Raw genomic sequence first — 144,179 nt, 5'->3', positions numbered from 1 at the left:
CCTCGGACCCGTCAGCTTCATATTCTGTGGTGGCACTGGACAGGTCCTCCGCCTCACTCCCCTCCGCCTCAGTTCCACTCGATGTGCCAGCCAAGGTGTCACTGCTGGCACTGGTGCTCGGTCCCTCCGCACGGTCTGTGCTGATTAGGCCTGGGCGGTAAATTCCGTTCCGCTCGCGGAATTTGCGTAATTTGCGTAATTTCGCGTTCCGCGGAGAACGCGAAATTGCTAAAAAGTCTGCTTTCCGCGATTTCGCGAAATTTTTGCTTGTTCGCGATCTCAAAATGCGTGTTCGCGAGATATTTCTCCCCGAGCACGCAAACAGCAATTGTGAACAGGAAAAAAGCATCGCGAACAAGCAATTCCGCGTGTTCGCGGAATTTCTGCGTGTTCGCGGAGATTTTTTACCGTTCCGCGGAGATTTGCGTAACGCAATTCCGCAAATTCCGCCCACCCCTAGTGCTGATGTCTCCATCCGTGTCCCCCGACGATGCTGTGGGCAAGGTGAAGAGACAGGAATTAATCATACACCTGTATACATATGTCACATGAGTTCAATCTACATAGGTTACAGTGCATAGCCTGAAAAGAAAGATGAGTAACATCTACAATACAAGGTACATATGTAGGCCCTGCAACACACATTTGGTTGACCCATCATGCCACTGAAAAACTATGGAGCGCATGACACAATAGCAAATGACATGAAATGGATTTTGACAGAGGAGCCAGGCTCTGGGGACAATCTAGCACTGCATCTGCACCACACAGCATTGCCGAAAATAGGGATGAGCAGGGACCATATCCATGAACTTGAGGCACATGCTGCATAGGTAATTCTGAAAACATGCCCACCATGACTGGCTCACTGCACCTTGAGTGTATGTCCAGACAAACATCACACACTGGCCAGACCTAGCAAGGAGATTTCAGGTTTTGACATGTAGGCCTTGCCCGCACCAACCACCCCCTACATGAGACAATTTGTTGAGACACAGGAAGCACTTAATCTCTTAGTCTGGGTGAAATACACATGGGCTGGAAAAATGCAAGATTGGACACAAAATACCCAAGGTGCGCCTGTCCAAATAATCATGTACAAATGGGCATCATCAGATGATTGTAACAAGACACACAGGCACTGGCCACCGTGAGTATGAACATGGAAAATCAGGTCAGGCTGTACAGTGGACACTTGTACTACATTTTACGTCAATATACATGGTGCCAGGGGAAAATGGCACAGAGCACAACCTATGCTGTAGACACTGAGAGTGTCCACATTTTGTGATGACACACATGACACCTAGGAAAATATGCCCCAGGGGACAGTAGTGGCCACTCCATGGTCCTGAATGGGAATGACTGCAACACACGCCACCATCCCTGCACTATGCGTATCGCACACTCATGCACATCATGTCACAGGCCACAACATAGGACATGCGTGCTGTAAGGCATGACACTTGAGAGACTAACTCCCATGTCTGGACTCAGCATCAGTGCCAACTGACATGGAACCCACAAGTACTGAACTGGACAGGGCACAGGCAAGGTCCCAAAACCTGTTACACACCACCCCCACACATGATGCTACAGGCATTGTTCACGTGGATAAACTGCCAGCCTAGATAACCTTGTGAAGGAGTGACTACACACAGACCAGGGAACACATTGCAAGGAGGGGAAGGGAGGCAGGAGAGCACCGCTATACTGTGGGTAACAGGATCTGCACAGCACATTTAAACCCTGGCAGTGTATCCATGCAACTGCGCACTTACAAATGCTGGTGACACACAACAAACACACATGTACCTACCCCCTTCCTGCTGCTGCTTCTCCCGTAAGCGCCTGTCCAAGTCTGGAAAGACCACCGCAAGCACACGCTTGTGGATGTGGGTCAGACGGCGGCGCCCACGGTTCCTATGGGTCTCAGGTGAGTCCCCCAGCAGGACCTGTGCGATCCTCCGCGTCCAGCACCGGATATCCTGCCAGCGTTTTCTCACCTGGGCCAGGCGCCGCTTGCGACCCTCCGTCCTCCTCACGGCACTGACGGCGTTCATCCAGATCTGCTTCTTGGCAGAGGCGCCTACCTGTGAGGATGAACAAGTGACACTACATCAATACACCTGGCACATGTCACAGAGACACATATTAGAACAAATTTGCTGGTTACAACAAGGCATAGTATGCAGCCAACGCATTGCACCTTTGTCATAGGGACATTATCCTCTGGGGCAGGGCAAAAGCAGTACAAGCCATTGAAAGTACACAGGTGGAATGAGGGAAACGACACAATCAATGATCCAGGCTCACACTGTGCATCACAAGCTACACCAGGATTATGTGCAGCACCTCAAAGCAGTCACATGCCACAGGCCACTGACGCTACCTCAGCAGAGTACACAGACACACACAGGCACAGGACATTCACCTGCCATTGCCAAATGCAGCTACAAACCTCACTCTGCACATGTGCCACTAGACGGGGGGGCTCACAGGTGTGGGGCTGGCTCTGCACGTCAGACACACAGCACTGCTCCCTGCTCACATCAGATGGGCAGGGTATATCCATCCCTCATGCAGCTTGGGTGCTACACTCCACATATGCACCCACCCACATGACAAGGGACTTACACACACACCGATGTCCAGGGTACGAACACATCATGTGGACACTCTCAGCACAGGTACACAGAACTAACACACATCTGTGGGTACAGTCACCTGTCACACTGGGCTGACCACATAATCACATGAGGACTGTAGAGGCAACATTCCCAGGAGGATAAGACAGGCAGAATGTGGCATGCACCATGCAGTGATTGTCACAGTAAACACAATGCAAGTGAGGACGGCAGACATGCACCACAGCATGCTCTGGCTGGGAGACATCAGGCATTCCCCCCCCTGGCACCCCCGCTACAGTACATTGCATGTGTGTCACACCTGGACACAATTCCAGAAGTCACAGTCACAAAAAAGGGACACAGTCTGTGCTAGTTGACTCTGCACTCACCTGATACCCTGGTCGCCCATACAGCAGGGGGTACTGTGGGAGGATCACATCCAGCAATGCCAGGTTCTCCTCCAGGGTGAAAGGCTGGGCCCTCTCCACAGACCTTGACATGGTTCCAGGGAATCACGAGCAGCAGCAGGGTCGTAGAATCCAAAGATGTGCAGGCAAGTGCTCTCTCATGGGACCTGGCTGCCTTATATCTGCCTTGCTGGCCTGTTTCATGCACAGGAGTACAGAGTGATTGGTCACTCACATTTGCATCCTATGTTTCCTCCAATCCCTTTAAACCTAGCACAGTCAGTGTTTTTTTTTTCTTTAACATGATGTCAACTCCACAACCACTTTGCAACAAAGTAGATTCATTCAAACCGACTTTTGCTGTGCACCTGCAGAAAACAATTCATACTTTAAACTTGGTCTCCATGACAACCAGCATGCAGGTAGGCCTTTATACTTGTCCCTCATGTGTCCCCTATGTAATTTGGAGATTCACACACAGGTATGGTGCGTTCCGGGGCCCTAGGGCACCCCAAATGCATAGCAACGGCCCGTACAGGCGTGTGTACGCTCCGTATCACTATGGGTACGCATACGCGAGCACACCCATAGTGATAGTGAGCGTACGCGTGTGTGTACGGTCCGTATCACTATGGGTACGCATACGCGAGCACACCCATAGTGATAGTGAGCGTACTCGCGTGTGTACGGTCCGTATCACTATGGGTACGCATACGAGAGCACACCCATAGTGATAGTGAGCGTACGCGCATGTGTACGGTCTGTATCACTATGAGTGTGCTCGCGTATGCGTACCCATAGTGATACGGACCGTACACACACGCGTACGCTCACTATCACTATGGGTGTGCTCGCGTATGCGTACCCATAGTGATACGGACCGTACACACGCCTGTACGCTCACTATCACTATGGGTAGGCCTACGGCAGCACTCCCATAGTGATAGGGAATGTACACACGCCCTCAGAGCGAATGTACGGTGCCTTTCACACATAACAGTGGTGACAGGCAGCACACAGGAAGGAATAGAGCTGACATACTTGTCCATGGATGGACATCAAGGCATTGCCTGGGCAGTACTACATGTGTGGGGCACAGGTGTGAAAGCCTGTGATGTGGCACATTACTCCTGAGTTGTGAAGGCAATAGATGTATGATGAGATGTGTACAGATGTTATGTGTGACGGTGCAATATGTGCCAGACATGCCCTTAACTCCTTTGACATGTGTGCATGTCGTACTGCACACTTGGGATGAGCGTCACTGGCATGGCACAGTCAACAACACACGCAAGTGTCCCCTGATGCCCGCTACAGGGGTTACCACACCAGACATGTGACTACCCATGGTGCACGATGTGTCTATGTCATGTATGTGTGGTGTGTTCACATTAGCTTGATGTTGGTGTTCCCTCAAAAGCATCTGCTGTTGCAGCAACCAACATGTGTCTGTGTGTAGATGGCCATGGCACACTGTTACGCACACCAGGCCACATGTGGTATCGGATGTAAGGTGTGTATGTATGCATGGGACACGGAGTAGCGTAACAAGGACCTGTCTGCATCCTCTCAATGTATGTGTGGTCAGTCATGACATGTACACCTTAATGGCTAGGTGTGTGGGCTGTCCTAGTGTAATGTCATGTGACCTGTGGCTCTAGTGTTCCGCTACCTGTCTCTGCAATCAACATCCTACTTCTGCTGATGTGTTGATGTATGTCACTCCTGTGTTGCGTCTGGCTGTTCACTTACACTGGGACACAGCTAGTCCCATGCCATGGGATGTGGAGGTTCACAATCTCCGTGTGTAGCTGGGTCTTGGTAGGAGTGTCACCTGGCAGCCATACGTGTCCAGGGCATGTAGCACATACCTGACTCCCTATGTAGCATATGTGTATTGACAGATTAACATGTGCTCAGTACATATAAATTGTTGTTGTAGTGCACTCACTCTTCCTTGTCACTTCCAAATTACTGCAGAGCGCCGCCTCTTCCCCGACCAATTCCGGACTTGGCTGACATGCTTCCCACAACCGTTGATTGAGGAGTTGACGGCAAGGCTGGCACCACACCTGCAACCGCTGCACAGGTATCCTACGGCACTGACACCCAAGCTGAAGGTAATGGCAGCCCTACATTTTCGTGCCACGGGTACCTTTCAATATACCATAGCTCATGTTGGTGGCATGTCCCAGAGCATGTTCAGCTGTGTGCTGCATGATTTCTTAGAGGCCATGTTGCTTCACCTGGATGAGTTCATCCATTTCCCAACTCCTGAACAGTTGACTGGGGTCAAGCGTGGACTCTATGCCCTGGGAGGGATGCCCCATGTCATTGGGTCCATAGATGGGACACATATGGCTTTGGTACCACCACAGGCACAGGAGGTAGCGTACAGGAATCGCAAACACTACCACTCCATCAATGCCCTTGTGGTGTGTCTGTCCAACATGGTGATTTCACATGTCTGTGCTCGTTTTCCAGGATCAGCACACGATGCCCACATCATGAGGCGTAGCAGGGTGCCTGAAATGATGACGCAGCTGCGCAACGAACGAGCATGTGTTGTTGGTGGGTACACTCTGTCTGTCCTGTATTTTGCGTAGACTTCCAGCACGACCGCTTCTCCTGTCCTACTTATGTCCATGTGGTTTCCATGTAGGGGACGCTGGCTATCCCAACATGCCATGGCTGATCACACCTCTCCGCAACCCCAGCACGCCGGCCCAGCTCCGCTACAACACCGCCCATGGCCGGACAAGGCGAGTGATAGAGAGGACATTTGGCCTCCTGAAGAGCCGATTCAGGTACCTACACAAGACCGGCGGCGCCTTCCCATATGCCCCGGCGAAGGTCTGCAAAATCTTCATGTTCTGCTGCATGCTGCACAACATGGCAGTTGAGAAAGCTGTGCCACTCATCCTTGATCAAGATGATCAGGACCATTCACCCGTGGAGGACGAAGGGCTTGGCAATGGGGCTAGTGATGTGGAGGATGTGGTTCCGCAAGAGGACATCCGGAGTCGGCTCATACGCGACTTCTTTGCTTAGTGGTGAGTACCAGTGTCTGAGTGTGCACGCATTGGTCCCCGTGTGGCATGTGTTGCCATGTGTGTGTCCATCTGCATGTATGCCACGTGAGTCAGAGGTGTGTGTGGATGTGCCACTCGGGTGATGGTGCCAGTGATAAGTGTATTTCCACAGTCATAATTGTGACCTAGCATGTTGTCATCCTTACATGTGTCGAGTACATGCACATGCAAGTGGCTGTGCTTTTTGTGGCTGACTTCTTGTGTGTCTCTCATCCCCAGGTACTTGCGCATGCCGTCTGCTGGTTGCATTGTTGTGGCACTGCTATTCCTCATGGACACGTCATCGTGTGCTGACTCAGCGTTACACGCACGGACAAGTTTGGAAGTCTCCATAGGGTAAGGGATGCATCAGGGGTATATTGGGTGTGGCAGTTGTTTACGATGTGTGCACACTGCCCCTGTCGATGTTTGGTTCCTCTGCAGACATGTCGCATCACCATGGGACACATTACATGTAGCTGGATACACCTGAATAGATGGTCAGACTTGTTGACAGTCATCTGTGATGGGATAGTGGATTGTGATGATGGCATCAATGTGTGTAACACTGCCCTCGGACACATACGGTTTGCATTGGCTTGACATGGTGTGGGACTTCCACATCAGAGGATCAATGGTGTATGGCAGCCTCTCCGTGAGCAGCAGGGGGGGTTTAGCTGTTACCCGACACTTGTGTGCCAGTTCCATGGCTATCACGCATTTGTGCTGCAGAAGGGGGGTGCCAGTGTTGGACCCACATGTTACTCCACATGACCTGTGTATGTGTACTCCGAGTTGCCTCTGCATTCCAGAATACATGACTAATAAAGGTGCCCCTATGCCTCCAAGGTGCCTCTTCTCAGTCAATGCTGGTGTGTTGCCACGGTGCATACGGCATGTCTGGCATGGTTTTCCGTGATAGTGGCTACGTGTCTATGTGTAGAGTAGCAAGATGCAAGCTGTTTGTGTGGGATTAGACTCTGTATTGTGCATGATGTCCATGACTGTGTGGGTATTGTGACATGTGCCATCCCCATGCATCCAACGTTGGCCAGGCCACCATTCTCTGCATCCACCTGACTCAAGCTTGCAGGACATGGTTCTCCCACCTGTCTACACATACCTGGGTGCCCCCCAGGACACTCCACATGATCCCTGCCCTCTGCGCATGACTGTTGCTGTACTCAATATGTCTGTCTGCACAGATGTGCGGCCACCCCCTCAGCTGGTTGGGCCCATCACGGGTGTGTATGGTGCTCCATGTCTGTCTTGCCTAATACATTGTGACCCATGTGTGTCCTGTGCCAGACTCAGGCCCCAGGGTATGGATGGTTGAAGTCATATGAGAACTCAGGCATGGTTAGACTTTACAAGACACATGTAAGGTAATAATGCAAAATGTAGGCATCATCTCTTTATCGTGTAACTTTTTATTTGTGTTGGGGTACGTGTTGGGGGGGGGGTATGACAAGAGGGGCTTTCCGGGTGTGTGGAATCCAAAGTTCACTGGGGGAGTTGGTGTCCTTGCCATTGGAAATCATCAGAGTCCATGCCACAGTCTTTGTCAACGTTGGTCAGACAGTGACCAGCAAGTCCATGTGGCAGAGAATGTCTTTTGCTGATGTGCTGCTGTTGGTCCAGTGGGCCAGGTGCCAGGCCAGGTGTCCTGGGAGATGGTGCTGTTGCGCCGACCCTCACGGTCTTTTCCGTGGACGACCCGCCCTCCTGCGGGAACCCTCAGAAGCAGGCCGTGACGATGTTTGGGATGCTCCGTCGGATGTCTCCTCCTCCTCCTGATCTCTCCCTGTGGGTGGTGATGTTCTTGGCCTGGTGGCACAGGGAGGGTTGCCCATGTTGTCGGCTATCCGACGGAGTGTACGGTGAATTCCCGTGAACACCGTCACAAGCTCAGCCTGTCTGTCCTCCATCCGCCCTTGGTGTCGCAGTTGACAGGCATGTTGCTCCGCATGTTGCTGGGCCTGCTGGGTCTTGATCTCCTCAAGGGTCCCCTTCATCTCGTTGAGGGTGGACACAACCTGGCTCATGCCTGTGGTGTCCTGCCGGTATGTGTCCAGGACGTTTCTCACATGGGAATATACCGGTTCCGCAGCCAACTGGTCAGGCTCGCGCCTCCGCCGTCCTCCACTCCCACCACCCCTGCCCACTTGCACCTGGCCTGCCCTTGTGGGCACATCGGGTCTCCGGGACCCCTGAGGGGTGGCATTAGCGTTGTCGCCTGCCTCCTCCTGGGTGCCCGGTACACCGTGTCCCTCCTGGTCAGCCTGGCTGCGTTGTGGTGGTGGGGCAGGGATCCTGGGTGTCTCCTGGGATGTGGCAGGAGTGGGGGTGGTGGTTGGCCCAGTTGTACCTGACGCAGGTGCTGCAGGTGGTTGGACACCAGAGAGGCCAGGTCGGTCGGGGTCGTCCACAGATTGGTGAGAGTCGTCGCTGCCGGTGGGATCGTCATCCCGCAGAGCCGAGTCCTGTGAGTCTTCCCCCCCAGTGTTGGGGGGTGATCCACGACGTTGACCTGTGTGTGAGAGAGACAATGTTATTTTTGTTCCATGCAACATCCATGTTTCATTCGTTTCAAAGTTGGCACATTTCCTCTGGGTATTTGGATATGTCTTGCATTCCACTCACAGTGCACGTGTGCATGGGTATGTCCCTTGGCCACAGCTTTTGAGACTTTACCTATGTGTGACACAGTCTTACTTGCTGCGTCAATTGTGACTGCAGTCAGCAGTGGAGTGAGCAGGTGTGGTGAGCCATGCATTGGCGCCTTCCGTGTTGCACTGTACGTGGGCACATGGAGTTGTTCCACTCACTTATATAATACAGTTAGCTGGCGTTGTGCTCGTGCACAGGTTGAGACATGGCCCAGTGTTTTGTCATGGAGAAGAGAGGGGGATTCAGGCACTGGCCACCCTTGTCTACATGCACGCAGTCCACCTGCTGACGAGCAGACATTCCCACACCACCCAAGGCTGAATTGGGCTCCCTGTGTCTCCCTTTCTCACTCCCTCTCTGTCCCCCTCTCCCTCCCTCCCTGTGTCAGCCTCCTCCCTCTGTCCGTCTCCCTGTATCTCCCTCCCTCTCTCTCCCCCTCTCCCTCCCTCTCTGTGTCACCCTCTGTCACCTCAGCCCAGCTTCCTAGGCACACACTTTTTGAAGATCTTTGAACGGCCCTTGGCTTGTTCATGTGAGTTTGTTTCTGATCTCCAGGCACCCATTGGGTGTAGTGTCTGTGTCTGCGCTGCTGCTGTGGTGGTGTGTGGTGCCACTTTTTCACAGTGTTGGTTGTTCATTAGCTGCTGTCATGTGTAAAAAGTGCCTTCACCCCCATGTCTTAATGCAAGGCGTCCGCCATTTGCTGGCAAGTCTTTCCTGTGTGGGGACACACTGTTTGTCTGGCTGTGACCTAGGCCATATGGGCAGAGGGCATTGTTGTCTGCTTCTGAGTTGCACTATGTGATTTTTGAGGCCCACACTCCCGCCATCCGGGTTACCGTGTCTTGTGTTGGTGTTTTCTGTGGCCTGTGACTTGGGATTGTCCAGCTCGGTGCATGGGGCATGGTGGCGCTAGTGGCATGTGCGTGTTTATGGAGTGTGGTTGAGTCATGCGATAGCTTGGGGTGGTTGCGTGCATGATTGTGAGTTTGGTTGTGGATGACGTTCCCCCCATGTGAGGTGAGTTGTTTGTGTACTCACCAGGCTCTCTGAGTCCTTCTACTCCGTCCACTGCCACCACCGGCAGTATGGCCATCACCTTCTCCTCCCAGAGATGGTATTGTACGCGTCTGCGGGGCGGCCCTCCTCCAGTGATGTTGGCCTGGTTGTGGTCGTCGGTCATTTTGGCTCGGACCCTCCTCCGCAGATTGTACCACCTGGCTTGGCATTCATGCCTGGTCCTTCTGGTGGACGCAACAACATTTACAGCATCGACAATCGTCTGCCACATGGCTGTTTTTTCAGAAATGCTGGTCTGTCTGACCAATGTTCCAAAGAGGTGTGGCTTGACTCTGAGGATTTCGTCGACAAGGACCTCCAACTCTTGGCTAGTGAACTTTGGATTCTTGTTAGTGGGCATGGTGAGGGGTGTGGGTGTGGATGGTTATGGGGGTGTGGGTGTGGATGGTTGTGGGTGTGGTTGTGCAGGTGTGTGTGTGAATGTGATGAGGGGGTGTTTGTGAATGTGGTTGTGTGAAGGTGTGCAGGTGTAAGGTGTAGTGGAGGTTGTAGTATGGTGCAGTTGTTTCTCGGTGTGGTCTGGCAGCAGTGGGTCTGTTGCAAAGGATCATGGTTTGTGTGTGTTGGGCCTTTTTATTGGTCCATTGGTGGGTGTGGCTGTGTTTGAACTTTGGGTGGGTGTGTTATAAGGAGTGGTTGTGTTTTGGGCCTCTGTTTGGGAGTTTGGCAGTTGCAGGTCAGTGAATGTGTTGTATTTGTGCTTGTTGGACATGTTTTGTGGCTTTGTGTGATTCGAATAGAGTCTTCTTGTGTTGTTTTGCTTTGTCCTGGTTGTGTATGTGTGTTTTTAGCGTGTGTACGGTGTGTACATCGGCCATTTTGTTGTACAGTGCTGTCCTTGTCTCTGGCTTGGTACGACTCGTACATGCGCGATGTTGGGTGAAGGTGCTGGTGTTGGGGCCTGGGGTGCGCTCCGTACTTAGACTGTTGGGGTCGGGGTACACTCAATACATACGCGGGTGGGGGTACGGGCCGTACATACATGGTTGGGGTCGGGGTACGCTCAATACATACGCGGGTGGGGGTACGGGCCGTACATACACGGTTGGGGTGGGGGTACGCTCCATACATACGTGGGTGAGGGTACGGGCCGTACATACACGGTTGGGGTGGGGGTACGCTACATACATACGCGGGTGAGGGTACGAGCCGTACATACACGGTTGGGGTGGGGTTACGCTCCATACATACGCGGGTGAGGGTACGGGCAGTACATACACGGTTGGGGTGGGGGTACGCTCCATACATACGTAGGTGAGGGTACGGGCCGTACATACACGGTTGGGGTGGGGGTACGCTCCACACATACGCGGGTGAGGGTACGGGCCGTACATACACGGTTGGGGTGGGGGTACGCTCCACACATACGCGGGTGAGGGTACGGGCCATACATACACGGTTGGGGTGGGGGTACGCTCCATACATACGCGGGTGAGGGTACGGGCCGTAAATACACGGTTGGGGTGGGGGTACGCTCCATACATACGCGGGTGAGGGTACGGGCCGTACATATACACGGTTGGGGTGGGGGTACGCTCCATACATACGCGGGTGGGGGTTTGACTCGTACATACACGGGTGTTCATACACGGGTGGGGGTTCGACTCGTACGTACACGGGTGTACATACACGGGTGGGGGTTCGACTCGTACGTACACGGGTGTTCATACACGGGTGGGGGTTCGACTCGTACGTACACGGGTGTACATACACGGGTGGGGGTTCGACTCGTACGTACACAGGTGTTCATACACAGGTGGGGGTTCGACTCGTACGTACACGGGTGTACATACACGGGTGGGGGTTCTACTCATACATACATGGGTGTACATACACGGGTGGGGGTTCGACTCGTACGTAGACGGGTGTACATACACGGGTGGGGGTTCGACTCGTACATAGGAGGGCTGGGGGCGTGGTTGGGCGCGTACATACGGGGGCTGGGGGGGTGATTGGGCGTGTACATACGGGGGCTGGGGGGGTGTTGGGCGCGTATGTGGGCACATGTCTCCATGGTTGCTATAGGAGTTCGGTGCGGACGGTGCTTTTTCCATCCGGTTGTAACATCGGACGCACGGGATGGATCGTACTTCCGCGGTCGGACTTCACTTTTCACATTTGTACGGTAATTAGTCCGGGGACGTGTCGGGCACATTTTCCGACCCGAGGACGTGTGGGGAATTATTCCCAATGCGATTCGTATGGACTTTTTCCCATGCGAATCGTAGTTGGCAGTTTGTACGGCACTTGTACGATTCGTACGGTAAAAAGACCGGATACGAGTCGTACGGGGAAATTTTTTCCAGGATCATTATCGGCACCTAAATGGGGTTCACCGGTGCACTCGAAACTCTGCTCTGTTTCGAGAAACCGTCACATGGACACGGTACCAAGTCTGTAGACCACTACTTGATAGTGGGAAAGCGACAACTAAATATGCTATATGCAGACACAGCCTGGTTAAAACGAAGCGGTGTTGAGTATTGAATACCAGGGACAGATACAGTTAAAAACGTATTGAGAACAATCAACATGTACGAAACAGCAGTTGGTTTCTTAGACTCAGTGAGGGCCCTATTTCCGGACTTAACACCTAAGAAGTGGGTCTTAACAACACACTTGTGAAAGGCCACATTCGATGTTGGTCTTGGAGCACAGGTAACCGAATAGTGATTTAAAAGTTTCATCATTATAAGAAAGCCAGGGGATGTTAAGAACATGGTCAAGTGCTAGAAAATCCAAAATAATGGCTTTCGTAAATGCCGTTTCAGGTTTTGCCCAGATTGAAAGCTGTAGGAGGCAGGGGTACATAACAAGTGCCTGAGAAAGGCATTCCCCTCAACCTTAAGAGGACCACAAGGCTTATAGCCCCACAGGCCACCTCCATACATAGCTGCTGACAATGTTTTAGCCTTATAGATGTTCATCATTTCTTTAACAGAGCGTCTACTTAGTTTGTGAGAGAACATAAGGACGTCGTTGCAAATTCTGCTCATTTTTGATCTAGCATTTTGAATGTGTTGTGAACATGAGCTATTGTTAGTAAAAAAGGATACACAAATAGTTAAATAATTTAACCCTCATGATTGGGGAGCCCTTGATGTAGAAGGTCCTACACTTCTGTGTGTTTTTCCAGCATGACATTGTGAACGTTTTGGCATTATTAATCTTCAGTTTTCTAGTCTCCATGAAAGTCAGCAAATGTGTCTATCAGGCTCTGCAAACTGACAGGGGTACTTGACATCAGGGCTGCATCATTGGCATACAGTAAAACAGGAACCGAATGACCAGCATCTAGAGGCGCAAAAGCTTGCAGAGACCTCAGGCCATGAGCCACCCCATTAATGTAAAGAGAAAATAATAAAGGGACCAAAACATCACCCTGTCTAATTCCCCTCTTAACTCTGAACGATGGGGAACATTCTCCATTAGGTTCAAAGGGATCTTAGCAGAATGGTTCCCATGCAACCGAGACAAAAACAGAACAATGTTCTCAGGGGCCTCAAGAGAGAGCAATGTATACCAGAGAATTACGTGATCCACCAAATCAAAGGTGCTACGGAGATCGGCAAAACACAAGTAAAGAGAACCCGCCTTTGTATATTTCCCTTTAAGCAGGTTGAGGTTCGCACACTGCTCAACTGTCCCGAACTCCTTCCAGAACTCGTACTGGGCCTCTGAAAGAATAGAATTGTCAGTGGCCCACTGCTTCAATCTCTGCTGGAGGACCCTGACCATCAATTTTGTGGAGGAATCCAGGAGGCAGATGGGTTGATAGCACTTTTGGTCAGATCTATTCCCTTCTTAAAAATAAGCACTATGATGGAATAGACCCAACTGGAAGGAATTGTCCCCTCAGCAGCTGCGTTAAACAATTGAGTCAGGATCGGGACCCAAAGTTCACCCATTTCCCTAAATGCATCAACTGGGATGCCGTCAGGCCAAGACCATTACCCCCTACACTACATTCTAGGGCAGTAAGGATTTCAACCATTGTGACATCTAGGGACCTGCAACTGGTTTGATTGACACTTTTACAAATGTCCCTCTTGATGGAAAAACTTCTGAGGAATGATCAACTCAGCTTGGGGGAACAATTTAAGCAAATTCAGGTGCTGTTTCATTTTTTTAAAAAGGGGCATTAACCACATTCCAAAATGAAGTGGCATCCTTGGTCTCGGTTGCCAGAGCCAAGTTGGTCCCATACTCTTCACTGAGCCCCTTTTTCCTAAAGGATAGGGCCTGATTATAATCTTTTCCTAATTGTTTAATAACAAGGTGGTCCCTAGGTGAGGTGTACAAAGCAGTCTGCACCAGCTTAGATGCCTGAGTACACAAGTGGTCAAACCAACCATGTTTCTGAGAAGCCCTAGGTGTAGGGAACTGTGTCAATAGAACATTAAGGGATCTAGAAATTGTCTCAAAGGCATAATCACCCCAGTATTGGCCACTTCATTGCCCAAACAAAAGTTAAACCCAAAAATATTTTGTTACAGATTGAGGGTCAACCCTCACTCATTTAATACAGACACCATTGGGTCTAACTGAGTTAGCATCAACAACTCGGGTGCTTATTGCAAAACTGTCAGTATAAAAAGACATGGGTAAAACAAGATCATACAATGTCGTAGTTGTTACACTGGGCTTGAGAACAAGATCACCAGCAGCAGGGATAGTTCATTTATGGTCAATGGTAGAACGGGCTCCTCTGCTTATGAAAGAGGGAATCTGCTCATTGTACACAGTATTGCAATTCTCTAACAAAAACTCATGTTTAGAAATTAAGGAATTTAAGGACTGCCGTAGGTAATATGCAGGAAGTGTGAGGCACCCACACCCACTGGGTTGGTTATGCGACACACACGCCTCCCTGAAAAAGGACATTTTTGTGTGTTAAAGTCGCCAGCCCAAACAATTGAACAATTTGAGTGGATATGACAGAGAAACATGTCTAAATCAGCATTGCTACTGGAGGCGTCAAACACATTATTATAGAAATTAATTACCACCAAATCAAATCCACTCTTAAAAGACAGCAATGATAATAGGTTGAAACAATGACAGACCTTCTAATAACAACAGGTAACAAATTAGAGATTAAAATTTGCAGACCACCTTTGGCCTGACCTGACGGCAACAGAGTAGATGCAGTAAAAACAGAAGAAAACCCTTCTACATGAGTGGGTTCAATACCCCGGGTTCCTGAAGACATAAAAGATGTCAAATAGAGCTATTGTTTACCCAATCCTGGGAAGATAATTTATTTTGAAGACCAAAAATATTGCATGAAGTTAAATAACAAATACCATTATAACCCATGAGAAGGAGGCAGGACAGGGGGACTAGGTGATCTCAATAGGGTCTTCTTAACTGGTAAGGAAAAATAGTTGGAAACAGGAACAGCCGGTCCAGATATAGCCTAATGGTTGAGGCATAAGCGATGAGATCTCTGAACATTTACGTTATCCCGACAGAAGGAGGGATGAGTACCCTCAGGGATATGATGGTAGTCTATCTCTTGAAAATCGCTTAAAACCTCAAGCTGATGTGGGTATACGGGATGGACAGTCAACAAAGAAGGACTGACCAAGAGATGGAGTATCAAACGGTCATGGGACTTTATGCAGAGGGTGGTACAAGTAACCCACAAGAAGGAGTGTAATATTGCAACGGCCTGAAGAGAAAGGCGAAGACTTTGACAAGCTCTCTCCAGCAAACCTGGGATGTTTGAAATGAATGATCACACAATCCCCCTAAAATGTTTTTTAGTTGGACCAATCCACCTGACCCTCCTAATCATCAGAATTTGGTCAGCTCTAGAAATCAGGAAGACGAACTTAGACTGTAGCCAGTGGAGGACTTTATTCCTTAGCTGGACAGGTGACTCGACTGTACCCGGGGCAGGGGAGGGACATTAGTCATCATTATCATATATGGACAACAAGCAGGCGGTAGGTTGATGGTAACTATATTAGAAGACTCCCCCTCTTTTTTATGGGTACATATGTTTCCCAGATCTGTGGAAGCAATACCTGTCAAGATTTCCGGTACGAATACTGCCAGAAATCCTGATCGGGTAATAATTCTGATCACTTGCAAATGAGTGGCATGGGGATTCTTCACAGGACCTGTAGTCCTGGCAGAGGTCTAATCTCTTGTCTGTGTAGAAAGTCCTGACACACTACAAGACCCACGCACAGCTCTATATTGACTATGATGTGGGAGGTGGTTGTACTGTGCAGGAGGGCAACCTGGATTACCATCCTTAAGCCTTTGTAGGAGGGATAATAACCAATTGGAGGTACATCGAGACCTGAATACAGAGCCCATTAGTGCTTTGTGGGTAGACTGGATGACTGCACTAGCAGGGGCAGTGGCCCTCGTAGCCTTAATACTGCACAACAGTTCTTCAATCACCCCTAACCATGCATGAATAGTAAATAACAAACCATCCACCACCTTCTTAGCACAGGCCAACAGTTTCCCTTGAATCAAGTGCAGCTCCGCAGCAAAGAGCACAATGGAGCTCTCTAGACCAGAAACAATGGCACTAGATTGAGAGTCTAGAGGGGGATGCAACTACCTTTCCCCCTGACGTTTTTAACATTTGGTAGGTGGACCGCTGTTGATGGGTGAAGATATAGTCGTACAAGTATTCAGTCCTGGGTCACCAAGAAGGACAGAGCATTAAGGTGCTTGCTCTGGCGCTGATAGTGGGCCCTGGTTAGATGCTGAAGTGGTACCATTTGCATGCTGAGAAACTGTCTTTATGGGTGATATTGTTCCTGGAGCTGCAGCCATGGTAGCAGATAGACCTCTCTCAGCATACCCAATCTCTTTCTTTAAAGCACCCACTGCCCACTTGTTGTAACCATCCAAAGATTATGAAGTCAGGCCGGTCTTAGCTGAGTTGGCTGAGTTAGCTGGGTTGGAGGCCTTTCACTTTTCCATTGTAAAAAGAGGAGGGAATAAAAATAATATGACAAATAAGAAGGGCATAGACAAAACCTTAAAGTCTTCCACAAGTCTTAAATGATGCTGCAGGTGGGGAGGAGCGCTACTAAGTGCAAGAGCGACAGTCACTCCTCCTTTATGGTCTCCAATGAATGCTCTGATAGATACTGGGGACAATGTCCTACCCCAGCCCCGCTATGATGTTGCAATATCAAGAGTCTTACCTCCAGAAGCAGAACCCAAGAGGAGGGGCCCAGCCTTGCCTCTTCCTGGTGATAACGGGCAAAGACGGGACCAATCCTGACCCAGGCACGACCTGCCCGCATACTGCATCTGTGGGTCACATGGGAGTTCCCCACCGTAGATGCAGTGTCCCTCGTCTGCGTTTCTTCAAGCGCTTTTAAGAGCTATGTTAATTAGCCCCTCCTTGACGCAATGGAGATGTCTTGTGGGGCTAGTAGTCCCTCACCGTAGATGCAGCATCCTGATCCCATGGGTCTTCAAGCACTTTTAAGCACAATGTTAATTAGCCCCTTTCGGATTCAATGGCAGTGTCTTGTGAGGACTGGAGCACTCACCATAGATGCAATGTTCATAATCAAAACTTCAAAAACATATAAGATAATAATTGTTTTAAAATAGAACACTCACATTTTAAAACACTACCTGCTAAAATGCCACAATAAAATCCAAAAACCCATAACAACAATATAAACAAATAATTTGAAGTTTATACAATAGTTACATAAATTAATAAATATTTAATAGGTAACATAATTAATTGAAAGATCAAAAAACATACAAAATAATACATTTTATATAGAGCACTACCCCCTCAATAACCCAATAACCTCCCGAACCTAAGTACAATTAATAACTACCACAATAGTTTAGTAATCAATATATTCAAGTTTGATATTATTTAAAAAATGCATATCCTCATGCTTGATATTCCCTTACGCATTCTTTTTGTAGTTATGTTACTTTCACCTCAATATTATGGTGAAATAATATTCTGGTAAATTCGCAAAATAGAAACAGCAAGCCAAACAAGCACACAGAGGTGCCGATTACGATCCTGGAAACACCAGGTACGAACCGTCGGACGGAGCATATTCTCCGTCCGACGCATACCCGGTCGGAACAATATACAAACATGGAAGTACGATTCGCACGGAAATACTATTTCCGTACGATTCGTACAAAACACCGACCGACGAAAATAAACATACAAATGTGATCCGGGAAAGCGCCGACGTGACGTCGGGACGCACGCAGCCTGCCTTTCACGAACCAGGAAGTACGATTGGCACCGACGTCATCCCGCACGGAGAATATTTTCCGGCAGCCAAAAACTGCCGGGAAATCAGGACGACGCAAACAAGGAGTACCTGCACGCGACGGACAGACATGGACCTGAACCTACGTGTCATCCCGGCCCTCATAGCAGTCGACCTCCTCTACAGGTTCCGACGCAGACGCCACAGAAGGTCAGAACAACAAAGAGAGGGGGAAAGGGGGGTAGGGGGCAGGAGCAGGGGCAGGCCACAAAACCCCCACCCAAGTCACACAGCACACATGCCCTGGACATACCTGACACCCAGGCCCTGGTCACTACGAGGGGGTGGGGGCGTGTCCAGCAAAGCCAGCGTCCCCCACAACGGAAGTGGTTGACGACGCGAACCGGTAACACAACAATACAGGTAGGTCCCGTACCCACGCCTTAAGAGCGTGGGTACGAGTCGTACCACGCCCACACCTACGTCACCCCAACAATGGCGGGACGGCTCGTACCCACGTGGCAAAGGCCTGGGTACGGCCCGCACAAGCATTCCACAGCATGGGTACGGATATGTACGGACCGTACCCCCACCAGCGTATGCATGGAGCGTACCCCCACCCCAACAGTGTACGTATGGACCGTAACACCACCCCCGTATGTATGGAGCATACCCCCCACCCCAACAGTGTACGTACGGACCGTAACACCACCCCCGTATGTATGGAGCGTACCCCCCACCCCAACAGTGTACGTACGGACCGTACCCCCACCCGCGTATGCATGGAGCCAACACCCACCACAACAGCGTATGTACGGACCATAACACCACCCCTATATGTATGGAGCGTACCCCCGACCCCAACAGTGTACGTACGGACCGTACCCCCACCCGCGTATGCATGGAGCCAACCCCCACCACAACAGCGTATGTACGGACTGTAACACCACCCCCGTATGTATGGAGCGTACCCCCCACCCCAACAGTGTACATACGGACCGTACCCCCACCCGCGTATGCATGGAGCCAACCCCCACAACAACAGCGTATGTACGGACCGTAACACCACCCCCGTATGTATGGAGCGTACCCCCCCACCCCAACAGTGTACGCACGGACCGTACCTCCACCCGCGTATGCATGGAGCCAACCCCCACCACAACAGCGTATGTACGGACCGTAACACCACCCCTGTATGTATGGAGCATACCCCCCACCCCAACAGTGTACGTACGGACCGTACCCCCACCCGCGTATGCATGGAGCCAACCCCCACCACAACAGCGTATGTACGGACCGTAACACCACCCCCGTATGTATGGAGCGTACCCCCCACCCCAACAGTGTACGTACGGACCGTACCCCCACCCGCATATGCATGGAGCGAACCCACACCCGTGTATGTTCTAAGCATACATATCCTGATATAGGAGGGTTGGGTGCAGAGTCCTCCCAGCAGTGGCCGGACATAAGAGGGGTGGGTGCAGATTCCTCCCAGCAGTGCCCAGACACAGGAGGGGTGGGTGCAGAGTCCTCCCAGCAGTGCCCAGACACAGGAGGGGTGGGTGCAGATTCCTCCCAGCAGTGCCCACACATAGGAGGGGTGGGTGCAGATTCCTCCCAGCAGTGCCCACACATAAGAGGGGTGGGTGCAGAGTCCTCCCAGCAGTGCCCAGACACAGGAGGGGTGGGTGCCTAACACTTCCAGCAGTGCCCGGACATAAGAGGGGTGGGTGCAGATTCCTCCCAGCAGTGCCCAGACACAGGAGGGGTGGGTGCAGATTCCTCCCAGCAGTGCCCAGACACAGGAGGGGTGGGTGCAGAGTCCTCCCAGCAGTGCCCAGACACAGGAGGGGTGGGTGCAGATTCCTCCCAGCAGTGCCCACACATAGGAGGGGAGGGTGCAGATTCCTCCCAGCAGTGCCCAGACACAGGAGGGGTGGGTGCAGAGTCCTCCCAGCAGTGCCCAGACACAGGAGGCGTGGGTGCAGAGTCCTCCCAGCAGTGCCCAGACACAGGAGGGGTGGGTGCCTAACACTCACAGCAGTGCCCCTGGAAAGAAAAGGGTGGAGTACCCACAGATCCAATGGCCACAAATGTCAGTCGGGTGCACAAAGACCCTGCAGTACATGTACCACATGTGTGCGAGGCTGGGAGTAAACACATGCATAGCGCCGAAAAGAAAACATGTCCACATGAAGTCATGTCAACAGTCTACATACACAAGTACAGTGACCACCAAGGATGCCACGAATGATGCAGGTGGAGACATCGCTCAGCATGCATGGCCCAAGTCTAACGAGTCTGTCACACACCCAGCCAATGTAGACACAGCTCAGCACCACATATTGGAATGACCCTGCAGGGAAGATGTCAGGTTACACAGAGGAAGGAACACACCTTGGGACGATGTCACCATGCAGTAACTGCTTACATGAACAAAGTTATGTAGCCAACAGCTTGTGATGGCACACAGATACCAGGGTCCACCCTATGACCAGCACAAGACTACAATTCCCACACACCCAACACATTACCACCACCCAAAATAATGGAGCAGGTCCACCAACAGCAATACCAGATAAACAGTAGTGTTCTATTTAAAAAAAAAAAAAATGCTTTATTCAGCAGGATCTAAATAATAATCATTATAAATGTCAATATATACAAGGCCCATAGGGCAGTCCATGACTCCAATCCGGAAGGGGGACACAGTGGGACGCGTGTTCCCTAGCTTGCCTGCACAGTCAGACTCCTTTGTCTTCCAGAGGGGGGGGGGCATCATGTGGGGGGAAGGACCAGGCACCGCAGGGACATGAGGGCGAAGGGTAGGCGTCGTGGGTGCAGGGACGGAGGACTCCACCACAGGGGGTGGGGCAGCGCCAAAGGTGGAGGTCAGGATGGTGCTGCACACCTTAGCAAGGTCCCCCAGCCTCTCCCCTGCACCCGAAGGAACCACAGGCCCCAAGGAGGGGGGGGGTCGGAGGGATGGGTCGCAGCGCCACTGGGGGAGGGTGTGGACAGGGGGGGGCCTCAACTCCCCTGCCGGTGTCCTGCCTCCACCGCTTGCTGGGTGGTGCCACACTGGGGCTGATGGACAGACTGGGCAGGACTGACCCTGCATCCGACTCTTGGCCAGGAGAGCTGAGGGGAGGGGATTTGGAGGGAGTGGATTTTGTGGAATGCGGACTTCCACTCTGGCTGCATGTCTTACGTTTGCCCCCCGACCCAGTGGGTGTGCCTACTTCACCCTGTGTGTGCATGCCAGGCGGTGTGCGTTTGACCTTCCCTGCTGGTGTGGTGCCTGTGTCTGTTGTGGTGGGTGCATGCTGACGTCTGGGTGTACGTGGGACAGGCATAGGAGTGGGAAGTGTGGATGGGTCAGGGGTAGGGGGTTGGACGAAGCGCTGCAGGAGACCCACTGCTGCAGTCAGTGTCGAGTCAATGGACCTCAGCAAGTTGCGTTGGTCAGCCTGCGATGAGAAAATGCCCTCCAAGTATGCCTCCATGTTGTTTAGCACTTGGCTGTGGCCATGGAGGACATTAAGCATCGCAGCCTGACCAACCTGCAACTGCCGCTGGATGTCCACAGACTCGGCATTGGCGGCAGCAGTGGAGACAGGGGCAGGGGGTGCGGTGCCTGGCAGGAAGGAGACATGTGGTGACCGGGCAGGCTGGGAATGGACACGAGCAAGTGGGAGGCGGCTGATGGCAATGGAGGGGGTGGGGAGAGATGTTGTGCCGCTGTCAGCTGGTGGTGCAGCCTCCGCCCACTCGGAGAGCTCAGCCTCGGACCCGTCAGCTTCATATTCTGTGGTGGCACTGGACGGGTCCTCCGCCTCACTCCCCTCCGCCTCAGTTCCACTCGATGTGCCAGCCAAGATGTCACTGCTGGCACTGGTGCTCGGTCCCTCCGCACGGTCTGTGCTGATGTCTCCATCCGTGTCCCCCGACGAATCGACGATGCTGTGGGCAAGGTGAAGAGACAGGAATTAATCATACACCTGTATACATATGTCACATGAGTCCAATCTACATAGGTTACAGTGCATAGCCTGAAAAGAAAGATGAATAACATCTACAATACAAGGTACATATGTAGGCCCTGCAACACACAGTTGGTTGACCCACCATGCCACTGAAAAACTATGGAGAGCATGACACAATAGCAAATGACATGAAATGGATTTTTACAGAGGTGCCAGGCTCTGGGGACAATCCAGCACTGCATCTGCACCACACAGCGTTGCCGAAAATAGGGATGAGCAGGGACCATATCCATGAACTTGAGGCACATGCTGCATAGGTAATACTGAAAACATGCCCACCATGACTGGCTCACTGCACCTTGAGTGTATGTCCAGACAAACATCACACACTGGCCAGACCTAGCAAGGAGATTTCAGGTTTTGACATGTAGGCCTTGCCCGCACCAACCACCCCCTACATGAGACAATTTGTTGAGACACAGGAAGCACTTACATCTCTTAGTCTGGGTGAAATACACATGGGCTGGAAAAATGCAAGATTGGACACAAAATACCCAAGGTGCACCTGTCCAAATAATCATGTACAAATGGGCATCATCAGATGATTGTAACAAGACACACAGGCACTGGCCACCGTGAGTATGAACAAGGAAAATCAGGTCAGGCTGAACAGTGGACACTTGTACTACATTTTACGTCAATATACATGGTGCCAGGGGACAATGGCACAGAGCACAACCTATGCTGTAGACACTGAGAGTGTCCACATTGTGTGATGACACACATGACACCTAGGAAAATATCCCCCAGGGGACAGTAGTGGCCACACAACTCCATGGTCCTGAATGGGAATGACTGCAACACACGCCACCATCCCTGCACTATGCGTATCGCACACTCATGCACATCATGTCACAGGCCACAACATAGGACATGCGTGCTGTAAGGCATGACACTTGAGAGACTAACTCCCATGTCTGGACTCAGCATCAGTGCCAACTGACATGGAACCCACAAGTACTGAACTGGACAGGGCACAGGCAAGGTCCCAAAACCTGTTACACACCACCCCCACACATGATGCTACAGGCATTGTTCACGTGGATAAACTGCCAGCCTAGATAACCTTGTGAAGGAGTGACTACACACAGACCAGGGAACACATTGCAAGGAGGGGAAGGGAGGCAGGAGAGCACCGCTATACTGTGGGTAACAGGATCTGCACAGCACATTTAAACCCTGGCAGTGTATCCATGCAACTGCGCACTTACAAATGCTGGTGACACACAACAAACACACATGTACCTACCCCCTTCCTGCTGCTGCTTCTCCCGTAAGCGCCTGTCCAAGTCTGGAAAGACCACCGCTAGCACACACTTGTGGATGTGGGTCAGACGGCGTCGCCCACGGTTCTTATGGGTCTTAGGTGAGTCCCCCAGCAGGACCCGTGCGATCCTCCGCGTCCAGCACCGGATATCCTGCCAGCGTTTTCTCACCTGGGCCAGGCGCCGCTTGCGACCCTCCGTCGTCCTCACGGCACTGACGGTGTTCATCCAGATCTGCTTTTTGGCAGAGGCGCCTACCTGTGAGGATGAGCAAGTGACACTACATCAATACACCTGGCACATGTCACAGAGACACTTATTAGAAAAAATGTGCTGGTTACAACAAGGCATAGTATGCAGCCAACGCATTGCACCTTTGTCATAGGGACATTATCCTCTGGGGAAGGGCAAAAGCAGTACGTGCCATTGAAAGTACACAGGTGGAATGAGGGCAACGACACAATCAATGATCCAGGCTCACACTGTGCATCACAAGCTAAACCAGGATTATGTGCAGCACCTCAAAGCAGTCACATGCCACAGGCCACTGACGCTACCTCAGCAGAGTACACAGACACACACAGGCACAGGACATTCACCTGCCATTGCCAAATGCAGCTACAAACCTCACTCTGCACATGTGCCACTAGACAGGGGGGGGGCTCACAGGTGTGGGGCTGGCTCTGCATGTCAGACACACAGCACTGCTCCCTGCTCACATCAGATGGGCAGGGTATATCCATCCCTCATGCAGCTTGGGTGCTACACTCCACATATGCACCCACCCACATGACAGGGGACTTACACACACACCGATGTCCAGGGTACGAACACATCATGTGGACACTCTTAGCACAGGTACACAGAACTAACACACATCTGTGGGTACAGTCACCTGTCACACTGGGCTGACCACATAATCACATGAGGACTGTAGAGGCAACATTCCCAGGAGGATAAGACAGGCAGAATGTGGCATGCACCATGCAGTGATTCTCACAGTAAACACAATGCAACTGAGGACGGCAGACATGCACCACAGCATGCTCTGGCTGGGAGACATCAGGCATTCCCCCCCCTGGGACTTCCCCTACAGTACATTGCATGTGTGTCACACCTGGACACAATGCCAGAAGTCACAGTCACAAAAAAGGGACACAGTCTGTGCTAGTGGACTCTGCACTCACCTGATACCCTGGTCGCCCATACAGCAGGGGGTACTGTGGGAGGATCACATCCAGCAATGCCAGGTTCTCCTCCAGGGTGAAAGGCTGGGCCCTCTCCACAGACCTTGACATGGTTCCAGGGAATCACGAGCAGCAGCAGGGTTGTAGAATCCAAAGATGTGCAGGCAAGTGCTCTCTCATGGGACCTGGCTGCCTTATATCTGCCTTGCTGGCCTGTTTCATGCACAGGAGTACAGAGTGATTGGTCACTCACATTTGCATCCTATGTTTCCTCCAATCCCTTTAAACCTAGCAGTCAGTGTTTTTTTTTTTCTTGAGCATGATGTCAACTCCACAACCACTTTGCAACAAAGTAGATTCATTCAAACCGACTTTTGCTGTGCACCTGCAGAAAAAAATTCATACTTTAAACTTGGTCTCCATTACAACCAGCATGCATGTAGGCCTTTATACTTGTCCCTCATGTGTCCCCTATGTAATTTGGAGATTCACACACAGGTACGGTGAGTTCCGGGGCCCTAGGGCACCCCAAATGCATAGCAACGGCCCGTACAGGCGTGTGTACGCTCCGTATCACTATGGGTACGCATACGCGAGCACACCCATAGTGATAGTGAGTGTACGTGCGTGTGTACGGTCTGTATCACTATGGGTACGCATACGCGAGCACACCCATAGTGATAGTGAGCGTACGCACGTGTGTACGGTCCGTATCACTATGGGTGTGCTCGCGTATGCGTACCCATAGTGATACAGACCGTACACACGCGCGTACGCTCACTATCACTATGGGTGTGCTCGCGTATGCGTACCCATAGTGATACGGACCGTACACACGCCTGTACGCTCACTATCACTATGGGTAGGCCTACGGCAGCACTCCCATAGTGATAGGGAACGTACACACGCCCTCAGAGCGAATGTACGGTGCCTTTCACACATAACAGTGGTGACAGGCAGCACACAGGAAGGAATAGAGCTGACATACTTGTCCATGGATGGACATCAAGGCATTGCCTGGGCAGTACTACATGTGTGGTGGGGCACAGGTGTGCAAGGCTGTGATGTGGCACATTACTCCTGAGTTGTGAAGGCAATAGATGTATGATGAGATGTGTACAGATGTTATGTGTGACGGTGCAATATGTGCCAGACATGCCCTTAACTCTTTTGACATGTGTGCATGTCGTACTGCACACTTGGGATGAGCGTCACTGGCATGGCACAGTCAACAACACACGCAAGTGTCCCCTGATGCCCGCTACAGGGGTTACCACACCAGACATGTGACTACCCACGGTGCACGATGTGTCTAGGTCATGTATGTGTGGTGTGTTCACATTAGCTTGATGTTGGTGTTCCCTCAAAAGCATCTGCTGTTGCAGCAATCAACATGTGTCTGTGTGTAGATGGCCATGGCACACTGTTACGCACACCAGGCCACATGTGGTATCGGATGTAAGGTGTGTATGTATGCATGGGACACGTAGCGTAACAAGGACCTGTCTGCATCCTCTCAATGTATGTGTGGTCAGTCATGACATGTACACCTTAATGGCAAGGTGTGAGGGCTGTCCTAGTGTAATGTCATGTGACCTGTGGCTCTTGTGTTCCGCTACCTGTCTCTGCAATCAACATCCTACTTCTGCTGATGTGTTGATGTATGTCACTCCTGTGTTGCGTCTGGCTGTTCACTTACACTGGGACACAGCTAGTCCCATGCCATGGGATGTGGAGGTTCACAATCTCCGTGTGTAGTTGGGTCTTGGTAGGAGTGTCACCTGGCAGCCATACGTGTCCAGGGCATGTAGCACATACCTGACTCCCTATGTAGCATATGTGTATTGACAGATTAACATGTGCTCAGTACATATAAATTGTTGTTGTAGTGCACTCACTCTTCCTTGTCACTTCCAAATTACTGCAGAGCGCCACCTCTTCCCTGACCAATTCCGGACTTGGCTGACATGCGGGAGAATGACTGTATACGCTGCTACCGCTTCCCACAACTGTTGATTGAGGAGTTGACGGCAAGGCTCGTACCACACCTGCAACCGCTGCACAGGTATCCTACGGCACTGACACCCAAGCTGAAGGTAATGACAGCCCTACATTTTCTTGCCACGGGTACCTTTCAATATATCATAGCTCATGTTGGTGGCATGTTCAGCCATGTGCTGCATGATTTCTTAGAGGCCATGTTGCTTCACCTGGATGAGTTCATCCATTTCTCAACTCCTGAACAGTTGACTGGGGTCAAGCGTGGATTCTATGCCCTGGGAGGGATGCCCCATGTCATTGGGTCCATAGATGGGACACATGTGGCTTTGGTACCACCACAGGCACAGGAGGTAGCGTACAGGAATCGCAAACACTACCACTCCATCAATGCCCTTGTGGTGTGTCTGTCCAACATGGTGATTTCACATGTCTGTGCTCGTTTTCCAGGATCAGCACACGATGCCTACATCATGAGGCGTAGCAGGGTGCCTGAAATGATGACGCAGCTGCGCAACGAACGAACATGTGTTGTTGGTGGGTACACTCTGTCTGTCCTGTATTTTGCGTAGACTTCCAGCACGACCGCTTCTCCTGTCCTACTTATGTCCATGTGGTTTCCATGTAGGGGACACTGGCTATCCCAACATGCCATGGCTGATCACACCTCTCCGCAACCCCAGCACGCCGGCCCAGCTCCGCTACAACACCGCCCATGGCCGGACAAAGCGAGTGATAGAGAGGACATTTGGCCTCCTGAAGAGCCGATTCAGGTGCCTACACAAGACCGGCGGCGCCCTCCCATATGCCCAGGCGAAGGTCTGCAAAATCTTCATGGTCTGCTGCATGCTGCACAACATGGCAGTTGAGAAAGCTGTGCCACTCATCCTGGATCAAGATGATCAGGACCATCCACCCGTGGAGGATGAAGGGCTTGGCAATGGGGCTAGTGATGTGGAGGATGTGGTTCCGCAAGAGGACATCCGGAGTCGGCTCATACGCGACTTCTTTGCTTAGTGGTGAGTACCAGTGTCTGAGTGTGCACGCATTGGTCCCCGTGTGGCATGTGTTGCCATGTGTGTGTCCATCTGCATGTATGCCACGTGAGTCAGACGTGTGTGTGGATGTGTCACTCGAGTGATGGTGCCAGTGATGAGTGTATTTCCACAGTCATAATTGTGACCTAGCATGTTGTCATCCTTACATGAGTCGAGTACATGCACATGCAAGTGGCTGTGCTTTTTGTGGCTGACTTCTTGTGTGTCTCTCATCCCCAGGTACTTGCGCATGCCGTCTGCTGGTTGCATTGTTGTGGCACTGCTATTCCTCATGGACACGTCATCGTGTGCTGACTCAGCCTTACACGCACAGACAAGTTTGGAAGTCTCCTTAGGGTAAGGGATGCATCAGGGGTGTATTGGGTGTGGCAGTTGTTTACGATGTGTGCACACTGCCCCTGTCGATGTTTGGTTCCTCTGCAGACATGTCGCATCACCATGGGACACATTACATGTAGCTAAATACACCTGAATAGATGGTCAGACTTGTTGACAGTCATCTGTGACGGGATAGTGGATTGTGATGATGGCATCAATGTGTGTAACACTGCCCTCGGACACATACGGTTTGCATTGGCTTGACATGGTGTGGGACTTCCACATCAGAGGATCAATGGTGTATGGCAGCCTCTCCGTGAGCAGCAGGGGGTGTTTAGCTGTTACCCGACACTTGTGTGCCAGTTCCATGGCTATCACGCATTTGTGCTGCAGAAGGGGGGTGCCAGTGTTGGACCCACATGTTACTCCACATAACCTGTGTATGTGTACTCCGAGTTGCCTCTGCATTCCGGAATACATGACTAATAAAGGTGTCCCTATGCCTCCAAGGTGCCCCTTCTCAGTCAATGCTGGTGTGTTGCCACGGTGCATACGGCATGTCTGGCATGGTTTTCTGTGATAGTGGCTATGTGTCTATGTGTAGAGTAGCAAGATGCAAGCTGTTTGTGTGGGATTAGACTCTGTATTGTGCATGATGTCCATGACTGTGTGGGTATTGTGACATGTGCCATCCCCATGCATCCAACGTTGGCCAGGCCACCATTCTCTGCATCCACCTGACTCAAGCTTGCAGGACATGGTTCTGCCACCTGTCTACACATACCTGGGTGCTCCCCAGGACACTCCACATGATCCCTGCCCTCTGCGCATGACTGTTGCTGTACTCAATATGTCTGTCGGCACGGTTGTGCGGCCACCCCCTCAGCTGGTTGGGCCCATCACGGGTGTGTATGGTGCTCCATGTCTGTCTTGCCTAATACATTGTGACCCATGTGTGTCCTGTGCCAGACTCAGGCCCCAGGGTATGGATGGTTGAAGTCATATGAGGACTCAGGCATGGTTAGACTTTACAAGACACATGTAAGGTAATAATGCAAAATGTAGGCATCATCTCTTTATCGTGTAACTTTTTATTTGTGTTGGGGTACGTGTTGGGGGGGGGGTATGCCAAGAGGGGCTTTCCGGGTGTGTGGAATCCAAAGTTCACTGGGGGAGTTGGTGTCCTTGCCATTGGAAATCATCAGAGTCCATGCCACAGTATTTGACAACATTGGTCAGACAGTGACCAGCAAGTCCATGTGGCAGAGAATGTCTTTTGCTGATGTGCTGCTGTTGGTCCAGTGGGCCAGGTGCCAGGCCAGGTGTCCTGGGAGATGGTGCTGTTGCGCTGACCCTCACGGTCTTTTCCGTGGATGACCCGCCCTCCTGCGGGAACCCTCAGAAGCAGGCCGTGACGATGTTTGGGATGCTCCGTCGGATGTCTCCTCCTCCTCCTGATCCCTCCCTGTGGGTGGTGATGTTCTTGGCCTGGTGGCACAGGGAGGGTTGCCCATGTTGTCGGCTATCCGATGGAGTGTACAGTGAATTCCCGTGAACACCGTCACAAGCTCAGCCTGTCTGTCCTCCATCCGCCCTTGGTGTCGCAGTTGACAGGCATGTTGCTCCGCATGTTGCTGGGCCTGCTGGGTCTTGATCTCCTCGAGGGTCCCCTTCATCTCGTTGAGGGTGGACACAACCTGGCTCATGCCCGTGGTGTCCTGCCGGTATGTGTCCAGGATGTTTCTCACATGGGAATATACCGGTTCCGCAGCCAACTGGTCAGGCTCGCGCCTCCGCCGTCCTCCACTCCCACCACCCCTGCCCACTTGCACCTGGCCTGCCCTTTTGGGCACATCGGGTCTCCGGGACCCCTGAGGGGTGGCATTAGCGTTGTCGCCTGCCTCCTCCTGGGTGCCCGGTACACCGTGTCCCTCCTGGTCAGCCTGGCTGCGTTGTGGTGGTGGGGCAGGGATCCTGGGTGTCTCCTGGGATGTGGCAGGAGTGGGGGTGGTGGTTGGCCCAGTTGTACCTGACGCAGGTGCTGCAGGTGGTTGGACACCAGAGGGGCCAGGTCGGTCGGGGTCGTCCACAGAGTGGTGAGAGTCGTCGCTGCCGGTGGGATCGTCATCCCGCAGAGCCGGGTCCTGTGAGTCTTCCCCCCCAGTGTTGGGGGGTGATCCACGACGTTGACCTGTGTGTGAGAGAGACAATGTTATTTTTGTTCCATGCTACATCCATGTTTCATTCGTTTCAAAGTTGGCACATTTCCCCTGGGTATTTGGATATGTCTTGCATTCCACTCACAGTGCACTTGTGCATGGGTATGTCCCTTGGCCACAGCTTTTGAGACTTTACCTATGTGTGACACAGTCTTACTTGCTGCGTCAATTGTGACTGCAGTCAGCAGTGGAGTGAGCAGGCGTGGCGAGCCATGCATTGGCGCCTTCCGTGTTGCACTGTACGTGGGCACATGGAGTTGTTCCACACACTTATATAATGCAGGTAGCTGGCGTTGTGCTCGTGCACAGGTTGAGACATGGCCCAGTGTTTTGCCATGGAGACGAGAGGGGGATTTAGGCACTGGCCACCCTTGTCTACATGCACGCAGTTCACCTGCTGACGAGCAGACATTCCCACACCACCCAAGGCTGAATTGGTCTCCCTGTGTCTCCCTTTCTCACTCCCTCTCTGTCCCCCTCTCCCTCCCTCCCTGTGTCAGCCTCCTCCCTCTGTCTGTCTCCCTGTGTCTCCCTCCCTCTCTCTCCCCCTCTCCCTCCCTCTGTGTGTCACCCTCTGTCACCTCAGCCCAGCTTCATAGGCACACACTTTTTGCAGATCTTTGAATGGCCCTTGGCTTGTTCATGTGAGTTTGTTTCTGATCTCCAGGCACCCATTGGGTGTAGTGTCTGTGTCTGCGCTGCTGCTGTGGTGGTGTGTGCTGCCACTCTTTCACAGTGTTGGCTGTTCATTAGCTGCTGTCTTGTGCAAAAAGTGCCTTCACCCCCATGTCTTAATGCAAGGCGTCCGCCATTTGCTGGCAAGTCTTTCCTGTGTGGGGACACACTGTTTGTCTGGCTGTGACCTAGGCCATATGGGCAGAGGGCATTGTTGTCTGCTTCTGAGTTGCACTATGTGATTTTTGAGGCCCACACTCCCGCCATTCGGGTTACCGTGTCTTGTGTTGGTGTTTTCTGTGGCCTGTGACTTGGGATTGTCCAGCTGGGTGCATGGGGCATGGTGGCGCTAGTGGCATGTGCGTGTTTATGGAGTGTGGTTGAGTCATGCGATAGCTGGGGTGGTTGCGTGCATGATTGTGAGTTTGGTTGTGGATGACGTTCCCCCAATGTGAGGTGAGTTGTTTGTGTACTCACCAGGCTCTCGGAGTCCTTCTACTCCGTCCACTGCCACCACCGGCAGTATGGCCATCACCTTCTCCTCCCAGGGATGGTATTGTACGCGTCTGCGGGGCGGCCCTCCTCCAGTGATGTTGGCCTGGTTGTGGTCGTCGGTCATTTTGGCTCGGACCCTCCTCCGCAGATCGTACCACCTGGCTTGGCATTCATGCCTGGTCCTTCTGGTGGACGCAACAGCATTCACAGCATCGACAATCGTCTGCCACATGGCTGTTTTTTGGGAAATGCTGGTCTGTCTGACCAATGTTCCAAAGAGGTGTGGCTCGACTCTGAGGATTTCGTCGACAAGGACCTCCAACTCTTGGCTAGTGAACTTTGGATTCTTGTTAGTGGGCATGGTGAGGGGTGTGGGTGTGGATGGTTGTGGGGGGTGTGGGTGTGGATGGTTGTGGGTGTGTGGGTATGGTTGTGCAGGTGTGTGTGTGAATGTGATGAGGGGGTGTTTGTGAAGGTGGTTGTGTGAAGGTGTGCAGGTGTAAGGTGTAGTGGAGGTTGTAGTATGGTGCAGTTGTTTCTCGGTGTGGTCTGGCAGCAGTGGGTCTGTTGCAAAGGATCATGGTTTGTGTGTGTTGGGCCTTTTTATTGGTCCATTGGTGGGTGTGGCTGTGTTTGAACTTTGGGTGGGTGTGTTATAAGGAGTGGTTGTGTTTTGGGCCTCTGTTTGGGAGTTTGGCAGTTGCAGGTCAGTGAATGTGTTGTATTTGTGCTTGTTGGACATGTTTTGTGGCTTTGTGCGATTCAAATAGAGTCTTCTTGTGTTGTTTTGCTTTGTCCTGGTTGTGTACGTGTGTTTTTAGCGTGTGTACGGTGTGTACATCGGCCATTTTGTTGTACAGTGCTGTCCTTGACTCTGGCTTGGTACGACTCGTACATGCGCGATGTTGGGTGAAGGTGCTGGTGTTGGGGCCTGGGGTGCGCTCTGTACTTAGACTGTTGGGGTCGGGGTATGCTCAATACATACGCGGGTGGGGGTACGGGCCGTACATACACGGTTGGGGTGGGGGTACACTCCATACATACGCGGGTGAGGGTACGGGCCGTACATACACGGTTGGGGTGGGGGTACGCTACATACATACGCGGGTGAGGGTACGAGCCGTACATACACGGTTGGGGTGGGGGTACGCTCCATACATACGCGGGTGAGGGTACGGGCCGTACATACACGGTTGGGGTGGGGGTACGCTCCATACATACGCGGGTGAGGGTATGGGCCGTACATACACGGTTGGGGTGGGGGTACGCTCCATACATACGTGGGTGAGGGTACGGGCCGTACATACACGGTTGGGGTGGGGGTATGCTCCATACATACGCGGGTGAGGGTACGGGCCGCACATACACGGTTGGGGTGGGGGTACGCTCCATACATACGCGGGTGAGGGTATGGGCCGTACATACACGGTTGGGGTGGGGGTACGCTCCATACATACGCGGGTGGGGGTTCGACTCGTACATACACGGGTGTACATACACGGGTGGGGGTTCGACTCGTACGTACATGGGTGTTCATACACGGGTGGGGGTTCGACTCGTACGTACACGGGTGTACATACACGGGTGGGGGTTCGACTCGTACGTACACGGGTGTTCATACATGGGTGGGGGTTCGACTCGTACTTACACGGGTGTACATACACGGGTGGGGGTTCGACTCGTACGTACACGGGTGTACATACACGGGTGGGGGTTCGACTCGTACGTACACAGGTGTTCATACACGTTGGAGGTTCTACTCGTACATACACGGGTGTAGATACACGGGTGGGGGTTCAACTCGTACGTACACGGGTGTACATACACGGGTGGGGGTTTGACTCGTACATAGGAGGGCTGGGGGGGTGGTTGGGCGCGTACATACGGGGGCTGGGGGGTGATTGGGCGCGTACATACGGGGGCTGGGGGGGGTGTTGGGCACGTATGCGGGCACCTGTCTCCATGGTTGCTATAGAAGTTCGGTGCGGACGGTGCTTTTTCCATCCGGTTGTAACATCGGACGCACGGGATTTATCGTACTTCCGCGGTCGAACTTCACTTTTCACATTTGTACGGTAATTAGTCCGGGGACGTGTCGGGCACATTTTCCGACCCGAGGACGTGTGAGGAATTATTCCCAATGAGATTCGTATGGACTTTTTCCCATGCGAATCGTAGTTGGCAGTTTGTACGGCACTTGTGCGATTCGTACGGTAAAAAGACCGGATACAAGTCGTATGGAGAAATTTTTTCCAGGATCGTAATCGGCACCTAAGTGTGGTTGTGACGCACGTCCTGCCTTAAGGATCCCCCACACGAGTCCAAAAAACGTGTGAGCCTTGAAGCTCAAACGGTGTTCATCTCCACTGCTCCTGCCGTTTCCAATGAGCAGTCTCCAAGAACAAGTAACAGTAAGTTACTGACACCCAGGACGAATACAAGGACGTCTTTAGCTGTTACTAGGCAAGGCACAGAAGCCGCTTAATTACCTGAACTGTCCCTGGGTCCAGGAGAGCACAGTTGTTTTCCAGTACATATACAGCGTATTTCTTTTTCTCGACATTCATATACTGACCTACTACCCCTAAGATCTTTACATTTGTTTTAAGCCCTGATAAAGTCCACACCAGTTGGACGAAATGCGTTGGCTGATTGGCTGTTGTTTTTAATGAATAAGAAGAATAAAGATCAACTTTTATAATCTCCACAGTGGATGGACTAAATCATTCTTTTGAGTTGGTGGTGCACTTCACAGTTGTATTTAAATAATATTCTGGAGTGTGGGTGTTGGGTTTGACTTTTTGATCACCCAGTAACTTGTACATGTGTAGATATTCCTGAACGGGTCTCTCATTCTTTTCAATGTTGGAGAAGGCCAGGAATCTACTCCTGTCAAGGTTGGAATAAATACTTTCTCCAATTGGTGGTGATGGGTAGAAGGGGTTCCTCCATGAGAAACAAATATTTCCTCCTGAAAGAAAAAAAGGTTAGCAAGTGCACTTGCAAATTCAATTTTTCTATGCATTATGTCTGTATGTTTTTGTATAAAAAATTGAACATTTGAGTGTTTTCGAGAACACATCTGAAAAGGTTTTCAAGAGTAGCTTGGAAACATTTTGGAATTACAGAAAGTTGGTAGAAAATGCACCTATGTCAGGTTGCACATCAGTCGTGGAAATTTCTGACTCAATTTGTGACTCAAGTTTACTGGGTTTTGCTAGTTGTGGTTAGCTACACAACTACTGCCCTCCTCCCCTAATTCCCTACTCATGCACCTCTAAAACATTTAGTTACGAGTACCTTTGCCTGTTGTGACCAAGCACTAGGTAGAGCAAGTTGCAAGTTATATATCTTCTTAAATGACATGCTTTGTTATACAGGAAATTGTGCATTAAAGCAGTACTAATATATGCCATTGTAGATATATATTCTCTGAGATAAAGCCTTTTTCAAGGGATATATGGTTACTATTAAAAATCTAAGTAACATAGAATTTCATCAGCTATAGTCAGCTACCCTTCCACGCCAATTCACAGCTCCTACACTTTAGAAATGTAAGCCCAGATTTACAAAGACTTGTTTTGCAAAATGGGTTCTACCTATTTAATGCGCCCAGATTTTTTCCTTTTTGGATCACTCATTTTTGGACTTTTTATTGTGAGTGAGTCTCATTACATATGTGTCACCCAAAGTAATCACAGGGTAAATGGACTGCAAGTGTATATCGCCAGTGTCTGTCTTTTAAGATAAGGCCAAGGCAACTCAGTTAGGATTAGTGGCACTTGGGTGTTACATGTGAACACGTGCACACGCATGTGCACACATGTGAGGGCTGTGTGAGCGAGACTACTGTACCCAAGACAGAGAAACATGATCCAATGGGGCCTGAGATATTGTAGGGCATAGGATCTGGCCTTTGACACCACTCAGCTATGTGTCGGAGATCATGGGGCTGTGCTGTGGGGTGCTGCAAACCCCCAGGATGGACCAGAGCCCGGGGGTTGCCATAAGAAGCATGTTCAATGTTATCTCTGGGAGGCGGTGTGTGTGGGGCCCACTCTCTAGAGCTAAGGGGGTCTAGGGAGCCCAACTCCCAGACCGGTTCCTCAATTGGGGGGCCTGGGACCCCAACTCCGGGCCTCTGGCGCAGCAGAACAATGGAGGAGTGCCGTCATGCTCCCCAGAGGGAGAGACAGGCGGGCCTTGGGATCCCATCTCCAGGCCCCTGACAGTGTAAGGGAGGGGGGAGACACCCCACTCTCCCCATCTGTGGTGGACCGTCCCCACCCCCATGCCCATGTCTAGGCAGAGCAGGCGGCCACAACAAGTAGCAGGGCCCTGCCCGTAGGAGAAGGCACGGAAGGAGAACTGCTGGTTCCCGCAGCAGCACGATTGCTACATGCATGGGGAGCCGGTGGGGCAGCCAGTAGTGGGCTTCTTGGCCAGCCCCCAATGGGAGGGACTTGTGGGATGCCTGTGTGGCACCGGGCACCCCTAAAAGGAAAAAGAAAGGAAAAGAGGCACAAGGCCGTGTGCCAGGAGAACAAACAGCAGCTTTTCCCGCTGCAGAGGGAGATCCGCTGATTTGATATTCATTGCTGCTGTGGGAGTGCCACATAATGCCCTGCGGGGCTCCTTTATTTGCATACATGTTACTGACTTGTGGTGGCCCTGGTGGACAGAGACATCACCGACAATATTGAGAATGTGCATGGGGGCTTAAGGAGGGCAGCGATCCCCCTTCCCTTAACTTTTAACAACTGACCATATGTTGCTGGGGTCCACAAAAGTATGACCCCCTCTGGGATTTCCAACATTATTTGAGCATTTCCAAGGCTGGGGCTTTTTCTCTACTTCCGTGAGTGCAGTATCCTCTACGGGCTAGTTATGTGATTTCATTTTATGTCGTCTGAAGGTGTATAGAGAATGTACATGGTGCGTTGCTCCCTCTGGCCTGGTGGTGTGGCTGCATTCTATGTAACCTCAAAGTATTATTTATAAAAACATTTTATTTTCATTTTAAAATGTGTTATTGATATAATAATGCTGACAGTGATTATTGGTCAAGGTTGATATGCTTTATTGACAATAATAACTGTGTTTACACATGATAAATATTGATGATTGCATTTACATACAAAATGATGACAAGTGGTTTGTTCTTTTAATATGGTCAATCCTGACAAAGGTTGTAGGCCTGTTTTTTCTAAAGTGAGACCCCCTATATTGTGGTCTGCTCTCTGGTATAGATGAGGGACACTGTGATTTTGAGGGTCATAATCCTTTAGGGGTCAAATGTGGTTTTATAATGTCATCTAAGGTATTTTTAATGTGCCTTGTGCATATATTTGTAAATTAATGCAAAGCATTCAGTTGTGTGTGTAATAAATGTAATTGTCTTTTTTCTAAAGAAGAAGCACTGAGTGGACAATCATTTATTGAGTGTTATTTTTGAGTGTCAGCCAAGGGTGATTACTAGCCCACACCACTTCCTCTGCGTCGGCCGTAGCCTGCTCTGCTTCGCTACCCTGAGAGAGTCAAGCGCTACAACGGGGTGCTTGGATCCCTGTAAGGGAAAATTGTGTGCCTATTATTTGTACAGGACTCACATCCTGCACAATTAATAACCCAATTTCCTACAACTTTGCATCAGGGTTTTTTTTTAATGCAGACTGGACAGAAAGACTACTGGTGGGATTCACAATCTAACACAAACAGTGATTTGTATTGAATTGTAACCCAAAGAAACACAACACAATATGTTGCCTTGTGTTACTTTGCGTCAAGGGGGTGTCCTATAAGGTGTTCCCCTGCAACCACCCATGGGATGTGAAGCAAATCCCTGTCTGCAAAGAACTGTAAATAGGGATTTGCTTTAAAGTCCTGCGTCTCACTGAGGCAGGCTTAAAGAGCAGAAACGTTTTCATTTCTCCTTATTTGTACCTCTTTACGTGTGCGCTGCATTCTACAGCATGCATACACAGAAGAAAATAACTTATAGCATAATTTTTGTACAGGACGGCATTCCTTGCGTGGCTGCCAAAAGTGCACCAGCACAGGGGTAAAGCTGACCCGCATCGCATCTTTGCAGTAGATATGGTGCAGTGCCGCTCTCCCGTTGACACAGCGCAGCGCAGTGACTTTTCTTGCATCGCTGCGTATACTTTGTAAATCTGTCCTTAATGTACAACGGACCCCACCTGAGGTATCTGGGCACTGTGCACAGATCGTGGTCAGCAACGGTGCCCTGTTCCTCTATCCATATTAACCCGCTGAGGCCAAGCAAGCCGTGTTCAGAGTACCCTCACTCACAGTATATGGTGTGAACTGCTGTGCCCAGCGAGCCGTTGCCACAGGATATATATGGCTTGAGCTCTTGCCTTGTCCTCGGTGCGCGTCTCAGGTTCTATCAGTGTGAAAAAAGTTCAGGTGGCAGGGGATAATCTAAAGATAAATAATCTGCAGAGAAACACATGATGCACTAGAATCAGCAATGAGAAATGCAAAACCTCCTCTTTTAAGTCATGGCCAAAAGTGGCAGATTCCCCCGGTGTCTCAAACATTACTTGTGCTGAACTGCAGTGTTGACATTTGATCATGAGTCAGTCAAGCTTCTTCATGCTCATAGCCCCTCATTCCACATACAAAGTCCTGAGTCATGCCTGTTCCAGGCTCCAGACCAAGCATGTTATTTAATTTCATCATCAATGTTATTACAAGATAAGCAATGCAAGATATGCAAGAAAAATGATTAAATATTCTAAACAAAAACTGACTAATGCATAAATAGTGCCCTCTCCTACCGCAGTTCAATGTTGTCTCAGTCTTACTGGTACTTCAAGTCCTTAGTTGGACCTTCTGACAGGCAGATGATTCATATTCGCATATGGCAGCAAAACAACCCCAGGCACACACATTTCTCACACAGTAATTGTTTTGCTAGTCTGGTGTTTACAAAATTGTTTCTCTCCTTAGGCAGGATTTCACTTATTAAGATAACCAGGATGGTTTATTTTGTCTGAAGCTATTTTGTGCCAATGTTTATTTACATAAAGTGACAAAACATTAACAGGGTATACATCTCTTCTCTCTACTTAATAATTCAGATATCCTCACGCCAGAACCAAGCACTCCAAGAGTTGTAAAACAGAAACTTGGGGGTTCCCAGTATACATTTAAAGACATTTACAGTATCAAGAACAGTAGATGAAACAGTCCAAACAATCTCAGACGTCATCTCACTTACACATATTAAGACACAGACACACATACACACACATAAACTGCATTAGATAAGCCAATAAGTCTCTCCTTTGGGACCCATAGCATTTGCCAATGGCTAACAAATATTTAAAAAAAAAACTTTTGACAAGGCTAACAAAGTTGTTTTGTAGGCATGCACCTATAAAATGATGCAGCAGCTTTTCAAAAATCTTTTTAGTTGCCAGCGGTGGCTGGCAGGAAACAGGAATGGCGGGTTGGTAAAAAAAAAATATTTAAGAAACCACCTACCTTTTCACAGCTGCTGTCTCTCTGTCATTGCTTCTCTTTTGGATGAGTCCCGGAACCAGGAAGCACCCAGGCTCCCCTAACCCAATCACAGCGCTGCAATGCAAAGTGTGCATGACTGTTTGGCCAGCTTAAGATGGCCAGCCAAACCGTAATACGCACTTAAGTGCATAAACCACTCCAACCCTTTGTGACACTGGCCCTGCCCGCCCCGAAGCTACGAAAAATAAAACGTTGTTATTATCATTTTATTTTTCCATTTTCCACAGCTTTGAGAGCAGTGGGGCGACGCTCCTCCGCCTTAGCGGAGTAGCCGCCCCTGTTAGTTACCAACCGGTGTTGGATCAGTAACTAAAAACAAAACAAAACAAGCACTACATCAATATTTTTCATGGCTAGGGGAAGCAACGTGGGGCGAGAGCAGTGTGCTGGGGGAGCATGAGGGTGTGGCGGCAGTAGCAATACTGGGGCAGAAACAACACAGGGGTGCGGGTGCAGGGCAGAAGCAATACAGAGGGGCATGGGTGGGTGGAGGCACCACGTAGGGCATGGCTGTGAGGAGAAGGGGCAAAAGAGCAATGTGGAGTTGGCAGAGAGAAGCACAGGGGGAGTGGGGGAGATGCACACAGGTGAGAGAGAGTAACAAGGAGAGTGGCAAAGGGGGCGGGACGTACATGAGGGAGATAACTGGAAAATACAAGCAGTCTTGTGGATTGCTTATACAAAAGAAAAAACTAGAGCTTCAAAAGCGAGCTGTGGAAGGACACAAATAATGCGTCCATGCTCGGGATGGGGGGGAGACAAACACAAAGAGAAAGGAAGCCAATAGATCTTGCAATAAGAGGCTAGCAAATGAGAGTGACATAAAGCCAACAAATGGTGAGAAATGGGTAGGCTATACGCCCATTGTATGCTAACAATGTATACCGCAACAAACAGTGCATGTGCTGTCTAGTAGGCTTCAACATTAAAATGACTACAACAATATATTTGAATAGTTGGAAAAACAGGGAAAGTTTCATAAATGTGCATAAGTCATCCAATAGTTACTATATTCCTTAAAAAACAATGACAGAGAAAAAATGCTGATCCTGAGATATGGTCCAACTATCAGATGGGCTCTGAACTTTCTCCAGCATGGTAAATCACGTTCCATATAGTGATCTGGTGGAACAGGAAACGCTGGCGCCGTTTATTTGTCCAGTATATTTCCAAGCTTCAAAACCAGCATAGTGTATTTTCTGGTAGCAGGAGGATTCCTGCCTATAATGTGTCTATTAAAGTATCGATGTGCTTGCACAAAGTATATAAATTAAGGGGTACAGCCTGCTTTAAACAGAGGCGGGGCTCATTCCACGCCACTCTCAAAATGTATAGATTAGAGCTTGGGGTCATAAATGGATTTTCCCAGAGCAACTACTGTCTCCTCGAAGCCAGACTCCAAAATGTCAAAAAAAGACAGTATTTTTCTGAGCTAACATTTCATTGAGATCCTTGACCACTTTATAAAGGGGGAGTCAGTGTTGTAGGCGATAAAGATGGAGGAGACAGCAGAGCACGTGCAGCAGGGCATTGATGTACCTCAGCTTGCTGACCCCCCCCCCCCCCCGCCTTAAGGCCCTCACGGGTGAGTAGTGCGCTTATAATCTCCCTGATTGATTGATTGATTGATATGTGGGAGTATCTGGGCTGTCTGACCTGACACGGGCACTTTCAGTAAAACTGTATCTATCGGTTCTAGAGGTCCTAGAGCCGCTAGTGTTTGTGTAATTAGAGTGACTCTCTGTAATATTTTAAGAACAAAACCTTGCTATTGTTTGCTTCCCATCACTTCCTGTTAGAATTTTCTTTCCCTTTGGATGTCTGCTCTTGGTTGAGGGCATGAGAATGCCCCCAACCGTCATGGGGAAATTGCAAACATGCCTTCCTTTACACATCTTATCATGAATTTGCCATCACACTGTGGCTGCTATCTCTACATGCAGTTTTGCTGATTCTCCTGGAGAAAGATAGAATTGTGCCACTTGTGCATTGGGCAACATAGAAAATAGAAGACTGTCATTTTCAATTTCAGTTGATGCTCACATGTGGCTTTACTCCTGCATTGGCTTGAGCCCAGAAAGATGTCATAGGTGACCATTCCAATAGTCATGGGTAGCTAAAATACTCCTTGATCATTTAACAACTCCCTAAGCTAGACGACAATTCACCAAATTCAGTAATTTCTGAGATAAAAGTGCTTTCTAGTAACTATCATCGGTGAGAGGTTCATAGTGAGGGTGTCTGTGCCCTCAATCTATCTGTTGGCAGCCTTCAGCACTGTCATATACTGTCCTTTTAGAATGGGTGCAGTAGCTTGTTATAGCTAAAGTTCTGAATTGAGTGAAGTTATTGCCTTCATAGTATTCTCAAGCAGTCTTAATTTCTCTCTGTTTAAATCCCCCACATTTTCAACATGAGGTCGCTGTCGTCGTTATTTTGACATCTGCTTCCTGTCTTTGACTGTACTAATTCAAACAGACTGAATATACTTTCAATGTGACGGGCATGAGTATACTATCGACCGAAGCTGATCAACATTAAACAATTCAGGGCAAAATACATCACTCCCAACTGCTTGAAGAAACAGTATCTTTCATTTATTGGCCTTGGTATTACATGATGACTTGATATCAACTGTGTTTATTTTTTATGGTAAAACAGAAAAAAAATGTTAAATACACCTGACCTCCATCAATACATCTAATCCATAAAAGACGTTCAAAAAGAAGCACAACAACAGATTTCTTTTAGGACACTTGAGTTTGTTTTGTCTATTAGATGTAGTGTCTGCACCCATTATAGCTTTGAGCTCTAGTGACAATTTTGTTTTCTTCATTGAATAAGTATATACTAACGTGTGTTTGAAGTGGTGCTTGCTACAGTAGACTTGGCTGTTTTGTACCAATAAAAATAGCACGTTTTCCTAAAGGCCAGCTCAGAGTTAATCATGGTTTTTCCTTTAGTACACAAGCGCTGAGGTGTCCCTGTCAGCACTGCTACAAATGTCCTGCATGTTATATGTAGATCCATATAGAATGCAAGCAATTCGACTGCCTATATCACTTATAAACATATGCATACCATGTGCATAAAGTGGAATATTCAACAGAACATGCATTAGTAGCTCAATGGATTGAATATAATGAATCGACATGTCCTTTATTTAGTTTTCATTTTAATTTTGTTTTCATTTAGAATGGCCTCTTAACACTAACAAAAAAAAAAAAGCTCCACTGAAATACGTGTCTAATTTCAGACATATTTTCATTTACTTTTTCTAGGTATTACATTGTGTCTTTTTATGTTTTGATATAGTGGTGTTTTGATTTTATGCCAAAGTATGATTTAAATAATATTGAGAAAAACAAATATTGTGTCTTATATATTGTGATTTCAAAAATATAAGGGCCCCTATATCACAGGCAAGAATATTTTCTTTTTACTATGTTTGTATTATAATTAAAAAAAATATTATTCTGTGTTATACCATTACAATGTATATTATCTTCTTAAGTATATTATGTGTATGTAATTTGTGCACAACTATATTGTAGTTGTTCTTAAAATGTTAATTTTTTTGTATCTAATACTTTTAAGAGCCGGAACTTTGGTCTTACAGGGGAATAGGAAATTGAGTAAATGAAAGTGTTTATTGTATTACTTTGTTATGTTTAAAATTATTATTGTGTGAATTGTTTCTAATGTAAAAAAAATTCCAAATTATTTTCAATCAAATAAAATATGTACAAATATTTTTTCTGCATGATTTATAAATAATAGCCTTAGTTACGGGGTCATGAGCAGGAATATATGCGGAATAAACGTAATGTACATTGTGTAAACATGTGAAAGGATTAGGAATGAACATGTTAAAAGATGGCGGCCAAAGTGCACTAAACAGAGCTGGGTAATGAATGAATTGAGTCCCTCTTTGTTGTCAATCACCAAATGAAATGTATTTTATTGAAAAAAAAGTGGTGCACAAAACATCGTGAACAAGGCAGCGCGAGTCTGCTGAAACGCGTTGATGTTACCTCGTTCATCAAAAATAAAGACCGAGTGCCCATTCTTATTTCGGAGTGCTGGATGTTTGTTTCGCAACAGAAATACACCTATATTTGGATATTTACGAGACGCGGCGAGAAGACGTCTTTTGAACCAGCACCACCGGCGGTTAGGAAGCACGCCAGTAAAAAATCGCCACGAGAAGAGAGGAAAGAAGACAGGCGTGCCCCCCGTGTAAGCAGCCCGAAAAAACTCCTGGAAGTTGTTCAGAGTGGAGGAGCCACAGACTCGTAGCGGGGAACCGGAGGTCGGAGGATCACGGAAACCGCGGTGAGTAACTGGGGCCGAACTCTGAAAGAGAAGGAGGGAACGGAGGCAGCTACGGGAGTCGGGCCGGGGAATTAAAAAGTATATACGTGCAAGCCTGAAGGTGTGAGCCTCAGGGGAGGGAAAGAAGGATAACGCCCCAGCGGATAAGTAGGCACCGGCAGCAACAATGAGTGACGAGGAGTGTGCAGCAAGGGAGCAAGAAGCCCTAAAAATCTTTGAGGAAAATGCTTTGCCAACACAGAATACGAGGGGAGCAGCGGCACCAAAAGTATGCAGCGATATAGCCGGACAACTGCAGGAATATGAAAGATTAAAGAAGAGGGAGATCTCACGTTGGTGGGAAGTGGCATCCCTGCGACAGTATCTACAGGTGGGACGGGTGCTTCGCAGACTGCGCATAATGATCACCCCAACATACGAAAACCCTCAGGTAGAAATGCTTAGTGAATGGGCTGATAACAGTGCAGCTAGCTCAACAAACATGATTCACATTTTAGTAAAATATGCGGAGAAAGAGCGCCTGGAAGTGGTCACTAAAATAAAAGAATTACATGACAGTCTGGAGAAAAATGACGACAAGGCCAAAATAAGTAAATTCAAAAGTGAGTTGAAAAATAGACTGGAAAAATACGAAAAACGCATTAAAGAAAGAAAAGCCACAAAATTTCTTAGAGATCGCATAGACTACGAATCAGGACGGATTTATACATTCGCCAGAAAATTCGATTCGGAGAGGCGACAGAAGATCTACAGTGGCCAGATGGACCACCAGGAGAATGTGCAAAGTGAAATCAGCTCGGACACGGGCTCAGAACAAGAACCAGAGGAGCAAGGAAGTAGAGGGGTGCGGGATGTGAGGCTAGCGGTAACCGAGGAATTCCGTTTTATGCTTCTGGAACAACAAACAGACCATCGCATGACGAGGGGACGCGGAAGAGGAATAGGCCGAGGAAGAGGAAACAAAGGAGAGGAGGCGAGGGATATAGGAGGAGTACAAGATTGGCAAGCAAAAAGATCGCTGCGGTCCAATACGAGGAAACAGAACAAAAAATAGTGGACAATACAACAGTGATACATTTGAGCAATATGAAGCTAACGGAAGACGAAGAATCGATTCTGAAATTAGGTATGTCTTTCTGCAGCAGTAATGAATATAATTACCCAAGCAATAGAATGGATTTATACCGCTTCATTAGGAAGCTCAAGTTATCAAAAATGCACTTGAACCAGCGTAAGACCAATCAGACATCACAAATAGGAATACTAGAACCCTCCAATGATGAAATCTCCCTGAACGTTAATGACATTCCCACCCTAGCAGATGTAATCTCACTGGCCAGTGAAGATAACCCACCAGATAATGAGGAACAAGCAATGCAATTTTTTGCAGGTATGAACAAAGAAGATCATACCCCATTTCGACCACCATCTAGATTTTTGCCCCAATCTATGAAAGATAACCTTGACATTTTTGGAGAAAATGTAACCAAGGACTTGAAACAGTTATACATTGTTGCAAATCAGAAGAAAAAGAAAATGTGTCCAAAGAAAGCACTTTTCCACAAGACAGTAAATAAACTTCAGAAAGAAGATGGAGTATTGATTAAACCCTCGGATAAGGGAGGGAATATTGTCCTTTGGGGTAAGGAACTATATAAAAAAGAGGCCCTAAGTCAGCTAAACAATAGTAACTGTTACATCCAGATAAACATGAAAGAATATGAAAAAACGAAAGAATTATTCTTCATGAGGTTGGATGTATGGAAAGATAAAGGCTTATTGAGCTGGGATGAACACAAATTTATTAAAAGAGAGAAACCAACGATCCCGGTATTTTATATGCTCCCCAAGGTGCATAAGAGTCTTACCAGCCCACCAGGAAGACCAATCATTTCATCTTGTGGGAGCCTGTTTGAAAATGCATCACGTTACATTGATTACTTTCTAAATCCAATTGTAAAAACACTGTCTTCATATATCAAAGACTCTACGGATTTTTTTAAATCCATTTTTGATGTACATTGGGATGAGGAAACCATGATGCTATTGACACTGGATATTGCAACACTGTATACCAGTATAAGACACATAGATGGCTTAAAGGCAACTGAGTACTTCCTGAATAGAAGACCAATTTGACTTATGGAACATAACAAAATGATTTTGGAACTAATGGAATGGTGTCTGACAAAGAATATTTTTCTATTCAATGATGAACTTTTTCAACAGGAACAAGGGACTGCGATGGGCACCTGTTTCGCCCCCAGCTATGCGAATCTTCACCTTGGCTGGTGGGAGGAACAGGTGCTCAGAGGCAGTCCATTGGAACGCTGGTCGGAACATATATTACTGTGGGTTAGATTCATTGACGATGTCTTCGTGCTGTGGCAGGGCACGGAGACAGACATAGAATCTTTTATCAAAGACCTAAATCAGAACTCAATTAATTTAGAGTTTGTAGGCCACCACAGTAGAAATACTATAGACTTCCTTGACATTCGGGTTAAACCGGTGGGAGGAAAGTTGGAGACCTCAGTGTTCCGCAAGGCCACCGTCAGAAACACAGTACTCCATGCGGGAAGTGCTCATCCCTTTGCATTAATTAGGAGCATTCCCTTTGGGGAGTTCTTCAGAGCAAGGAGAGCATGCAGCAATCAGATTGAGTATGAACAAGTTGAGAGTGAGATGACCCGGAGATTCATTCAAAGAGGGTACTCCCTGGCTGTAATAAAGGGAGCCGCATCTAGGGCAAGGAACCTAGATAGACAAAAAATCTTGTTTGAACCATCGAGAACAAAGCAGAGGAAAATACAACTAGATGACAATAAGAATCAAATCAACTCTAGATTCATAACAACATTTAATGAAAAGCATAACGAAATAAGATCTATCTTGAATAAACATTGGCATCTAGTGAGAAATGATCCTGTATTAGGTCCTAAAAGTAAAAAACATCCAGACATCACCTATAGGAGATCAAAGTCATTGAAGGATCTGGTTGTGAGGAGCGAATATCAGGAAGAGAAAGGGCGAGCTCCCACCTGGCTACAACAGAAACCAGGTTTTAGAAAATGCCCAAAATGCAAAGCGTGCCAGCATGGCGTGAATTGCACTAATTTTAAAACTTTTTTTAACAAAACCATTGTTATTAAAAGTTTTTTGACCTGTAGATCCAGCTATGTTGTTTACATGCTAAGATGCCCCTGTCCGAAAATGTATATAGGAAGTACAACTCTCCCTGTATACAAACGAATTCTGCAGCATAGAAGGGCAATTGTGAACCAAGACAGAACATATCCTATAGCGCGACACTTTGAGTCCCATCACCAAAGTAATCTGACTGTATTGCAATATTCCTGTATCGCAGAAGTCCCGAGAAAAAAGAGGGGAGGGGACAGGGAGAAGGAATTAAGAAGACTGGAAACATTCTTTATCCTAGAATTCAATTGCAAAGAACCGCAGGGATTAAATGTGGATGAGGATCTATATACATGTCTGTCTTGAAGTACTGTTATGTTATGTTACATACATTTGTAATGCGCACTGCTGCCCCAGCTAAGGGGCGTCCAGGCGCATGGCAGGTAAAAATGCAACACCACAGGAAACACAACAGAAAGGGGGAAAGTGAATGTATTAAAACAAAAAGGTTTTTAAGGCTTTACGAAAGACTAAAAGATCATCTAGCAGTCGCAACTCTACAGGAAGGGAGTTCCAGAGCTCGGCTGCTCTGACCCGGAAAGAACGGCCACCGACCCGACACAGCCTGTATCGGGGAATCACAGTGAGTGCATGACCCATGGATCTCAGGGGCCGAGTAGGCACATACCAAGACAAAAGGTCCGCAAGAATAGGGGGACCTACCCCCCTCAGGAATCTTGAACGCCATACACAGCACTTTAAACTGAATTCTGGCCCTGATAGGCAGCCAGTGCAGTGATCTCAATGTGCTGGAGGCAGAACAAGTACGGGGTAGGCCAACAATAGCTCTCACCGCAGCGTTCTGGACACGTTGGAGGCGGGTAACCTCAGCCACATTGGACCCTACCAGAAGAGAGCTGGCATAGTCCAGGCGCGATAACACTGTAGCCTGGACTATCAGCTGCCTGGTGCGATGGTCAAAGAACTTCAAAACAGGGCGAAGCGACCGTAAGATACCAAAGCAACAGGCCGCGATTTTCTTCGTGTGGCCAACGTAGCTGAGGGAGGGATCCATCCATACTCCTAAGTTCTTTAATTCCGTGACCGGAAGGGGGGCCGGCCCCAGCTCCATAGGCCACCACCTGTCCCCCCATAGCTCCGATCTCTTGCCTACGATCATGATCTCTGTTTTCTTGGCGTTGAGCTGGAGACAGTTGTTCTTCATCCAGCTCGCCACCGCCCTAAGTCCACTCTGAAACCTGGGGGCATCCCGGTCCGCATCCCCGCTGATCGTAACCGCTAGCTGAGTGTCGTCAGCATATGAGACCATAGTCATGCCCCATTGCTTGACGACCTCAGCCAGCGGTCTCACGTAGAGATTAAACAACGTGGGGCTCAGCGAGGATCCTTGCGGCACCCCCTGTTTCAAAGGATGGAATTGGGACTGGAACGGTGGGACGGCAACGCTAAAGAAACGATCGTCTAGAAAAGACCGGAACCACTGGAGGGCAGGTCCACCCAGCCCAATCTCCTCCAGGCGATGCAACAGGATAGGATGCGAAACAGTATCAAACGCGGCGCTCAAGTCCAATAAGACGAGCGCTGCTGTCTGTCCCGCATCCATCACCGTGCGAAGATGTTCAGCCATGGAGAGGAGGGCGGTCTCCGTGCTGTGTCCAGTACGGAACCCATTCTGGGTGGAATCCAAGATGTTAGCATGGATAAGGTGAGCAGAAAGAACTTTGTTGACATGGGCCTCCAACACTTTGGTCGGCCACGGAAGTAAGGAGATGGGCCGGTAGTTTTCAGGTTTATCTGGATCCAGGGACAGCTTCTTCAAAATGGGAGAAACCACTGCCCGCTTCCAGCTAGCGGGTACCGTGCTTGATTCCAACGAGATGTTAATCAAGGAGTGAACCACGGCCCGTCCCACAAACGACTGCTCTCTAAAAAGAGTCGCTGTAAGCGGATCAGCGGGGGACCCTGATTTGACCTGCAGAGCCAGGAGGTCAAACCCCTCTGATGTCAGCGGGGGCAGCACGTGCAAGGTGGAAACACCATAGATGTTGATCGGGGGCTCAACCGGAGGCCCTGTACAAGGGAACGTCCGATAGATGTTTTGGACCTTTTCCAAAAAAAAACGAGCGAGAGCCTCACAGTGAGTGGTGGAACCAGTCGTCGTAATACAGGCACGCTTTGCCAAAAGATCCTTCATCACTTTAAAGATGGTTTTAGAGGGGTTGGGGCTGTTGCCGAATTCAGTAGTGTAGTAAGCTGCCCGAGCTTGGCAAACAGCCCGATGGTATACTTTGACGGAGGCGAGATAAATAGCTTTCTTCCCGCTATCGTACGCCTTCCGCCAAGCCCTCTCTGCTCGCCTACAACTACCCTTGAGAGTACGTAAGGCGCCATCGTACCACGGACTGGAATCCCTGGAGCTGACTTTACAAGCGGTAATTGGGATAAGGGCGTCAAGCGCCTTGGAGATCCAGGAGCAGAACTTCTCGTAACCCGAGTCAACCAGCATCGGAGGTTCTAAAGGCTCCTCGGCGAGGACACGATGTAAGTCCTCCAGCCGTAATTTACTCCATTGCCGCCTTGTAACCAGCTTTGCCGGGGGAACAGTAATCATTCCCGGCAAAGGGGTACAGATGGTAACCAAAGAGTGGTCCGTCCAGCCAAGAGGTGTGACGGCGGAGACAGCAGCGTCTGCCAAATTGGTGAAAAAAGGATCTAAGGTATGGCCGCCTGTATGGGTAGGCTGTCGAACCATTTGCACCAGTTGAAGGGCCTCCAGGTCAGCAAGAATACCGCTAACCGAGGGGGAGGTAAGGTTCTCAAAATGTAAGTTGAGGTCTCCCAAAATCGAGAAATTGGAGCAGCCTACCACCAAGGAACTAACCACGTCGGGGAAGGCCGCTCTAAACGCCACATCACTCCCAGGGGGGCGATAAATCACCATCCCCGAGAGTGTGAAATGTGGGGTGCCCAAGATCTTAAACACCGCACTTTCACATCCCGCAATGGTCAAACCAGACCAACTACCAGTGAGGCCAGGTCGCAGGAAAACAGAGAATAATAATGTGAAATTCTTGCCCCCATTGTTTTTAATGGTGAAAGACGACCAATTCAGAGGTCAATTCTACAAAAGTAACCGCTCTGTGAAAAAATATCAGAAAAAATATCAAATATGATTTTAATATTTGTAAATATTTGTGTACGTATGATATGAATCCCTACTGTTATCTTATTTTAATGGCGCTGAGCTGAAAAAGTAAATGGGTAGTTTAGTTGAGAAATGCCTGAACTTACATAAGCACTTGCACCTTAAAATGTTATCAGCAGAAACTGTTTTGATAAATGTATATAGTTTTTTTATCTTGAATGTATATAATGAAGTGGTCGTTTGTTCTGTTTGAAATATAGGAAAAAACCCATAATATACTATGTAGACTAGATACCTGTATATAACGGAATAGGGATTTGTTGCATAATTTGCACAATAGGCACTACCACTTTAAATTATTAATAAGTGCGCAGGAAAATTATTCCCTATTTTTTTTGTATATTATTATTTTTTGTTTGATATTTATTTGTGCCAAGTGGGGAATATAAGTAAATTGGCATTTTAGTTGATAAATGCCTGAGTTTACATAAGCACTTGCACTTTAAAAACATTATGATAATTATTATCAGAAGAAACTGTTTTGACAAATCTGTACAGTTTTTCATCTGGAATGAATATAACGTAATGATAGTCTGCTCTATTTTCAATAGAAGACACTCATAATATACTACACAGGCATAATATTTATTTACAGTAGAATAGGGATATTTTGCACAATTTGCACAATAGGCACTAGCACTTTGAATTATTACAGGGAAAGGTTAATAAAAAGGCACTTGCCGAGTGTACTTGTTGAGAACAAATACCTTCTGCACCAGCACTGTGGGGAAAAAACCTCAAATCCTGTATAATTATGGGGATAACCCCGACCGTAATTAGCTATCAAAGAATATATGCAAGGATGTTTTCTGCATGATTTATAAATAATAGCCTTAGTTACGGGGTCATGAGCAGGAATATATGCGGAATAAACGTAATGTACATTGTGTAAACATGTGAAAGGATTAGGAATGAACATGTTAAAAGATGGCGGCCAAAGTGCACTAAACAGAGCTGGGTAATGAATGAATTGAGTCCCTCTTTGTTGTCAATCACCAAATGAAATGTATTTTATTGAAAAAAAAGTGGTGCACAAAACATCGTGAACAAGGCAGCGCAAGTCTGCTGAAACGCGTTGATGTTACCTCGTTCATCAAAAATAAAGACCGAGTGCCCATTCTTATTTCGGAGTGCTGGATGTTTGTTTCGCAACAGAAATACACCTATATTTAAATATTTTTACATCTTTAATTATTTGAAATTTTATTTTTGGTGTTTTATTAAAACGTTTAATTCTACTTTTAATAATTTTGGAGTTTCAAAATGTATAGTTAATATGATTCTATGAATCTATGAATCTCATTTTGTAAAAACTTTAATAATCATTGTTATTTAATTCAATAAATATGCTTAAAATTGTATTTGTTTTTAAATAAATGAATTTCATTAATTTTATTATATTTTTGTTTCGCAAGAAAGGTGTTTTTGTAATTTGTATTTTTATTGGGAATATAAAATGTATGTAATTTGATTTTAAAATCTACAGTATTGTTACCTTGTTTTAAATTGTATGTTTGTTATTTCTAATGGATTAAAGCATTAGAAATTAAAAACTTATAGTACATTTTTGTTAATAATTTGAGTCCATACAACAAACCAGGAGGCAAGAGGTGAATGATCATCCATCACCCTGCCAACTCTAAATATATGACACACAAAGACTGATGAAGAAGTTCAATCTGCCTTCTAGTGAAATCTCTTCATTTTGGAAGGTGTGCCCTCATCCACTTCCTTGGCATGATTCATCATCGGGCATGCTTCTATACTTCCAGTGCCATAATGAAAAGGGGCGGAACACAATAATATATTTTAAGCTCTATATTGGAGATAGGGATCCAGTATTCAAATATTAAAACTGTCTTCAGGAATGGCCAATCAAATTCAACCTTTAGTGCCGGGTTGCTCAAATGAGATTAAAAATTAGAAATGGGTAATCTCTGGGCACCCTACCATCACTGACCTATATCGCAACATGTTTCGGCCAAAGCTAATGTGCCACTCAAGGTCGATAGCCTTCGTCGGGACTGTGAGATCCCTCTATTCACTCTTCTAGTGAGTCAGTCGTTGTTTCACCATAGACAAAGTGTTAGTCATACACCATGCAAATACCTTACGATTGGTATGCATAGTTCTCAAAACTTAAAACATCTTCAAATCTATTGGAGTTTTCTCCATTTATGAACATTATTATGCTCTAAATTATATTGTCAAAAAATGAGTTTTCATCAGGGGTTTAGGACTGTTGTCATTGCTATTGTACAGGAATACAGAATTTTAAATATCAACATGCAATAATGTTGTGTCCAGTATATCTACCAGAATATCACAAAGGTAAATACATATATATGTGTGCTATATTTAACTCCACATATATGTACTTCAATGAGATAAATGGCTTCAATATGCACAGATGTTAGTTAAGTATAGTAAATCGATACTTACCAATATATATTTACCTTTATGATTTTTTAAGACATTGGGTTCTTGGTTGAGAGGGTAAAGTGTTACCTTCTCAAGTCCAAAGTGAAGAGTTCTGATTGTGTTGAAGGAGGCCGCAAGAAGGAGGCTTTTGGTGCAAAGAGCAGGTTGAGCGTTGTGGGTGGTCGTAGCTGTAGCGTGAAGAATTAGTCATCTCTGGAGCTGCATGGACGAGTCCTGTCGACATGAAATGCAGTTCTTGTGTTGCCAGTCATCATAGGTAGTTGTCGTTGGCACTAAGAACGTGAAGTGGTCACTTACAGGCACGAGGAGTACAAACTTCTGGATTTTCACCTTTTCTTGAGAAGGAGTTCACTCTGATGCCAGCACATCTCTTGGGGATAAGGATTCACTTTGGCAAAGGCCAGCAGCAGGACTCAGGCTTGTCCAAGCAGGCCTAGTTGGTGCTAGTCAGCTGGGCAATTGCAGGGAGGCCTCTGTAAGGTTGTTGGTTCCCTCTAACTTTCACAAGAGTTCAGCCATTCGACCCTTGGAGTCACTCTAGATAGACTGAGATTAAGGCAAGCAGTTCCAATCTTCCTTCTTCAGATTGCAAGGCAGTCCTTCCAGCATCAGGGTAGTGCCTCCGGCAGCAGGGCAGTGCTTCTTCTAAATCTTCCACATGTCTAGGAGTGTTCGGAGGAGTGGTGCTGAGGATCCTATTTGTTATACTTTGTGCCAGCCTTTGTATAGGGACATTTCCTGACATACCCCTAAAACTGGTTGTAGTTAGTTCTTCCCCCTCTTAAGTTTTAAACACATGTACTACATTTTAGGTACCATGAGCCTTGCTCTATGAACCTTTAAGACTTACCTTGTGGATGGCTTATAAGTTAAAAAAAAGGAAGCTTAAGGCCTGGCAAAAGGTTTCCTATTGCAGACACTAGGCCCCGCCACACAAGTAGGGTGGAGGACAAGTGGGGTAACACTGTGCGGTAGGAATTCTGTGGATTACTGCTGATTCTGGAAGTTTCCATCACACAAATGGAAGGGAAATGCATGATTCCTGGCACAATTTGACATTTGCAGTGAATTGTTGGTAAGAAAATCTAGCGGCATTCATACAAGGCACACCACCCAGGAATCTACTGAATGTCTAGTTTTAAAAAATGTCTGTTGTTTGTTGGTTTGCGTGGGTGGTGCTGTAGCATGACCCAAAATACTGAAGCTATCCCTATTGCTTATCCCTCAATGGAGCATTTTAGGGCCTTTTGTGTGGTGGTCTATTAAATCACCCACACCAATGTAGTACCGTCCTTATCGGGAGACATGTGGAAACTCGAGCCAGCCCCCTCCACTGCTGAAGCGTCACTTTTTGTGACTCTCTGGCAGAGCAGTTTACAAAATCACATCTATGAGGCCAACCAAAGCCAATATGAGTGGCTTTGGATGGCCACATTGATAAGGAGTAAGGCAAGGCACAGCAAATAGCTGCGTTGCCTTACTTCATGCTCTGGAGGAGTTCCATGGTGTTTCAGTGGGTTTTTTCCACGCAACATCTATGGATTTTGACGCTGCACCCAATTTACAAGATCATATAAACCTGGGGAAGTGCCAAATCCTTAAGCCTCCCGGGGTGAAGCGTAATGAGGAGAAATATCATTATTTCTCCTTGTTTTTTCCTCTTTATGCAGCACACATAGAAAGAGGAAAACGCTGCTTAGGAATATTTTTGTGCAGGAAGAATCCTGCTGACAACAGAGGCACCCTTGCACCATGGGGCAAGGGTGCTTGCGTTGGCGATAGGCTGTTGAAACAGTGCCAGCGCAGGGGCAAAGGACAAGAATGCACCATATTGCATAAATATGGTTTATTCCTGCCCTTTCACTTTGGTTTAGGGCAGCGCAGCAAGCGATGCCCTATGCCAAATCCCCGTATTAGGAAATCTGTGTCTCTTCACAGTTTCCAGAGCATTCCACACAGAAATGTGAAGAAAATGTGTTTTTTTTTGGTCAAAGCTTGAGGTTTGTAAGGGATTCTGGGTAAAACAATCTGCTGATAGTAATGCAAGTCACCGCACCCTGGATTACACGAGGTGTCTGGTTCTAAAAAATGTGCAGGTTTCCTAGGTTTCCCTAGGTGTCAGCTAGGACCCAAAATCTACTGCTACTCGCATTGCAAAAAAAGATTCAGTTTTCAATAGAAAAATGTGATGCGTCTAAGTTGCGTTTTTGACCCGTTTTCTGTTGAAGACACTAGGCGTACCCACACAAGTGAGGTACCATTTGTATTGCAGGGCTTGAAGGAATGGTGGGTGGTAGGCAATTTTTGGCTCCCTGCCGAATCCAGAACTTTCCCTCAGAAATGTCAGGAAGATGTATGTTTTTAGGCAAAGTTTGAGATTTCAGGCCACACAAGGCACCCCACCCTGGACGCCCCCAGTTGTCCAGTTCTCAGAAATGTACTGTAAATGTTCCTTCTGAGTCTATTCACAACTGAAGCTCAAATACATACCTGTTGATTTTGGCACTACTAGTGGTAGTACAGTCAGAATGGCAACACCATTAACAGTATCTAACTATCTCACATGGTGTAAGTGAGCCATACAGCCACGTCAAGGCACCAACCACTTTATGGTCCATACACATGAGTTACACGCATGCCACACAATGCTATTCATACTGCCTGCCATGGACCCAAAACATACAACTCTCACATCAACAAACCACTGCCATTCAAGGGCGCATCACATTTATATGTAAATTGGACTGAAGCACCATTCACACTGCCAGTCACTCACTCATCAACTTAACATTCAAAGACACGTTCTTGTAAACCAATACTCACATTCCATCAGCCAACAGCCACACATTCCGCCAGCTAACATCCAATTCTTCCAGCCGACAGCCGCACATGTTGGCAGCTGGCAGCCACAAGTTCTACCAGCCAGCAGCCACACTTTCCTCCTGCCATGGCCACACTTTCTGCTAGTTGACAGCCACATTTTCTGCCAGCCGCAAGCCACACTAAAGCCTTACCATGGAAGCCTGATTAGGCTCAGAGAAGCTTTTATTTCATGCACCTTCAGTGCACTTAATCCAACTCTTTCCAGTGTAAGTAAGTTGGGGGTGTCTGAGGATGCTTTTTTTTTTATCCATTCCTCAGAGCATGTCAGCAAATCTACCTTTGAAAATGGACCAAAACATTCTGGGGCAGACTATTCTAAGGTCCTGATTTAGATTTCGGCAGATGAGATTACTACATTACAAACTTGACTGTTATCCCTTCCGTTGAATTACAAGTGCATTAAATCCTATGGCCCTTTTAATTCAGCAGATGGTATATACTTTCTTTGGGATGGACTATCCCATCTGCCAAAATCTAAATCAGGGCCTAAATTTGTTAAAGAACACTACTGTAAAGACTAAGGACTTTCGAGTTTGGTCGACAGGCTAATCAGTCAAAACATGATGAATGTCCTGTTGACCACGATGGCCGGGGCACTCACTGAAATGCACTTGCAATACGGTGGACAAAACGTTCACTAGATTTTTGTTGGGAGATGAAGGTGGCAAGCAGACAAAAGTAAGACCAATGTGTGCCTTCTTACTGTTACTAAATACATGGTGGCTCAAATATAATTTAGAAATAAAAAAGTGTTGGATTAGAGTTCTTCTTTCGAAATTAGATGCACTAATTTGCAAGGCTACACAACCACTCATTTAATAGCCCATTGAAGGTTATGTATCCATGACAAGTCAGTTGTAGCAGATAGTAACTCCTAATCTACTCGACTTCAGTCAGTTTGCCAGAATTTCACTTTTGTGTGGTAGAATGCGAAGCAAGTTGGCAAACATGTGCCAGGCTGGAATGAGGACTGTTAGAACTGGGGGTCTCTAATTGGCAGAGGTAGGTACCCTTGCTTCTAGTCAGGGTAAGGGGGATACACACTCAGGATAACCCTTGCTCACCCCCTGGGTAGGGTGGCATGAACAGACAGGCTTATCTCAAAGGCAATGTGTAAAGTATTTTGTACTAAAAACACACAGTAACACAATGATAACACCCCAAATGGACACTGCACCAGTTATAAAAATAAAGTATCTTTAAATAAACTCAACAAGACCAAAAACTAAAAAAATCCACATACATGTATTAAAATATAACTTGAAAATGATTATAGCAAAAATAGAACTGGTAGAAAACAAATAGCTCCACCTTAGGCAATTACAATGTCGTGACAGCAGTAAATCCAAAGTACTGCGTTGACCGTGAGGTGCATGGTGTCAAGCACTGAGTCACACGGACCCCCAAACAAACAACACCTTGGAAAACGAAGTGTATGATGATGCACAGCGTTGCACTGGCGGTGAGACATCGGTTCCGGTGAAGCGATGCGAAGTCGGCGAGTTTGTGGAATCATTCTCTGCGATTATTGGCTCCATGATAACTAGATGCAGGCACTGGCAGTGATGGAGTTGGTGCAAGCGCTGGTGCCAGGAAGGCCGAAAACTGCAGGCGTCGAAGGGCGTGGAGCTGCGGTGCAGGCAGGGTGGTGCCTCGTGCACTTTACGAGCGGTGCCCCTGGCCTCAGTACATGGGTGTGGCATCACGGCAGTGTCACTAACAGCATCAGAGACTGATTTTTTTGCTTCTCTTAGGTTTCTTCCAGCTCCCCACAGGAGAAACAAGCTCCAGAGCCCCAAACCTGGAACAGACACCTCCTGGCAGATCAGAACTCTCAGCAGTAGAATTCCGGGGAGCTGGGGGTGAAGTCTTTGTCCCCCTGAGAGTTCAGAACAGAAGGCCAGCACACACAAGCCCTTGGAGATTCTTCTTCAAGCAGGTTTCTCAGCAAAGTTCCAGTCTTTGTCCTTTCCTTGGCAGAATCAGCAACTGCAGGCCAACCACACACAGCACACAGCAGAGGGACAGTACTCCTCCTCACAGCTCCCCAGCTCTTCTCCTTGGCAAAGGTTCCTCTTGAGTCCAGAAGTGATCTAAAGTTCTGGAGTTTAAGTTTCACTACTTACAGCCCATTTTGTCTTTGTTCTTCTTTGTGCAGGGGTCTCTGAGCTCAGTCCAAACCAGTTCTGTCCTCACTGGTGCAGTATGACCACAGGGTGTGGAGACAACATTATGCAAGGAAGACATGCCCTATTCAGGTGCAAGGGAAACTCCTGTCACTATTCTAAATGCAGCCACGGTCTATTCATCTCAGCTCTGAGTCATCCATAAAGGGCCAGGCACACCTCAACACCGCTCCCGCGTGGCTGTCTACAGTGAATGCACATCCCCAGCCCATGTCACTCCAAAACCAGACGGTCAGCCCAAAAACAGGCACACTGAATGGTTAAACAAGAGATGCCTGCTTTCTAAAAGTGGCATTTTCAAACCCACAATTTAAAAACCATCATTACTAAAAGATGTGTTATTAAATTTTGAGTTAAGAGAGCCTAAACTTTATTCCTCCATTTTGTCCCAATGGAAAGGTATACTTCTAAGATGTTACAAAGTTTCTCCCATGCTATCCTATGGGACAGATAGCCTTTCAATAGCGAAAATCGAAATTGGCAGTATTTCACTATCAGAACATGTCACACACACACCAGTACATGTCCTACTTTTCACACACACTGCACCCTGTCCATGGGAGTACCTTGGGCCTACCTGTAGGGTGTCTCAGATATAAGAAAAATGGAAGGTTAGGGCTGGCAAGATGGTGCACTTGCCAGGTCAACATTGCAGTTCAAAACTGGGTGCAGACACTGCAGTGGCAGGTCTGAGATACATTTACATGGTTACTCAAGTGGGTTGCACAACCAGTGCTGCAAGTCCACTAGTGGCATTTGATTTACAGGCTCTGGCACACTTAGTGCACTTTACGAGGGGCTTACCAGTAAATCAAATATGCCAATCATGGATAACCAATCACAATAGAAATGTATACAGGGACCACTTGCACTTTAACACTGATCAGCAGTGGCTAAGTCCCAAAACCATCTAATCCAGCAAAAACAAAATCCAGCACAGCATCAAAAATACAGGAGGTAGAGGCAAAAAGTCAGGGGAAACAATGCCAAAAATGGCAAGTCTTACACGTGTCCCCTCCAGCTGAAAAGTGGGGAGAGCTACCCACCCTCTTGGTGGTCCTCATCACTAAGGCGGAAGAATCTGGACAGACCATAAGCATTGGCATGTTCTATACCAGGGTGGTGTTCCACCATAAAGTCCATTCCCTGTAGGGAGATGGACCACCTCAACAGTTTTGGGTTCTCACCCCTCATTTGCAGCAACCATCTAAGGGGCCTGGGGTCTGTCTGAACCGAGAAGTGATTCCCAAGCAAGTAGAGTCTTAGCTTCATCGCCCAGACCACAGCAAAAGCCTCTCTTTCAATTGCACTCCACCCCTGTTCCCTGGGAAGTAGCCTCCTACTAATGAAAGCTATGGGTTGGTCCAAGCCCTTGTCATTCAACTGTGAGAGTACTGCTCCCACACCATGCTCTGAAGCATCTGTCTGCACAACAAATTCTTGGGAGAAGTTGAGTGCCTTGAGCACTGGCGTCATGCACATGGCAGATTTCAGGGCATCAAAAGCGGTCCAGATCTCTTTTCCTGGCTGATTCCTTGAAGTCAGCTCTGTTAAGGGGACAACAGTGGTGCCATACCCCTTGACAATCTGTCTGTAATACCAGGTGAGATCTAAAAAGGCTCTCACCTCTGTCTGGGTCTTGGGGGTCTCCCAAGTCAGAATGGTGTTGATCTTAGGCTGTGGGGGCGTAAACTGGCCGCTTCCTACCTGGTGCCCTAAGTACACCAGAGATCCCTGCACTATCTGGCACTTACTGGCCTTGATAGTGAGTCCTGCCTTCTGCAGAGCCTCTAACACTTCGCAGAGGTGTTGCAAGTGTTCCTCTCAGCTGGAGCTGAACACGGCAATGTCATCCAGGTAGGCAGTGCTGAGTTCCTCTAGCCCGGACAGTACCTGGTCGACCAGTCTCTGGAATGTGGCAGGGGTGTTCTTCAACCCAAAGGGCATGACATGGAACTGGTAGTGCCCCTCTGGCATTGAAAACAAAGACCTCTCTCTTCACCCATCCGTCAAGGCAATCTGCCAGTACCCAGATGTTAGATCAAACGTACTGAGACACCGGGCAGCTCCCAACCGATCAATGAGCTCATTAGCTCTGGGGACGGGGTGCGCATCAGTCCTGGTGATGGCATTGAGCCCATAGTATTCCACACAGAACCGGAATTCAGAAGTGGCACTGGGTGCAGCAGCTTTCGGAACCAAGACCACTGGGCTAGCCCAAGGGCTGCTGGAGGGCTCTATCACCCCTAACGCCAACATCTTGTAAACCTCTTCCTTAATGCTGGCCCTAACTTTGTCAAGTACTCTGTAAATGTTGTGTTTTACAGGTAAATTGTCCCCATTGTCCACATCCAGGACATACCAATGATTGCTGGAGTCAGGGAGAACAGGGAGGCAAACTGTCCCAGCACCTGGCGACAGCCCCTCTGCTGCTCTGTGGTCAGGGCGGGAGAAAGGTTCACACCATCCACTGACCCCTCTTGTTCATTGGCAGACAGGGTTTGATTTGATTTTGAGTTTGTAAAGCGTGCTCAAATGCCCAGAGGCATCTTGGCTCTGACGCTGTCTATTTGTCCAGGAAAAACCAAGACCAAGAGGGAAGACTGATTTGCTGATGCTACTAATGTATGAATAGCCAGATCTTTATTAGTTTCCAAAAGACCAGGACCTTGGAACATTTCCTTTTAGTGATTGGTAGGCTATTCCATAGCAAGGCAGCTCTAAGCAGAGAGCTCCTGCCACCCCAGGTGCCCAGGTGGCACGCTTTGCTCTTGAGAGAGTTATTAGCATTACATCTGAGGGTCTGAGCCTTCTGCCAGGAGAGTATCAGGCAAATTTCAAATGAAAATAACTCGATCCTGTACTTTGCAGGACTTTAAAGGTAATGCATAACTCCTTAAAATCCAGTCTTTTGGCTATAGGTAGCCACTGCAATTTGATCAAAGCCTGGGCTGCTGACTTGTGTTTGGGGATGCTGGTAAAGAGTTGAGCAGCAGCATTTTGTAGTGTTTGGAGTTTTTGTAAAGTCATTTTCTGGATGCCGATAAAAAGGGCATTTCCAGATAGGAGGTTAGGAAGAGGCTCACTCTTGTCTTTCATTCCATCATCTGTAGCCAGGAGCATCGTCACTTCTGCCCTCTCAAAGTGAGATTTGAGGCGGTTCACATGCAGGACTTTCAAAGGGTTCCTAGGAGTCTGCAAATTCACCAAGTAGGATACATCTTTCTTGTACTCCATCCCACCAAATGTCCCAGTCCACTTGTCTGATAGTGCACAAGGCTCCACTGGTGCCATCACCCACACTTTTTGGACAGACTGAAGCTCAACCAGAGTGGCATTCTGGTCGTGCCATCAGTTCATCTCCTCATAGCTGGCTTCCAGGTTCGCCTGACCGAGTTCCATGAAGCACTGAGTCTGGTTCCTGAAGGCTAGCATGTAGCTGAACACATCTTGGGTGGTCTTACCAGGAGTTTTCTCCCAGACCTCCTTCACCATGCTGAGAGACCCTCTCACAGGGTGCCCATACAGCAATTAAAAGGGACTGAACCCTAAGGATTTATGCAGTACCTTTTCTGTAGGCAGACAACTGGCATGATAAGAAGACGTCTCACTTACGTCTCATGGATTCTGTAAGACCTTTTATCATGCCTTTCAGGGTTCGGTTGAATCTCTCAACCAACCCATTTCCATGGGGATGGTAAGGAGGGGTGAATTTGTACATTACCCTGTACTCTTCCCATAATGACATCAAATACCTAGATATGATGTTTGTACGTTGGTCAGAAAACACCCCTCTGCGGGACCCCATGCAGGAAAAGATCCCCATCAATGCACGGCTCACCATAGGGGCCATGATTCTCCTGAGAGGGACAGCTTCCAGGTACCGGGTGGCATGGTCCACGAAGACCAAGATATACTTGTTGCCTAAGGCTGTCTTGGGCTCCAGGGGCCCCACAACATCAATGCCCACCGTCTCAAAAAGGGTGCTCACCACAGGAAAGGGCTGGAGGAGAGCTTCTCTCCACTCTTGCCGCTTGCCTGGCAATTCTGAAAAGTCCTTTAATGTGTGTCCCTGCGCCTTTGTATTTGGGGCCAAAAGAAGTGGGTGATAAGCCTGTTAAAGGTCTTGTCATGTCCCAAATGTCTTGTCAAAGGTACATCATGAGCCAGACTCAGTAGGAAGGCCCTGAAGCGCTCGGGTATGACCAGCACACGGGCTGGCTCCATCTCAGCAACCTCAGGCTTGCTAAATAGGAGACAATTCTCCCAATAAATCCAATGTGATCCAGTCTGATCACCTGCTGCCTGGTTTGCAGCCTGCTGCCACAAACCATCAAGAGTAGGGTACTCTGTCTGTCCCCTGCAGAATTTCTCCCTGGTGGGACCCCCTTCCTATTGCCAATTGGTCATCTCAGACAGGTCTCCCAGGTCGGCCACTTGCTCTAGGATCCAGGACATCCCCGTCAAAGTCTGCCTGCTCCCGGACCATGGGAACTTCTAGGGCAGGTTCACGCCCCTGCCCCTCCTCTTTCTGGCAGGCACCTGGGCCACTATTTCAGGCTTCAGGACCTCTTGATTGGCCTTATTGGCTGCCATTGACAGAGTGGTGACACACTTCCACTCATTCAGAGCCAGCATCTCCAAATGTATTCCACCTCCTTCCGAGGGGAACTCTCCCGGTCATTGTCAAGTAGACATTCAACAGGCATTGGGTGGACTCATAATGACCTTCAAATGACCTGAGACACCCCCCACTCAAAGGGAACCTATGCTACCTTACACAGGCGCTCAGAGTTGTTTGCAGCAACTACAGGGTGAAGTTCATTGAGGATGACCTGCTCCACATAGGCCTATTGACACCTGACAGATGTTACACTGGCACCTGTGTCTGTCAGAGCTTCCACCCTTCTTCCATTGATGGTCACCCACTGCAGGTACTTTTTAGTGTTATCCAGCAGGTGGGTTTCCTGGATCATCTCTCTACCTCCTAATGAGGTAAGGGTCATCACAGATGGCTCCCCACCCTCACAAGGAACCACCTCCTCCCCCAGCACTACACTAACTAACCCCAGTGGCAGTGCACCAGTGGGTGTTGGTGCTGGCTTGGAGCACCTGGGATCCCCTTGTATGTGACCCTCCTGACCACATGCATAACACCTGCTGGGACCCCTGTTGTCTGGCTTTGCTCTAGGGAGCCATGACTTCTTACCACTGGGGGTCTGGGAATCGTTACCCTGGGAACTATTTTGGGGCCCGTTAGAGAATTCCTTTTGGTTACCCTTGTTACCCCACTCTTCTACTGAGTACCTTGCCCACCCTCGGCTTGGTTTCCCACACACCCCTCGTGGACCCTGGTACTCGTTCAGTGGTTCACCTCCTGAGCAAGCTTCCTGGGGTCAGTCAGCTTAGAATCCATCAGATGCTGGCACAGCTCTGGACCACAAAGACTACTCATGTGTTCCCAACAATTGAAGTTGTACAACCCCTGGTAATCAGTTACAATGCTGCCCTTTATCCAACCAACCAGTGCTCTGCAATAAAGATTCACACATTCCACCCGTGTATTTGAGTCAAGCTTTTTAAAAGAACTAAACTTTTCCCGGTACTGCTCCGGTGTGAGCCCATACCTGAGGCATAAAGCCTCCTTCATATTGGGCTAGGTCAGACCATCCACCTCCTACAAAGGTATCAAGGTGTCCCTCCCATTGGCCTCAAAGTGTTTTCACAGGCCCGCCCAATCGAATGGTTCTCAGGGACCTCATTCATATGCAGTGCTGCCTCAAAAGATGCAAACCACACATAAATATCTTTCCCATTCTGGAAATTCTGCAGTAGGTCTTTGGGAATATATGCCTTACCCCCTTGCACTGTCTGTACGCTACCACCATTTGTACTGGACTTAGCGTGTTTGGCTTTGATGTCCAGCTCTCTCATGCTCAATTCATGTGACAAAATCGATTTCTTCTCCTCCAGGGCACGAGCTTTCTTGCTCTCCACTGCCAGCTTCTCCTTTTTCAGCCCCCCATGTAAGGAAAAAAAACAAATGTAATATATTGACCCCTGCAGGGATCCACCCGTGAGTGTGGGGGTGGGGCAAGTAAAGCCCTAGGTTTTTTTAAATGGCTGCCAAATTTCCCCTTCTCTGGGGTGGGGGCATTTGGGCACCACCTCGGGGGACAATATGGTCCCCCTGCAGAGAAGTTAGAACATAAATATAAAAGGAAAGATCAACCATGCTCGGAGGCCTACCCCATAACAAAGTAAGCCATTCCTAGTGTCTAGAGGATTGCTGTGCAGCCTCAATCTACAAGCAGGGATCTCTTTCTCCAAGGCATTGCTGGAAGGGGATACTCCTCCTCCCAACTATACCTTTACAACTTTTTTTGCTGAAAAGACCCCGGGCAGCACAAAACTAAAAACCAAAATAGTTGGAAAATTCTCTCTTCCCCGGGGGAGGGCGGTGTTCATGCCCCCCCCAGGAAGGGAAAACAAAAATATTTAAATATACGACCCCTGTGGGGAGTCAACCATATCTGGAGAGCCGACCCCCTGACTTCTAAAATAGCCTCCCTGATGTCTAGTGGTCCTTGCTCATTGATTGCTGTGTATCATCGATACAGGAGCCGGCGTCAATTTGAAAAAGGTATTGCTGTAAAGGGGAGAGTCCCCACTTACCAGCAAAGCCTTTATACCTTTTGTGCTGCCTGGGAAACCTGGCAAGGCCCTGGACAGCACAAAACTAAAAATAAATAGGGCGGACATGTTTTTCCTTCCCTGGAGGGTTGGTTGATTGCACCCCCCTCCAGGGCTGATCACCCCCCCCCCTCTGGGAAGGGAAATATATAAAATATGACCACAGGGGGGGTCGACCATGGCAAGAAGGACTGACCCCCCAACTTCAAAAATAATTTCCCTGTTGTCTAGTGGTCCCTGCTCATGGATCACAGTGTATTCGTGATCCACAAGCAGGGATACATTTTAAAAAGACGTTTCTGAAAAAGAGGAGACTCTCCAGCGATGCCTCGCAAATTTGTTGAGGCAGAATAGTGGGATAAAAACCAACAGGATGCGCAAGAAGCTTCCTTACTTGCTCTTCATCACGCTGTCTGGTAGGGTCATTGATGTCGACTCACAGATGGATGGAGGAGGGAGGATTAATGCAGAAGTGATTCCACGTCATCCCCCATTGAAGCCACCTTGCAGGAAAGCCTCCTGTCAGAGAACCGGAGCTTCCCCAGCAACCCCCCAGGAGGATGTCCTGTTAACTTCCTCTGCACTGCAGAAGTAGTGAAGAGGACATCAACGGGTCATCCTCTGCATTGAATGGGTTAACCAGTATTGGATTTATTAGCATCCTGCATTGTTTATCCTCGTCTCCCTCCCTCCCCTTCTGCCATCCCAATATGCTGTTAGGGGGATAAGCCCATACCTTAGTTTCATTATTAAAGTCTTCTAACCCTTAGCCAGTGGTTGGGATATATAGATTGGGAGTGTCCCAGGATCATACAGATTGACAGCTCAACTGCTGTAGAACTTCTCCTTCAGAGTCTTCCTGTCCCAATCAGTGTATATTAGTTTAGCTTGCTTTAATTGTAATTTTGAAATCTGCTTCACGGGAAGATTAGCCATTCTATTAGATGGGTAAAGCAGAGCAAGTTATCCTTGATATTCCATCTTTTCTGGAATCCTGTTTGAAAGGGGGGATTTGCTGTTTTTCCACAGACCATTTCTCCAGTTCCTGGTTCATGATACTTTCATAAAACTTTCCCTCGATGTCGAGGAGGGCAAATAACTGGTCATTCTTGGAGGATGTAGTGTTCCCTTTGTTATAAATGGGGACTAATAATGATCCTCTCCAAGAGTCAGGGATTGAACAGCCTAGGATATAGGATTGAAATACTGGGGACAAAACCTCTGCCCACTTGTTGGAAGCCCATTTAAATACTGAGGTCAGCAGACCATTCAGCCCAGGGGCGCTGTTTGAGTGGATGGAACGTATCACCTTTTCCACTTATTTCCTTGTTACTTCAAAGTTGTTGTTTTTTGCCACTGGCTGACATTGATAGGAGATAGCTTATTGGAGCGGGGTCAACATATACATTCTTGATGTAAGTTTTCCAACAGGTGAGGCAATATTGGCCACACTGAATGTGGTATTGCAGCTGCTGTACAATTGATCCATCACCAAAACTACTTTTGATAATTTGATTTGATTATATCGATGAGTTGGGCTCATCTAGTTTTCTCTTCTTTTGCTTTATTGACCTGTATCAGTTTCCTGTAGGCTGATAATACACACTTGACCCTGTTTTTTTACAAATAAGTTGTCGCCTTTACTCTGGCATTGGACTCTGAGGGCTCTGTCCAATTTAGAGTTTAAACAGCATATATCCTATTTGAGTTGGCCAACTGTATTGAGCTGCTGTGAGGATTTCCTGGTACTCTGGCTGCCTCCTCTACCATCTGTAGGCAGGAGATTAGGGGTTCCCATGGTCCCTGGCTACCTTGCTAGAGAACTCTAAAAGAGGCTTCAATAAAGGAAGGAGCCTGTCTGGGTCTTCCATTAACCATTTGATTCTTCTTCAATTGGTTCAAAACCCTTCTGGCTGATGATGTAGCATTGCATTGAACAGCGAGAGCCAAGGGTGGCCTCTCCACATTTCAGCATTCCATGGTCGCTGGCCAATGATGGCTGGACATCAATTTAGCTGATGTGATGGAAGTGCTCTATTGACACTCAGGTGTAATCAAGAATGACCATCCTTTTCGGTGAGTCTTTGGGTGTATCATTTTTAAATCTCGAAATGTGGGCAATAAATGGGCTAATGAGTCCGACCTTTTGTCTTTTGCGCGGTGTATATATATGCTCCCTATGACCAGCGACAAGGGGCTGCTTTGATTATAACAATTGACCTGGGTTAATGTGATGGTGATGTAGTCGTCAATTCCCACAGTGGCTGTGGATGCTACAATGGACAACTCATTTTTCACATATGTCAATACTCCCTCTGAGGTATGGGCACTTGCATTTGATCTAATCACAGGGGATTTGTGAACTGTGAAATTGGGCCACGGGTCTGATTCAAGTACCCAAGTCTCTTGTAGGGCTGCAATGTCCCTCGATCTTAGCTGGATATTGCCTCTTTTTTGTCCTCCTTTTCTGATAGCTCTCTTATATTCCATGATCACACTGTTATAAAGGTTGGGAGATTGCTGGGGTGGCATCTAGGACTGCCACATTGGAGACACTGAAAGAGAGGTCCAGTCTGGTAAATGCATATCCTGTCCTTCCTGGGCATGATAGCCCTGATTGGCAACTTGTCCGATGTCACGGTGGGGATCCTGGAGGCACTTTTGTTGCTAACTAAAACAAAGGCATGTGCCATCATGCTTTTGCTTATATTTCCACACTCTCTTGAAAGGCTCTCACCAGCTGCAGAGGGCTCTTGCATAAACATTGCAGGATATTTAATCTTCAATTGGCTTCAGTATTTGTATGCCCCATGGTTTTAATAGTATATGATTTTCCTCCAGACTGTTTTCGGCCTGGTGAAGGTGATTTGTGAGTATTCATTGATTTCACCTCTGGCCAGGGGTATAAAAGCAACGGATTCAAGGTCCTTTGAAGTAAGTGAGGAGTGGAGGAGTGAATAGAGTCTAATGACTAATTACATCACTACATTAGTACAGCAATTCAGGAAGCAACTCAAAAACCTAGATGTTCGATTGAAGACCAGCACGCAGTAGCCAAACTCTCCAACGCCTTGAGACCCTCACGAGAGAGTTGCTGCGCTTTATAAATGATTGATTGATTGAAGAAAATGCTCTCTATTTAGTAGATCACATTTTCCATGGGAGGTGTATTCTGGATAGAGGTTGATCCTATTTCTGAAGCTCAGAGTGGGGTGGTTTTTGCTGCCCTAATCCCAGTTGGCTGTATTTACCAGGGGCTTTCTCTCTCTTGACATACATCAGAGGAAGTCGGCATACCTGATTAGGTAATAACTACATTAAGGCTCACCTGTATTCTGTGCCCTTTTTTTGGTTCTCACAGCCTTGACTGAGGCACCGGGCTGTCCTTGCCCTTACTGCTTTTTTTTTCAAATCATCAATCAAGGATGTCATAATGGCAGACAGGGATGCTAAGTTTTCAATCAAAGTGCTGCCTTTTCATGGGATCCCCTATTCCATCATTTTCAAGGTCCACTGGGTTCTAAGTATTAACTGGTTTAGCTGATCCAGCTTGCCCTCAACAGCCATAATTAGGGAGGCTATTGTTTGCAGGACTGCGATTTGTATGTCTAATTTACAGTGGCGGCTGGCTTGTCTCGAGGGTGGTGAGCCGGCTGGCACAAAAAGAAAATAAGACATTCAATTAAATAAAACACACTTACCTTCCTGCAATGAGCGCAACACCCTCAATCATCTTGTCTCCTTGAGGCAGGCTCCCACGCCAATCCTGGCATGCTCTCATGCTGTTAACCAGCATGAGCAAAAACAACAGTTGAGGGACAGAATGAAGAACAATGTCATACATTCACCCCAGTACAGAGATCTGGGCCTAAATCCATCGTTTCTTTGCTCACCATGCCATTCCAGATTGAACCCAGCCATATGCAAATCAGTCTTGACCCTGTGCCTCATGGGAACAGTCCAGCCCGAACTGCCAAGCCAGGTCCTCCCTGGACTGGGAACAAGCATCCTAGGACCGGTTTCGGGGTTTCACCCCGCTTCAGCCAGGATAGCTTGATTCCAGTGGCATGGAGAGCACGGGACCCACGTCTGGCATACCCGTCACACTTGGGGTGACAAATGCAAAAACAGCAGTTGATGGAGAGAATGCAGAACAATGTCATACATTCACCCCAGTACAGAGATCTGGGCCTAAATCCATCGTTTTTTTACTCACCATGCCATGCCATTCCTTTTTTTTTTTTTTTTTTTGTCCTCATCTCACCAAGAGACATCCGCAGATTTGAAAAGCCGTCTTACTTTACACCTCGGCGCCTCTCGGCTAACTGCGTTTGCCTAGGTCGGCCCGACCTGCCTCGCATAGTAGAGGCTTGGTGTAATGATAGGACCCAGGATGGAGATCATCGCTTAAAAAGTGGCTTAAAAAGTTATCAATCGCAGGCGCCGTCCCCAGCTTAACAGCGGATGCCAGATACTATGCGAGGTTTCCTTACTACCTTCTTGTTCTAGGCGTGCCATGGTAAACACAGCTTTGAGCCAATCCTCTCTGGGGCTTTCCATTTTATACAGATCTCCCTCCGAGCTAGCAGTATAAGGTATAACATCAGCCCCTTAAGAATCTGTGGTAGTGCCATTCCAGATTGAACCCAGCCATATGCAAATCAGTCTTGACCCTGTGTCTCATGGGAACAGTCAAGCATCCTAGGACCGGTTTCAGGTTTTCACCCCTCTTCAGCCAGAATAGCTTGATTCCAGTGGCACAGTGAGCCCAGGACCCACGCCTGGGCGTACCTGGCGCACTTAGGGTGAGAAAGCAAAAAACACACAATTGATGGACGGAATGCAGAACAAATCAAAACATCCACCCCCAGTCAAGAGATCTGCGTTAAATCCATCATTCCTTTGCTCAGCATGCCACCCCAGTTTAGACCTGGCCATATGCAGATCAGTCTTGACCCTGTGCCTCATGGGAACAGTCCAGCCCGAACTGCCAAGCCAGGTTCTCCCTGGACTGGAAACAAGCATCCTAGGACCGGTTTCGGGATTTCACCCCTCTTCAGCCAGGTTAGCTTGATTCCAGTGGCATGGAGAGCACGGGAAGGTGAATGTTTTGATTTGTTCTGCATTCTGTCCATCAATTGTGTCTTTTGCTTTCTCGCCCTAAGTGTGCCAGGTATGCACAGACCTGGGTCCTGGGCTCACTGTGCCTGTAGGTAGTATAGTTACATAGGAAAATTGTAACATTCTTTTCCCAATAACTTTGGTGCTGGATGATGAATCTTCGCGAAATGTTCAAAACTGGTGAGGCGCTCCGGTCAGCTCCTAGCCTGAAAGTTTGGGGGTGATTCGTCAAGTGGGGGCCGAGAAGAAAGTGGGGTCCCAAAACATGTTTTCTCCATGTTATTTCCCATAGGAAATTTTGGAACAGGCTACAGCCCGAACTGCTGAACGGGATTACACCAAATTTTGCAAAAAGGTAGCCCTTGGTTCAGAAGGAGACCTTTTTTTAAATGGTGTAAATCCGTTCAGTAGTTCCTGAGAAGTTAAAAAAATAGAGGTCAAAAAATTAATTTCCCATAGCAAACTTTAGAAACAGTTATAGCAAAAACTGCTGAACAGAATTACACCAAATTTGCCAAAAAGGTACTTTTAAAAAATGGTGTAAATCCGTTCAGTAGTTTTTGAGAAATTAAGAAATTAAGAAATAAAGATAGTGATATCTATGGCCGTGGTGGATCCGCGCACCCTCCCGATCATGAGCTTCATGCTAATTGGCTGTCAACACTCCAAACCAGGAAGTATTGGCAGCCATCTTGTGCCTTGGTAGAACCTAGGCAGAAGAAAACAGAAAAAGAAACGCGAAAAACAGGAAAAGGGGGCAGAGTAGAAACACCCTGACCCCTAGGCCTGCTCAGGGGGTCCCAAAAGGACCCCCAGGGCCCAAAAAAACACGTGACCCCTCTCCCAAAAAAAATACAAAAGAAGCAATGGCCAGGCCACGGGGGATGGGCCAATAGAGGCCTTAGGAGGGGGGCCACACAGCCCCCCTCCATAATAACAAAAACATATTTGGCCATGCCCCAGGGAATTCGGTCCCCGGGGCCGGAATTGGCCACGGGAGGGGGGCCCATGCGGCCCCCTTCCCGTAACATTTATATATGTTTTTTAAAAATGGGGGTCAGGCCCTGGGGGATGGGGTCCACAGGGCACATAAAATAGAAAAGTAAGGCCTCGCCCCCTCCCTGCAGCACTCTGCAAACGTGCCCCCTGGCACATTGTAAGATGGGAAAGTAATTCCCCTTGAATACTGGGGTCCCTGGGGGCCAACTAGCCCACCAAGAACCTCCAGTATGTGCCAGGGATCTGCGTTGCAGAGAGGGGTTCAGAGGTCACGCCCCTTTTTACACCTCTCTGTAACGCAGCTCTGTGGCGCTTACTGGAGGTACCTGATGGGCTAGTTGCACCCCAGGGACCCTCAGGATTCAAGGGGACTTAATCCCCCAACTTAAAATGTGCCACGGGTCACGTTTGCACAGTGGTGAAGGGAGGGGGCGGGGACTGAGGTTACATGTGTGCAACAATGCAAGGAGAGGGCCAAGGCAGATGGGCTTCTTTAATGAGGTCCAGTGTACAAGCCCCAATAATCAAGAACAAAAAAGGGTACAAAGTTCCTCTGGTGCATAGAAGAGTTAGTTCAGGACGTGGATGCCATCAAAAAGAAAGGCCTAGTAGTAACTTGGGAAATTCCCTTGGTTTGAACTAGAGCTCTCACACACCCAGCAAGCTGGGTGTCATGCTGGGTGTCATGCTTCATCATATGATATATGATGAAGCATGACACCTGTGGCGCGTTTTAAGTTGGAGAATTAATTCCCCTTCAATCCTGAGTGCCCCTGGGGGCCAACTACCCCACCAGGTACCTCCAGTAAGTGCCACAGACCTGCGTTGCAGAGAGGTGGTCCAGGCAAAGCCCCTTTTTATACCTCTCTGCAACAAAGCTCTGTGGCGCTTACTGGAGGTACCTGGTGGGCTAGTTGGACCCCAAGGACCCTCAGGATTCGAGGGGACTCAATCCCCCAACTTAAAACATGCCATTGGGTGTGTTTACACAGTGGTGAAGGGAGGGGGCGGGGTCTGAGGTGACATGTGCAAACATGCCCTGTGGCACGTTTAAAGTTGGGGAATTAATTCCCCTTCAATTCTGAGGGCCGCTGGGGGCCAACTAGCTCACCAGGTGCTTCCAGTAAGCACCACTGCGCTGCGTTGCAGAGAGGTTCTCCGGGCCATGCCCCTTTTTACACCTCTGTGCAACGCATCATTGTGGCGCTTACTGGAGGTACCTGGTGGGTTAGTTGGACCCCAGGGACCCTCAGAATTCAAGGGGACTTAATCTCCCAACTTAAACCGCGCCACGGGGTGTGTTTGCACAGTGGTGAAAGGAAGGGATTGGGGGAAGCAAGCTTTACAGTCACCCAGGCCGGATCCTCCCAGAGGCCTATAAATGCAGGCGCAACCGCGACCGCGCAGCGGGTGCGCCGCTGGCGCGCCGAAGGCACGCCTAATGCAAGCCCGACAGCACCCGTCCGCGCCTGTCCGACGCCAGGCGCCGGGCTCTCTGTCATATGCGCTATTGACCGAGTCAGGTACTCGCGGGATGATCTCCTTGCCCTGGCCTCGACCTGCCCTTCCTCACCCTGGCCTCTGCAGGAACACTCTTATCATTGTGATCTTTGTTCACTTGATTTGCCTCTAGTACAGAGGGACGTCTGCCTATCAGGGTTTAAGAAGTTTAGACTCCTTAGCCTTAACTGCCGTTCCCTGATAAAGCATCACGCTGAAGTTTTTGACCTTCTGCTTGACGAATCACCTGATGCCCTCTTCCTTACGGAGACATGGCTCAGCCAAGATATCGTGGCTGTACCTTGGCTGGCTCTTCCACCTGGCTACGTGTTAAAAACGCTGAATCGTGAAGGGGAAAGAGGGGGCGGGGTGTCAGTGGTAGTCAAGGAGGCCCACACTGTTAGCCTGGATAGGGAAAGTATAGTGGGTTGTGAATGCGCCTCCTTTAAAATTGGGCTAACTCACAATTTTACACTGACGGGTCTTCTGATATATAGACCTCCCGGGCCGGCCACCGGCTTTAGGGAAGATCTTTTGAATAAAGTGGGACACTTCGCCAGCAGGGCAGCAAATTTCACTATCCTGGGCGATCTTAACCTCCATTTTGAAAATGAAGAGAGAGCGGAGATCGGCGATTTTTTGGCAGATATAGAAGCTTTCCAATTGAGGCAGCATGTGCTCGACGCTACGCACGTAGCAGGCCACTTGCTGGACCCTGTTTTTTCCAACCTTCCTCGGATTCAAATGTGTACTCCAATCCCGCAGGCCTGGACGGACCACTTCCTGGTCTCCTTCTCCTTACTATTTCAGATTAGGACAGACCCTATCTGCCCTATTAAGGTTTTTAATCGCCCTTGGTATCGGCTTGATCCTGAGGTCCTCTCTGCCTGGCTATCTGGCCATTTACCTCAGATATCTTCGGATGTTGACGTGGCTAACCAGTGTTACCACGATTGGCTGACGGACGGCTTGGATAACTGTATCCCAGCCAGATGGAGTAGGAAAGGTCGTGGACCTTCTAATCCATGGTTTGATGACACTCTGTCCCTAGCAAAGAAGGGCTGTAAGCGACTGGAGCATGCTTGGAGACGCTCTTATGATGAAACAGCAAAACTTGAGTATCGAATGGCCCTTAAGCAATATCATAAGGGTATTCGAAGAACGCGGGCGGATTTTGTGGCCAGCAAAATTCTGGGTAGCTCCAACCCTGCCAAGTCTATTTTCTCTTTGTTGGGGGACATGAAGAGTACAGGTGCTATTGGGGCTTCGCCTGTCACCTCTAACCGTCAATGTGATGAGCTAGCCCAGTACTTTGTTAAAAAGGTGGAACTGATTTATCTGGCTCTCCCTAAGGCAGCTCCACTGCCAGAGGAAGATGGCTTGCGGGGGAGAGCTGTCATGGAGGGTCGTAGTTTGGCGACACTTCCTCCCCTTTCGCCTCAGGAGTTTGAGGCACTATGTTTAAAAATCAAATCAGGCTCCCCGGCCGATCCAGTAACCCCTACCTATTTTCACCAGCTCTATTCCTCCATATCAGCCGTGGGCCTGGATCTGGCTAATCTGTCGCTGCGGTCGGCATTAGTCCCTCGGGCATGGAAACATGCAAAGGTCGTCCCCTTGTTAAAAAAACCTTCTTTGGAGGTTGCCAATCCGGCCAACTATCGACCTATCTCCCAATTGCCTTTTCTGGCTAAAATTGTGGAGGCTCATGTGAATTCCATTCTGGCCAACTTTGTCGAGTAACATGCTATATTTGATTCTACTCAACACGGCTTCCGGCCCAGACATAGCACTGAATCCGCCCTCCTAGCTGTGTCAGAAACCATTAAGAGCAGTCTTGATGTTGGGGACTCAGCGGCCTTGGTCCTTTTGGACCAAAGTGCCGCTTTCGATACGGTGTCCCATAATATACTTCTCAAGCGTCTGCAGGATATCGGGATCAGGGACTCAGCCTTGGCCTGGATTAAATAATTTTTATCGGAAAGATCTTTCCAGGTCCTGGCACCCCCCTTTTCCTCACAGGAATTTGCACTACACCAGGGGGTTCCACAGGGCTCCATTTTGAGCCCTTTATTATTCAATCTATACGTCAGCCCTCTGGCAGTGCTGGCGAAAGAGAGGGGGCTGTCTCTGGTGTCGTATGCAGACGACACCCAATTAGTGATATCCTTTTCTAGGAAATGTACCTTCAGTTTAGATAATTTTAAGGACGATCTGTTAGCTATCTCTGATTGGATGGCAATTAATTGCCTTCAGCTTAATTCTGGCAAGTCAGAGATCCTTCTATTTGGAAAGGATAGGGAGCTGTGGTCAGATCTATATTGGCCGGATCGTCTAAAACCTGCCCCACTTCCGAAGGAAACCGTAAAAAATCTTGGGGTGTGGTTTGATCAGGGACTAACCTTTGAGAAACAAACTAAAACGATTGCGGGGGTCTGTTTCGGACTCCTGCGGGGTCTAAAGCCTTTGCTCGGGTTTTTCCCTCCTTCAGTGCACCAGACTATCGTCCAGGCATCTGTCCTTTCAGGACTGGACTACGGCAACTGCCTATATTTGGGAGCTACAAGAGCCAGCGTTAAGCGCCTCCAGAGGGTCCAGAATGCAGCAGCGCGGATTTTGGTCTCATTACCCAAGCATTGTTCAGCTGCACAGGTTCTCCCCAAACTCCACTGGTTGCCAGTGGACAAACGGATACAATTTAAAGCACTGTGCATCTCACACAAGATCCTGTCTAAACAGGCCCCGCCAGGCCTTCTCCAGCTGTTGGAGGCTTACACACCCAAGCGCCCTCTGCGTTCCGCTAACCCAGCTATGGTCTGCACCCCTCGAGTGTGGAGGGCTAGGGCAGGGGGGCGCTCGTTCCGCTGGCTGGCGGCAAAATTATGGAACTCGCTCCCGACCCCTATCAGAACCATTTCTAACCATCTGCCGTTTCGTAAGGCTTTGAAGACTTGGCTTTTTCCCACTTCTACTATTTAACTGCCTCGATTTGCCTTGGTTCTCGTCTCTGGTCCTTGTACTGCGCTGGGACGCCTCGTTGCTGGGGCAGCCATGCGCATTATAAATCTGCAATAAATAAATAAATAAATAAGGGGCAGGGCCTGAGATGACATGTGTGCAAACACGCCCTGTGGTGCGTTTTAAGTTGGGGAATTAATTCCTATTAAATTCTGAGGATCCCTGGGGGCCAACAACCCCACCAGGTACCTCCAGTAAGCGCAACAGAGCTGTGTTGCAGAGAGGTGGGCCAGGCCACGCCCCTTTTTACACCTCTCTGCAACACAGCTCTGTGGCGCTTACTGGCGGTACATGATTGGCTGATTGGACCCCAGGGACCATCGGGATTCAAGGGGACTTAATCTCCCAACTTAAAACGGCCACAGGGTGTGTATGCACACGTCACCTCAGGCCCACCCTCCCTTCACCACTGTGCAAACGCGCCCCATAGCGCGTTTTAAGAGGTAGTTTTAATCCCCCTGCCCTATTATGTACTAGGGCCTTACAGAGGAGGTCATGCTAATCACAGGGGTACCCCAACGCATAGTGTACCCTAGTGTATGTAGGTGTTTTTACTGTATTCTAAGTGTGTTTTAGCATAGCACTGGCTCTAGACCTGGTTAGTCAGAGTCAGTTACCACCAGTACCCATCTGAAAAAGTTGTGGGCACAGGATAATTTTGGTACAAGGCCTCTTTCTGCTCCTCTGTTGGTTCTTTCTGCACATGTCTTGCTTCTTCCTACACTTTTCTACCTCTTTCTGGACTTCTGTTGCTTCTTTCTGCATTTCTTTTGCTTCTGTCTGTGCGTTTTTTCTTCTTTCTTCACTTGTCCTACCTCTGTAGGCATAGTTAGAAGCTAGCATTTGAAAAACCTTTGAAATTCACTGAAAAAACCATAGGTTTCAGGCATGTTATAGTTAGAAATTAGCATTTAAAAAACTTTTGAAATTCACTGAAAAAACCATAGGTTTCAGGCACGTTATAGTTAGAAATTAGCATTTAAAAACGTTAGAAATTCACTAAAAAACCATAGGTTTCATGGGTGTTATAGTTAGTTGGACATTTCACTCATACAAAATAGAAATTCCTCCGTTATAGTTAGTTCAGCTAACTATAACTCGCGCCCCCACAATGCACTGCTGATGACGTCACATATTACATCACTCATGACATGGTCGGTGACATCACTGATGACATCACTGATGACATCTCAAATGACATCACTGATGACATCACTGATGACATCATCCATGTGATAATTTGATGCATCTTCTCACACCCTAATATAACTTTTGATACACCCACTCTAAATTACAGTCTGCCATTTTCAAAACCATAGACACTCCAAGACCAATAACTAGATACCCAGTCACTGATTCTTTGGTCTACACACACATCCACTCACTCAGCCGTACAGTCACTCATACTTACGGTCACTCAGTACAGGACTATTATATGCACTCATACACCTATATAGACACTCACACACCACCACTCACACATGGATGTACTCACACACCTAGTCAGTGATGTAAATAATTAATCACACTCTCATTTACTCACCTATACAGTTATACACACACCAGCTCACTTACTCATACAAATACTAGCACATACTTACGCTCTTATACAATCACTGATACAAGCACAGACTAATCAATACAGCCACTCTCACAATCACACACTCTCAATTATAGCCATTTATATACTCCAACATACATATATACTGCCTTTCACATATGTAGTCACTAACACATATACAACTGAGATATACATTCACTCACTAACACACCTATACACACACTCACCCACCCATACAGTCCATCAAAGATGCACTCTTGAAACCATGCACACAGTGAATCACCCACTCACACATCTATGTACAGAGTCACATATATCGCACCCACACACACACTCAGGCACCTATACAGATACTCAATCAATAACCCATATAGACGCTCATTTAGCTGTTCGCAAACCTATGCAGCGGCTTACACACCAACAGACAGACGGATACAGACATTCACACAGTTTACTCACTAACCCATGCATTCAGTAAGATAAGTTAATTCACTCACTTATAGAGTCAGTCATGCACCTACTAAATCATCCATTCAGACACTTATACACCCACTAATTCTTCAATACACCTTTCCCTATATATATTAAACATATTTAAACTTTACAGAAACACACAGTCACTGGATGAAGTCATCAGTGATGTCATTTTAGATGTCATCAGTGATGTCATCAGTGATCTCACTGACCATGTCATGAGTGATGTAATTTGTGATGTCATCAGCAGTGCATTGCGGGGCGCGAGTTATTGCTAGCTGAACTAACTATAACGGGGTAATTTCATGGGTTTTGTATGAGTGCAATTTCCGGTACTTTTTATGTACGGTGTGCGTACGTAATGTTTATGCTCCGTGTGCGCATGCGTACGCGATTTACATACATGTCCGTAATTCGCGTGCGACGCGTAAGCACTTGCTCCCTACGCGCACGCACGCGCGCACGTTATGCGGAACCGCCGTACGTGCGCATGCGCGTGCGCGCGTGCTTCTAATGCGCATGCGCGTGCCTCTAATGCGTCTTTCGTACGCGCATGCGTACTTTTACCGTGCGCGTACGGTAAGCATACGGAGCTCGCACGGTAGGTCATGTGATCCAGAAACAACACTCTTCATTGGTTTAAACTTGTTTCATTTCTAGAAACTTCCAACACCACACCCATTCCCCTCATTACTGCTTGTGATTCCTTAGGAGAAGGAGCTGATTTGTCTTTGGGATACAATGGCAGAGCAGCAGTCCTCTTCTGAGAGTGAGCAGGGCAGCAGCATCATTAGACAGAGAAGGAGGAAACAGAAGAATTATTTTGTTTGGGAGTATTTCACATTTCCTGAGGGGCAGAAAAAGGTAAATGCTCCATTAGTCACCTGCTCACTTTGTGAGCGTGTGTTATCTAGAGGTAATCCAAGGAAGAAGTATTCCTTTGGTAATCACACTATGTTGAGACACATTAGGGATGTACATCCCAGGACTTTTGCTCGACATACTGAAGCAAACCCTTCAGTAAGTCACCCGAGCACATCCGCAGAAGCTCAGCCGAGTACATCTTCGGCAGCTCAGCCGAGCACTTCCTCTGCGGTGGGAGCAACACCCTCTTCTGCTCCTCTGGACATCTACCCTCGGTTTCAGAGGGTACAAATAAGGTGCATCGCTTGTTACTCTCTTATTGCTGTGGGGAAATCTAGTATTCCTCTAATAGATAATAAGATTGAGCAGCACAAGTGCGGTTCCTTCTAATATTCCCATTCTTTCTTTCCTCTGTCCCTGTATTAACACAAGGGCTCTTTTAAGAGCCACCCTACCTCACAATTTTTTATTTTTATTTATTTAATCTCTTTAAAAAAAAAAAAAATTACCGTGCGCGCACCTTTTTTTTATTTTTTTTTTTAAATAAAATATTTATTACACCCTTCAATGTACTTCAGGGACCACAAGAAACATGACAACAGCAGAGTGAGGAGAACTGAAAACTAGGAACTACGAAAGTAAATGTGTGATAAATACAGATATTTCAAATTTACCTGACCAACTTAATTTTCATTAAATGGTTTTTTAAATTGCTAGAAAAAAAGGATTAATTTTCATAAAATTTCTTTCTCAATCTGTAACAAAAGAAAAAAAGTATTAATATTTAACAATACATTACACATATTTTCATATTGAACAAAGACATGTTTTGCCCTTTTTTTGCTGTTTTCAGAATATATTGAATTTCACTGCAAATTGTGAAACCAATTGCATTCATCACTTAACAGCGGGCAAAAAAACTTAACAATCTGAAAGATTGTTTAAAAAAAGCCCTGAATCTCTTCTCAGTAAAACATACCTTGATAGAAATATAATATATATAATAAAAATATCATCTAGCAACAATAACTATTTGTAATAAATAACGTCTGTAAATCTTGTTGCTTAAGCTCATACACCCAAATAATATCTGTCAAAGAAGTCCACAAGAGAAATGTTTACCTTTCCATGAGGCCAAATGGTAATTTTTTAATTCTTTTTTGATGAAATATCCAATGGTAATCCAATAAAATCGCAAAAAATGATTTGTTCAGATGTTGCAATTTGTATCTAAAATTTTGGTTTTAGAAAAAATAAATACGAATTTGGTAATTCTGCAGGCAAACGTTGCTTGAAAATCAATTGAGAATCATTACACAGTGTCCAGCCTTTTTCACATTTAACCCCTTGAGTGCCCGCCCCTTTCCCCGCCCTGTGCCGGGCGTTTCATTAGCGGGCGGGGTTTATGACGAGCTGGTCTCGTCATGGGCACAGCGCAACCGCGGCCCATGACGAGACCAGCTCGTCATGGGCACTCAAGAGGTTAAGATAAACTGTGTAATGACCAGAAGTTATCGTAGGTCCATCATGGAAAATTATTGCAACTGCAACAAAAGTTTTTCCTGATATTGATAATTGTTTTCCTACAAACTTCTTTAAAGAAGTGTCCAATTTTGTTCCATCAGCTCTATAACGTTGCATCATTAAAATTACATACTCTCCATATTTCTTTAAAAATAACGTTGAAAACATGTCTGATTTACATTTAGAAAAATCCATGCTGTGATTGGCATCTTTAACTAATTTACTAAAAGTGACTGATTGACTCTCTGGTAATGTTAAATATATGAACCTTTCAGAATCAACATTAGAGCTGCATGTGTTGAAACAGTTTTCACAACTATGTTACCATTTATAAGACAGACCAAACATATTTTCAATTTCTACCCCTTCTTCTTCCAGTACCATAAGAATATACATCAAGAATTCCTGTGCATCTTGCTGGACATTTTGAGTAAACTGTGTACTTCCTGAACATACATCTAAAAGTTTTCTAACATCAGAAGCACTTTCTATTTTAGTTTTATCGTTACTCAGCTTCTCAAAAAGAAAACTCAGCAGAGAACAGAATCTTTTTTCATGATTTAGTATTATCTGCTCTTGCAAACTTTCAAGATAAAATACAACATTCAGCACTACATTAGCGTAGCAGTTGACACCAGAGCTATTTTCAAAATGACAACCAACAACCTCTTCAACACTGTCCTTTTTCTTTTTGCTTGCAGTCACATCACTCTCCTTTTGTTTTCTCTTCTGTACATCCTCATTACAGATATTCTCAATTCTTCTTTTCCGACAAACAACATGTTTTTCAAACACAGGATACTGACCTAAATGAGGAGTATAGCTTCTTCTTAATCTATTATTATCCTTTACACAGTTTGCATCAGCACTAACTTTTGAGTCATCAAAGTCTATCATGAATAGACCAGATAATGTTTTCACTCGTGACAAAGCAACATATGCCATACCTTCTTTGAACACAGTTGAACCAATGTTTACAAAAGCACTATCTACAGTTAATCCTTGAGATTTGTGAATAGTTACAGCATATGCTAGAGAAAATGGAAACTGCTTCCTACGTACATATAAGTCTTTCACAAGCAAGAAACAAATTGAACAACGACAAATGTCTTTAACCTCTTCAATCTGATCAAATTTTATTTTTAAAAATTCAATTCCATCTTGTTTCTGGTATTTCACAAAACCCACAACTTTACCCATAGCTCCATTCACTAAACCTTTTTCTACATCCAAATTTCTTCTTAAAAATACTCAACAGTTCATACAAACATAAAGATTTTTTTCTAATCCAGCTGTTTTCGAAATATTCTTCTCTAGAGAATCCAATTTATTTTTCAATTTGCCTGTTAATGTAATAGTAATTCCTTCATGCTGAATTTTGTCCACTGCTTCCATTTTCTTAATCTCTTCCTTTTCTAATTTCAAAAGTTCCTCATTGAATATCGAGCATTCACGTAGTGTTGGCATTAAGCAGATTACAGTATTTTTTTCAGGAATGTTCTGGTATATTTTCTCTGCAACTATTTCTTCATTTGGAAATAAATTATGTAGCAACCGACTCTGTAATGCTTCTCTGCCAACTTCTGTGAGTAGTCCAATTCTGATATCTTTCAGAATACTTGTATAATCTTCATTGTTTGCTTGCCTCATATTGGTAGTGAGTTCTTTGTCCTCAAAGAATGACCAAATATTCGCATTACCAATACTTCCTAATGACTTCTTTGTGTCCTCATGTGTCACAGTATTAAACACTGGTTGTCCTTTAACTGGAGTGAGCTGCAGAAGATCCCCCAAAACTATAACATGTTTTTCTCCAAATAACACGTCATAGTCTCTCTTTAGAATTTGCTGCATTCTTAAATGCACAAAGGCAAGCATTAAGTTTGATACCATGCTTACCTCATCAATAATGAGAACTTGCATCTTCTTCAACACTCTTGAAACTTCGAAGCATGCTTCTCCTGTTAACTTGTGATATTCTATTTTGTTCTCATGCTCCACTGGTAACATTAGCAAGCGATGTAAGGTAATTCCTTTTATGTTATATGCTGCTAATCCAGTTGGAGCAGTAACAACACAAGACAAAGTTGAATCTGTTTTTTGCTGTAGGTAGCTTCGGATGACTTTAATTAAGAAACTTTTTCCAGTTCCAGCTTGTCCACTCACATACATCCTGATTGGTTCAAATGATGCGCATGAGCACTCTTTCTTTTCATGTAGTAATCCATGATCAATTTTTTGTGTGACTTCTTCATAAATTTGTTTTTGTTCTTTATTCAGTTGCTGTTCCAAATTTGGTAAGTCTACTAAATCTTCCTGAGCTTGATTCATAGCTGTTTCCACTTCAGTCATGGCTATTGCAGCTTCATTTTCTATGATTGGTTGTCCTAGGGGATCTTGACTGAGTGTTCCAGAACTTTGGCTGTCTTGAGAACTGTCTCTAGCTACTTCAGCTGCAAATGTAGCTTCCTGTTCAATTTCTTCATTTAACATTTGCACATAATTTGTGAAAGTACTGCATTCAATCGTATCTTTACATGCATTAAAGGAATCTTCATAACTGCGAAAATCTCCAAGTAATTCATCCTCTGAACGCCATGGTTTAAACAGCTGTAAAAGTGCTAAGTAGTAAAATTCCTTTTAGTCAGGAGTGTCGCAACTCAGCTTCCTGTGATTAATCAAGCTTCCTTTCGTTTGCTTCACCAAACATCCTTCCTCACCAATGACTTTATATTTTCCATTGTTGATGTCTTCTGTGGCTTTCCGTGTAAAAATGTAGTTCTGCAGCACTTCATAGAGACACATGTTCTCAAGATGACGACTTCTTTTTGGGTAATATGTGTCCAACATGTTTGATTTCAAAATATCTGTACTTTCCGGGACGTTCTCTGCCAAATATTCAATTTCTCCAACATATTTCAGTACCCGATTTCGCATTCCTGCAAGGCCTAAACTTACCCAAATTATTCTTCTGGATTTGGAGTACAGACTTGCAGATGATAACCTATCTGAGCATTCGTAGGATCCAATTTCTCGATGCGATAACATCTTTAAACTGAAACTGTATAGCTTCTTACTGACAGTCTTCTCGTGAGAAATCTCTTCCCACATTTCCTTCAATTCCGTTTTCTCAGATTTAGTGATGTAAGATGTGACATACCGAGCAACAGCAATAGAATTGTCAGGTACATACTGAATATCCATGTTAGCATTCCACATGGATAAAATGACTGGGTTGTAGTCATTTATATATTTTGACTCTTCTTTTCTTCTTAGGTTGTAGGTATTTTTAGGAAATTTTCTTGTAATAGTATGTCGCACAGCTGACATAAAACTGTTGACTCTTCCTTTTGAAAGAACAGGTTGTGGAAATCCAAATCGACATTTTGTGTAGAATTTTTCTTTACTCTTGTACTTTCGTCTACAGTATTTTCCACACCGATGACTTTGGAAATGTAAAACTTGCTCTTTTAAGTGTTTCTCTTCTGTGCTTTTAGATATAGCACATGTTGCATATCCTTCAATGAAACTTAAAACTGCATCATCAGAATCTGTTCCAAATTTTGGGGCATCCTTGATCCACAAAAGCATATGAATATGAGGAGCACCTCTTGCTTGGTACTCTTTTCTCCAAAAGAAATCCACAACTTCTCCAAGAGGTGGATTTTTTTGATTGCAGATGAAGGACATCATAGCCTCAAATCTAGGATTGAAATATCTGCAAACATTAACCGGATCTAATGAGCACAATTCTCCTGCTGTCTTGTATCGGATGTTTTCAATATTTGAATTTGCCTCTCGAAGAAAATCCAGAAGATCATCCCAAGCGTACTCAGCACAGCTTAGGGTGAGAAACCATGTAGGAGTTCCTAAATTCCGTAACATACACTTCAATTCTCCATGGCGTCGGTACCAATATTCATTTGTCCCACGCTGACAAGCCATTAGATTAATCAATTGAGATTCCAAATGATCATCTCGCTGTTGCACTTTGTTCATAAAATCCTTTGCAGACACATTACGTAGATGTACTCCAGTTTTCAAAATGTGATTTACTGCATAAGATAGTGCTGACAAGTCACTTTCAAATAAAAGATGGAACAAATAAGGAATACTTTGATGAAATCTGGGATCTTCTGCATATAATCTTGTAGTCCGATACTCAGAAGCAGGAATCTGTACTGGACGTTCATCATATCGTCCACCTTTTCCTGTAGGAAACAGCTGGGGAAAACAACGAGCTTCCAAGCTCTCCTCCCATACACTCACTGGAGTTCCTTGTGCTTTCTTCATCTAAAACAGATCAATAGTGTTTGCCATAACTTCTTTTGAATGAAGAGGATGTATGCTGAAATGTTCATAAATTTCTTCTTCTTTTGACTTATCCACTTTTTCAATTTGCCCAGCTGGTATTCCTGAGTCTGGTAGTAAAACTTCTTCATCTTCATCCATATAACTTGTTTCATACCATTTGTTATTTCTTTTCAAATATAAATTTGCTCTTTGTACTTTTCGTACATCTACCAGCTCCTGCCAAATTTTCTTGTTCTTTGTTGGTACTCCATTAACCAAAATAACTAATGGTTCAGTTTCCAATGTATCTGCATCAATAGTTTCCATATTTTTTTTCAAATCAAATGGCAAATAGACAACTCTTCCTTTTAAACCTCTTTGTAAATCCGAAGGAGGTAATTTGCCTGTTTTGGGCTCCATACGAACTATGGTCTGGAACGGATGGACACATTGAATGAGTATAGACTCATACGTATTTAAATCACTAAGTTCTGCAGGAATTTCAACCAATTCTAAATTATTATGTACAGCTCTTGCTGGCATTTTATTTTCTTCTAACTTGTTATAACAGTATTTACAAATACGGTGATATTCACCCAAATCAAAACAATTTTCCAGAAATAAATATGTTGCAAAATCCAACCACTTAGTATTATTTTCTTTTTCACTTTTTTTATAGCGATCAATATACCTTGTTTGTTTTTTATAATGGCTTCTCCGGCAACATATACAAGTAATATTTGGTCTTTCATTAGAGATGATAGTAAATTTTGTCATTTGATCTTCAAAATTTTTACTAATAGTAGGTTCTACATTGTCTTCCACATTTTCTTCAATTACTGTGTCATTATCTGCACTTTCTTGTTCCGGACCAAAGTAACAAAACTGAATTTCATCAGTAACCTTCTCTACATCTGATACAGATCCACGGAACAGAGCCCTATTCAACTCATTTAACTTTAGTGCTGGACTTTTAGCAAAATACAATCTTATCACAAACTTTCTCATTTCAGTATGATGAACCGTCAGCATCCTAAAATGGTGAAAAACACTTTGGCAAACTTTCCTAGAAAGACAAGCCAGAGAATGTCCTTGCAAACCAGTATTCTCTCTCACTCTACATGGATCTAGTCTTTGAAGCACCTTAATCTTCTGTTTAACACTTTTTTTACTATATTCTCTTAGAAATTCACGTAATTTATCAATAGATTCCTGTCGTACAGTACAAATACTACTACAATTCCAAGTGTACACTGGGGCTTTAGGACGTCTCCCCATAACCTCATCAGCTATCACTTCTTCCTCATTTCTTGGAACCATTTTCTCCTTTTCCATTATACAACCATCTTTCACTTCATAAGCTCGGCCACTGGTGTCAACTGCATGCAGCAAACTATTACTTTGAAGATAACTCTCTTCATTAAAAAATGGTTCAGTACGTGAACTATGCATCCATTCTCCTAAAAACACTTTACAAAAGTTATTTCTTTTCACTACTCTTTTCGTTTTGCTTTGTGACTTCATTACATTGACCATTTTATCTAATGTACGGATCCTGTTCAAAATTTAAATGAATAGTTTTCTTTTTAAATCTAAAGCCTTAGCTACAATTGATTCAATATCTTTTTTTCGCTTATAAAATTTTGCTTTCTTCTTATATTTTTTCACATCTTTTAGCAAATTGGACATCACTCTTCTCTGAAACATTTTTCTACGAATGTCTTTAAATGCTGTTTTTCTTTTCAAGTCAATCTTTATTGCTTCTAATTGTACATAAGCATTTTCTAATTTCTCACTTTTGTCCTGTTCTTTTCTACTTGAAACTCTATTTGCAGTGCGGACATTTTTCAAATTTGTTCTTTTTTTGAAGATATTTTTAAAAAAATCCTTGGTTTGCTTACCAGAAGACTTTTTCTTTTTTCCAACATGAGGATCTTCAACTAATTTTGGTCCTACAGTTGTCTTCAAATATAAATGTTTTTTCTGTTCTTTTCTCTTCCTTGATTTTATAGGCATCTTTAACTTATTTTACTATTGTTCAGCAATACCTGAAAGAAACTAAAAAAAAAATACCTTTATGTAATTTAAATTTATTACTATATTTTTTTTGTGCTTTTCAAATCTTATAATACTATCTCCCCCTTTCCTACAAGTGAAAAACACAATAAAACCAACACGAATTAAAGCTTCCCCTTTCCTACGAATGCAATTCTAAAAGAACCAGAGTGCCACGAATTAGATCTCTGACAACAATTCCTGTGTGCGCACAGACTCATGGTGTGATTCTAGGCAGAAAACTAAATTTGATTTGCAATTTGAAAGCACACTTACTACCGTGGTAGAGCAAGTGATAATTACTCTAACAGTCTGACACATTTTCATTATTTTTTTTCAGAAACAAAAAAGAGCACATGCCCAAACTGCTTTTTGAGACCATGAACATGTGCAACCTGAATGACGTACTACACTCTAGCAAAGGAAATGAGCCTTGGTGAGGTTCAATGTATTAGCGTTACTCACTGCTATCTGAAACACCACACAGCGCTGAATAGTAAGCTTCACTGTACATGAGAAACAGCTTGCTCTCTGCTAAGAGTGTGCTTCTGGAGACTGTCTACTGTCAAGTGCAAAAGAGATCTGCATTGATCCTTGTGCAACTGCATAAACATTGGAGACATGTATGTAACACTACATGTGTGGTAAGGGTTAATTAGACTTCTGAACATGTACAAACTACATGACCCATTGCAGGAGTGTAAGGAAAATCTACCATGTTGATGTCAAATGTGTTTGCATTGCCCTCTCATTTGTGACATATTAATTTGGGCTCAATGCTAGCCATCACAGTTCAATAAAACAAGCTGCCCCTTTCCCACGAATGCAATTCTGAAAGAACCAGAGTAACACGAATTGAATCTCTGACAACAATTCTTGTGTGCGCACAGACTCATGGTGTGATTCTAGGCAGAAAACTAAATTTGATTTGCAATTTGAAAGCACACTTACGACTGTGGTAGAGAAAGTGATAATTACTGTAACAGTCTGACACATTTTCATTATATTTTTCAGAAACAGAAAACAGCACATGCCCAAACTGCTTTTTGAGACCATGAACATGTGCAACCTGAATGACGTACTACACTCTAGCAAAGGAAATGAGCCTTGGTGAGGTTCAATGTATTAGCGTTACTCACTGCTATCTGAAACACCACACAGCGCTGAATAGTAAGCTTCACTGTACATGAGAAACAGCTTGCTCTCTGCTAAGAGTGTGCTTCTGGAGACTGTCTACTGTCAAGTGCAAAAGAGATCTGCATTGATCCTTGCGCAACTGCATAAACATTGGAGACATGTATGTAACACTACATGTGTGGTAAGGGTTAATTTGACTGCTGAACATGTACAAACTACTTGACCCATTGCAGGAGTGTAAGGAAAATCTACCATGTTGATGTCAAATGTGTTTGCATTGCCCTCTCATTTGTGACATATTAATTTGGGCTCAATGCTAGCCATCACAGTTCAATAAAACAAGCTGCCCCTTTCCTACGAATGCAATTATGAAAGAACCAGAGTAACATGAATTGAATCTCTGACAACAATTCCTGTGTGTGCACAGACTCATGGTGTGATTCTAGGCAGAAAACGAAATTTGATTTGCAATTTGAAAGCACACTTACTACTGTGGTAGAGCAAGTGATAATTACTGTAACAGTCTCACACATTTTCATTTTATTTTTCAGAAACAGAAAATAGCACATGCCCAAACAGCTTTTTTATGCTGAATACAAACCATCACAGTTCCAAAAAACAAGCTGCCCCTTTCCTGCGAGTGCAAGGCTAACAGAGCAAGAGCAACACAAATTAAATCTCTGATAACAATTCCTGTGTGCACACTGTCTCATGGTGTGATTCTAGGCAGAAAACAGTATTCCTGGGTGATACCAGTACACCTTAACTTATGGTGAAGACATACTCCATAATATCTAACATGTTCAAGGCACTTAAATATCTTCCTTAACATAAAATGTAAAACACAACTTTTAAAGTGGTAGGAAAATGTACCATGCTATTTTCAAATGTGTTTGCATTTGCCTCTCATTTGTGAGAAAGTGATTTCTGCTGAATGCTAACCATCACACTTTAAGAAAACAAACTGCCCCTTTCCTGCGAGTGCAAGGCTAACAGAGCAAGAGCAGCACAAATTAAATCTCTGATAACAATTCCTGTGTGCACACAGACTCATGGTGTGATTCTAGGCAGAAAATATTATTCCTGGGTGATACCAGTACACCTTAACTTATGGTGAAGACATACTCAATAATATCTCACAACTTCAAGACAGTTAAATATCTCCCAAAACACAAAATGTGAAAAACAACTTTAAAAGAAGAATCACATTTCTATTATTTATATCAAAATGCTCCACATACATTCCCTCTCAAAATCATAACTCACCTTTAAAAGTAGTTAGTTCAGAAATAAATGTGGCACTCAAACAGCAGATTATCAGAGCCAGAATCTCTGAGCTGTACACCTCTCTCCTCTCACCAGAACCAGTTAATGGCAATGTTTCCCTCTCTTTTTCCACACATATACATGTTAACTCCAAATCACAGTCCTTCCCACAATTTTTTCAAATGGAAACACACATTTCTATTGGTTGCAAATTTCATCCCTTTCCAAATGATCCCTTCCCCCAACATGACTTCTGACTGCTACCATAGCAACAGATCATGGAACACTGGTGTGAGCAGAGAGGTCAGAAGTTCAGCACACAATGTTTCTAATCCAAAGAGCAAGAGTGCTTGACTTTTCAAACCTAACAGCAAATCCAAAGTAATGTTCTGTGTGAACACATTTTTCTGAACCAATACAAAACATGCTTGTAAAAATCTAAACATACAGCCTAGTTTTAACTGTAAAATGGTTTGAATCAGCCAATCAGTTCTTTTTTTTTTTTTTTGAAAGTATGTTAGCCTCCATTTTACATCTATCTTTCTTTTCCTATTGCCATTCTACTGAAAGACACCTTCTGAGTGCATCCAGATCTCCTTGAAAGATGTTCACAGCGTGGATTGTAGGTCACAGCTATGTCTTCTGGAGTGAAAAGTTTGCAGAAAAAAGAGGTATTGTGAAAGACCTTGCTTTGCCAAATGTAGACATTAAATGGATTGGTCAGAGAGGGTTAAAGTGGCACCAATTAATGCCTTTGGTGAAAACCTTTCTACATCTCCCACAGCCTAACCTTATTATTGTGCACTGTGGTGGAAATGACCTAGGCACTTTAACTGGGGTAGGTCTGGAAATGCTTATTAAGCACACCTTTGTGCAATTGAAGTCACTCTTTCCACAAACTGCCTTTGTACATTCTAATATATGCCAAAGGCAAAAGTGGAACTGGTCCAACCAATTTTGTCCGCAGATTGACAAAGCAAGAAAGCACGTCAATAAGTCTGTTTCTGCTTTCCTCAGAGACTATGGTATGGGTTCTATATACCACAACAACTTGCGTTACAACATGCAAGACATTTATAGAGGAGACGGTGTACATTTCAATGATGAAGGGAACAGAGTCTTCCTCTTGAACTTTAGACTCTGCATCGGTACTTACTTATAGGTACAAAAAACACTCCATGAACACAACAGCTCTTTTTAGAGCCAACCAACATCCAAACATTTCATTTTGATTTTTAATTCTATATTTATTTTTTTTCCGCCGAAAGCGTACCCCGCGATTTAAAAAAAAAAAAAAAAAAAATGTATTTTTCACACTTCTGGACCCCCTGACAAAGGCTACGGGGTCTGCAACTCTCTACCTTGCCCCCTTTTCACGTTCTCCACCTTTGTTTTTTAGTGTGAGACACACAAAATGGCGGCCGACACTTCCTGATTTTGACCGACTGGAATGCTTACTGTCATGTAACCACCAATCAGAATTACGCTCACGCACGGCAGCGTGCGCGTACGGTATGCTTACCGTAAGCGCACGGTGTGCGCTTATAGATATATATGTACTTTTAACTGGAATATTCTCAGGAACTACAGAACAGATTTACTTCAGATATTCAAAAGGCACATCCCTAACCTGAGGACTACCTCTCTGCCAAATTTCAAATAATTCTGTTCAGCCGTTCGGGCTGTACCTTGGACTAAAGGTCCCTATGGAAAAATGCATGGGGAAAACGCGTTTTGGGACCCCCCTTTTTTCTCGGCCCCCGCTTGACTAATCACCCCGAGACTTTCAGGGTAGGAGCGGAGCGGAGCGCCCCACCTATTTTGAAAAATTCGCGAGGATTCATCAACCGGCGCCAAAGTTATTCAAAATAGAATTTTCAGATTTCCTATGGAAACACGGTCCTAACTATAACTATCTACTGGCGACCGCCAGTAGATAACATATGCTTCACCGAGTCCTTGATATATTTATACACACACACAAAAATAATGAAATATAGCAGAACAAAATGCTGACAAGGTGGCAAACCTAGGGTATGAGTACAGCATGGAGGGGAGAACAGGAGACAAGTAGGGAAAAAACTGGGCCAAAATGTAGCTGACTTGGGGAGATATTAAGCGAGAAGTGAGAGTAAGAGAGGCAGAACTAGTGAGAGAAGGTTTGAGGCTGGGTAAAAATGAGAGGCGAGTGGAGAGGACATGTGGATGTAAAAACACGGAACCTTCAAGAGGCAGGAAGAGCCTGGTCATAGGGAAAAGGGCAGGGGCAGTGTTTTAAATGGGCCAATACTCACATGTACTGACTACCAGCACTTCCTATTTTTGTCACTATCAGTAATGCACTTTCTTACTGTGAGGAGAGTACCAGTACTTATGAAAGGTAGGCTCATTTGCTGCAACTGCTGGTGAGCACTAGGCTGTCAGCATTGGAACCTATCTGAGACCCAAGGCCCTTCTGTATTCCAGGGCTGAGCTGCTGCTGAACTAATCAGTGTGGATTTTTTTGCATGGTGCCCCTGTGTTCACCATCACACTGTGTTTGACAGTGGAGGGCCTATTTAGGCCCTGTGCTGTTAATCACATTCACACTGTTGTGTGGATTTGTGCAAACCCAGGTATGGAGGCAGAAATCTGACAGTGGCTATTAAAAATGCCATGGGAGGTAAGGAGTTTAAAATTGCTTTAATCCCACCTCAGACTTTGTGTGAATGTTTGCATATGTGCTTCCCTGCTTGTGTGTGCCTGCTTGTGTGTGCCTGTTCTTCTGTGAGAGAAGGAGGGAGAGAATCAGGACAACTCAGGAGATATTTTAAGGGGAATGTGTGGAACGATTTTGCGTACATGTGTGCTTGTTTCTTTCTGTGTGTGAGCATGCTTGAGAATTTGTGCCAAACAAGAACGAATCACAGGATGGCATTAAGAAGCGGCAAATGTTACAAAACAAAGAAATGTTAACATATCATCCTGTTTGGATTTCATTTTGTGTAGTGAGTTAATCTGTTTCGTTGACATAAATGCATTTCTCATGTGTTTTGATATGTGCTGTAACTGGTATGATCATATATTACCCTTAGCCCCACCACTACTAGCCCCACCCACTTGCCACACCTTTAGCTCATTTTAATGAGTACCTGCACTTATTTTTTCCCATCTAAAGCACTGCTCCATAGAAATAGTCCTAGGATTATCCTTCATTAGGTGGGCCTGAAGTTGGTAATGGAGGAAGTTGAGAAATTAGAGTATGATTGAAGTATAGTTGTAATACAGATTACTTAAAATAAAACACGGCCCCCACGTCATCTCCTACTGTAAGAATCAGAATGTCAGGGATCGACAGTGAGTGTTGACAATAGTTTGAAAAGGCTTTGAAGAGGCTTTACCAAGGGGATTTGGGATGCTGAGGCTTTTGGAAAGCTAGGACTCAACTCGTGCTTAGTTCAAAAAATAATTCAGTTGTCAATGATTTAAGGTGATGGGGGATGGGGGTCGCTGAAAGCACACTAAGGTCACCAGGCGTGCCTGTGTCTTATGGGGAGTACATCAAGAACGTTCTTACACCTGAGTTCAGCCCACCTCCTCTGTCCCCCGCTATCCCTCACCGAAATGCCAGCTACCTAGTCTTAACAAATGCAATAGGTGCTCCCACCACGGGGGAAATTGTGGGTGCTTGAGGTAAACTAAGGGGGCAATAACAAACTTGCACTTGTGTTTGGGAAAGACAGAGCAGTGGGAGATGAGCGGAGTAATGGACCAGCGTGGACAGATGGAGCAAGGGCCAGGATCGCAGGCCAGATGCCACTCACACACCTGTGGCACGAACACTACCAGCCTCTTCTGTGTAACCACTTGTAGCCCCCATCTAAAGCCATCCACATCCCTCTTCTCACCCCCGCCTCTATCCCTCAGAACACCCCTGTAGAACATTGAACTCTCTTGCCATTTTGGTTTGGTTCAAGTTAGGACTCGTACAGTGAATTAGCCATGAGTTCTTCATGAGGTATTGTTTTAGATTACTTTCTTTGCTGGAAAGGTATTTGATAAAGATATTGGTAAAGAAAAACATATTTTTCCATAGCAACCACAAAGAGCAAAAAAGTATTTTAAATATGGAACAACGGAGATATCATTTATTTGCCCAATCACATTTTAGTGAAAAATGACATCAATTTAGAAATGAGAATTATGAGTGGAACATCAGAAGGCAGAACATAAGGTGTCAGCTCAGGTACCATAATATTATTCACATTGGAAAATAATTGTTTACCAGGTCACTGGTACTAATCTGAAAAATGTATGTAAATAAGAGCACCTACAGCTTTGGAGACTTTAAGTCTCTTACTCATCTGCTCTCTCGGAGGTGGAAGGGTCAGGAAGTACAGCTTCTCCCTTCAAAGTGCATTGAGGAGTCCTGCTGTGTGGGGAGGGCGCCTATAGTGACTTGAAGTCTTATGCCCACCTGTTTCCACACCTGCTGTCAGAGGAGGAGGGGCCACAAAGGAGATCCTTGCACTACATATCTCATTGAGAAGTTCCGCTGGCCAAGAGCGGGCCCGTCTGCTCCCATCCGCAGTTGGGCGAGATTGGGCTGGGCCCCCCTTTTGGTTTTCAAATTAATCATAAGAAGCATTTATGGAGAAATGGAAGCTTCTGGGGGGAGGGGCTTAAATGAGGTAAGACTTACAACAAATGAGGGGTTTATAAAAGGGGGCGTTGGGGTACTCTTTAAGGAAATAGAAATTGCTGAAAGGCATCTGCCCCTATCTCATGATCCATTCTACTCTTTGACTGAGTTTACCAACTCAGCTGCTCCTCATGCATTAACAACTGAAGAGCAGCAGATTCATGATGCCTTTTCCTATAAAGTGACCATTAGCCCCATTACCCGCTTGAGTCTTCTGCCTCTAATTCAGGGCCTGCCCCAAAGCTGCAGAATAAGCCATAAAAGACACAGCTTAGAAAGCCTCAAGAACCGTTGCATCAACCAGTAGAGGATGTATTGGTGCTGCCTTTGTTTGATGTAAATGCCTTAACAGACAGGCTATGTGGTAGAATTTAATCTCTTTTGAAGGAGATCCTACAGGCCTTGTATGAACGCTTGGAGGCCATTGATGTTCTGCTTGGAAGTCTAGGAAATACCGGTGAAGACTCACAAGGAACACCTCTGTCGGCACCTAATATTGTTTCTAATGTTCAGGCTGCCTGGGATTCTCCTCTTCTTGTAAGTGGCCAAGATAATGCTCCATCAGGGAGTGTCCAACCCTATTCCCAAAACAGAGAGGCTTACCACCCTGACTCGGAAGTTATTACTCAGGGAACATGAGCTTTAAGGCAAATGTATCATCTGCAGGCATCTTCGCTGTTAATCTCCCCCGTCTCCACTTGCCCTATAAGAGAGTTTTAATGGATGTTACCTCTTTAGCCGCCTCGGCCTGAGAACCAACAGCGCAATTAAAGAACAACGTTTTCCATTAGTTGAGACTCTCAGTTCAGTTTAATAACTACAACTATAGTGCTATTCTAATGGTCAGGAGATCGGCTTGGGTTGGCCCTTTATTCAAGGAATTTCCTGGGGACCATTTGATAGTCAATTTTAGGCAACCCCAGGTGCAGGTCTGCCTACTGAATACTGTCAGTGCCTGCCTTTTTGTCCCCTTCTTCTATCCAGCTTCTTCCTCTGGGGTTCTTCTATGGGTATCTGAGCCAAAGGCCTAAGAGCTTTGGTTCTCTGGTACACATTCCTACATCGGGGGGAATTTGGTGGTATCAGACTCAACAGTCAAGATCCCCATTTTCCACCACTTTGCTCCTCTTGTCAATGCTACAGATTTGGATTGACTTATAAGGAGTGACTCCTGCACTCTGGATGGCAATAATAATTTGAGTACTTGGAATATCTACTAAACTAAGTAATCCTGATTGGCTTGCTGGCGTCTCAAGATTTAATATTATCTCCCTTCATGAGACATGGGCTGTAAACACTTTTCATGTGAATGGATGTGTTATAGGTTCCTCCTGCTCAGCCTACTGAGACTGGGCTGGCAAATGGAGGATTAGCTACTCTAGTCTCCAGTTCGCTAACAGTAAAACATAGGTGGATTAGTAACGACACTTTCCATTTTCATTTACTTTGTTTAAGAATTACTTCAGGAATTGACCTGTTATTAATTAACTATTATAATAACTGATACAAATATTACAGATGTTCCTCGGAAACATATTGTTCCAATTAAGCATAAAATGTTCCTTGTCTGGGCAGGGGATTTTAATGCTTACCAGTGTAGTTTATACTCAAAGGCAGTGTGTGGCTTTCAAGACAACATAGGGGAAGTCCAAACTCATTTTTTTTACACTCACCTTATGGAGATGTTATAAATGCCCAATTTTGCTCAGTTAACTTGAGGTTTGTGAGTGATTTTTACCCCAACGATCATCCAATTTTACCAAGTGTTAGTGTTCAGATACTCATTTCAGAAAATTTAATAATATCATTTTTAAGAGATTTAAAAGTTATCCCAGAATGTCTGAGCGACCATAATATAGCTGAAGTACAGCTCAATTTGGGGATCCACAGTTAAAACTAATAGGGTTCGTATTAAATGGTCTTTGATTGAGCCCATGAAACATCGTTCTGACCTAATCTCAGTAAAAAAGGAAAGTTTTAATATTTGTCTAGCACACAATTTTTGTCCAAGTGAGGTAGTGAAATTGTTTGAAGCGATTTGTTCTGCTATTAATGTAAAACTGTCTAAACCTATAGGCAAAAAGAGCGATTTTGCTACGGGTTGGTTTGATGAAACATGTAGGAAGGCACACTCAAATTTGATGCCAATCTAAAGCTCATAATGCAATTGCCCAATGCAGATTACATTATCACCATGCATTAAAAATGCACAAGTTTACCATCAAGAAAAAGGCTTGGGATAACATGATTAAAGCTAGTGTTTTGAAAGACTCAAGTATGTTTTGGTCTATATGTAATTCCCCATAATTTATTGAGGAAAACTAACCGTTTTTGGATTAGGTGATTTCAGAAGACCAGTGGATAGGTAACTATAGTAAAATATTTTAAGATGATATAGATAGAGGAGACACCATTGATGGTCAAATTACTCCGACAGTTAATGAATTTAATATTAATTTCTGTATGGATAAAATTAAATTAGCATTGTGCAGAAGTCAAACGGACAAAGCAGTAGGGCCTGTTAGTGTTTCAGTTGATTTTTTTTAAAACAATTATGCACTCTGGGTGGAACTATTAACTAACATGCTGAACGCAGTCAATAGGGATGAGCTTATTCTACTTGGTCTAAAACAACAATCCCCCTTTTTTTAAAAAGACGGATAGATTCGACCTTCAATGTTACCACCCACTCTCACAAGTTGACAGTTCAGTAAAACCTTTATGTAGGGTGCTCCTGGAGGGGTTACACAACTGGGCAGAGGACCGCAATATTATCTATGATCTACAGTACGGTTTCAGAAAGGGTCTAGGCACCTTAGAACAAAGTTGAAACTTGGACTACTTGTGAGTCAGTACACAAAGGCTAACAAAGGTTTTTTATTCCTGATATTTATGGACTTTAGCAGTGCATTCAATTGTGTTAACCACATTAAATTATGGCAGATTATGTAATCTATGGAAGCTGACCCACAAATAATTCATTTGCTTAGTCACTTTTATCAGAAGGTTACTGCTAGGGTTTGGTTTGGGCCAGGGGTGGAGTGCACTAGGCCTTTTTGGGTGAAGAACTGAGCCAGAGAACGTTGCTTTCTATCCCCATTCTTATTTACATTGTATATAATGGCCTTAAACAATCTTTCCTGCAATCTACTACTGATCTACCTATCATTGGCTCCCGGTTGATAAGTGCTTTACTATATGCAGATGATGCAATTCTTTTGGCCCATCCTGCAAATGGGCTTCAGTTTCTGTTAAATTCATACACATCTCATATGGACAACGTGAATTTAAAATTCAATCTTAAAAAGACCTATGTCATCGTTTGCGGGAAAGGAATTCCTAGGGTGAGACAATTTGTTGTTGTGATTTTTAAGGTCCCTACCAATGGCGGCTCGTCTGCTAAGGCGGAGGAGCTCCGACCCACTGCTGCAAAGCGGTGAAAGAAAGAACAAATAATATGATAATAACTAAGGGTGGGAGGTAAATTCCGTTCTGCTCTCGGAATATGCGAAATTTCAGCAATTTCGCGTTTCGCGCGGAATGCGGAATTTCCGAAAATTCCACGATCCGCTGCGTACCGGAATTCGTGGGCATGGCATTGGTGAGGTATTGCACAAAACGGTGGCATCTTCTTGGATAAATATGCAGGACAGGATTCATTCTGGCTCGATGCTCCTGTCACAAAAACTAAACCTCAACAGGAAGCACATACAAATATAAATCAAGCTGGTGCCCGAGTTGAAGCTCAAATTCCGTAACGCATTAATCAGCCCCAAAAATTGGTGAGCACAGTCAAGGCTGGGCAGGTGTGCTTTCTCCCCATATCTACTGTCGAAAATTAGCTGTGATCCTTGATGGAGGTCTTTGCATCCATGACTTTCTCGAGCGCAATCCCCGTGTAGTTCCTGTGACCAGGAGGTTCTTTCTCCTCATCTGCTGCTTTGATTAGTCTCTGACCTTTTATAAACAAGAGGCATGTGAACTCGCATAGATAGATGCCATGCCCGTTTGGCCCCACCCCACACACACTAGCAGTATACAACTTCTTCCTGTCCTTTCCCCACTATGATAGACAGCTCACTCAAGGGACCCCGGCGCCTTTCAGCGTGATGGCAAAGTTACAGACACACATGGTCACTGCTGGGGACAACAATTTTTCTGTCGGCACAAGCAATTGCGCGAGCTCGTGGAATTCTGCGTGCTCGTGGAGATTTTTTGCCGTTTCGCGGAACTGTGCGTAGTTGCGCGCCCACCCCTAATAATAACTCAAGGTTATTGTCATTGTATTTGTTCCTGCTGTGCAGCGTTGCGGGCGGGCAATGCTGTTCTACTCTCAGAGCAGGGGAGGAGTGGTTTCCCTACTCCAAGTGTGAAATGACTGTTTGGCCGACAAACAGTCATGCGCACTTTGTGTGTTCTCCATGCACACTGCATTACAGCCTGCCTGTCGAATGTGGCAAGGCCCCCATTCCCTGGCTCAGCACTGATCCACAGAGCTCAGCCATTCACAACGCTGCATTGCAGCTTTGTGATTGACTTAGGGAAGGGAGCCTGGCTGCTTCCTATTCTGGACCAGAAGAGACTGAGATGACGTGGGAAGGGCAGTAGAGTGGTGAGGAGGTACATTTGTAAAAATAATTTTTACATCTTGAAAGCCTAGACAAGTGATGTCAGGGAACAACATGAAAGAGCTTTATGGCAGCTCATGTTGTAATTACCTCAATGCTTACCTCAATGCTGCGCAAACAAATGATGGACGGAATGCTGAACAAATAAAACATTCACCCCCAGTCAAGAGGTCTGTGTTAAATCCATTTTTCTTTTACTCACAGTGCCACCCCAGTTTGGACCCTGACATATACAAATCAGCCTTGACCCTGCTCCTCAAGGGAACAGTCCAGCCTGAACTGCCAAGCCAGGTCCTCCCTGGACCGGAAACAAGCATCCTGGGACAGGTTTCGGGGTATCACCCCCAATCAGCCAGACTATGTGGAATCCAGTGGCACAATGAGTAAGGGACGCATGTCTGGGCATACCCATCCCACTTAGGGCAAATAGTGCTGCACAAACAACTGATGTCCGGAATGCTGAACAAATCAAACATTCTATTCTTTTTGCTAATTCCCTCAAGTCATGGCCTACAGTTTTATCTCTTGTATGTTTCAAATAGCCATCAATGTAGTATTTTGACTTGTTTTCATCTTGGCACAATTTAAATCAATGGTTTAAAGTTAATAGGCTGTACCCGTGTGATACAGTGTCTGCACAAAGCTCTTTAAACCTAGTATTTTTTCTGAAAATGTTATAAATCTCCTAGAGCGCATTTTAAAGAGTGCCGACCTGCACTTTTACATTCTCTGCAGTCTATACCTATTTAGTCTGCTGTGCTCAGCTTTGTAACTAGTGCTGTGAGGATCAGGAAATCTTTACCCGATATGCATGTAAATTGTACTTGATTTTATATTTTTAATATCTATTTATTGTTTTCTGATATAGTTTAAGGCTGTAAAATACCAACTGAATAAAGATTATTTGACTGACTGACTTCAGTGCCCACAAACCTCACAATATGCACTCAATTGTTAGTGGATTGTAGGTTGCAACTTGGAACTCCTGGAAGACCACTAATGAGTAATACAAGTTGATAGTTGACTTGTGTGTTTTCGTGTATTCTCCTTCCACAGTGGTAGCTACACTCCCATTTCATTTAATAAGAATAGGGATAAGCCACGCGTGAATGAGTCCTAACCCGTACCTCCCACCAGCCTCCACTGGCATGAAAATGTTCTTCTTGATAACAGAAGTTGCATGGCAAGGCTGACAGTCAGTACTAAGACCAGCCTTTTGCTAGTGTTGTTCCCAGAGCCATAGCTCTGTTGTGCCCGTCAGCCACAGAAAGCACGATCCCTTCCTCACAGGAACTTTGTGACACCCTTGCCGACCACTTCCACAATATGATAGCAAGCATCTACAGAAACTCTGAACCCAAACCCTCCGACCTCTTTAGCAACCAATCAACCACAACCACCAGCCACCCGCTCACTGCATGGGAACAACTTAGCATACTGACAACAATCACCCTGATGTACTCCATCCATTCAGGAGCTCCCACTGACCCATGGCCCCATCGACTCTTCAACCTTGGAAGCAACGAGATCAGCCCCCAGCTCACCACCATCCTCAACGCCACCATAACTATAGCCACCGATCCGGATGCATGGAAACACACAGAGGTTAGCCACCTCCTCAAGAAACCTTCGTCATACTCCAATGAGCTCCAGAATTACCATCCCATCTCCCTTTCCTCACCAAAGTCCCGGAGAAGGCTCTCGACCTCCAACTCACTGATCGTCTGGAAAGATACAAACTGCTGGATCCATCTGAATCAGGTTTCAGAGCCACCCACAACTCTGAGACAGACCTGATCACTGCAACAGACATCTGAGCCCTACTCGGCAGAGCAGAATCAGCTGCCCTCATCCTCCTGGATCTCTCGGCAGCTTTCAACATCATCTTCCACCACATGCTCATCGATCGACTATGCCAGATTGGAATTCCAGACAGTACACTCAAATGGCTAGCATCCTTCCTGTCGGGATGCCCACAGAGAGTTTGCCTCCCTCTCTTCACCTCGCAACCCAAGCACACCATCTGCAGAGTACCCTAAGGCTCATCCCTCAGCCCAACCCTCTTGAACATCTACATGACATGACTCGCAGACATCGTCAGATCACAGGACACCAACTTCATCTCCTACCTGACGACACACAGCTCGCACTGTCAGTGGACCCCACCTCGACGAAGACCTACTTCCACAACTGCATGAAGAACGTCGTGATATGGATGAAAGATAGCTGCCTGAAACTCAACATGGACAAAACGGAAGTTCTGATATTTGGCAGACACACTGCCCTCTGGAACGACTCCTGTTGGCCAGCAGAGCTCAGACCTACCCCCATGCTGAGGGACCACCCAGCAAACTCTGCATCATCCTGGGCAGCAAACTCTCCATGAAACATCAGGTCAACACCATCTCCTCAGTCCTGCTTCAACACGATACGCATGCTCCACAAAATCTTCTGATGACCCCATACGCACAAGGAAAACAGTAAAGCAAGCCTTCATCACCAGTCGGATGGACTTCTGTAACACACTTAATGCTGGCACCAACAACAAACTCCTGAAAAGACTCCAGACAATCCAGAACGCAGCAGCCAGACTGATCCTCAACCTGCCCAAGAGGACACACATCGCCCAGCACCTAAACAACCTTCACTGGCTCCCCGTCCGAAACAGATGCAATTTCAAGCTCCTGACTCCCGCCTACATAGCCCTTCACAGCAAAGGACCAGCCTACATTAACCATCACCTAATATTCCACCAAAATTCCACAAACCTCCGCTCCTCACACTTCGCCCTTGCTCAGACATCACAGATCCATCGCAGGCGCTTCGGAGGATGCTCCTTCTGCCACCTCACCGCCAAAGCCTAAAACACCCTACCCCTCCACCTTTTCACTTCACCCTCGCTGACCCACTAAAGTAAGTGACTCAAGACCTGGCTCTTTGACTGATACCTGCAGCACAGCGCCTGGATACCCCCCGGGGTGATTAGCCGACCTATACAAATATTACTTGAAATATTACTTGAGGGAATCTGGCAGCGGTGGCAACTGGTTTTGTTCAGGCCGATGCAGATGTTGTTCCCTTCAAACCTGAAGGACCGCCTTTCTACCACACATGGAACCTTGCCAAGAATCATGCCACACCTCGTTGCAATGGAGACCCATTAAAGGTTAACAGCCGGTTAATGTTTGGGTCAGCCATGTCTCATGACTGTGAATTTATTTTGGATGATGCTATTGGCCTAATCATCTCTTTCATACTTTGCAAGTTTACAGTCACTTGTGTAGTAAACATTACCACAGTGTTGAAGATGTAAAGCTATTTCTTGCTGCTTTATTGCGCTTGAGCAGTTGGTGTAGACGCAGCCTCATGATTCAATCCCATTCTGTCGCCTGTAATCAGTATCTGCATTTTTCTGATGGATGTTTGTATTTGTTTCCTGTGATTTACATGCTTGGCGTATCCTGTAATGAGCTCCCAGCCTGAACGCGCTCTGCCATATTCTGTGCAGCAATAATCTATCACTTGATGACCTTACAAGTGTCGAGGTCAGAGATTCAATCAGTAAATTGTTGCAGAGTGTAATTAATTACAGTTTTCCCAACAGCTATACAACTACCATCTTAAATTTGATAAAAGGAACATTTTGATCGCAGCATTTCTTCAATAAATACTAATTTTGTTGGTAAAATCTATCATGTTAAAAATGAAGTCTATGTAAAAAAGACTTGGAAAAATGCTGAAAGTTGTTCGGTTAACCCTTGAATACTTTGCAATAATTAAATGGTCACCTCATTTCCGAGTAGCAAAGAAGCAATATAAGTGCACATCTGGTATCTCGTGTTATGCGCTCTGCGCCAAGTTCAAACCTTGCGTGAAAGAGTTAAAATTAGACAATCTCAAAGGAAAGTGGGCTGCAAAAAAAGAGATGTATTTGCCCATGAGATATATGTTATTATCTTCCATCTTCAGGGATTGAGCAATCATCACGTCAGAGTTGGAACCAGCCTATTGCTATTCGTTATGCGAATGACGTAGTAGAATGTAACCATTCAATTGAGCACCATTATATTGGGTAATACTTACCTCTGCTATTTTCAGCTCTTGGAAACGGCAGAAGTGTGATAGGAAGTTTTATATAGAAACAATATTAGAATAATAATGATATACAATTGCTACTGAACAGGATTGATGTGCGAGTGAATGTTTAATTAAATGAATGAATCCATAAAGGGAGTACAATTGATAGCTGTGTGCTTGAGATTGGTTTCGCTTTCTTCACCTCTGTTTAGGTACCATTCATTCCCAACAGTAGAACATTTGCACCTCTCTGCTGGGAGAGATGCGGTGAGAGAGTGATGTCACTGGTGAGTGTAGAAGGTTTTGGAGGTGAGTTTGGCTCTCCCTGCTGCCTGAACGTCTGATGAGCCTGAGAGTACCTCAGGTGACCTGCATTTTCACTGGTAAGAGGGGCTGTCAGCTACCTGGACGGATGCTTTGTTTATATCTTCTGTGTTGATGTAGACTAGATTGTGTGTTACACAACATATAGATGTCTTTAACCTTGCTGAGGAGTGACAGAGCCTACGCTGCGTTTTCCAGGCTGGGCATGACTTTTAGGGTGGTAAGGTATTTTTTAGGGTTTAGGGTGGGTGTGGGTTTTTGAGTGGCAAAGGATTTTGGGGGTTTTAGGGTAGGTATGGGCTTTTGGGTGACACAGGTATTTTAAGGGTTTAGGGTGGGTATGGATTTTTGAGATGTAAGGGAGTTTTTTAGGGTTTAGGGTGGGTATGGGTTTTATGCGTGACAAGGGAATTTTTAGCATTTAGAATTGGTGTGGGTTTTTCAGTGGCAAGGGATTTTGTAGGGTTTACGGTGGGTAGGGGTTTTTCGGTAGCAAGAGAATTTTTATGGTTTAGGGTGGGTGGGTGTTTTTTGGGGTAAAGGAAATTTTTATTATTTAGGGTGGGTAAAGGTTTTTATTTGATAAGGAATGTTTATGGTTAAGGTGGGTGGGTGTTTTTGGTAGGTAAGGTATTTTTTAGGGTTTAGGATTCGTATGGGTCTTTGGGTGGCAAGAGATGTTATTTGCTTTCGGTTTTTGGGTGGTAAGGTATTTTTAGGGTTCAGGGTGGCTATGGAGTTTTGGGTGGTAAAGGATTTTTTAGAGTTTAGGGTGGGTGTGGGTTTTTCAGTGGCAAGGGATTTTGTAGGGTTTACAGTGGGCAGGGGTTTTTCGGTGGCAAGGGATTTTTTAAGGTTTAGGCTGGCTGTGGGTTTTTGGGATGCAAGGGGATTTTTATTGTTTAGGGTGGGTATAGGTTTTTGGGTGCTAAGGAATTTTTACGGTTTAGGGTGGGTGTGGGTTTTTGGTTATTAGTGTATTTTTTAGGGTTTGTATGGGTCTTTGGGTGGCAAGGGAATGTTTAGGGTTTAGGGTGGGTATGGGTTTTTGGGTGGTAAGGCATTTCTTAGGATTTTGGGTGGGTAAAGGTTTTTGGGTGGCAAGGGAATTGTTAGGGTTAATGTTGGATATGGTTTTCGGGCTGTAAGGGAATTTTCAGGGTTTATGGTGGGTATGCGTTTTTGGGTGCTAAGGGATTCTTTAGGTTTTATGGTGGGTATGGGTTTTGGATGGCAAGCAAATCTTTAGGTTCTAGGGTGGGTTTGGGTTTTTGGCTTGTAATGAATTTTTTAGGGTTTAGCATTTGTATGGGTTTTTGGGTGGCAAGGGATTTTTTAGGGTTTAAGGTGGGTATGGGTTTTTGAGTGGTAAGGCATTTCTTAGGATTTTGGGTGGGTAAAGGTTTTTGGGTGGCAAGGGAATTTTTAGGGTTAATGGTGGATATGGTTTTCGGGCTGTAAGGGAATTTTCAGGGTTTATGGTGGGTATGCGTTTTTGAGTGCTAAGGGATTCTTTAGGTTTTATGGTGGGTATGGGTTTTGGATGGCAAGGAAACCTTTAGGTTCTAGGGTGGGTTTGGGTTTTTGGCTTGTAATGAATTTTTTAGGGTTTAGCATTTGTATGGGTTTTTGGGTGGCAAGGGATTTTGTAGGGTTTAAGGTGGGTATGGGTTTTGGGTTGCATGGGAATCTTTTGGGTTTAGAGTGGGTATAGGTTTATGGGTGGTAAGGTATTTTTAGGGTTAGGGTGGACATGGAATTTTGGGTGGTAAGGGAATTTTTAGGATTTAGGGTGTGTATGGGGTGCATTTTTTTACGGTTTAGGGTGGGTATGGGTTTTTAGGTGGGAAGGGATTTCTTAGGGTTTAAGGTGGGTATGGGTTTTAGGGTGGCAAGGGAATATATAGGGTGGGTGTGGGTATTTGGGCGGTAAGGGATTTTTTAGGGTTTAGGGTGGGTATGCATTTTATGGGTGGCTAGGGAATTTTTAGCGTTAAGGTGGGTATGGGTTTTCGGGTAGCAAGGGATTTTGTAGGGTTTATGGTCCGCAGGGTTTTTTGGGTGGCAAGAGAATTTTAAAGGTTTGGGGTGGGTGTGAGTTTTTAAGGGGCAAAGGTAATATTATGGTTTAGGCTGGGTTATGTTTTTGGGTGATAAGGAATTTTTACGGTTTAGGGTGGGTGTGTGTTTTTGGCTGGTAAGGTATTTTGGGGGGTTTGGGTGTGTATGGGTTTTTGGATGACAAGGGGATTTTTAGGGTTTAGGGTGGTTGTGTGTTTTTGGTTGGTAAGGTATTTTTTAGGGGTTGTATGGGTTTTGGGTGGTAAGGTATTTTTTAGGGTTTAGGGTGGGTATAGATTTTTGGGTGGGAAGGTATTTTTTAGGGTTAAGGGTGGGTATGGGTTTTTAGGTGGTAAAGGATTTTTTAGGTTTTAAGGAGAGTATGGGTTTCGGGTGGCACGGGAATCTTTGGGTTTAGAGTGGGTATGGGTTTCTGGGTGGTAATTAATTTTTTAGGGTTCAGAGTTTGTATGGGTTTTTGGTTGGTAATTCATTTTTTAGAGTTTAGCGTTAGTATGGGCTTTTGGGTGGTAAGGGAATTTTTAGGGTTTAGGGTGGGTATGGGTTTTAGAGTGGCATGGGAATATATACAGTGAGTGTGAGTATTTGTGTGGTAAGAGATTTTTTAGGGTTTAGGGTGGAGATGCGTTTTATGGGTGGCAAGGGAATTTTTAGCATTTAGGGTGGGTGTGGGTTTTTGGGTGGCAAGGGATTTTGCAGGTTTTATGGTGGGTGTGGGTTTTTCGGGTGGCAAGGGAATTTTTAAAGTTTAGGGTGGGTGTGGGTTTTTAGGGGCAAAGGTAATTTTATGGTTTAGGGTGGGTATAAGTTTTTGGGTGATAAGGATTTTTTATGGTTTAGGGTGGGTGTGTTTTTGGCATGTAAGGTATTTTTCAGGGCTTAGGGTGTGAATGGGTTTTTGGATGACAAAGGAATTTTTAGGGATTAGGGTGGTTTATGGATGGTAATGATTTTTTTAGGATTTAGCATTTGTCTGGGTGGGAAAGATTTTTAGGGTTTAGGGTGGATGGTTATGTTTTTTTTGGTGGCAAGGGAATTTTTAGGGCTTAGGGAGGGTATGGTTTTTGGGTGGTAAGGGAATTTTTAGGGTTTATGGTGCGTATGGGTTTTTGGGTGGTAAGGGATTTCAGGTTTAATGGTGGGTATGTGTTTTGGGTGGCAAGAAAACTTTTCGGGTTTAGGGTGGGTATGGGTTTGGGTGGTAATGAATGTTTTAGGGTTTACCATTAGTATGGGTTTTTGGGTGGTAAGGAATTTATTAGGGTTTATTTTGGGTATGGGTTTTTGGGTGGGCATGGTATTTTTAGTGTTTAGGGTGGCAAGAGAATAATTAGGGTGGGTATGGTCTTTTGGGTGCCAAGGGAATATTTAGGGTGGGTATGGGAATTTGGTGGTAGATGGATTTTTTAGGGCTAGGGGTGGGTGTGGTATTTTGAATTGCAAGAGAACTTTTAGGATATATGGTGGGTGTGGGTTTTTAAGTGGCAAGGGAATTTTTGGGGTTTAGGGTGGGTATAGGTTTTAGGGTGGTAAGGGATTTTTTAAGGTTGAGGGTGTGTGTGTGTGTTTGGGTGGTAAGGTATATTTTTAGGTTTACTTTGGGTATGGGTTTTTGGGTGGCAAGGGAATTTTCAGGGTTTAGCGTGGGTATCGGTTTTTGGGTGGCAAGGGAATTTTTAGGGTTTAGGGTGTCAAGGGAATTTTATGGTTTAGGCTGTGTATGGCTTTTAGATTGGCAACTATTTGGCATTGGGGTGGGTATGGGTTATTGGATGGCAAGGGAATTTTTAGGGTTTTTTGACTTGCCTATATCTTTTGCTCTGGTTGATAAATCTTCACAAAAGTTTCGCAAAAATGTGTACCAGTGACTCTAGCTATGCATGGAAAGTTTTGGGGGCATAGAAAGAGGCGGAGGTAAGATTTCCCATGTTAATAACCTATTGCCTTTAGATACTCCTGCAGCCCGAACCACTGGACAGAATTATATAAAATTAGGGAAAAAGGTAGATTCTGTTCTAGAGCTCACACTTTTTCTTATTTGGTGTAAATCCGTTCAGTAGTTTTTGAGATATTATAGGAAACCACTTTGTATATCTGGTTGTATGTGATACTTTTGTAGTACCTTAGTATATGTTTAAAACTCATAAACATTTCGAAAACAATAACAATCACTGGATGATGTCATCAGTGATGTCATTTGAGATGTCATCAGTAATGTCATGAGTAATGTCACTGACCATGTCATGAGTGATCTGATATGTGAGGTCATAAGCAGTGCATTGTGGGGAATAAATTATAGTTAGCTCAGGTAACTATAACTGCTAAATGTTACTGGTTTTATATAAATGAAGTCTGAGCCTAACTATAAAGTTCCTGTAACCTTTGGTTTTTTCAGTGAATTTCCAAGGCTTTTTAATTCTATTTCCTAAGCATACGGACCCTGTAACCTTTGCTTTTTTCAGTGAATTTCTAAGGTTTTTTTAACGTTAAATAAAATGCCCAATGCAATGCACAGTGCTGCCCGGCATAATGCTGCCCCCACCCAAGCTTGCTGCTCCTGCCCTCCCTCCTCCATGCCATCCATTGTCCAAGTCCATGACCCTGCTCCCCCATTACAGCCATTTGTGGCTATTGTTCTCCCACTGCCCTTCCTGCCTGCCCTAATCACTTAGCTTGCTGCCCCATCCAACTTCTCCCTACCCTCTGTTGTCCAAGTCCATGCACAAGCCCCCTCCTTCCTGCCCTGCATGGTCTGATGTGCTGCCACTGCCCTCCATTAAGCTTGATGTCCCTGCCCACTCCTGCTGCCGTTCATTGCCCAATTTTATGCCTCATCATTGCCCTCCTGCTTTGCCTCTGTGCTTAGCTTGCTGCCACTACTCTCCTTCATTTGCCCTCCGATGTCTGTGTGCATGCCCCTGCTCCCTCCTTTCTGCCCACCATATTCCATGGACCTGCCACACTCCTATCTACTCTGAGTGTTCTATTGAGCTGCCACTGCCCCTGCCACCTGCTTAGCATAGTCAGATGGCTGCCATCTGTCCCTGCCACCTCCACTCTACCTGTACAAGCTCCATGCCCCACCCTCTCTCTCCTGTCCTCAATGGCCCATTTGTATGCCACTCCCTACTGCCCTCCATGCTCTGTTTTGCTGCAACTTCTTCTCCTGCCTCCCCTGCGTGGTCTGTTGTGAAGCACCTCCCCAGCCCTCTTTTGATATGTTTCCAGCCCCTACTCTTCCCTTTTGTCCTCCATAGTTCTTTGTGCATGCCACTGCCCCTCCCTCTTGCCCACCATGTCCGTTGTGCTACCACTAACCCTCCTGCTTGCCATGCATGGTCTTCTGTGCTGCCACATCCCCTCCCATCTGCCCTGTGTAATCAGTTTGCTGCCCCTGACCCCCTCACCTTTCCTCCAATGTCTGTGTATATGCCATTTTAGTCTCCTGATTGCCCTCCATGGTGTGTTGTGCTTCCAGTGCCCATAAATCAATCAATCAATCAATCACAGAATTTGTAAAGCGCACTACTCACCCGTGAGGGTCTCAAGGTGCTGAGGAGGAAGAGAGGGGGGTTGTCGCTACTGGTCGAACAGCCAGGTCTTGAGTCACCTCCTGAAGGTCAGCAGGTCTTGGGTCTGTCGTAGGTTCAGAGGAAGTGTGTTCCAGGTCTTGGCGGCGTGGTGGGAGAAGGATCTGCCGCTGGTGGTGGTTCTTCGAATGCGCTGGACGGTGGCCAGGGAGAGGTCAGCGGAGCGGAGCTGGCAGTTGGGAACGTAGAAGGAGAGTCGACTGTTGAGGTAGGCTGGGCTGGTCTTGTGGAGTGCCTTGTGTGCGTGGATGAGGAGTTTGAAGGCGGAGGAGCCCCTGCCCCCTCCCTCTTGCCCTTCATGGTCTGTTATGCTTAACTGTCCCTCCTGTCTGTCCGGTATGGTCAGCTTGCTCCCTTGCCTCTTTCCCCTCTGCTCTCTGTTGTCAGTGTTCATTGCCCTGTCCCCTCCCTATTGCTTTCCATGGTCCTTAGTGCTTCATTGCCATCAAACTTGCCCTGTGTGGTGTAGTGTGCTGCTACAACCCCTGGTGCCTGCTCTGTAAGGTCAGTTCGGTGATCCTACCAATCATATTCCTGTCCTCTCTTATCCGAGTCCAAGTCCCTACCCCATTCCTCCTGCCCTCCGTGATCTATTGTACCTTATTTGCCAACATTTTGAACTTGGTAAGAGGGAGATTTTGAAAAAGAAAACCTAGGGACTTGATTTTCCCCATTGAGTCACATCGAAAAAGAGGAGCTTTTAGGCAGGATACAGATAAAATAAAGCCCTTTCTGGCTTAAAAATATTGTGAGTCTCCTGCCTGAATCGGGTTGATATGTATGGTTGTACTGCCACTGCCTCTTTCTTCTGCCCTCAATGTTCTAACATGTTGCCACAGCCTCTTCTGCCTTTACTGCATGGTTGGTTTGCGGCCCTTGCCTGTCTTTCCTTTGCCCTCCATGGTCCAGTGCGCTGCCACTACCCCTCCCGCCTGCCCAGCGCGGTCAACTTATTGCCTCTGCACCCTCCTCCATGAGAGGGTCTTATTCCCAGAGAATTTATTGTTAGTGCTCTAAGCAACTAAAATGAGGACATAGTTTCTGAGTTCTCAAATAGCGACAAAGCACTTTCAAATAATCTGCTATCTTTATGGTTTTTTTGTATAGTTGATCACTTGATTATCTGTTACACTTAAGGGAGAGGATGTGGCATTATGGCAAGAGCTGCAGACTTTGCAACTGGGGAGACAGGTTTGAGTTTTGGTATCAGCTCAACATCCTGTGATTCTGCACAAATAACTCAATCTCCCCATGCCTAAAAACAAAATTAATGTGTCCTTGAGTAATTATGCTCATGTAATAGACTCCAATACTTCTGGGTCAAGTCTGCGCTATATAATACTGCAAAAATAAAAACAATAAATATGTGTTTTGTACACTTCTGACATTGGGCTATACTTGGGCTATATTTGGGTGATAATTATGCTCTATTTGAGCTCTTTTTTCTCTAGTGGCCATCTTGGGAGACTTATCTGTTATTTAGCTCCCTAATTTCCTCATGTACTGCAGTATCCTCAGTAGAAAATGCCTTCAGTGGTCTACTTCCATTCTACCAAGATGGTGTTCAGATGTGCTGCACTTTTGGCATAAATTGAGAATTTTAGCATTCTAGTAGCTTATTAGAACACTAAAGTAAAGCTCGGAATTAACTGGCAATCCGCTGCTGGTGTTGAAAGTGCATATTTCAGTCTGCATGTCAGAATGTTTTAATGAAATAGAAAAGGAAGATATTTGAGAACTCACCTAAAATGTGTCTTAATTTTCTTCAGCACTAACCATGATTCCTGTGACAATCTGAACCCCCTCATTTTGTTCCTTACTAAATTAAATGTTTTAAGTTCTATCAGTTTGATTCAATCAACATGGCTTCAAGTGTGCCATAGTTTTGTCACATGTAACACTGTTAGCGCTCTAGTTGTTCTTTAGAACACTCTGGGAGGCTGCAGTAGAACACAAGGGAATCAACTGACAGGCTACTCCTGTTAGAAGTACATGATTTACTGAGAATGTCAGACTTCATTTTCATATGGCTGAGAAAAATAGTGTGAATTTACAGAAACAAATGCTCTGCATTTTAGCTTCGAGAGCACCTTCCAATGCCTCTATGGGAAAACCATGAGAAAAGAGGTTTCTCTCACACACAATTCATGAAATCCCATAAGAAGGCTTTTTCAAAATATAAAATCACCTTAGAAAATATCACTATTCTTTAAATTAGTATGATACCATCAACAAATGATATATTTTGTAACTAAAATCTATTATCACCGTTTATTCGTTCTCCTTTTTCGAGACCCTCAAAACCTGCCATTCACTACAATGCTTTTCAATGGGGTGCTATCATGTATATTGGTCCCAAGATGGCAGCCAACACTTCCTGGTTGAAATATTGGCAGCCAATCAAATTTCAGTAGCATTTCAGTAGATGTTTGGGCTACCAGATATCTATATTTTTTTCAACTTAAATATCTCTGAAACTAATGAATGGATTTACACCACATCACAAAAAGCACGCTTTCTGGACCATCATCTAGATTTCCGCCAAATTTGGTGTAATTCCATTCAGCGGTTGGGGCTGTAGTCATGTTCAAAAAATGAAAAATCCCCATGGACTTAACATGAGGAAAACGTGTTCTGGGACCCCCTTTTTTCTCTTCCCTGCTTGATGGATCACCCGGAAACTTTCAACATAGCAACTGAACCAAAAAGGAGAAGTTTTTTGTTTAATGGTGTAAATCCGTTCAGTAGTTCCTGAGAAGTGTCAACATTTCTCAGATATACAAATATACGCATGAAGAATCCGCAAACCCTCCCGATCTCGTGCCTGTGTTCTGATTGGCTACCAACCCTTCCCCTGGCTTCTAAAATTAGACAAATAGTAGAAAACATTGGCCATTGCTGTACACTGCCAATTTTAAAATGCCACAACCCAGATTTGCATTCAGACGTGCGTGCAATTTGAAAGATAAATTGGTACATACGCAACATCTGCAGAAACCAAAGATGAAAACAATGCCGGTTGGACACTACCCTTGTGGTAGTTGTTCTGTATGTGAACTGACTGAGAGAACTAGTACGGTGCAGTTGAGGAGTGGAAGTCGTGGTACCTAAATAAGTTCTCCAACTGTAACACAGTGAATGTAATATACAGGCTCACATGTCAATGTGGGCTGCATTACATTGGCTTGATGTCGCGCAAGATCAAGGTTCGCATCCAGGAGCATTTGAGCACTATCAAAACAGGCAAACTGACCACGCGTTTAGTGCAGCATTTCTGTGAACAGAAAAACGACCCAAGAGCACTTAAGTGGGTGGTTTTGGAGGGGGTAATAGCTGGCACTGATTGTATGGACAGGATATTGGCATCGAAAGAAGCGCGTTGGATTTTTTCTGAGAGGGCAGATCAACTGGGTTTGAATGACTTTATTGAATGGAATAAAGTCAGCAGATAGAGATACAATGACTTCTGTTATGATCCGTACAGGAACTAAGAGGTACGCCCCTGGGTATTTGTAATGGTTATTTTTCCAACCTGTGAATATGAGTTTGGGTTATGCCACAATGTAAGTGTAAGGTTGCGTTTGAGAGAAACGATTGATTTCAACAGATGACACTCATTTTCCTTATCAATTTAATATTGTGAAAGAGGAAACGTCCTTTGGCCTCAGTGATGGTTGCTCTTTAAACTTTTGCATATAAATTTGGGATACGCCAAAAAAGAAAGAGTAAGGCTTCAGCGGAGAGAAGAAATTTAGTCCACTGGATGATACAAGATCTCCTTATATACTCACGAGGAACAAGAATGTGAGAGAGTGAATTATGCAGGAAGTATCATAATGAGAGGGGCGTTTTTCTGAAACGGTAGCATAAATCTTTGAAATAAACACCTATAAACTTAGAGGTTTGAATATATATAGCAAGATTGTTCACACAAGGAGAAATAAATAATAAGACAAAAAGAATATATGCAAAGACCCTCCAAGAGGATGAGTACGGTAGTCAGTGCAGTATTACAGTCGATTAATGAGAATAAAGCACACTCTAAGATGGCGCCCACCGTGGGGTGGAGAACCGGCAGGTCTAGAATGTTTGATCACGTGGGTTACGTGATGCGTGAAGAGAGCGTTATGACCTGTTTAAATACTCCCCGGCATTTCGGCAAAGCGAAGCTGGGACGAGATAATGCCCACTAAGCTCAGACACGCAGTAAGAGTGTGGACCCAGGCTGTTTTATCACAATGGGGTTTTGAAACGGCAGTTAGATATTAAACTAGATGGCATGCACTTTGGTTTTTTATTGGAATTTGATGCGCCTTTGGGAAAATGGAGGCACCGTATGATATGCCTCTCCACAGCCAATGAGGTAGAAGGGTAATGCAATACCTAATGTAATATCCCGCAAAGTGTCCGATTTCACAATCGGGGGAATAGTCATGATGTGAGAGGTTCTGAGACATGCCTTACCTAAGAAAAGAGATTGAAATTGTCCGGATGAGATTTATTTAGGAAATAAGGGGAACGGTAGCCATAGTGTGAATGAATAGGTGAGGGCACGACCAGAGGTATGAATGAGGAGTGTGACATACTGTTGAGCACGAAAACGTCACTAGAGACATTGGATTCAGTTTTATAATGTGAAGCTATAGAAAGCATATATATGTAATCATAGTACATGTCTCCACATGAATAATGAAAAGCAACACAATTGCTCTACAAAAGGGGAAATTCTGATAAATGCAATCTGATAAATGCAATCCGCTCTGGTATGTTAGCAGCTGGCACGAATGCCCTTGGCTCCCACATGATAAATTTAGATTGAGCTTGATTAAGGCTGTGTGTTACAAATGTAAGTCATTGGTTAACACTGTGTCTGGTTGGTCAGCTATGAATAAAGAACTGCTCTTCTGTTAGTGTTTTTATCAGCTAATCCGCATCACAGGATTTACTGTCCACTAAGGTGAATAACAAACCTCGCACCCTGACGAATTTGCCACAACTTTGCAATGGCAATGAAACATGTTGGCCTACTTTGACAAGGTTTGTAACATGTAGTGCTTTTAATCTGAGTAAGCTCACAACTATGAATGAAGAGGGCAAGTTGAACTGTGAGTCTTATTGTAATTTAAATTGAAGGAGCACATTGTCCTTTACACATCACAGGGTTTTTGTGTCGGAGTGAGTTATTATTCTTCTTTCTACTCTTTCTATTATCTTGCTGGACACATTTCTGTTTTTTCAGTGAGTAGGCAACCGATGATGACAAACGTGGGCATGCTGGTGAGAACCTGCTGGTAACCTCCCTGGTGTTGCATACGTGAGGTGCCTACTCACTCTTTCATTATTTTCATAAGTGTCCTTTACTTACACGTTGAGGGTAAGGGTTTGTGTCGGCGGATTGACTATATGTAGTTCATTTTTAAGAAACTTAAATGGTTGAGGGCTCTGGGATTGGTCTATACTGGACATATTGCCAGAGAGTAGCTGGAGGTAGATATCCTCACGACATAAGCCTTTCCACTGAAAACTTACGTACCCTTTTAAAAATCCAGGCCCTTGTTTTAATTGTGGTATCAACACTTCAAGCCAGGAAGTGTTGGCAGCCAAGGAAAAAGGTAAAAGAGGGCAGGGTAGAAACACCCTGACCCCCTAGGCCTAAAAAAGCATTTATATTTTATTTTTAGCCAGAATTCACGTTTTATCTGGGAATTCAGGTGGAAAAAAAAACAAAGCTTCATTTTCTTTAAACCCCTGGGTGGGCCAGGTCCCAGGGACAATGACAAATGAGATGTGGGGGCCCTCACAGGCCCCCGCATGCCCCGGGGACCGCCACCGCTCTGGGGCTTATAGAGTGTATGCGGGGGGCTATGTGCCCCCCTGCAGCCCTGGGGACCGCCACCTCCCAGGGCTTAATTTAAAATGAATGTGTGTGAGGGGTTCCTGCTCCCCATGCAACCCCAGGGACTGCCACCTGTCCAGGGATCTGTGAATGCGGGGGCCACACAGCACCCTCACAGCCCTGGGGAGGGGACCACCACCTTCCCAGGGCTTTCTTTTCTAAAATGATTGTGTGTGGAGGCTCCTGCACCCCACATGAAGCCCTGGGGACTGCCACCTCCCCGGGGCTATTTTCATTAACATACGGGGGCCATGTGCCACCCCACTGCCCCCGGGACCATCACCTCCCTGAGGATACATATGAAAAAGAATGTGCGGGGGGTCTTCAGCCCTCCCCATGCAGCCCCAGGGACCCAACCTTCCCTGGGCTCTTTAGAATACAATTGAGGAGGCACGCGCCCCCCGCTTCCCAGGGGACCACTACCTCCCGGCGCACAAATCAAGTAAAGGCAAAGGTCTGTTGTGGCCTTCGGCCCCAGGGACCATCACTTCCCTGGGGCAACAGAGAAGATGGGAGGGGGCTGTGCGACCCCCTTCCAGGAGCCCTCCATATCCCTGGGGCTGCCACCCCCCAGGGCTGGCTCCAGCAATGTCCAAGGCTGCCCACCCCCAGGACATTGTAGTTTGTGACCACCTCTCAGCAGTCCCACTGTGTGGGGCTAACTGGAGGTAACAGGCTAGTTGGCCCCTAAGGACCCCCAGCAGCAAAGGGGACTTCATCCCCAACCAAGCGCTCGCCAGAAGGCACGTTTGCAGAGTGGTGGACAAAGGGGGTGTGGCCTGGTATCAGAACTCAACAATCATGCTGTGTGAGACTTACTGGAGGTAATAGGAGGGGTAGTTGACCCACAAGGACTTGCTTGGGGGCCAACTACCCCTCCTGTTACCTCCATAAGTCCCACACAGTAGGATTGCTAAGAGGTTTTCGGAGACCACACACCCCTTTCTCCACCACTCTGCAAGTGTGCCTCCTGGCTCACTACTGGTTGGAGGATGAAGTCCACTTTACTCCTGAGGGACCTTGGGAGCCAAGAAACCCTCCTGGTACCTCATGTAAGTCCTACGCAGCGGAATTCCTGAGCCACTGCTAGTTAAAAAACATAGAAATTCACTGAAAAAAAATTCAGGGATGTTATAGTTAAAAAATTAGCATTTTAAAAACCCTTAGAAATTCACTGAAAAAAACATAGGTTTCAGGGGCTTTATAGTTAGAAATGAGCTTTTCAAAAACCTTCAAAATACACTGAAAAAACACAGGTTTCACGGATGTAATAGTTAGGAATTAGCATTTTAAAAACCTTAGAAATTCACAGAAAAAAACAAAGGTTAGAGGGACATTATAGTTAGTCTGACATTTCACTCGTACAAAACCAGAGAAATTCAGTTGTTTTGGTTAGCTGAACTAACTATAACTCTAACTCATGCCCCGCAGAGCATTGTTGATGCGGTCACATATTACATCACTCATGGCATGGTCAGTGACATTACTGATGACATCTCAAATGACATCACTGATGATATCATCTATATAATCTCTGATGCACCTACTCATGCCCCAATATCACCTTTCTTACACCCATTCCAAATTTCAGACTACCATTCTTGAAACCATAGACACACCGATACCAGTATGTACATACCCACTCACTGATTCTTAGTTCCACACACACATCCACTCACTCACCCATACAGCCACTGATATATCCACTCATACACCCATACAGACACTCAGACACCGCCATTCACCCATAGAGCTACTCACACACCTAGTCACTCACCCAAAGAGTCAATCGCACTGCCACTTACTCACCTATACAGTTATACACACACCACCTCACTTATTCATACACATACTAACACATACTTACTCTCTTATACAATCACTGACACACACACACATTCATCCATACTGCTACTCTTACAATCACTCACACATACAGTCACTTATATACTCCAAAAGTCATATATACTGCCGTTCACATATGCAGTTACTCACCCAAATACCACTGAGACATCCACCCACTTACCTACACAGCCATTTGCACACTCATACAGCCCCTCACAGATGCACTCACGAACCCATACACCTGGTGAATCACCCACTCACTCATTCATACAGGGAGTCACACACCTATTTACCCACCCACACAGTCACTCAGGTACCCACACAGGTATTCAGACAACCAATCAATAATCCATATAGACACACATGTAGCTACTCACCAACCCATGCAGCCACTTACACACTAACTGACAGATTGATAAAAACATTCACCCAGATTAGTCACTCATGCATACATTGACTGAGACGGGTATAACAACTCTCTTATACACCTCTCTGCAATGCAGCTCTGTGGCGCTTACTGGAGGTACCGCGTGGGCTAGTTGGACCCACGGGACCCTCAGGATTCAAGGGGACTTTATGCCCCAACTTAAAATGCGCCATGGGCACCTTTGCTTAGTGGTGAAGGGGGGGGGGCGGGGCCTGAAGTGACATGTGTGCAAACACACCCTGTGGCGCGTTTTAAGTTGGGGAATTAATTCCTCTTCAATCCTGAGGGTCTCTGGGGGCCAACTAGCCCACCAGGTACCTCCAGTAAGTGCCTCAGGGCTGCGTTACAGAGAGGTGGTACAGGCCACGCCCCTTTTTACACCTCTCTGCAACGCAGCTCTGTGGCATTTACTGGAGGTACCTGGTGGGCTAGTTGGACCCCACGGACCCTCAGGATTCAAGGGGACTTTATCCCCCAACTTAAAATGCACCACGGGGTGTGTTTACACACATGTTACTTCAGGGCCCGCCCCCTCCCTTCACCACTATGCAAATGCATGTAGCCCCTTCCCAATCAATTAGACACTTATGGCAAACCACCCCTAGGGCAGATCTGATAATTTATGTGGGGAAACCATGTGGCTCTCCTCCCTGTGTGTGGGAGGCCCTAGGGACGCCCACCACATGACCAATATTCATTTTTATGGAAAGGGGGACTCACGCACCCAATCCCTGAGCCTCAAGAGGCCCCAGGAAGTACACCCGAGGCCAATTTTAAATCTTATGGGGAGGGGGGCCACAAAGGCTAATAGGCTTTATCCCGGGGTACTCATCCCCGGGATATAGCGGTTTCCCTGCCCGCAGCAGGGCAGGAAGCGAATCTTTGTTTGCTCTTGCTTGGCGGAAGCATTTTTAAATCTCCTGTCAAGCGGGAGCAAACATCAAGTCCACTCCCAACTGGCGGGAACTTAAAAAATGCTCCCACCTGCTCGGAGCAGACTTTTCATCTGTTTCCCACCAGCAGGAAGCAGCATTACTAGTTTCTCCATGTGGGTGGAAAAAATGTGGCTCCCTCTAAATTGGGTTTGCCAGCTGGGGCCTTGGGGTTCCTCCTGCAGCTCCCAACCCGGATATGGTGGGTGCCCTGAATGGGCAACAGGGTGCCTACCTTTTGTATGGTACCAGAGCTCCGAGGATGGGGCCCCAGGGGCTGAAAGCGGCCTGAAGATGGGGGGCATGAGCCTCCCTTCCCATTGAATACATTGCTGGGCCCCGGGAGATGGGGTCCATGGGGCCAAATTCAACCTTGGAAGGGAGAGCCGTTTGCGCTTCTCACAATTCAATATAGGGCTAAAATTGTCCCAGGAAGGGGGCCGCATACCCCACACTCCTTTAACCTTTAAAATGTGGCCAGGCCCCAAAGGATGGGGTCTCTGGGGCCAAAGTTAGCCCAGAGAGGGGGGCTGAGTACACCCTTTACCATATTGATGGGTCCCGGAGGTTGGGATCCATGGGGCCAAATTCAACCTAGGGAGGGGGAGCTGTGTGCCCTGCTCACCCTTCAATATAGTGCAAGGGCGTGGGGAATATAGTCACCGGGGCCCAAATCGACCCAGGAAGGGGGATTGTGTGCACCCCTCCCCACTGAATATAGTGTCAGGAACCCGGGAGATGGGGTCCCTGAGGCCAAAATTACCCAGGGGCTTGTATGCCACACTCCCTCTTTAAAATGCAGCCAGGCCCCAGGGCCAAAATGGGCCCAGGGAGGGGGCTGCCCACTCATTCACCCATACAGCCACTAACACAATCACTCACTCACTCATACACCCACTCTCACAGCCACTCACTCACCCATACAGCCCACTTTATCTGTTTTAACTGTAAGAGGTTGTTCAGACAAGAACTTTTTTCCCTCATTTTTGGTGGAACTGTGTTTTTTATTTTCTAACATTTTGAATTTTTGTTGTGTTTCTTATCAAACAAAATGACAAGGGGGAGTAAAAATTGCAACAAGCAACACAAAAGCGTTAGAAAATATCGGATAATTGAAAAAATGTTATTAAGAATGTTGCCCTGCAGCTTTAATTATGGCATCAACAGATTGCTCACCAGCTGTGAGTGTTGTGCTGCAGTCGAGGCAATATGTGTCAACATGCCTTAACTCGCTCAATTTGAGGATGACACCTCTCAACTTCACTGGGCACTCTCTAGGGACAGATGGTACAGCCAAAGATGTTGATGGTACCTCTCCATCTCTCTTCTTCAGTACCCTCTTCAAGCTGTTGGAGTGGTAAGATTTCAAATGGTACAACATTGAAGTTGTACCACTGGGATATTTTTTGCTGGTACCTCTTAGGAGGGTCTTTCCACACAAAGTACATTTTACAAATTTGGCAACAGTCTTTGACTCTCCAGAGGGTTTTTGGGTGCAGGTCCTTCATCGCCAGAGTCTTGGTGTTCCACCTCCTGCTCCTTTGGGTATTATGGCACCTCCTACTGCTCATTAACTCCTGTTGCCATTTTGTAGACACAAAATACAATCCTAACACTCTAAACAGAGTGCCATAGCAAAAACACAGGACAGCTCCTAAGAATGATCCAAAAATGAATGGGAGATTCTAGAACCCGAGAAATGGGTAGGGACTTCCTATGAAGATTAATAAAATCTGTCTTCTCTAATCAAATCTCTTTCGTACATAGTCACAAGATCTTCACGAATACCGACATAATCGCAACTAACGGCGTTGTCGCGAAAACAAAACAGCAAATACAATTAAAAAGTTGTTATCATTAAAAATTATCAGAGAAACAGAAGTTTGATCACTAGTAAACCATTATTGTCAAAAACTATTTACAAAATGTGTATATAAGTGTTTTACACTTTTTGAAAAGCATGCAGTCTTCGTGACCAGAATTTAAGTATCATGATAAATCGCTACAAATTCACAGCAAATTTAAATAATTTGAAAAAAGCAGATTCAATAATCCACTGAAACAAATGACAAGAACTGACACAGAGAAAAATATAAATTAAAGATCCATTATGCAAATGTAGTGTATATTAAATAGTAGATATTTCAGAATAATTCCCATTAGAAAGTAACACAGATGAGCACAATGTTACAGAAATCAGTGGGTTCTTTAAAAAATTCATTTCCATTCAAATCTCCATGTTCATTTTAGAAAAATTAAATCTTGACATGAAAAATTTACAAATATAAACATGGTACGTGCCCGAGGTAAATCTCCACTTGGGAAAAATAGAAACCAATTTATCTTCTTACACTGGGTGAGTTATCACCAAAAATGTTTCCTCTAAAAATCCATATTGAAAAAGATCTGAAATCCTTAACAGAAGTGAATACATGATAAATGCATTTAAGTAATATCTGAATTTCTTTGATTATGGCAAATCTATTCTAAACTGACATCTCCTTGTAAAAGCAGAGACCATGGTTTTGTTCTTTAAATATATTAAGTATGGGGATGTGCAAAAACAATGACACCACTCAGACACCCACTCGTATACCCATAAACTCACTAATATACCCACCTAAGGATCCAATGCACCACTTGTACTGCCATTCACAGATACACAGAGGATCTGACACAACCAGTGACAAACCCATGGAGGTATTCACACAATCACTCACAGACCCACTCACACACTCATAGACCACCTCAGACATCTACTGACACATTCACGCTCCCACTGAGAAATCTACTCACACATTCATACTCCCACTAACAGACTGACATAGGTACTTACACATCCACTGTAAAACATTTCAGGTTATAGTTTTTGAATTTTTTTTAGAAAAACCATAGAAATTCACTTAAAAACAGAAAAGGTTGCTGGGACGTTATAGTTAGGAAGTAGAATGTTTTTAAAATATAGAAATTCACTGGAAAAAACAAAGGTTGCTGGGACGGTATAGTTAGAAAATAGAATTAAAATAAACCTTAGAAATTCACTGAAAAAATACATAGGTTACTGGGAAGTTATAGTTAGGAAATAGAATTTTAAAAAACCTTAGAAATTTACTGAGAAATACAGAGGTTATAGGGCCATTATAGTTAGGACACAGAATTAAAAAAATCTTAGAAATTCACTGAGACTACAAAGGTTACAGGGACATTGTAGTTATGGTTAAATTTACCTCATCCAAACCATAGAAATTCAGAAGTTATATGCACCTGAGCTAACTATAACTCACACCCCTGCAATGCACTGCTTATGACTTCACATTTTACATCACTCATGACATGGTCAATGACACCAATGATGACAACCACAGCACAGAGCTGGTAATGCTGGCAGTGATGGATGAACTTAGACTCACGGCCGACATCAGGAAGCCATGTGCCCTGGTCCTACTAGACTTATCCGCGTCATTCGACACGGTCAATCATGACCAACTATTGTTGTGGATTTCAGAGCTGGGTATCCGTGGGCTGGCACATCAATGGATCTCATCCTTCCTGTCAGGTCGGTCTCAAAGGGTCCAGCTGGCTGATCGGGTGTTCAACATCGGTGCATTAACATGCGTAGTCCCCCAGGGTTCAGCGCTATCCCCCCTTCTCTTTAACATCTATCTCTAGCCACTGGTGGCTGCTCTAGCTCTAGCCAAGGATTGCCAAGTATTCAACTACTCCGATGACACACAAATAATCATCTAGATCATCAACTCCTCTCTGGCCCACACACGCATGCAAAATATACTCAGGTTTACAGTTAACTGGATGACAGCCAACTCACTTAAAATCAATTCTGACAAGATCGAGGTATGGACCATCACCACCGGAAATGACCCTTGGTGCGACCTCTTTTGGCCACGAGAGTTGGGTACCACCCGCACACCAGTCCCGGCTGTAAAAAGCCTTCGCATAAAAATAGATGCCAAGCTCTCCATGTCGAACCAGGTACCACTGTGGTGGGGACCTGCGTGGGCTTAATGTGACAGCTGTGGAGATTGGCTCCCCTCCTCTTATTTACTGCACTACGGATGGCTGTGTCGGCAACGATTGTATTGCGGCTGGACTATGGCAACGCCCTATACATTGGTCTCCCCGAGAAGTTGTTAAAAAACTACAAGTTGCCATGAACGACGCAGCTAGGCTAATCTTCAGGCTTCCAAGATGGGCACATGCTACCCCCTACTGCAACTGCTGCACTGGCTCCCTATCAAACAGAGAGCCAGGTTTAAAGGCCTTTGCATTGCCCACAAAGCCATTCACAGCCGGGCCCAAGTTTACATCAAGAAGCGCCTCAAAAATGATGTGTCAGGACATACCCTTTGCTCGTCCGAAGCAGGCCTATTGGCCTGCCCGCGCTTCGATACAACCTCCAAAGGGGGCCTACGTAGGGAACCTCCCCTTCTCGCATTCAGGAAAAAACTTAAGAAGCTTCTTTTTACAGAAGCTTGGGACACAACATAGGCCAAGACCGGGAGCTTGTACATGCTGATCTTTGGTGGGGTTTAGTCTCTCTCTCTCATAGCGCTAAGAGACCTGTTGGTGAACACGCGCTCTATAAGTCCCAGTTAACAATAACAATAACAATAACAACACGGATGACATCTCAAATGACATCACTGATGACATCATCCACAGAACCACTCACACACCTACTCACACCCCCATACAGCCTCATATATACCTTTTCCCAATCCCTCACAACCCCTCACATAACCATTCACAGACCCATACTAGTATTCACAAACCAATCACTCATCCATAGAGTTACTCATGCATCCACTCACTCATAATGCCACTCATGTACCCAGTCAATCACCAATACAGCCACTCACAGAAGCAGTCATACAGATGCTCACACATCCACTCATATATCCTTAAATCACTCACACACCCACTCACACACCCATACAGAAACTCACAGTCACACACTCACCCATACAGTTATTCACACACACACTCATTTACCCATACAGCCACTGACACAGCCACTCACTCAACCATACAACAACTCACACACCCATGGAACCACTTACATACCTATTCACACAGCCATAGAACCGATCACATACCCACTCACTTTCCCTTTCAGCTACTCAAACAGATATTTACTCTCCAGTACAGCCACTCACACCCAATCACTTGCCTATTCACACACTCAAACAGCTACTCACTCAACCATACAACTACTCATATACCTACTCCCTTACCCATGCAGCCACTCAATCACCCATATAGCTTTCCACATACCCACTCACTCATCCATGGGGCCACACAAACAGCCACTCAGTCACTGATATAGGTACTCACACACACACGCTCTCTCAGCCATGCAACCACTCACACAGCCAGTCACACACCCATAGGACCTCTCACATACCTGCTTACTCACCCATAAAGCCTCTCATGCTCCCACTCCCATACCCATACTGCCACTCAGACACCCATTCACACACTGAAATAGATAGTCACATAGCCAATCAGATGAGATGTGCTAGAAAAAGTATGACTAATTACTAGTACAGAAAGAATAGAAATTTAACTTATGCTGTAGCAAAGGATATATCTTTAAGTCTCAGCAACATTTACGAAACACAAACACTCACAGGATGCTGTAAGCAGTGAAGTCATTTGATATGTCATGAGTGATGTCACTGACCATGTCATGAGTGATGTAATATGTGAGGTCATAAGCACTGCATTGAGGTATAGTAGCTCAGGTAAATATAACTGCTGAATTTCTATGGTTTTGTATAAGTGAAATGCGAGTATAACTGTAACGTCCCTGTAGCCTTGTTTTCAGTGAATTTCCACGTTTAAAAAAAAATTATTTATCCTAGCTATAAGGTCCCTGTAACCTTGAATATATATCTATCTCTCTATATATATATCACCTACTGGCGGTCGCCAGTAGGTAGTTATAGTTACAACCTAGTTTCCATAGGAAAAGCATTTTATGATTTGCTAATAACTTTGGCGTCGTTTGACGAATCTTTGCGAAATTCTCCCAAAAAAAGTCTATCCAGGTCAGCTCCTATCATGAAACTTTGTGGGTGATTCGTGAAGCTGGGGCTGAGAAAAAAGGGGGGTCCCAAAACGGGTTTTCTCCATGTTCATTTCCATAGGAAATTTTGCAACAAGCTACAGCCCGAACTGCTGAACGGAATTACCCCAAATTTGGCCGAAAGTTAGAGCTTGGTTCAGAAAGCGAACTTATTTTAAATGGTGTAAATCCATTCAGTAGTTTTTGAGAAATTCAAAAAATAAGAGTCAAAAAATCAATTTCCCATAGGAAACTTTGTGGAAGGCGAGAGCCGAAACTACTGAACGGAATTACCCCAAATTTGGCAAAAAGGTAGTGCTTGGATCAGAAAGCAACTTTTTATTTAAATGGTGTAAATCCATTAAGTAGTTGCTGAGATATTAGAAAAATAAAAGTTATGATATCCAGGCGGAGCCTAAGTCCTGAGCACGAGCTTCACTGTGATTGGCTGCCAAAACTCCAAACCAGGAAGATATCTTGTGACTCTGTAGAAGCGAGTCACCAGAAAACAGAGAAACAAAGGTATAAAACAAGAAAAAGTGGCATGATAGAAACACCCTGTCCCTCTAGGCCTGCTCAGGGGGTCCCGGAAGGACCCTCTGGGCCAAAGAAGGCATTGAAAAAAAAATGTTGGTGCAATTCCCGCTGGGGTCACGGGTTCCCACGTTTTATTTTAATGAGACCCCTAGGTGGGCTAGGTGCAGGGGGCATTTCTTAGAAAATAATAGCGGGGGCTCGCTGTGGCTGTGGGGGCCCGCTGGGGTCCCCACAGACCCAGGGCTTTACTCATGTTGGGAGGGGGGTTGCACGGCCCCCCTCCTGGAGCCCTCCATGTCCTTATAACTTTGGTGTCATTTGACGAATCTTTACTAAATTTTCCAAAAAGTTTCTCTTTTTTGATCAGCTCATATCTTGAAAGTTTAGGGGTGTATTGAGGACGTACAAGGTTGGTTGTTGATTGAAAGCAGGTTTATTGTGAGATATTTGCACCCACGACCGGAGCCATCCAGCTGCAAAGACATATTACTAAGTGATTGGTCAAGAGGGGGCTGAGAAAAAAGGGGGGTCTGAAAAAGTGTTTTCTCAATGCATTTTCCATAGGAAATTTTAGACAAGGCTATAGGTCAAACTGCTGAACGGAATTACGTCAAATTTGGCAGGGAGAAAGGTCTTGGTCCAGAAAGTGCACTTTTGTTGAAATGGTGTATATCCGTTCAGTAGTTTTTGAGATATTAAAGGAAAAAAGATATATATATCTGGACGGTGCCTTACCCTGAGCACAACGTTGCCTCTGATTGGCTGCTAACACTGCAAACCAGGAAGTTTAAGCAGCCATCTTGTGCCTCGCATCGAGTGAAAATATAAAAGAAAGGTCCTGGGGGCAATTTAATATACCGGAGCTCTGTCTGTGCGAGATACCCCTTTCACGCTGCATCTCCCTACATCAGCAGGGAACGCACCCTTTTCCCCCATCAACAGCATACCTCTAACAACATTCTTGGGGCCTCAAGTCTCCCTCTGTGAGCCACTTGTCGGCTCACAGCTCTTCGGGTGCGAGTTCTCGGACCCGCACTTGTATCTGTGAAGCCAAGACTGAAAATATACCTCAGGTCTCTCTCTGCGAGATACACTCTTCACGCTCCCTCTCCCCACATCACTGTTCCGCAGCTATCCCTTTGGAAGCTAATGGCCCGCACCTTTCCCTATACTCGTCGGCCCACAGGTGTTCCTGTGCGAGCTGGCCTGCAGCTCTCCCTCTGCAAACTGACGGGCAGTGGTTCTCCCTCTATGAGCCTGCCAGTCGGCTCACAGTTCATTTACAAGTCAGCCCGCCAGCTCGTAAGTCTCTGAGAACAGATGCAATGGAGGCAACGATCATGTAGGTCAGACACCCAACACTTCTCCGACATCCCCCAGCAGGAGCTCCTTGTACGCCATCCCCCCTCACCCCCACCACCCACAAACAAATGTGACAGTCACGTTAGGGAATATGGAATGTAAAAAATTGGGTAATGTTGTAAAATTATTAATAAGAGATGCTTGTGAGGTTGGACAAATAAGAATCTTAGTCATGTATGGATTTACATATAAAACATTTTATTAAAACAAAACAACAAATAAAACTATGTACAGCCATGTTGTGTCATCGCTGGACCATTTGTGAATCACAGCCTGCAAGACAAAAAGAAAGATAAGATGGTGCGTCATGCGACCAGCAAAAGAGAAAGAGAAAGAGTGAGGGAGAGAGAGAGAAACAAAGAAAGAGTGAGAGAGAAAGGAAGACAAAGAAAGAGAGAAAGAGTGAGAGTGAGACAGAGAAAGAGTGAGATACAAGGAAGAGAGAAAGAGAGAAACAGTGTGAGAGAGAGGAAGAGAGAGAGAGAAAGAGTGAGAGAGAGAGGAAGACAGAAAGAACGAGAGAGAGAAAGAGAGAAAGAAAGAGTAAGATGCTAGGAAAAGAGAGAGAAACAGTGTGAGAGAGAAGAAGAGAGAGAGAGAAAAAGTGATAGAGAGGAAGAGAGAGAAAGAAAGAATGAGAGAGAGAGAGGAAGAGACAGAGAAAGAGAGAATGTGAAAATGAAAAAGGAAGAGATGGAGAGGGAGAGGGAGTGTTGACACTGGAGAAAATCTTCGCAGTTCACCTTTGTGCCACCGGTGTGTCTCCAACCATGTACCGGGACATAGTGCATCCTCAAGTTTAGTCATCTGAAAGATAGTATAGAATTAGTAATTACAGAGTACATGCAACTGCACACGCCTAATTCTCTGTTTCACCAATACACACTCAGGCAGCTGCAGCCCATACACTCCCACTGCTCGGAGGTGTCTGTGCGCTCTTGTGTGCCCGGGCTACTGCACACTATCCACTCCCACCGCACAGAGGAGACTGCCTGCTGCTGCGGAAAGAAGCCTCTCTGCTCACCTTCTGCCACCGTCGTGTGTGTAAGAGGGTCCACCACGTGCCGAAGCAACTTTCTCAGGAGTTGTCAGGATGGCCATGCAGCATCGCAGGTTCTACACGTGTTCAGCTGTGGTGGTGTTGGGGGGGACGTCGATTCGTGAATCACAGCCTGTTTGATAAAAAGCAAGATAAGATTGTGCATCATGCGTCCATCAAAGGAAAGAGAGAGAGAGAAAGAGTGAGAGGAAGACAGAGAGAAAGAGAGAAACAGTGGGAGTGAGAGGAAGAGAGAGAGAAAAAGAAAGAAAGAGTGAGAGGAAGACAAAGAGAAAGAGTGAGAGAGACAAAGAGAGAGAGAGGAAGAGAGAGAGAAAGCATGAGAGAGAGGAAGAGAAAGAAAAAGAGTGAGAGAGAGGAAGAGAGAGAATGAGTGAGAGAGAGGAAGAGAGAGAGAAAAAGAGTGAGACAAAGGAAGAGAGAGAGAGAAAGAGTGAGAGTGAGAAAGAGAGAGAGAGAGAGAAAGAGTGAGAGAGAGGAAGACAGAGAAAGAGAGAAAGAGTGAGATACAAGGAAGAGAGAAATAGTGTAATAGAGGAAGAGAGAGAGAAACATTGTGAGAGAGAGGAAGAGAGAGAGAGAAAGAGTGAGAGAGAGAGGAAGAGAGAGAAAGAAAGAATGAGAGAGAGAGGAAGAGACAGAGAAAGAGAGAAAGAGTGTGAGTGACAGAAAGGAAGAGATGGAGAGGGAGTGTTGACAATGTAGAGAAAATCCTCACAGATCACTTTTCAGCCACCGGTGTGTCTCCAACCATGTGCTGGGATATAGGGCAGCCCTCAAGCTTAGTTATCTGAAACATAGTATGGAATCAGTAATGGATGAGCACGCCTAAATCGCTGTCCCGCCTTTGTGTATCCAGGCTAGTGTACCCCATCCACTTCCACTGCCCAGAGGTGTCTACCTGCTGCTGTATACCCAGGTATAGGTGGTTGCCTGCCACTGCACACCCAGGCTGCTGCACCCCATCCACTCCCACTGCCAAGAGGTGTATGACAGCCGCTGTGCACCTAGGCTCCTACACATCATGCACTCCCACTGCCCAGAGATGACTGCCTGCTGCTGTGCACCCAGGCTGCTGCACCCCATCCACTCCCACTGCCCGGAGGTGACTGCCCACCACTGCGCAAACAAGCCTCCCTGCTCACCTTCCGCCACCGGTGTGTGTCGAAGAGGGTCCACCATGTGCCGAAGCAACCTCCTCACCCATTACATACACGTGGCGAAGCCGAGCTCACAATTCAGGTTGAGTGTTGATTGCAGGATGGCTACGCATCATCGCAGGCCTGCTAGACAAAAAGCAAGATAAGATTGTGCGTCATGCGTCCATCAAAGGAGAGATATAGAGAGAGAAAGAAAAAGTGAGAGGAAGACACAGAGAAAAACAAAGAAAGAGTGAGAGGAAGACAGAGAGAAATAGAGAAAGTGAGAGAGACAAAGAGAGAGAGAAACAGTGAGAGAGAGGAAGAGAGAAAGAGTGGGAGAAAGAGGAAGAGAGAAAGAGAGAAACAGTGTGAGAGGAAGAGAGAGAGAAAGAGTGTGAAGGAGAGAAAGGAAGAGATGAAGAGGGACAGTGAGTGCCCATACTGTGGACAAAACCCTCACAGCTCACCTTTACGCCACAGCTGTGTCTCCAACCACGTGCCGGGACCTAGTGAAGCCCTCAAGCTCTCACATCTGAAACATAGTACAGAATTAGTAATGGCAGAGTATATACGACTGTGCACGCCTAAATCTCTGTTCCACTGAAATAAAGTCCAGATGTAATCGAGGGATAATGATTAAGAAGATTTATTGATGAATTTTAGGTCAGAATCACAGAGCCCCACCAGGAGCAGCTCACTTGCTGCTCAGCCCATTCTACCAACTGACACTCATCCACCAGGCATCTCCAACATTCTATCATCTCATCACATATATCAACATTCCACTGTACATCCACACTGGCTGAGCAGCAAGACAGATAAGCAAGAAAGATGTATTGCACTTAAACCAAGATACCAAGATACAACATCTGCATTTGTGCATCCAGGCTGCTGCACATCAATCCTGCCGCCCAGAGGTGTCTGCCCGCCCCTGCGCACCCAGGCCTCACTGCTCATCTGCTCATCGGACAGGGCACCCTGCATATTATGCATCCCCGCTCCGCAGGCCACCAGGTCCCACATTTGGTGCTGCGTCTTGATTTTGCCATGGCAGAGGACATACCAGTGCACCCATCATCATCGCAGGTTGCACACCTGCTCAGCCCTTGCGGTGCCACTAACTCAGTGACCAGCGAGGTGACGCCACGTGGTGGTAGGCCTGCGCTGTCTGATGGCTCAGGCCTACACTGCGATCCAGCAGGGCACACAAAACCTGAGCTGTGCAGACCGCCTGGGCGGGTCATCACAGCATGCTGCATCCCCAGGGAGGGACCTGGCTTGGCAGTTCGGTCTGGACTGTTCCCATGGGGCACAGGGTCAAGACTGATTTGCATATGGCTGGGTTCAAACTGGAATGGCATGGTGAGCAAAAAAACGATGGATTTAGGCCCAGATCTCTGTACTGGGGTGAATGTATGACATTGTTCTGCATTCTGTCCATCAATTGTTATTTTTGCATTTGTCACCCCGAGTGGGAAGGGTATGCTCAGACGTGAGTCCCTTGCTCTCCATGCCACTGGAATCAAGCTATCCTGGCTGACGAGGGCTGAAAGCCCGAAACCGGTCCTAGGATGCTTGTTTCCAGTCCAGGGAGGACCTGGCTTGGCAGTTCGGTCTGGACTGTTCCCATGGGGCACAGGGTCAAGACTGATTTGCATATGGCTGGGTTCAAACTGGAATGGCATGGTGAGCAAAAAAACAATGGATTTAGGCCCAGATCTCTGTACTGGGGTGAATGTATGACATTGTTCTGCATTCTGTCCATCAATTGTTATTTTTGCATTTGTCACCCCGAGTGGGAAGGGTATGCTCAGATGTGAGTCCCTTGCTCTCCATGCCACTGGAATCAAGCTATCCTGGCTGACGAGGGCTGAAAGCCCGAAACCGGTCCTAGGATGCTTGTTTCCAGTCCAGGGAGGACCTGGCTTGGCAGTTCGGTCTGGACTGTTCCCATGGGGCACAGGGTCAAGACTGATTTGCATATGGCTGGGTTCAAACTGGAATGGCATGGTGAGCAAAAAAACGATGGATTTAGGCCCAGATCTCTGTACTAGGGTGAATGTATGACATTGTTCTGCATTCTGTCCATCAATTGTTATTTTTGCATTTGTCACCCCGAGTGGGAAGGGTATGCTCTGACGTGAGTCCCTTGCTCTCCATGCCACTGGAATCAAGCTATCCTGGCTGACGAGGGCTGAAAGCCCGAAACCGGTCCTAGGATGCTTGTTTCCAGTCTAGGGAGGACCTGGCTTGGCAGTTCGGTCTGGACTGTTCCCATGGGGCACAGGGTCAAGACTGATTTGCATATGGCTGGGTTCAAACTGGAATGGCATGGTGAGCAAAAAAACGATGGATTTAGGCCCAGATCTCTGTACTGGGGTGAATGTATGACATTGTTCTGCATTCTGTCCATCAATTGTTATTTTTGCATTTATTTTTGCATCCCCCCCTCAGCAGTTACGGTACCCATACCTCAGTTGACTGAAAGTCACCGTCCCGTGCCGGTGTGCCTGTGCCGGCCATAGTGCATCTGGTTCAAGCAACTCTGAAATGGCGTCGAGCACGTGCACCCGGTCTTTTTCATTGGGAGGGTCACGTGTCCTGTGACGCCTGTGCTGGATGGGTGTAGTGTGGGTGTATACTAGCCGTGAGGAAGTGGCTGTGGCGTAATGACAACTAGGGTGTGACCAGCAGATCACTGCAATGAAAATCTGGGCCATGTAGCGTTGTTGTCGTTCCCTGTAAGCGTAGGTAGAGTGAGCTGGCCTGGCGTATGCCAGTCCTGCGTGAGGCTGTGAAGAATGACTCCGGAGCTATGGGCATGGCTCCATCATGAGCTGTATGAGGAATCGCCATGCGGGTGTTCTTGTTGTAGTGCTGCCGTCACCCGGGTCGCAAGCGTCAATGTCTCACTGTTAGACCTTCACTCACCTGAAATCCAGGTGGTTCAAGTTGAGAGATGTGAAGAAGTATCTCAGCCGCCCTTAAAAAATCACTTCCAACTAAGCTGAATAGTACTTACAGCCAGTGGATAGTAAGTTTCCAAGGGAAGGGGGGAATAGGGACAAAATAATAAACAAAGAGAAACACTCCACGTCTTTGCTTTCAATCAGCTGTAGACACTCTGGCATCGAGGAACTGTGTTTCTATAGAAACAGAAACAAAACTATATTAGATTATAACAGACCTCTTAATGTTCGTTCATATATTGCACCCAAACAACAGTAGCTGAAGATACCTCTTAATTCTGATCTTGTTTTCACCAGAATACTGCTCTTCACGTTAATGCTATTTAAATATTCATTTATGCTTTTTTAACAAAATGCCATTTTTCAGGAAATAACCTTATTTCAATAAATGTATCCTTCTTTTGTTTTGCAGAGTGAAAGCCCGATGTCTTTAAACAAGGTAAGTTATTGTTTTTTGTGTTCATAAATCTACGAATATAAAATATGTCTGCAAAGACCACTTTGAAAGAACTGAAGTCTCCGTTTTTATAAGCACTGTGATTCCTTTGACATTTGTAACCTTTACTTGCAAAGACCCCTTTGAAAGAACAGAAGTCTCCGTATTTTTATAAACACTGTGATTTTTTTGACATTCCTTTGCTGTTCCTTTCTTCTTTTCAGCAAGAAAATATTATGCACGTTGTCATGAAATCCAATAACCAGTAAAAATGAGGAATCTTACTTGTCTCTTTAGGGCGCTGCTAAATGTCCACGACCTTACTTGTTTCCATTAGAATGGGGAAGCCTCTTCAAGGTGCACTTGAAAGATCGAGTAGGTAATATATATATATATATAAATATAAATATATATATATGTATATATATATATATATATACCCCATCCTTGGCGTGGCTCGCTCTCTTAATGAGTGTTGGAGAAGGAGCTTGGATATATATATAAAAAAATGATAAAATATATATATATATATATATATATATATATATATATATATATATATATATATATATATATATATATATATATTCACTGACAAAACCATAGGTTTCACACACGTTATAGTTAGGAATTAGCATTTAAAAAACCTTGCAAATACACTGAAAAAACCATAGGTTTCACACATGTTATAGTTAGCTGGACATTTCACTCGTAAAAAACCAATGAAATTCCCCCGTTATAGTTAGTTCAGCTAACTATAACTCGCGCGCCCGCAATCCACTGCTGATGACGTCCCATATTACATCACTCATGACATGGTCAGTGACATCACTCATGACATCACTGATGACATCTCAAATGACATCACTAATGACATCACTGATGACGTCATCCATGTGATAGAGTGGCAGACCTCCTCTCACCCTAATATAACCTTTGATACACACATTCATAAATAGAGACAAAAAATTTCAAAACAATGGACATACCAATACCAGTTACAACAACCTCTTCAGTAATTCTAAGAACCACATACATATCCACTCATTCACCAACAGTCCTATACAGTCACTCATACATGTACTCACTCATCATATGTACTCATACACCTATACATCCTGTTACACTATGCCACTCATCCATAGAGTTACTCACACACATAGTCACTCATGCTAATAAAGAATCAAACATACATTTACTTGCATATACAGTTATACACACACCACCACACTTACTTCTACGGAAACTTACACATACTTAGTCTTTTAAACAATCACTTATAGAAACACATACTTATTCATAGAGGGACTCTTTCAATCTCTCACTCTCACATATACTTGCTTATATACACCAATAGTCACATATACTAGTTTAAAACATATGTAGTTACTCATAAAGACACTATTGAGACAGTCATTCACTCACTAACACACCCATACACTCGCTCATCCACCCATAGAGTCCTGCACACATGCTGTCTTCAACACATACAAAGAGTGAGTCACTCATTCATGCACCTATGCACTACGTAATACCCCCACTGAACCATGCAGACACTCAGACTGATACCCATAAAACCAACTAATAACCTATCTAGACACCCATGTAGCTACTCTCCAACCCATGCAGCCACTTATACACAAAGTGAGAGACTGATACAGATATTTACATATTAAAACATTACTCACTAAGCCATGTATTCACTATGATACACTTAATCAGTCAGTTACACAATCAATTTTTCAAAAACAAATCATCCATTTAGACACTTATATACCCATTTATTCTTCCATCGACCTTGAGATATACATATATAAAACATACTTAATTGTCAGAAAAACACACATTCACTGGATGACGTCATCAGTGATGTCATCAGTGATGGCATTTGAGATGTCATCAGTGATGTCATCAGTGATGTCACTGACCATGTCATGAGTGATGTAATATGTGACGTCATCAGCAGTGCATTGCGGGCGCGCGAGTTATAGTTAGCTGAACTAACTATAACGGGGGAATTTCATTGGTTTTTTACGAGTGAAATGTCCAGCTAACTATAACATGTGTGAAACCTTTGGTTTTTTCATTGAATATATATATATATATATATATATATATATATATATATATATATATATATATATATATATATATATATATACACACATATATTATCTACTGGCAGTCGCCAGTAGATAGTTATAGTTAGGACCGAGTTCCCATAGGAAATCTGAAAATTCTATTTTGAATAACTTTGGCGCCGGTTGACTTATCTTCGTGAAATTTTCAAAACTAATGGGGCGCTCCGCTCAGCTCCTACCCTGAAAGTCTCGGGGTGATTCATCAAGCGGGGGCTGAGAAAAAATGGGGGTCCCAAAACGCGTTTTCCCCATGCATTTTCCCATAGGACCTTTAGTCGAAGGTACAGCCCGAACGGCTGAACAGAATTACTTGAAATTTGGCAAAGAGGTAGTCCTCAGGTCAGGCATGTGCCTTTTGCATGTATGGTGTCAATCTGTTCAGTAGTTCCTGAGAAAATCAAAAGTAAAATCACATATATATCTGGGCGGAGCCTAACTACACATCTCATCGTGAGATCTGATTGGCTGTCAGCACTTCATCCAAGAAGTGTTGGCAGCCATCTTGGGACCAATATACATGATAGCACCTCATTAAAAAACATTGCAGTTAATAGAAGGTTTTAAGACTTTAGTTACATTATAAATCATTTGTTGATGGTACCATACTCATTGTAGGTATTGTGGTGTGTTCTAAGGTGATTTTACCATGTGAAAAAGCCTTCTGCTGTGATATCATGAATCATGTTTGAGAGAAAACTATTTTCTCATGCTTTTCCCACAGAGGTTTGGAAGGTAATCTATAAGCTAAACTGAGAGCATATTTTCTGTAAATTCACATTATCTTTCTCAGTCATGTGAGAATGAAGTCTGACATTCTCAGTAAAACATGTACATCCAACAAGGGCAGAGACTGTCAGTTGATTCCTTTGTGTTCTACTGCAGCTTCCCAGAGTGTTCTAACGAACAACTAGAGCGCTAACAGTCTTACTAATGACAAAAGTATGGCACACCTGAAGCCATCTTGATTGGAATAAAGTGGTAACACTTAAAACATTTAATTTACAAAGGAACAAAATGAGGGGGTTCATTTTGCCATAGAAATTATGATTAGTGCTGCAGAAAGAAAAATTAGGGCACATTTTGACTTCTCAAATCCTCTTCTATTTCATAAAAAAAATCTGACATGCAGACTGACACATGCACTTTGAATACCAGCAGTAGACTTCCCTGGTGAGTAGTAGTTTTACTACAGTGATCTAATGAGCAACTAGAGTGCTAACATTCAGAATTTATGGCAAATGTGTGACACATCTGAATGCCTTCTTGATGGAACCAAAATAAAAAACTGAAAGTATTCCCACTGAGGAGACTGCAGTAAATGAGGAAATTAGGAAACTTCATAACAAATAAATCTCCCAAGATGGCCACCAGAGACAAAAGAGCCCAAATGTAGCCCAAATATCACCCAGATGTAGCCCAAGTATGGCCCGATGACAGAATGTCCCAGAGTGTTCTTAAGAACAACTAGAGCGCTTACTGTCTTACTTATGACAAAAGTATGGCGCACCTGAAGCCATCTTGATTGGAATAAACTGGTAACATTTAAAACTTCATAACAAATAAATCTCCCAAGATGGCCACCAGAGACAAAAGAGCCCAAATGCAGCACAAATATCACCCAGATGTAGCCCACATGTAGCCCAATGACAGAAGTGTGCAAAACACTTATTTTTTGTGTATTTGCAGTTTTATATAGTGCAGACTTGTCAGGTATTGGAGTGCTTTACATGAGCATTGGTTACATCACACAAGATCAAATTCATTTTGGTTGTAGACATGGGGAGATCAAGTGATTTGACCAGAATCACAGAATGTTGAGCTGAAGCAGAAACTCAAACCTGGTTCCCCAGTTGCAAAGTCTGCAGCTCTGGAAGTAACACCACATCCTCTCCCCTAGGTGCAACATTTAATCAAGTGGTCAACTGGATAAAAAAAACATAAAGATTACAAATAATTTAAAAGTTCTTTGTCGCTATTTGAAAACTCTGAAAATATGTCCTCATTTTAGTTTTTTAGAGCACTAACCATAATTTTGATGCAAATAAGACCCTCTCATATATGTAATTTCTGAAGGAAATTCTCTAGGTATTACAGTTTTTGATTACATCAAGATGACGTCAGGCGTTCCACACTTTTGTAATAAATATAGAATGTTAGCAATCTAGTTGTTCATTGGGATACTGTTGAGAGGCAGAGGCCAGGGGCACGGACTCTGAAAATTGAAGGCAGGTGGGAGAGTGCAGAGGCAACAATTTTACCACACTGAGCAGGCAGGAAGGGCAGTGGCAGCACAACAGACTATGGAGGGCAGTGGAAAGGGGGGCAGGGGCAACAAACCAACAATACAGGACTGGCAAGAGAGGCTGTGGCAATATAATAGACCATTGTGGGCAGAAGGAAGAGGCAGTGGTAGTACAACCATACATGCCAACAGACCCGTTTCAGCCAGGAAACGTCCAATGTTTTTAAGCTCAAATGGGCTTTATTTTATCTGTCTCCTGTCTACAATCTCCTCTTTTTCAATGTAACTTAAAGGGGAAAATCAATACCCCAGTTTTTTTCAAAATCTCCCTCTTACCAAGTTCAAAATGTTCATAAGAAAGGTACATTGGATCATGGTAGGCAAGAGGAGTTGGGGTAGGGACATGGACTTGGATAACAGAGAACAGGAGGGACATGGAGAGGTGCACCAAACTGACCCTACAGGGCAGGCATCAGGGTTTGCAGCAGCACAATACACCACACAGCGCATGCGGGACGGGTGTGCAGCACAACAATCCATAGAAAGCAATAGGGAGGGGACAGGACCATGCACATGGACAACAGAGAACAGAGGGGAAAGAGGCAATGGTAGCTAGCTGACCATAATGGAGAGACAGGAGAGAAAGCTGCAGCATAACAGACCATAAATGGTGGAGGGATGGATCAGGGGCATTACAATGGAACAGACAAGCCAGGAGGGAGGGAATAGGGGTCTGCACATGGAAACAGAGGGCTGGGGGCAAGGGGGCGGCGCAGGAGCAGCAAGATGACCATGGAGGTCAGGCAGGATGGGCACTAGAAACAAGATACACCATGGAGAGCAACAATGAGACTATGATGGCATACACACAGACCATGGAGGGAAGGTGGGAGGGGGTCAGGGGCAGCTAGCTGTCCACACAGTGAAGGTGGGAGGGGCCATGGCAGCACAGAAGACCATGCATGGCAAGCGGGAGGGTTAGTGGCAGCACAATGGCTATGATGGGCAGGAAGGAGGGTGCAGGGGCATGCACAAAGGACCATGGAGGATAGAAGGGAAGGTCAGGACCTGGCACAGACAAGAGAGTTCAGGGGAAGGGGCTTCTCAACAGACGACGCGGGGCAGGCAGGAGGAGCAGTTGCAGCACAACAGACCAGGGAGGGCAGAAGGGTGTGGCAGTAAAATGGACCTTGGAGGACAGGAGGAAGGGGATAGGGGCATGGCATGTGGACAGGCAGGGTGGAGGTGGCAGGGACAAGTTACAGTCATCTGACAATGCTAGGCAGGTGGGAGGGGAGTGGCAGCTCAACAGAACACTCAGAGTAGATAGGAGTGGCAGGTCCATGGTACATGGTGGGCAAAAAGGATGGAGCAGGGGCATGCACAAAGACATCGGAGGGCAGGGGGAAGGAGAATAGGGGCGGCAAGCTAAGCACAGAGGCTAAGCAGGAGGTCAATGATGGGCCATAGAATTGGGCAATGGAGGGCAGGTGGAGTGGACTGGTACATCATGCTAAATGGAGGGCAGTGGCAGCACATCAGACCATGCATGGCAGGAGGGAGGAGGCTAGTCCATGGATTCAGACAACAGAGGATAGGGAGGAGGTGGATGGGGCAGCAAGCTAACTGTTCAGAGAAGGTGGGTATTAGGAACTTTATTGTTTTTAAAATGTGTGTCTGTGCGAACTACTGAAAATATGAACAAGTATGCAGCATAATCTCACTTTTATTCAGGAAGAAGAGGACCTTTGTGACTGTGACTCCGGGCTCACTTGGCAGAAACACCCCCTGACCCTCCACCCCCCATCGCAAAATGTAATGCCCGTGAAAAGGGTAGGGGGACGCAGTGTTATATAGAACATAGTCCTGAGAGCACGATTGAAAATGAAAACTAGATATAGTATATGGTATAAACTATGCACCAAAAAGTGTGATGTAAGATGAACCAGGGCTTGAAATATAATATGCAATACATTGTGCGCAATGACAGATTTATTGGAGAGCGCAAGATAGCACAGGCACCAGCGTGTGCTATGCAATATGCGCCTTAGAGTGTAATATGCACAGGGCAGTGTTGTGTAACCTAACTAGTCTCTAAAGTTGTAATATAAAATATGTGCTGGGGAGTGTAACGTTGCATATGCACTGTGACAAAGATATGGATCCGAGATTGTAATATGTATGGCATAGCGCTGTGCGTTATAACATAGGCATCGAGGAAGGCATGTTAGATGGGGCAATATAACCCGTGCGAAGGCAAGTGTGGCTTGACATATTCACGGGGTGGTGTTACAGTGCACATGGGCTAGAGAGTGTCATAGCATACGCACTAGCTGGTGGAATACAACACAGAGGTGTGAGGCACCCGGCAGGCACTGGTGGGTGTAACACAGCATTGGGCTCAGCCCGGAGCACGCTGTGACTCTCAAGTGAGATTCATCTCCTTTCCAGAGAGTAAAATAAAAAGTATTACACATCCGGTGGTGGATGTGTATTTTATTAACCGTGAGGGGTGTTTCTTGCATAGCTTGGTCGAATTTGTGTCGAATCCCCTTTGAATGGCTTGGTGTGCGTGTATATTAAATGTGCCCGTCAATAGCTATCCATGTTTGTATAAATAAACGACAAGGGTGTCTACTTGGAGAGTACCCACTGGCGGGGACGCCGGGAATAGGCACGGTGGGTTGTCAGACACGTCAGAGCTTCACTAGCGGTGTAAATACATTCCACGTGGATTCATCCTATGCATAGTCGCCTTTTAATGTATATCACGCAAATCGTCATGGTGATAGGTACATACGGTTTGTCCAGCATGTCCTAGGTGTTTTTATAAATATATATTTTTTTTAAATAATAAAAAACAAAGGCCGGCCCCGGGGGATGGGGTCCCCGGGGCCATAAGTGGCCTGAGGAGGGGGGCCACGCAGCCCCCTCCTAAAGAATTTTTTTTAAAAAGGCCATGACCCAGGGGTTGGGGTCCCCGGGGCCGATTAAGACCTTGGGAGGGCTAAATTAATTTATTTCAACAAAAAAAATTAGGGTGCAGACCCTGGGGGATGGGGTCCCCAGGGCCAGAAAATTAGAAAAAGAAGGGGGGCCACACAGCCCTCCTTCTTAAAAAAAAAAAAAAAAGACCGGGATCGCGCCGGAGGCCACACCCCCTCTTTGCAGCACTCTGCAAATGCGCCCCCTGGCCAGTTGTAAGTTGGGGAATTAATTCCCCTTCAATACTGAGGGTCCCTGAGGGCCAACTAGCCCAACAGTTATCTCCAGTATGCGCCAGGGAGCTGCGTTGCAGACAGGTGTTCTGAGGTCACGCCCCTTTTTACACCTCTATGCAATGCAGCTCTGTGGCGCTTACTGGAGGTACCTAGTGGGCTAGTTTGACCCTAGGGACCCTTAGGATTCAAGGGGACTTAATCTCTCAACTTAGAACGGCCACAGGGCGCGTTTACACAGTGGTGAAGGGAGGGGAAGGGCCTGAGGTGACGTGTTCAAACACGCCCTGTGGCGCGTTTTAAGTTGGGGAAATAATTCCCTTTCAATCCTGAGGGACCCTGGGGGCCAACTAGCCCACCAGGTGCTTCCAGTAAGCGCCACTGTGCTGCGTTGCAGAGAGGTGGTCTAGGCCGTGCCCTTTTTTACGTCTCTCTGCAACGCAGCTCTGTGGCGCTTACTGGAGGTACCTAGTGGTCTAGTTGGACCCTAGGGACCCTCAGGATTCAAGGGGACTTAATCTCCCAACTTAAAACAACCACAGGGCGTGTTTACACAGTGGGGAAGTGAGGGGACGGGCCTGAGGTGACGTGTGCAAACACGCCCTGTGGCGCGTTTTAAGAGGTAGTTTTAATCCCCTGCCCTATTATATACTAGGGGCTTACAGAGGAGGTCATGCTGATCACACAGTGATCCCAACGCATAGTGTTCCCTAGTGTATGTAGGTGGTTTCACTGTATTCTGAGTGTCTTTTAACATAGCACTGGCTCTAGGACTGGTTAGTCAGACTCAGTTACCACCAGTATCCGTCTGAAAAAGTTGAGGGTACAGGATGATTTTGCAACAAGGCTTCTTTCTGCTCTTCTGTTTGTTCTTTCTGCATGTTATCCTTCTTCCTGCACTTTTCTTCGTCTTTGAGGACTTCTGTTGCTTCTTTCTGCATTTCTTTTTTTTCTTTCTGTGCTTGTTTCTTCTTTCTTCACATGTCCTATCTCTGTAGGCATAGTTAGGAATTAGCATTTAAAAAACCTTAGAAATTCACTGAAAAAACCATAGGTTTCAGAGGCATTATAGTTAGCTGGACTTTTCGCTCGTACAAAACCATTGAAATTCCCCCGTATAGTTAGTTCAGCCAACTATAACTCGCGCGCCCGCAATGCACTGCTGATGACGTCACATATTACATCACTCATGACATGGTCAGTGACATCACTCATGACATCACTGATGACATCTCAAATGACATCACTGATGACATCATCCTTGCGATAGTGTGGCAGACCTCCTCTCCTCCTAATATAACCTTTGATACACACATTCAAAAATAGAAACTAAAAGTTTCAAAACAACTGACATACCAATATCAGTTACAACAACCTATTCGGTAATTCTAAGATCCACATACACATCCACTCACTCACCAACAGTCCTATACAGTCACTCATACATGTACTCACTCATCATATGTACTCATACACCTATACATCCTGTTACACAACGCCACTCATCCATAAAGTTACTCACACACATAGTCACTCATGCTAATAAAGAATCAAACATCCATTTACTTGCATGTACAGTTATACACACACCACCACACTTACTTCTACAGAAACTTACACATACTTAGTCTTTTAAACAATCACTTATAGAAACACATATTTATTCATACAGGAACTCTTTCAATCTCTCACTCTCACATATACTCACTTATATACACCAATAGTCACATATACTAGTTTAAAACATATGTAGGTACTCATAAAGACACTATTGAGACAGTCATTCACTCACTAACACACCCATGCACACACTCATCCACCCATACAGTCCTGCACACATGCTGTCTTCAACACATACAAACAGTGAGTCACTCATTCATACACCTATGCACTACGTAATACCCCCCACCGAACCATACAGACACTCAGACACTCATACTGATACTCAACTAATAACCTATATAGACACTCATGTAGTTACTCACCAACCCATGCAGCCACTTATACACAAAGTGAGAGACTGATACAGATATTTAGATATTTAAACATTACTCACTAAGCCATGTATTCACTAAGATACACTTAATCAGTCAGTTATACAATCAATTTTTCAAAAACAAATCATCCATTTAGACACTTATATACCCATTTATTCTTCCATCGACCTTGAAATATACATATATAAAACATATGTAATTTTCAGAAAAACACACATTCACTGGATGATGTCATCAGTGATGTATGTATGTATGTATGGCGTATTTGTATAGCGCGTACTGTCACCCGAAGGGTATCCTGGCGCTTTAGACAATTATACCAACACCACACAGAGCAGTCAGGTGAAATTAAACAAACCTAGGAAAGAGAAACGTTTTTAGTTCCTTCCTAAAAGAGGGAAACTCCCCAGAACTTCTCAGCAGCAAAGGGAGAGAGTTCCAATGTTTAGCCGCCACAAAACCAAAAGCTCGGCCGCCCATCCGAGCCCTCAATACCTTTGGAACTACCACAAGATGTGCTGACAGTGACCTAAGGGGACGAGTGGGCACATACCACTGGAACAATTCTTGCAACGGAGCGGGTCCTTGCCCATGAAGTCCTTTAAACACCAAACAAAGTGCTTTAAAGATAACTCGCTGTGCGACCGGCAGCCAGTGAAGATCAGCTAGCGCCGTAGATGAGGAATCGGAACGGCGACGGGACAGGGCTAGCTTGGCAGCCATATTCTGCACGCATTGTAGCTTGGCCAACAATTTATTTGGAGCTCCCAGGAGTAGTGCGTTGCAGTAGTCTAACCTACTCAAAATAGTACCGCGAACCACTTCTGGACGAGCATGGGCCGGCAGCAGCGGAAGTATCTTCCACAGCATGCGAAGCAACATCATGCAGGTGGTCACAGTTTTATTTACGAAAAGATCCAGTTGGAGATTAGGCCCAAACACAACGCCCAGGTACCTGGCAGATGCTGCTGCCAAAGGAGCTTCCTGAAAAGAGGTAGGCCAAAAGTCAGGAGGCAGTGGCCGAGGGATGTGGTCCAGCGAGCAGTGTAAAACCTCTGTTTTAGAGCTGTTGAACTGCAGAGAATTCTGCCTCAACCAGTCCGCAGTTGACGCCATACATTGATGGAAAGTCTCCAGCGACACCGCATCTTTGCCCTCGATGGAAAAGATGAGCTGCGTATCATCGGCATAGTTAATAACCGAGATGCCGAATGATTTAATCAAGCTCACCAGAGGGCGAAGATAAAGATTAAACAGTATAGGGCTGATGGCAGACCCTTGCGGTACGCCCTGCTCAACTGTTTTAATCTCCGACTGGAATGGTGGCAAAGCCACTACCTGGCGTCTGTCTCCCAAATAGGAAAACAGCCAATCACGATCCAAGCCCTTCACCCCTGTATCCTCAAGTCTTCTGACCAGGATGTCATGGTTGACCGTGTCGAAAGCGGCCGACATGTCGAGCAGCACTAAAAAGGCCGCTCGCCCAGTGTCGGCTCGCGAACGAAGATCGTCCAACACGGTCACCAGGGCAGATTCCGTACCGTGTGCTGGTCTGAAGCCAAATTGAGACGCGTCCAAGCAGCAGTTGGTCTCCAGGAAACTGGACAGATGTTTAGTAACCAGTTGCTCCAGAATCTTAATAGGAAAAGGAAGCAGCGATATAGGTCTGTAGTTCGCTGAACAGGTAGGATCCAAAGTTTCCTTCTTCAACAGAGGTGAGACCACTGCTAGTTTCCAACACTTTGGAACACGTGCCAAAGAAAGAGACTGGCAACAGATAGCATACAGCGGAGGGAAAAGCTCCGCTTGGAATACTTTCCAGTATTTGTGTGGCAGTGGGTCCAAAGGAGAACCAGAGGATACACTGTTAGCCAGCAAACAGAACTCCTCAAAGGACGGAAGGGGAAAACTATCCAGCTGTGCCTGACTACCAACTACCCTTACCGCCTCCATATCGGCCACTAGAGTGGAACCAAATACGGGCTGAGTGACAGTTGTAGTTGTAGGAGCAAGCTTACTTAAGATCAAAGCGATCTTATCTTCAAAGGCCTGCGCCAAGGAGGAACACAAAGCTTGGGAGGCAGGAATGTCGTTAGCCGCAGAAGCAGGTCGAGAAAGATCCCCAACAATCTTAAACAAGGCCTGCGTTTTGTTCGGTGCATTTAAGAGCGATTCCTCCAGGAATCGCGCTTTGGCGCCTTTAATCTGCATTTTATAGGTCAACAAGGCCTGCTTAAAAAGGGCTTTCTCGGGTTCTAGATAGTGTTTTCTCCAAGCTCGCTCCGCACGTTTACAACAGAGCTTCAAGTGCGATAACTCCGCAGTAAACCACGGCATAGCAGTCTTGGATCTATTCCTGATTTTGCGCAGAGGAGCCAACACCTCTAGGGAATTAACAATTTTCTGACTAAGGCTCTCGTAGCTTGCATCCACAGAATCCCCTAATGGGGTTTCCCCGGTCAACAGGGACAGCAGGCAGGATTGTCTAAGTAACCTTGACCATTGCCTGCCCATCTTGGTCTTAATGCCAGTACTTCCATTCCCAGTTGAAGCCGTAGGACATGCCACGGAGAAAAGGACCAGGGCATGGTCCGTCCAACACTGCGGAAGAATATCTCGAACCACAACCTGTCTAGTATCGGCAAAGACCAGATCAAGAATGTGGCCCTTAGTGTGGGTCTGTGAGTGCACCAGCTGCTGCAGATGAATATCGCTACAAGCCTGAGTCAAATCCGAGAGAGCCGACCTTGTAGAGCCATCAAAACACAGGTTGAAATCTCCCAGAATCAAAGTCCTAGCATGGGTATTAGAAAGCTCATAGATGGAATCAATTAGCTCTGGTACTGCTGATAAAGAGCTGGCAGGGGGCCGATAACACAACAGCCCGGAGTAGAGAGTTCCTCCATGCCCTTTCAAAGAGAAGGCCAGAGTCTCGCAGCCCAAAATACACTTTGTGTCAAGCACTGAGACATTAAGCGACTCCCTAAATATGAGGCCAACCCCACCTCCTCTAGCTCCCTCCCGCGGGTTATGTCTGATCTTATATCCAAGAGGACAGGCAAGCCCTAGTTCCACTGCACAATCCGCTCTAGTCCATGTTTCTGTCATGAACAGAACGTCTAACTTACAGGAGTCTATAAGTAAGGCAATTTCCGTATGATGTTTGCTCAGAGACCTCACGTTAAGCAGACCACACATCAGGGGCTGCACCCACCGCTCGGTTGCCTGCGGCTGGTGGCACGTATTCGTGCCTGGATTGAGTTTTAACAGCATGTCTCTGGAATAAGGTAACCGACCATCGGGCAGTGGAGCAGAGTTCCCGGCCCTCGGCACGACCTGTGCGCGAACGGGCGCAAATGGGCTTACCTCTGGTGCACCTCCGGCGCGCCGCCGTCGCGCTCGCTGCGCGCCAACGCTGCGCGCTGGAACACACATCCCTTAAATGCTGTGTCAGTAATCCGCGCGGGAGTCCTGCGAGGACACACCTCTATCCCCACCAAAGATGGCCCCCGAGGTCGACCTAATCCAATGAGCCTCACCTAAGATGGCGGCCGGAACGCCGCGATCGCGTCCTGAGTAGCCCCCCAACAACTGACTAAATCCCGCAAAGTGCAGGTGAGTTGTAAATTTTTATAGTGCAGGTATGGTCTGACTAATCCCCCAGTAATTATGCCACCGAGAGCACTAAGTGCCAGAAATAGCTGCGCAAGATGCAAAATTAAAACAGATTAAAAACGGAAGCAGCAGCACCAGACTACGCGTTAGCGCTGGGTATAAAGGTCTACCTGAAGCCACCGCAAGGCGCCTTAAATATACTGTCCGGCGCGCGGGCGTCCTGCGAGGACACACCTCTATCCCCACCAAAGATGGCCCCCGAGGTCGACCTAATCCAATGAGCCTCACCTAAGATGGCGGCCGGAACGCCGCGATCGCGTCCTGAGTAGCCCCCAACAACTGACTAAATCCCGCAAAGTGCAGGTGAGTTGTAAATTTTTATAGTGCAGGTATGGTCTGACTAATCCCCCAGTAATTATGCCACCGAGAGCCCTAAGCGCCAGAAATAGCTGTGCAAGATGCAAAATTAAAACAGATTAAAAACGGAAGCAGCAGCACCAGACGCGTTAGCGCTGGGTATAAAGGTCATCAGTGATGTCATTTGAGATGTCATCAGTGATGTCATGAGTGATGTCACTGACCATGTCATGAGTGATGTAATATGTGACGTCATCAGCAGTGCATTGCGGGCGCACGAGTTATAGTTAGCTGAACTAACTATAACGGGGGAATTTCAATGGTTTTGTACGAGTGAAAAGTCCAGTGAAAAGTCCAGCTAACTATAACGCCCCTGAAACCTATGGTTTTTTCAGTGAATATACATACATATATATATACATATATATATATATATATATATATATATTACCTACTGGCTGGCGCCAGTAGGTAGTTATAGTTAGGACCTATTATCCATAGGAAATCCTCAACATTCTATTTGGAATAACTTTGGTGCCGGTTGACGAATCTTCGCGAAATTTTCAAAACTCGTGGCCCGCTCTGGTCCGCTCCTATCCTGAAAGTCTCTGGGTTATTCGTCAAGCGGGGGCGAGAAAAAAGGGGGGTCCCAAAACATGTTTTCCCCATGCAATTTTACATAGGGACCGTTAGTCGCAGCTACAGCCCGAACTGCTGAACGGAATCACACCAAATTTGGCAAAAAGGTAGCCCTTGGTTCACACTCGTGCCTTTTGCTTAAATGGTGCAAATCCATTCAGTAGTTCCTGAGAAAATCAAAAGTAAAATCATAGATATATCTATGGGCACGGTGGATCCGCGCACCCTGCCGAGCACGAGCTGTATGCTAATTGGCTGTCAACACGCCAAACCAG

The sequence above is a fragment of the Triturus cristatus genome, chromosome 5_2 (genome assembly GCF_964204655.1).
Source record: "Triturus cristatus chromosome 5_2, aTriCri1.1, whole genome shotgun sequence".
Classification (NCBI taxonomy): Eukaryota; Metazoa; Chordata; class Amphibia; order Caudata; family Salamandridae; genus Triturus; species Triturus cristatus.
The sequence above is the reverse complement of the archived record's forward strand: the minus strand, read 5'-3'. Positions refer to the sequence as shown.